A 107591-nucleotide genomic window follows, 5' to 3' on the forward strand; every position below is an offset into this window, starting at 1 on the left:
CTGCTTGTCCACTGCACCTGCGGTTTCGCTCTGCACTGCTTGTCCACCGCACCTGCGGTTTCGCTCTGCTCTGCATGTCCACCGCACCTGCGATTTCACTCTGCTCTGCTTGTCCACCACACCTTCGGTTTCGCTCTGCACTGCTTGTCCTCCGCACCTGCGGTTTTGCTCTGCTCTGCTTGTCCTCTGCACCTGCAGTTTCGCTCTGCTCTGCTTGTCCTCCGTGCCTGCGGTTCTGCTCTGCTTGTCCACCTCACCTGCGGCTCTCTTCCTGTATCCCAATCTCTACTGGTCCCTATCCAGCCTGCGTTCCTACCTGCCAGTATCTGCCTGTCTGCATACCAGCCGTGCCTGCCAGTACCCGCCTGTCTGCATACCAGCCGTGCCTACCAGTACCCACCTGTCTGCATACCAGCCATGCCTGCCCGTTCCTGTATTCCTCGGTGTGGGTCTACAGCTGTGACTGGGGTCAGACCTGGAGTAGCACCTGGGCCACCTCCCACGTCCCTCCCCAGACCACGGAGTCAATTAAGCCACCGTGTGTTCGTGGTCAGATCTGGCGAGGCCCCTAGTCACGCCCCTCCAGGCACTCCTCGGTTCATGGCCCAGTGAGACCACTAACCACGCTCACGCCAGTCAGTCCGGGCGTGAGCGTAACACTATTCTATAAAATATACATGTATACCCACCATGTGTAAATGTTTTTCAACCCATGTACTTAGTGCATAGGCATTACCAGTCTATGAGACCCACTCCCTAATAATGGGGAAAAAAAATTGACTGGCACCCTCCACCATGTCTCTTCAAAGCGGGATTGTAGTGCGTCCTAATTTTTGGCATCCCTTGCAATTGCTGCATATTAATAACAGTATAGGAGACCCACTCGTCAATAATGGAAAATACATTTTTTACTGAGGCCCTCCATTATGTCTCTTCAAATTTGTTTTGTAGGGCGTTCTAATTTTTGGCAGCCCCAGCACTTATTGCATACGCAATAACAGTATAGGAGACCCACTCCTTAATAATGGGATTGCCAATTCAAATCGATTCTATATTCTACAATATTAACTCTTATTTGAAATTTGTGTATGGGTGACCTATTTCACTATGGATAGCGTATTACACGCATCCAGACAGGGATTACTGCATTACACTGTTGCTGCGGCAAGCAAATAAAAAAAATTGTATTCCCTATTAATGCCACTGCTACCTAGCACCTGTCCCTAATCTAAATACAGCTATCATCAGCTGTAAATGAGTGTTCATTCTGGCTGCATACATCTCTGTCTATAACTATACACACTATCTATAACTAGATTGCTTTTTTCCAAAAATCATTGACAGATTCATGTGTTTTAATACAATCTACACTCAGAAAGCAGGCAGGGTTGCTTGCTTTCCTCCACAGTTTGGTGCTGCAACGTACCAAAAAAACCTCTTCGGAGCCGGTTAAAATCTATTTTTTATTCTACAATATTACCTCTCTTATCTGCGATTTGTGTACGGGTGAGCTATAGCTGTAGGGATAGCGTATTACAGGTATCTAGTCAGGGATTATTCTATTATACTTCAAGCTGCAAAAAAAAAAATTATATTCCCTATTGATACTGCTGTTAGCTGAATTTAGAACAGGAACAGGTGCTAGGTATCATCAGTAGTGTTGAGCCACCCCCGTAGTGTTCGGGTTCGGTTCGGTTCGTCGAACACCGGGATGTTCGAGGAACTGTTCGTCGAACTGTTCGTCGAACACCTTAGAACACCGTCGAACACCGTTAAAACCAATGGCAGGCAAACAAAAACACATAGAAACACATAGAAAACACCTGCAAAGGTGTCCAAAAGCTGACAAACTGCTCAGAAGACACTCTGTTTAAAAAAGCCGGCCGGCAAATTCAGCAGCGGCATACACCGGTACCCGACAATTTAGACAAGAAGGAATAGAGCATCACACATAGATTAGATAGATAGAAACATGTCAGTCACACATATAAGAAGCACAGTGACAGTGTTGGTTACTGCATTTGTCATTTAGTGTAAAGGATTTATTAAAAAAAATATTAGTGTTTTCATGCACCGTCTCTTTAAAAAAGCCGGCCGGCAATTCAGCATCTGTACCCGACAATTTAGAACAGAAAGAATAGAGCTTCACACATAGATTAGATAGATAGAAACATGTCAGTCACATATATAATAAGTACAGTGATAGTGTTGCTTACTGTACTTGTCATTTAGTGTAAAGGATTTATTTAAAAAAATAATAGTGTTTTCATGCACTGTCTCTTTAAAAAAGCCGGCCGGCAATTCAGCAGCGGTACCCGACAATTTAGAACAGAAAGATAGAGCATCACACATAGATTAGATAGATAGAAACATGTCAGTCACATATATATGAAGTACAGTGATAGTGTTGGTTACTGTACTTGTCATTTAGTATTAAAATAAAGGATTTATTATTAAAAAAATTGGCGTGGGGTTCCCCTTAATTTTAGGCTCTAGCGGAGGTTAAGCAGACGGCTGGGGCAGATGTTTGAAGCCTGGGAAGGGGGTAATACCCACGGAGCTTCCCAGGCTACTAATATCAGCCCCCAGCTGAATACATAGCCTTTACTAGCTATTAAAATGGGGGACCCCCCCAAAAAAATGACGTGGGGTCCCCCCTAATTTAATAGCTAGCAAAGGCTAGGCAGACAGCTGGGGGCTGATATTAATAGCCCAGGAAGGGAGCCATGAATATTGGCCCCCTCCCAGGCTAGAAACACCAGCCGTCAGCCGCCCCAGAAATGGCGCATTCATAGGATGCGCCAATTCTGGCACTTAGCCTCGCTCTTCCACGCTGCCCTGGTGCGGTGGCAGGGGGTAATAGGGTTGGGGTTGATGTCAGCTTATAATGCCAGCTGACATCAAGCCCAGGTTAGTAATGGAGAGGCGTCTATAAGACACCCCCATTACTAACCCCATAGTCAAAGTTAAAAAAAACACAAACACCCAGAATAAAGTCCTTTAATTGAAATAAAGACACAATCCTTTATTGTTCTAAATTAAACCATACTTACTGTCACGCCCATTCCAGCTGAAGCCAACGATCTCCTGCAATAAAAGAAAAATAATAAAGCAACCTCATCCTTACCTTTCCATGGTTCCCACGACAGCTTCAGCTCTGCTACATCGAGATGACAGGCTGGACCGCAGCAGAACGCTGCCATCCAGCCTCTCATCCCGCAGACATTGAGAAGCGCAGGCTTGCTTGCGCTGCTCAGCGTCTCTCTGTGACGACATCCAGATGAGCCGAGTTCATGTCCAATGAACTCGGCTCACCTCATGCACGTCACTGACAGCGTGGGAAAATTCTCACGCTGAAGCGCTGATTGCAGGAGAATTTTCCCACGCTGTCAGTGACGTGCAGGAGGTGAGCTGAGTTCATTGGACATGAGCTCACCTCATGCACATCACTGACAGCGTGGGAGAATTCTCCTGCACTCAGCACTTCAGCGTGAGAATTTTCCCACGCTGTCAGTGACGTGCATGAGGTGAGCCGAGTTCATTGGACATGACCTCGGCTCATCTGGATGCCGTCACAGCGAGACAGTGAGGAGCGCAAGCATGCCTGCGCTTCTCAGTGTCTGCGGGATGACAGACTGGATGGCAGCGTTCTGCTGCGGTCCAGCCAGTCATCTCGATGTAGCAGAGCTGAAGCTGTCGTGGGAACCATGGAAAGGTAAGGATGAGGTTGGTTTATTATTTTTCTTTTATTGCAGGAGATCGTTGGCTTCAGCTGGAATGGGTGTGATGGTAAGTATGGTTTAATTTAGAACAATAAAGAATTGTGTCTTTATTTCAATTAAAGGACTTTATTCTGGGTGTTGTGTTTTTTTTAAATACTTTACTAGAAATTCATGGCGGTCATGTCTAATACTGGCGTGACCCCATGAATTTTGGGCTTGGGGCCAGCTGATAATACCAAGCTGGCCCTAACCCCTTTATTACCCAGTGAGCCACCGCACCAGGGCCCTGGATGAGTTGGGTACAGCGCCAGAAGATGGCGCTTCTATGAACGCGCCATTTTCCGGGGTGGCTGCGGACTGCAATTTGTAGCGGGGGGGGGCCCAGAAAGCTTGGGCCTCCCTGCGCTGCAGATTCCAGCCCCCAGCTGCCTAGTTGTACCTGGCTGGACACAAAAATAGGGCGAAGCCCCACGTACTTTTTTTTTAATTATTTCATGAATTTCATGAAATAATTAAGAAAAAAAGGCCTTCCCTATATTGTTGTGTCCGGCCAGGTACAAATAGGCAGCTGGTGGATGGGGGCAGCCCGTTCCTGCCTGCTGTACCTGGCTGGACACAAATATAGTGCGAAGCCCCACTTCAATTTTTTTAAATTATTTCAGGAAATTCATGAAATAATTTAAAAAAAATTGACGTGGGGCTTCGCACTATATTTGTGTCCAGCCAGGTACAGCAGGCAGGAACGGGCTGCCCCCAACCACCAGCTGCCTATTTGTACCTGGCCGGACACAACAATATAGGGAAGGCCTTTTTTTCTTAATTATTTCATGAAATTCATGAAATAATTAAAAAAAAAGTACGTGGGGCTTCGCCCTATTTTTGTGTCCAGCCAGGTACAACTAGGCAGCTGGGGGCTGGAATCTGCAGCGCAGGGAGGCCCAAGCTTTCTGGGCCCCCCCCCCCCCGCTACAAATTGCAGTCCGCAGCCACCCCGGAAAATGGCGCGTTCATAGAAGCGCCATCTTCTGGCGCTGTACCCAACTCATCCAGGGCCCTGGTGCGGTGGCTCACTGGGTAATAAAGGGGTTAGGGCCAGCTTGGCATTATCAGCTGGCCCTAAGCCCGAAATTCATGGGGTCACGCCAATATTAGACATGACCACCATGAATTTCTAGTAAAGTATTTAAAAAAAAACACAACACCCAGAAAAAAGTCCTTTAATTGAAATAAACACACAATTCTTTATTGTTCTAAATTAAACCATACTTACCATCACGCCCATTCCAGCTGAAGCCAACGATCTCCTGAAATAAAAGAAAAATAATAAAGCAACATCATCCTTACCTTTCCATGGTTCCCATGACAGCTTCAGCTCTGCTACATCGAGATGACAGGCTGGACCGCAGCAGAACGCTGCCATCCAGCCTCTCATCCCGCAGACACTGAGAAGCGCAGGCTTGCTTGCGCTCCACAGTGTCTCTCTGTGAGGGCATCCAGATGAGCCGAGTTAATGTCCAATGAACTCGGCTCACCTCATGCACGTCACTGACAGCGTGGGAAAATTCTCCTGCACTCAGCGCTTCAGCGTGGGAGAATTCTCACACTGAAGCGCTGAGTGCAGGAGAATTCTCCCACGCTGTCAGTGACGTGCAGGAGGTGAGCTGAGTTCATTGGACATGAGCTCACCTTATGCACGTCACTGACAGCGTGGGAAAATTCTCCTGCACTCAGCGCTTCAGCGTGGGAGAATTCTCACGCTGAAGCGCTGAGTGCAGGAGAATTCTCCCACGCTGTCAGTGAAGTGCAGGAGGTGAGCTGAGTTCATTGGACATGAGCTCACCTTATGCACGTCACTGACAGCGTGGGAGAATTCTCCTGCACTCACCGCTTCAGCGTGAGAATTTTCCCACGCTGTCAGTGACGTGCATGAGGTGAGCCGAGTTCATTGGACATGAACTCGGCTCATCTGGATGTCGTCACAGAGAGACGCTGAGCAGCGCAAGCAAGCCTGCGCTTCTCAATGTCTGCGGGATGAGAGGCTGGATGGCAGCGTTCTGCTGCGGTCCAGCCTGTCATCTCGATGTAGCAGAGCTGAAGCTGTCGTGGGAACCATGGAAAGGTAAGGATGAGGTTGCTTTATTATTTTTCTTTTATTGCAGGAGATCGTTGGCTTCAGCTGGAATGGGCGTGACAGTAAGTATGGTTTAATTTAGAACAATAAAGGATTGTGTCTTTATTTCAATTAAAGGACTTTATTCTGGGTGTTTGTGTTTTTTTTAACTTTGACTATGGGGTTAGTAATGGGGGTGTCTTATAGACGCCTCTCCATTACTAACCTGGGCTTGATGTCAGCTGGCATTATAAGCTGACATCAACCCCAACCCTATTACCCCCTGCCACCGCACCAGGGCAGCGTGGAAGAGCGAGGCTAAGTGCCAGAATTGGCGCATCCTATGAATGCGCCATTTCTGGGGCGGCTGACGGCTGGTGTTTCTAGCCTGGGAGGGGGCCAATATTCATGGCTCCCTTCCTGGGCTATTAATATCAGCCCCCAGCTGTCTGCCTAGCCTTTGCTAGCTATTAAATTAGGGGGGACCCCACGTCATTTTTTTTGGGGTGTCCCCCATTTTAATAGCTAGTAAAGGCTATGTATTCAGCTGGGGGCTGATATTAGTAGCCTGGGAAGCTCCGTGGGTATTACCCCCTTCCCAGGCTTCAAACATCTGCCCCAGCCGTCTGCTTAACCTCCGCTAGAGCCTAAAATTAAGGGGAACCCCACGCCAATTTTTTTAATAATAAATCCTTTATTTTAATACTAAATGACAAGTACAGTAACCAACACTATCACTGTACTTCATATATATGTGACTGACATGTTTCTATCTATCTAATCTATGTGTGAAGCTCTATTCTGTCTGTTATAAATTGTCGGGTACCGCTGATGAATTGCCGGCCGGCTTTCTTAAAGAGACGGTGCATGAAAACACTATTATTTTTTTTGATAAATCCTTTACGCTAAATGACAAGTACAGTAAGCAACACTTTCACTGTACTTCGTATATATGTGGCTGACATGTTTCTATCTATCTAATCTATGTGTGATGCCCTATTCTTTGGGTTCTAAATTGTCGGGTACAGGTGTATGCCGCTGCTGAATTGCCGGCTTTTCATGTTTCACTGTTGGCACTGTTCCCATCGATTTGGGCAACCACTGTAATGCCACAACCACCATGGCTGTGGCATTACAGTGAGTGGCAGACAATCCCTGCATGATTGGTGCTTTAAATAGCGCCAGACATGCAGGACACGCTTTTGGTGCAGGAACAGTTATCGAACATAACCTCGAACAGCCGAATTTTTTGCAAATCGTTCGGGTTCGTGGAACAACTCGAACACCGCCCAAAACAGCTCGAATTTGAGATTGGCGAACAGTTCTAGTCGAACACCGCTCATCTCTAATCATCAGCTGGAAATGAGTGTTCATTCTGGTCACATATATATCTTCAACAGTGCATAGCTTGCATAAATTGATTTTTTTCCATGCACTCATTGACCGATTCATAATTTTTACGGTGATCTGTACTCAGAAATTAATCAAAGTTTACAGAAATTTATCATAGTTGAAAGAAATTCATTGAAGTTGGCAGATATTTTTCAAATTTGCCAGAAATTAATCAAAGTTAAATTTTTTTCCTGATTTAATGTGTCCATTCGCAGTTTCTCTGTACCTTCTGAATGTAAGAGGTAGTGGTGGGAGATTTGACGCTACTGGAGTTGGAATTCAGAACTCTCCAGTGCTTTGTTTCCATCTATTTCTGGGTGCTTCTTGAAGTATGTTTGGGATCATTGTCCTGCTCGAAAACCCATGACCTAGGATCAAAGCCCAGCTTTATGAAACTGGGCACTACATTGCAACCCAAAATCCTTTGGGAATCTTCACATTTCATGATGCCTTGCACACAGTCAAGTGTGCCAGACGCAGCAAAACAACCCCAAAATATCTTTGAACCTCCACCATATTTGACTAGAAGTACGGTGTTCTTTTATTTGTAAGCCACATTCCATTTACAGTAAACATTTGAATTAAGTGCGTTACCAAAAGGCTCTATCTTGGTCTTATCTGTCCCCAAGACGCCTCCTGGCCCTCTAAAAATAGTGGAGGCCGCCTGCTGGCACTCTATAAATTGTGAGGGCCGCCTGCTGGACATCCATTTTTAAAACTTTACAGAATATATACGAAAAATAAAATTTGAGCACCTCAGATGGAGACGTTATATTGCAGTAACAATATAAGGCTATGCAAAGCCGGCTGATGGTCTTCTAACAATAGTGAGGGTCATCTGCTGGCCCTTTAACAATAGTAAGGGCAACCTGATGGCCCTGTAAAAATAGGCTTTCTGACTTTTAGAGTCCATCTTTCATTAATGAAACAGGATGTGTCTGATCATGTTTCACACACCACATGGCCAGATAAGGTAGCAAAATAGTCAAATTACATTTACTGGTGAATGTATTTCTCACAGTTGAAAGCAATGCAAAAGTGCAAAAACACATCAAAAACAATACATGTGAACATAGCCCAAAGTGTGGAGGAGCATTTGTGTTTTTGGTTATTTATTTTGCCTTAAACACAAGTCATTGCCCTGGAAAGAATGTTTCTTAACATTTTTTTCAGGAAAATCCCCTTTTGCTTTGTTTTTGTATGTTTTATTGTCAGTCCGTAAAAGTGGCATAATATTCTGACAATATTGTTCACAGCAGTGACCTGGGATTCAGAGATGCTTCCAGGGGTCTTCCCCATGCTGTTTCCATTTCATTTCAGCACTATTTCCATCGATTTGACCAATTTTTTGGCCTCCTCCAGACTTTCGAGGAGGGCTGCCGGAAAAATGGTTGAGTTTCCCATTGACTTACATTGTACTCGTTACTCGGGTCGAGCACCTGAGCATTAAGATTTATTTGACCGGAGCATTTTAGTGCTCGCTCATCACTAACAATAACCTATAGAACAATCCCAGCAAAATACCCAAGATGGTGTAAAATTAAAGCGTCTCACCCTTCCACTGACTCGCCAGGATTAGAGCAGCTGCAACTCCGGGGCTTCCATGGCTAACTACCCCAACCAGTGGCACCCCGCTTATGGCGGGCACCCACAGACAGGAGGTAACAACAAGTTTAGGAAGCTGACAGTCCATTGAGGCACGTATCCAGGTGACCGGATTGTCCCAACCTGGCTTCTTCTAATGTCTCCATGGGACCAGACAACTGAATGGAACCAACCTGGCTTCTCTGAACATACCCATGGGGGCCAGGTGACCAGAGGGTCATAATTCGGGTTTCCCCAAACATCTCCATGGGGCCAGGCAACCGGGTGCCAGTGATGGTCAATGGAGCAGATCTGTGTTCTTTCAGCTGGGGCCATGGTCCCCTAAGTTGACATCCTGTAGAGTCAAATCTGTGTCCCTCTTGATGGAGCCATGTGTCCTAGTTGCTGTTCTGAAGAGTCTCTCTTGGCTGTGATTTTGTAAAGTTTCTCTAAGAAGGATAGGGGTCCTTTTTATATCCACATCTGTGGTACATGTCATCATCCCCAGGTCAGGGGGCTGGTGGGATGAGTTTAACTCTCAATGTTTGAGCATTTTATTGATCTGCATAGTTTGTCCTTCTCTGTTTTGCAGGTCAACAAGCCACAGGCCCCACACAATGGTCAATTAACACATTTTGCAAACATCCATTGTTCAATGACCATCCATCCCTGTGTTGCAAAGTTGCAGTAAATATCAATTCAAGTGTCAACATTCAGGCTTATACAAATAATAGTTTCTTGAACAACCAAAAAAACACATAAATTCAAAAGTCAAGATAAAGATAATAGTGTATGTGTCCTGGCCTACTCAATTTACGTCTGGATAATTAAGATTAAAAGATGTGTTGTCACATTGCTCCCCCATCTTAATCAGCCAAATGTGATAGACTTCTAATAATTCTTTTCCACTTATTAGGAACAGTCCATCAGCATGTATTTAAGCATAGACACAAATGTAAAAGGTCTCACCTTCACGAGAACAAAATTTTGTATCATCCAGTTTCATCAGAGCATATTCCACGTTTTCCTTGCGAATAACTCCACATATAATTGACAAGAATCAACTCGTATCCATTGCATCCACACATGGCGTCCTCCACATCCTGAGGTTCCTTTATTAAATCAGATAGTGTCAGTGGCCTGGTGTTCAATCTGTTGAAGCTGGCACAGCTCCTGTAGTTGCCATTTCTTGTTGCAGCTATACATTCACTCTGGTCCTCTTCCTAAGGCTGAGCTGGTGGGGTTGGACAGGGTGGCATCAAAAACCTGCTGTGTATGCTTCATCTATGGCCTACTGGGTCTGTCTAAATGACTCCCTGGTTGTGGAGTCCTTGGACGGTGTCTACAAACACCAGTCCCCTGCAGCTCCCGTGGATCCGCCAGGCTGAGTAATATCCCTCTGCTGCCACCCAAATGTGGAGACATAGGGGTCTCCCATGGGCAGAATACTACTCAGACAACACAGGGTGAGGGTAAAATAGTGTGGCAATACTTTATTGAAACACCAAATAGACAATAACATGTAGAACAGTCCAGGCAAAATACCCAAGATGGTGCAAAATTAGTCTCCTCCTCCCTCTGACTCACCAGGATTAGAATAGCTGTAACTCCGGGGCTTCCAGGGCCGACTACCCCCACCAGTGGCACCCCTCTTTTGTTGGACACCCACAGAGAGGAGGAAATGACAAGTTTAGAAAGCTAACAGTCTATTGAGGTATGTGTGCAGGTGACAGTATGGTCCCAACCGGGCTTCTCCAAACGTCTCCATGGGGCCAGGCGACCGGATAGTCCCAACCTGGCTTCTCCAAATGTCTCCAATGGACCAGGGGACTGGACGGTCCCAACTTAGCTTCTCCAAACGTCTCCATGGGACCAGGCGATTGGATGGTCCCAACGTGGCATCTCTGAACTGCTAGGTGGCAAGAGGGCTTCTCCAGACATCTCCATTGGTTCTAGTGATGGTCAATTGAGCAAATCTGTGTTCTTTCAGCTGGAGCCGTGGTCCCCTAAGCTTACATTCTGTAGAGTCAAATCTGTGTCCCTCTTGATGGAGCCATGTGTCCTGGTTGCTGTTCTGAAGAGTCTCTCTTGGCTGTAATTTTGTAAAAATTTCTCTCAGAAGGATAGGGGTCCATTTTATATCCACATCTGTGGTTCATGTCATCATCCACAGGTCAGGGGGAGGTGGGATGAGTTTAACTCTCAATGTTTGAGCATTTTATCAATCAGCATAGTTTGTCCTTCTCGGTTTTGCGGGTCAACAAGCCACAGGGCCCACACAATGGTCAATTAACATATTTTGCAAACATTCATTGTTCAATGACGCTACATCCCTGCCTTGCAAAGTATGTCTCCTGGCCTACTGAATTTACATCTGGATAATTAAGATTAAATGCTGTGGCGTCAAAGGGGGAGATCCAGATTATACATTCAGACTGCTGTCATGGGGGCTCCAGACTACACATCCAGACTGCTGTTATAGGGAGGCTTCAGACCACACATCGAGACTGCTCTTATAGGGGTGCTCCAGAGTACACATCCAGAGTTCTGTTATAGGGAGCTACAGACTACACATCCAGACTTGTGTTATAGGGGGCTCCAGACTGCATATCCAGACTGCTGTTATAGGGTTGTGCACAAGACTACACATCCAGACTGCTGTTATAGGGGGCTCCAAACTACCCATCCAGACTGCTGTTATAGGGAGTACTCCAGACGACACGTTCAGACTGCTGTTATAGGGGGCTCCAGACTACACAACCAGAGTGTTGTTATAGGGGGCGATCCAGACTATACATCCAGTCTTCTGTTATAGAGGATTCCTCAGACTGCTGTTATAAGAGGTGCTTCAGATTGTACATCCTAACTGCTCTTATAGGAGGCTCCAGACTATACACCCAGACTGCTGTTATATGAGAAGCTCCAGACTACACATCTAGACTACTGTTATAGGGGGATCCAGACTACACAACTAGAGTGTTGTTATAGGGGACGATCCAGATTACACATCCAGATTTCTGATATAGGAGGTTCCAGACTGCACATCCAGACTGCTGCTGTAGGAGGGCTCCAAACTAGACTTTCACACTGCTGTTATAGGGAACTTCAGACTACACATCCAGACTACTGTTATAGGGAGGATTCAGACCACACATTGAGACTGCTTTTATAGGGGGATCCAGGCTGCACAACCAGAGTGTTGCTATAGGGGGCGATCCAGATTACACATCAAGACTGCGGATATAGTGGGCTCCAGACAGCACATCCAGACTGCTGCTATAGGAGGGCTCCAGACTAGACATTCACACTGCTGTTATAGGGGGCTTCAGACCACACATCCAGACTGCTGTTATAGGGAGGATTCAGACCACACATCGAGACTGCTTTTATAGGGGGGCTCTAGACTACACATCCAGAGTGCTGATTTAAGGGGCTCGAGACTACACATCCAGACTGCTGTTATACAGTGTGCTCCAGACTACACATCGTGACTGCTGTTATAGGGGGCTCCACACTACACATCCAGACTGCTGCTATAGGGGAACTCCAGGCTCTAGACCACAGATCCAGAGTGCTGTTATAGAGGGCGCTCCAGATTTCTGTTATAAAGGACGCTCCAGAATGCTGCTATAAGAGGTTCCAGACTACACATCAAAACTGCTGTTACAGGGGGGCTCCAGACTACACATCCAGACTGCTGTTATAGAGAATGCTCTTGACTACACATCAAAACTGCTGTTATAGGGGGGCTACAGACTACACATCCAGACTGCTGTTATAGGAGGCTCCAGACTACACATCCAGACTGCTGTTATAGGGGGCTCCAGACTACACATCCAGACTGCTGTTATAGGGATCTCCAGACTATACATCCAGACTGCTGTTACAGAAGGCTCCAGACTATACATCCAGACTGCTGTTATAGGGGGGCTCCAGACTATATATCCAGACTGCTGTTATAGGGGGGCTCCAGACTACACATCCAGACTGCTGTTGTAGAGAATGCTCCTGACTACACATCAAAACTGCTGTTATAGGGGGGCTCCAGACTACACATCCAGACTGCTGTTATAGAAGGTGCTCCTGACTACACATCCAGACTGCTGTTATAGGGGGCTCCAGACTACACATCCAGACTGCTGTTATAGGGGGGCTCCAGACTACACATCCAGACTGCTGTTATAGGGGGCTCCAGACTACACAACCAGACTGCTGTTATAGGGGGCTCCAGACTACACATCCAGACTGCGGTTATAGGGGGCTCCAGAGTACTGTTATAGGGGTCTCCTGACTACACATTAAAACTGCTGTTATAGGGGGCTCCAGACTATACATCCAGACTGCTGTTATAGAGAATGCTCCTGACTATACAGCGGCCTTAAGGGCCTAGGGTACTCGGTAGCTGGGCCGGCAGTCTTCCAGTGAGGTCACGGTGGCAGTGGTCCAGCTCCGTGGCCCTGGCCGAGCAGATGAAGGGAGTATTTACAAGGTATTCATAGTCTTTATGTGACACCACCTGTGGTGCCTGGTCAGGGATGACCAGCGCTGCTGTGTGGACCCTGGGGGATAGATGGTATAGCAGATGGGATGAAACACTTCCCATGGGTGAAGCGGGCCCCCAGGGACTGAGAGAGCTTATATGAAGGATGGCGGCGGGGGAAACAGGGTGCAGAGAGCAGGGTCGCAGCAGTGATGATAGTCACGGTGGTAGCATAGCTGTGGGGAGGCGCAGAAGAAGACGACAGACACGAGGAATGCAGTCCGGTTACCTTTACTGCAGAGAAAGCTGTGGAGTCCGGGGCACTGGTCAATAGGTCCAGGAGGGTCCGGCCAGCCTGGAAGCAATCGGAGTCCACCCCGTCAGGTGGGTTTGGAGGCCTGCCTGCTGCGCTTCTCCGTTGCGGGCCTTGCTGCCTGTGAGCTATCATGTGATCCCTTTTTTTCACTCCTGCCCTAAGCTCCGTACTAGCAGGTGGTGCGAACCTATAACGGGTACTGCCGTCTTGGGTGCAGCTTCGTGCTCTAGCTATACCGCTGTGCTGCCGGGCCCCCAGATTCGGTTGCCGGGACGTGCAATGCCCGTACAACCCAGGACTCTGGCATCCTCTGCTCCGCTGCCTGGGGTGAGCTCTTCACTTGCTCTGCTCCCCAGAACTTTCTCCTTCTCCCTCTGCTGCTGTAGAGCTCCCCCTTCAGATGAGGGATCAGAACCTGTGTGCGCATGTGGGGTTTACCTGACGTGGGGAGCTCCTCCTGCTTCCAAGCGTAATATCACCTCCGGTGAAGGAGGCAACCGGCCCATGGGGCGCCACATTTTCCCCTAGTGAAGTACAGTACGTCCCAGACTGTAAAGACATAAGAGTACAAGTTAACAATGAACAATTTCTTCCCTTTTGGGGAGGCGCATTTCTTAAACGATACATTATTATCAAAAATGCAAAAAGAACAAAAAAAAACAGAAAAATGCTAATATAATAATAATAATATAAACCATTCAACAAGGTGGCGGTGATAAAACCTATTCGGGGCGTCACCTCACAGGTTTGTAGTGGAGTTCGGTGGAAACCACCCCAAACCACCTCAAACTTCGTCCCTGGGCGTGGCTACAGGGCACAAAGACCAGGGTTTGACCTGGTTCTTCAGCCACGCTGACGGTTTTTTGAGGTCAGGGTTGGATGCGAACCCCCCCTTTTTTTTCATTGTCCTGGCCACACCTAGTCCTATGGCCCAATTGTCCATTAACAGGTTAGTAAGTACACTTATTCAATTTAGCTTAGAAGATTATACAGTAGTCTCTGTAGGTAGTTTACGCGTAGTGATTACTGGGTCTCACATCGCTTAGTCCGGGTGGGCACAAGCTTTTTCAACATTTTAACCTGGTCATATGTACATTTGCTAACTCTTATAATACTCTATAAACCATGCTTGTAGCGAATGGGGTCTGACCTAGTGTACTACGCTGCAATCTACGTAACATTGGTGGTTCTGTTGACCTTTCTTGATCTGAGGTGTCTACTGCAGGTGTGGTAGGCTCACTGTGGACTACACTACGGTTAGTCAGACGTAGCACAGGTAGGTTTGGTAGTCTTCTACGACCTCTTTGACTCACCATGGGCATGTCAGATTCACCGCTAGCAGGGGGTAGATTCTCCTGATCCACTGCTGATGAGGCATCTGTTTCTGGGGCAGACTGGTCTTCACAAGGACCCAAGGTCTCCGCTGTTTCTCGTGTAGTCATCGGTGGAAATGTCAAGACTGGTACCACCACTGCCTGGTTTACCTGAGTCCAAGACTGAGGAAATTCTCATAATACGGTGGGGACCTTCCCTTCAACCTCTTCTGTCTGTTGAGGAGTGTCTTGACCTCTACCTCTTTCACGCAGTTGATCTGGGCACACCTTCAGGTGGTCTCTAGATACAGTTGCAGAAGTTCTCCCTCCATCTTTAGTAATGAGGCAAACCTTACTGTTGTCAAAGTGAGAGAGCAAGATGGTATATGGCTCAGCCTCTCACTGGTCATCCAGCTTGTGAGTTCTACGCTTTCCTTTCAGCACTTGGTGACAAGGGAGCGGCAGGGGCTTGCTAATTGTAATCTTTATCTTGCTTCTGTCTGGCTCGCAATAGACTCTCTTTCACGCACTGTTGGACTTTACGGTACTGTAGCTGTCTTTCAGTGTCCCAGTCTGTGTCTGACTGTACTGCTGCTAGTGTTAGGACACCCATGTCCATGTCGATGGGAAGTTTACCTGGTCTTGCCCGCATCAGGTAGGCTGGGGTACAGTTGGTCAAATTCACCGGAATGTGATTGTACAGGTCCACTAAGTCTGGTAACTTCTCGGGCCACCAGTTGCGCTCTTCCAGAGGTATGGTTTTCAACAAGTCAAGTCACCACCTGGTTCATCTTTTTGCACAGACCGTTGGTTTGCGGGTGATAAGGTGTTGTCCGAATTTTCTTACAGCCGTACAGGTTGTAGAATTATTGAAATATCTCCACTTTAAAAGCTGGGCCTTAGTCTGTTAGGACTTTCTCAGGATAGCCATGAGGTCGACAGAAGTGCTCTTGAAAGGCTTTAGCAGCTGTCCTCGCCGTCTGGTCCTTGACTGGTACAACCACTAGGAAACGGGAGTAGTGGTCCACAATCGTTAAGGCATAGGTGTATCCCGACCGACTCTGAGACAGCTTCACATGGTACAGAGCCACGATTTCAAGCGGTTGTCTTTGTGATGATGGGTTGTAAGGGGGCTCTCTGGCTACCACAATCTCTTCGTCTTATATTGCATGGGCCACACTCTCGACATCACCTCTCAATGGACCTTCTCATGTCCATCCAGAAGAAACGCTCACGGATCAAGACCTCCAACTTCTTCCACCCGAAGTGTCCTGCTCCGTTGTGGTAAGCTTCCAGGACCATTGGGGCATCTATCTGCCATACCAGCTTGTGCGTGCGGGAGTTGATTGTTCTTCTGCACAATTTACCTTCTGGGGACGAATTGGCTTGGCTCAGAAGTTCTTTCACCATGCGAACGGCCGGGTCACTGTCCTGTGCTTCTGCCCATCCATGGTGGGGCAATGGGTTGAAAGAGACTTCTTGAACGGCCGACTACTTGTTTTTCACACAATGGGAACATTGGGAAGCACCCTAGTGTTGGAAGGCTGGCATCTCAATTTTTTCAAGGTCTTCCAAATCTTCTCCCGAGTCTGGTAAGTTCGGCATGTGGGACAAAGCATCGGCATAGGCGTTCTTGCTTCCCGCCCGATATTTGATCACAAACTCGTAGTTAGACAGCCGAGCCATCCATCGTTGCTCTAGGGCACCAAGCTTCGCAGTCTCCAGGTGCGTCAGCGGGTTGTTATCCGTGAAGACTGTAAATCTGGAGGAGGCGAGGTAGTGTTTGAACCTCTCAGTCACTGCCCAGACTATGGCCAGGAATTCCAGCTTGAAGGAACTGTAGTTGGTGGGGTTCCTTTCGGTATGGCGAAGCTTCCTACTGGCATAGGCGATGACCCTCTCTTTGCCTTTCTGCATTTGAGACAACACGGCTCCCAACCCAACATTGCTGGCATCTGTGTACAGGATAAACGGCTGACCGTGGTCGGGGTAAGCCAGGATTTCATCTTTCGTGAGAGCTAGCTTCAAGCGGTTGAAGGATTCTTCCACCCTGTTGTCCCACTCAATTGGAGGGCTCTTGGTCTTTGCCTTTTTTGAGTGGCCCACCAAGAGGTCCTGAAGGTGAGCAGCTATCTTCGTAAAGTCCTTGATGAATCGTAATGTAATAGCCAACCAACCCTAGAAATTGTCGTACCTCACGAATGGTAGTTGGCTTCTGCCAGTCCTTGATGACGGTGACCTTATCTGGGTCTGGTGCCACGCCTTCTGCGCTCACAATGTGGCCTAGGTATTGTACCTTGGGTTTCAGGAGATGGCATTTGGACGGCTTCACCGTGAGACCAAAGTTGGATAGGGCTTCGAATACCATGGCCAGGTGTTTCAAATGGTCTTTATACAGTGCCTACAAGTAGTATTCAACCCCCTGCAGATTTAGCTGGTTTGATAAGATGCAAATAAGTTAGAGCCTTCAAACTGCAAACGAGAGTAGGTTTTATGAACAGAAGCATAAATCTTACAAACCAAAAAGTTATGTTGCTCAGTTGAATTGTATTAAATTTTAAACATAAAAGTGTGGGTCAATTATTATGCAACCCCTATGTTTAATATTTTGTGGAATAACCCTTGTTTGCAATTACAGCTAATAATCGTCTTTTATAAGACCTGATCAGGCCGGCACAGGTCTGTGGAGTTATCTTGGCCCACTCCTCCATGCAGATCTTCTCCAAGTTATCTAGGTTCTTTGGGTGTCTCATGTGGACTTTATTCTTGAGCTCCTTCCACAAGTTTTCAATTGGGTTAAGGTCAGGAGACTGACTAGGCCACTCCAACACCTTGACTTTTTCCCTCTTGAACCAGGCCTAGGTTTTCTTGGCTGTGTGCTTTGGGTCATTGTCTTGTTTTAAAGATGAAATTACGACCCATCTTAAGATCCTTGATGGAGGAGCGGAGGTTCTTGGCCAAAATCTCCAGGTAGGCCGTGCTATCCATCTTCCCATGGATGCGGACCAGATGGCCAGGCCCCTTGGCAGAGAAACAGCCCCACAGCATGATGCTGCCACCACCATGCTTGACTGTAGGGATGGTATTCTTGGGGTCGTATGCAGTGCCATCCAGTCTCCAAACGTCACGTGTGTGGTTGGCACCAAAGATCTCGATCTTGGTCTCATCAGACCATAGAACCTTGAACCAGTCTGTCTCAGAGTCCTCCAAGTGATCATGAGCAAACTGTAGACAAGCCTTGACATGACGCTTTGAAAGTAAAGGTACCTTACGGGCTCGTCTGGAACGGAGACCATTGTGGTGGAGTACGTTACTTATGGTATTAACTGAAACCAATGTCCCCACTGCCATGAGATCTTCCCGGAGCTCCTTCCTTGTTGTCCTTGGGTTAGCCTTGACTCTTCGGACAAGCCTGGCCTCGGCACGGGAGGACACTTTCAAAGGCTGTCCAGGCCGTGGAAGGCTAACAGTAGTTCCATAAGCCTTCCACTTACGGATGATGCTCCCAACAGTGGAGACAGGTAGGCCCAACTCCTTGGAAAGGGTTTTGTACCCCTTGCCAGCCTTGTGACCCTCCATGATCTTGTCTCTGATGGCCTTGGAATGCTCCTTTGTCTTTCCCATGTTGACCATGTCTGAGTGCTGTTCACAAGTTTGGGGAGGGTCTTAAATAGTCAGAAAAGGCTGGCAAAAGAGATCTTTAATCCACACATGTAAAGCTCATTATTCTTGGTGCCTGAACTACTTCTTAATACTTTAGGGGGACCAAACAGAATTCTTGTGGTTTGAGGGGTTGAATAATAAATGACACTCTGAATTAACTTTTAACGTTTTAAAAAAAAACAAAAGAAAAAAACAAAAAAAAAATTTGCTGCAGTGCATTTCCCACTTCCAGGCTGATCTACAGTACAAATGTCACAATGCCAAGTTAATTCCGCATGTGTCAACCAGCTAAATCTGCAGGGGGTTGAATACTACTTGTAGGCACTGTAGCTTCTGGAATAGACAATGACATCGTCCAGGTATAAGGCTATGTGCCCACGATGCAGAAATGAAGCAGAAAATTTCTGCAGCATTTCTGCATCTCCCTGGCAGAAAAAACGCATGCAGATTGTGCATGCGTTTTTCCTGCAGAATACATGCGGATCCACATGCGGATTCACATGCGTTTCCGCATGCAGATTGACAAGCGCTTTCCAGGCAATAGAATCACTTGGAAAGTGCTTGACAACTAGGTCACACTATATAAATCCATGCAAACAGCATGGATTTATACAGTGTGAACCATAAAAATTAAAACAAATAACGCTATACTCACCCCCGAGGCCCGGCGTGGCTGCAGCGCTCGTTCCTGTCTGGTTCCCGGCTGCCGGCATATCGTGAGACAGAGCGGTGAAGGGCCTGTGGTCACATGACTGTGACGTCACCGAAGGTCCTTCAGCGCTGCTGGCATTCAGAAAGAAGCCTCCGGAAAGGTGAGTATAAACTTTATTTGTTATTTTATTCTTTTTTTACAGGTACAATGGTATCCAGGTCTGGATGAGAGTCTCCTCTCCTCCAGAACTGGGTACCATCCGCACATAGAAGCGCATAGAAGCCGCTTGTAAAAATGTACAGTCGCGGTTTCTGTGCGTCTCAATGCAAGTCAATGGCGGGAGTTCCGCTGCGCTTCCGCAAAATTAAATGACATGCTGCGGATTTTTGTACGCAGCATAAACGCTGCGGAAAAATCCGCAGCATGTGCATAGAACATGCGGAATCCCCTTGGGGACCATGGGGTGCGGATTACCTAGCGTTTCAGAAGCGTTTATGCTGCGGAAATTCCGCAGCATAAACGCTTGAAAAACGCTGCGTGGGCACACAGCCTAACAGTAGTGTTTCGAAGTTCTTATGCCCAAGGCAACACTCCATTAACCTCTGGAACGTTCGAGGGGTGTTGCACAGCCCGAATGGCATACATTTGAACTCGCATAAGCCCATTGGTGTAGTGAATGCGGTCTTCTCCTTGTCTGCCTCTGCAACAGGAACCTGCAGGAACCAACTGGTGAGATCTAGGGTCGAGAAGCATTTAGCTGATTCCAGGGCAGCTAGCGACTCCTCGATACGCGGCAAGGGATAGGCGTCTTTATGAGTGATGCAATTGATCTGCCTATAGTCGACGCACATACGCATGGTACCATCCTTCTTTTTGACTAGTACCAAGGGAGCTGCCCAAGGGCTACAACTATCCCTTATTACTCCTGCCTCTTTCATTTCCACATGCTCTTGGCACACTGGTAGTGAGCTGGAGGGACAGGACGGTATCTCTCTTTAATAGGGGGGGTGGTCTCCCATAGGGATATGGTGTTGGATCCCTTTTACTTGCCCAAAATCCAGGGGGTTCTTACGGAAACCCTTTCGCATTCCTGGACTACCCAGTAGACCCCATCTTTCTGATGTGAAGGGGTGGAGTCATTACTAATGTGCAGTTTCTGACACCAGTCCTCCAACCATCCTGAGAAGCCATTGTCGTCCGTCGTTTCAGACGGGTCCAAGGGCTCTACTGCCTGGATTGCGTCATTACTAACAGTAAAGGGCTTGGCTACTGTAGCGTACCTGGGTAAGTTGGCCTCTTTTTCCCCACAATTTAATATTCATATGGGTACCCTCCATTTTCTGACATCCACCACCTCTCGGGTTGTCAGGATAGTAACATAGTTTTAGTAACATAGTTTTTAAGGTTGAAGGAAGACTAAGTCCATCTAGTTCAACCCATAGCCTAACTTCTTGATCCAGAGGAAGGCAAAAAAACCCATGTGGCAAACACTAAGCTCCACATTGGGGAAAAAAATTCCTTCCCGACTCCATACGACAATCAGACTAGTTCCCTGGATCAACACCCTATCAAGGAATCTAGTATATATAACCTGTAATATTATACTTTTCAGAAAAGGCATCCATGCCCTTCTTAAATTTTAACAGTGAATCACTCATTACAACACCATGCGGCAGAGAGTTCCATAGTCTCACTGCTCTTACAGTAAAGAATCCCCGTCTGTGATTATGATTAAACCTTCTTTCCTCCAGACATAGAAGATGCCCCCTTGTCCCCGTCTCAGGCCTCAGAGTAAAAAGATCAGTAGAAAGGTCTTTGTACTGTCCCCTCATATACTTGTACATAGTAATAAGATCGCCCCTAAGCCTTCTTTTTTCCACAGTAAATAACCCCAAGTGTAATAGCCTGTCTTGGTATTGCAGACCCCCCAGTCCTCTAATAAGCTTTGTCGCTCTTCTCTGCACCCTCTCTAGTTCAGCTATGTCTTTCTTATACACCGGAGACCAGAACTGTACACAGTATTCTAAGTGTGGTCGTACTAATGACTTGTATAGAGGTAAAATTATGTTCTCCTCATGAGCATTTATGCCTCTTTTAATGCATCCCATTATTTTATTTACCTTTGCAGCAGCAGCCTGACACTGGCCACTAAACGTGAGCTTGTCGTCCACCAATACACCCAGGTCTTTTTCAGTTACAGTTTTGCCCAGTGTTTTACAATTAAGCATATAATTATACATTTTATTTCCTCTTCCCAAGTGCATTACCTTATATTTATCCCCATTAAAGCTCATTTGCCATTTATCAGCCCAAGCTTCTAGTTTACATAGATCCTCCTGTAATATAAAATTGTCCTCCTCTGTATTGATTACCCTGCAGAGTTTAGTGTCATCTGCAAATATTGAAATATTACTCTGTACGCCCCCTACAAGGTCATTAATAAATATGTTAATAAGAAAGGGGCCCAATACTGACCCCTGTGGTATCCCACTGTTAACTGAGACCCAGTCTGAATGCTTTCCATTAATAACCACCCTTTGTTTCCTATCACTGAGCCAATTCTTAACCCACATACATATATTTTCCCCTATCCTCATTGTTCTCATTTTATGTGTCAACCTTTTGTGTGGAACCGTATCAAAAGCTTTTGAAAAGTCCATATACACAACATCCACTGCATTTCCTTGGTCCAGTCCAGAACTTGCCTCCTCATAAAAACTGATCAGATTAGTTTGACAGGAACGGTCCCTCGTAGACCCATGTTGATATTGGGTCATGAGGTTATTCTTCTTCAGATACTCTAGTATAACATCTCTTAGGAAACCCTCCAGGATTTTACCCACAGTAGAGGTTAAGCTTACTGGCCTATAATTTCCAAGTTCAGTTTTTGTCCCCTTTTTGAATATTGGCACCACATTTGCTATACGCCAGTCCTGTGGTACAGACCCTGTTATTATGGAATCTTTAAAGATTAAAAATAATGGTCTATCTATGACGTTACTTAATTCCTGCAGTACTCGCGGGTGTATCCCATCCGGGCCCGGGGAATTGTCAACTTTCGTGATTTTTAGACGCCGCCACACTTCCTGCTGGGTTAAGCAACTGACATTTACTGGAGAATTTTTCGTTATCACTAATCATGTTTTCTGTCATGCGATTTTCTTGTGTAAATACGGTTGAAAAAAAATCATTTAGCATATTGGCTTTTTCCTCATCCTCATCCACCATTTCACCCAGACTATTTTTAAGGGGGCCAACACTATCATTTTTTAGTTTTTTACTATTTATGTAGTTAAAGAATATTTTGGGGTTATTTTTACTTTCTCTGGCAATGATTCTCTCGGCCTCAATCTTTGCTGCCTTGATTTGTTTTTTACATAATTTATTTAATTTTCTATATTTATTTAATGCCTCATCACTACCTACTTGCTTTAGTTCTCTAAATGCTTTCTTTTTGTCACTTATTGCGCCCCTTACAGCTCTATTTAGCCATAGTGGTTTCCCCCTATTTCTAGCATGTTTATTCCCAAGGGGTATATATTGTGCACAGGTCCTATTCAGGATGTTAATAAATGTCTCCCATTTGCTTTGTGTAGCTTTATGTCTCAGGATTAGAGATGAGCGTTGTTCTACTCGAACTGTTCGCCAATCTCAAATTCGAGCTGTTTTGGGCGGTGTTCGAGCCGTTCGGCGAACACGAACAATTTGAGAAAAATTCGGCTGTTCGAGGTTATGTTCGATAACTGTTCGTGCACCAAAATCATAACTGGATTTTTTCTCAGTAATCATGAAAATTAATGTTAATACGCAGTTTGAGTGTACAGCGGGGTGGGGGGAGGGGCAGGGGATGGATCTCTGCAGGAACAATGAAGATCTCCATTTTTTTTTTCTCTTTCCCGCATTTACAGTGGGGAGGTGCAATCTGTCAGCCTATCAGCAGCGCACACACGGAGCGAAGTGCTTTTTTTCACACAAGCAAGGGCATGTGTCATTGGCAGTGTATGTCACATGTCCTTGCCCTATAAGACCAAGCCATTTTCCCCGTCGCCACCATTTTCTCACTGCTGCAGCTGCGTGTTAGACGGCACCGCTGTTGCTGTGTGCGCTATACCTTGTTAATTTCAAGCCAATTTTCGCACAAATCTACAGATAGCTTGGGAGTAGGGAATAGTTGTGATTGCAGTCCTTTTAAGGACTAGGTTACAGCATTTCCTACGACTTTTATCAGGCAGGTCTGTGCTCTTAAATAGATAGATTGTGGGAGTAAAGACTAATTGTAATTGGAGTCCTTTTCAGGACTAGGTTACATCAGTTCCTATCAGTTTTTGCCAGGCAGGTCTGTGCCAGTGCTGTGCAAGTTTTTTTCACAGCATTTGGCTGAATCTAGCAAAGCTAATCCTTTTTGGCCTATTGCAGAGTGTGTTAGTCAGTGGAGTAGCCTATCTGTGTTGCAAGATATACCACCTGTGTATAGAATACCAATTTTTTTACTGCACCTAGTGAAGTAAAATCTTTTGGGCATAGCATCATTCTATTAGTCCATCTATACTGACCTCCATCAGGTTGCAAATTGAATATAATTTTTTTCTGCATCTAGCTCTGAAAAAATATTGGGCTTCTAGCTGTGTGTGGGACTTGTTGTATTAGTCCATCTATACTGACCTCCATCAGGTTGGAAACTGAATATATTTTTTTCTGCATCTACCTCTGAAAAAATATTGGGCTTCTAGCTGTGTGTGGGACTTGTTCTATTAATCCATCTATACAGACCTCCATCAGGTTGCAAACTGAATATATTTTTTTCTGCATCTACCTCTGAAAAAATATTGGGCTTCTAGCTGTGTGTGGGACTTGTTGTATTAGTCCATCTATACTGACCTCCATCAGGTTGCAAACTGAATATATTTTTTTCTGCATCTACCTCTGAAAAAATATTGGGCTTCTAGCTGTGTGTGGGACTTGTTCTATTAATTCATCTATACAGACCTCCATCAGGTTGCAAACTGAATATATTTTTTTCTGCATCTACCTCTGAAAAAATATTGGGCTTCTAGCTGTGTGTGGGACTTGTTGTATTAGTCCATCTATACTGACCTCCATCAGGTTGCAAACTGAATATATTTTTTATCTGCATCTAGCTCTGAAAAAATATTTGGCCTTCTAGCAGTGTGTGGGACTTTCTCTATTAGTCCATCTATACTGACCTCCATCAGGTTGCAAATTGAATATAATTTTTATCTGCATCTAGCTCTGAAAAAATATTTGGCCTTCTAGCAGTGTGTGGGACTTTCTCTATTAGTCCATCTATACTGACCTCCATCAGGTTGCAAATTAAAAATAATTTTTATCTGCATCTACCTCTGAAAAAATATTTGGGCTTCTAGCTGTGTGTGGGACTTGTTCTATTACTCCATCTATACTGACCTCCATCAGGTTGCAAACTGAATATATTTTTTTCTGCATCTACCTCTGAAAAAATATTGGGCTTCTAGCTGTGTGTGGGACTTGTTGTATTACTCCATCTATACTGACCTCCATCAGGTTGCAAATTAAAAATAATTTTTATCTGCATCTACAGTACCTCTGAAAAAATATTTGGGCTTCTAGCTGTGTGTGGGACTTGTTCTATTAGTCCATCTATACTGACCTCCATCAGGTTGCAAATTGAATATAATTTTTATCTGCATCTAGCTCTGAAAAAATATTTGGCCTTCTAGCAGTGTTTGGGACTTTCTCTATTAGTCCATCTATACTGACCTCCATCAGGTTGCAAATTAAAAATAATTTTTATCTGCATCTACAGTACCTCTGAAAAAATATTTGGGCTTCTAGCTGTGTGTGGGACTTGTTCTATTAGTCCATCTATACTGACCTCCATCAGGTTGCAAATTGAATATAATTTTTATCTGCATCTAGCTCTGAAAAAATATTTGGCCTTCTAGCAGTGTGTGGGACTTTCTCTATTAGTCCATCTATACTGACCTCCATCAGGTTGCAAATTGAATATAATTTTTATCTGCATCTAGCTCTGAAAAAATATTTGGCCTTCTAGCAGTGTGTGGGACTTTCTCTATTAGTCCATCTATACTGACCTCCATCAGGTTGCAAATTGAATATAATTTTTATCTGCATCTAGCTCTGAAAAAATATTTGGCCTTCTAGCAGTGTGTGGGACTTTCTCTATTAGTCCATCTATACTGACCTCCATCAGGTTGCAAATTAAAAATAATTTTTATCTGCATCTACAGTACCTCTGAAAAAATATTTGGGCTTCTAGCTGTGTGTGGGACTTGTTCTATTAATCCATCTATACAGACCTCCATCAGGTTGCAAACTGAATATAATTTTTTTCTGCATCTAGCTCTGAAAAAATATTTGGCCTTCTAGCAGTGTGTGGGACTTGTTCTATTAGTCCACCTATACTGACCTCCATCAGGTTGCAAATTCAAAATAATTTTTGTCTGCATCTAGCTCTGAAAAAATATTTGGCCTTCTAGCAGTGTGTGGGACTTTCTCTATTAGTCCATCTATACTGACCTCCATCAGGTTGCAAACTGAATATATTTTTTTTCTGCATCTACCTCTGAAAAAATATTGGGCTTGTAGCTGTGTGTGGGACTTGTTCTATTAATCCATCTATACAGACCTCCATCAGGTTGCAAACTGAATAAAAAATTTTTCTGCATCTACCTCTGAAAAAATATTTGGGCTTCTATCTGTGTGTGGGACTTGTTCTATTAGTCCATCTATACTGACCTCCATCAGGTTGCAAATTGAATATAATTTTTTTCTGCATCTAACCCAGCCAATAGTTTTGGCCTAATACCACAGGTTGGCCACTCAGCTCTGCTCGGTTCCCATCCATTGTTTTTTTGTGCAAACAACTCCAGAGTTGTGAATTAGTTAACCACCAAAATGAGTGGAAAAAGGCCTGCTGCTGGTGGAAAGGGGAATAGGCGTGTTGGGAAGGGGAAAAAAGGTTGTGTCCGTGGGGTAGGTGTTAAAGCAACAGTAACATCTGCAGAAGAAAGACCATCTTCCAGGCAAACTAAAATGTCTACTTCTTTTAGCGGACAATGTGATAAGATCCCTTTCTTACGGCCACGCCAATCGCTACAAATTCCAGATGAGGCACAAAAACAGCAGGTGCTTCAACGGATATCAAGTGCTCCTTTAAGTGGGCTCTCCTCCACATCAACTTCAACATCACAAATACTCCAGTCCTCAAAGGTGTCACCCCAATCGCACTTGCTTCCTCACAGCTCCCAAATCTCCAGCTGCCCGTCTGAGTATGAGGTAGAACAGATGGTTGAGTCTGCAGAGCTGTTTACTCATACTATAGCCTGGGAATCAGAGGTCGACTCCAGCGCTTCTGTGAATCCAGATGAGGAAATGATCTGCACTGATGCCCAGAATCTTTATGAGTCGGATCCAGGACCAGACGCAGAAGGTTCTGACCATAATGTAGACCCTCATTCCCAAACTGTAACTCCTGTTGGTGGAGACAATGAGGAAGACGATGATAAGACTCAAATACCTGATTGGAGCGACAACTTTAGTTTTTTGTCAGGGCAGGAACAGGTTGGCTCTGAGGACGACGGGTGTGATAACGCACAGGGTGATGATGATGAGGTTGGAGATCCCACTTACTGTCAACCCACAGTCAGCCAAGAGATGAGGTCAGCAGAGGAGGTGGAGGAAGATGCTAGTGACGACGAGGTCAGGTTGCGCCTTCCTGGACAGAGACGTAGTACTGGAAGCACGTCAACAACTGCATCCTCAAACACAACTCTGCCTCTCACCACAAGTCGTGGTGGCTCTTCAGGTCGCATGGGTGCTAAGCCTTGCATAGCCTGGGCATTTTTTCAGATCGATAAAGATGACCCAACTCGTGTTATCTGTAACATTTGTCAGCAAAAGCTAAGTAGAGGCCAAAAAATACATAGTTTGAGTACTTCATGCATGAACCGGCACATGGACATGAAGCATAAGTTGCAGTGGGAAGCTCAGTGTGCTACAATGCGGCCTAGCCGGCCGGGCCAACCACCGTCTGCCATATCTTGTGCATCCGCGGCCTCTTCATCCTCTGTGACTGGGGGGACAGCAGTCACACCTGTTTTGGGGCGCAGACCTGCCACCTCTTTACCCGCAACAGCCAGCGTGATTGGCAGGTCATCATTTTCTTTGGAGGTGGTAACACCAGCTGGTGTTGAGCGCTGTCCGACATCGATAGCACCATCTTTGGATCAAGGCAACCTAACATGTCCGCCTGCATCTTCCTCACAGACCGGCAGTTTGCCGGGGACACCCTTATCAACCCCGTCTAAGCACAATAGCCAGCCCTCGGTCCCTCAGATGTGGACAAGTAAAAGACCATTTCCTCCTAGCCATGAGAAAGCTAAGAAGTTGAATTTCACCATCTGCAAGCTCTTGGCTACAGAAATGCTGCCTTTCCGCCTGGTGGACACAGAGGATTTTCGAGACCTTATGTCCGTCGCAGTGCCCCAGTACCAGATGCCCAGTCGGCACTACTTCTCAAAGAAAGGTGTGCCTGCGCTCCACCAGCATGTCGCACACAACATCACCGCTTCTTTGAGAAACTCTGTGTGTGACAGGGTGCATTTCACCACAGACACTTGGATGAGTAGGCATGGACAGGGGCGTTACATGTCGCTGACTGGGCACTGGGTAACTATGGTGACAGCAGGACAAGGGGCTGCTGTCCAAGTCTTGCCGTCCCCACGAGTTGTGCGTCAATCCTCTTTATGTCAAAGTTCCTCCACTGCTTCTGCCTCCTCAACCTCCTCTCGGTCTTCCACCTGCACCCAAAGCCTGTCTGGTCATGCCACAAGCTTTCTAACTGCGCAGAAGGGATCCTGCACACCTCCTTACTATGCTGGCAGTAGGGCTCAACGTCATCAGGCGGTTTTTACTTTGAAATGTCTGGGAAATGTGAGTCACACAGCTGAGGAGTTGTGGTCAGCTCTGGAGAACCAATTTCATGAATGGTTGTCTCCACTGGACCTGAAACCAGGGAAGGCCGTGTGCGACAATGCTGCAAACCTGGGTGCGGCCCTTCGCCGGGGCAATGTCACACACGTGCCTTGTATGGCTCACGTGTTGAACCTGGTTGTCCAGCAATTTTTAGCCCACTATCCCAGACTAGATGGCCTTCTGCAGAGGGCACGGTCGCTGTGTGCTCACTTCCACCGTTCGCATCCCGCAGCTCAGCGACTTACATCTCTACAGAAGTCGTTGGGCCTGCCACTTCACCGGCTAAAATGCGATGTGCCTACTCGATGGAATTCAACTCTGCACATGTTGCAGCGACTGTGGCAGCACCGACAAGCCCTGGTGCAATACGTTCTGACGTATAGCCTGGGCCAACGAGATCCAGAGGTGGGGCAAATCACGCTGGAGGAGTGGTCTCAGATCAGGGACCTATGCACCCTTCTGCACAGTTTTGAAATGGCGACGAAGATGTTTAGTGCTGACGATGCCATTATCAGCATGACTATTCCGGTGATTTACATGCTGGAGCACATGTTAAACAGAATTCGGAGTCAGGTGGTGGCACAAGAGGAGGTGGAGGAAGTAGAGGAGGAGGAGTTGTATGCGGAAGGGCTAACATCTGCAAGGTCCAGACGGTCGGCAGCACCAAGGCGGCAGGCATGTGAGGGTGGGGGAGATGGTTTTACCAGGGCGCATGGTAGCAGCCAAACTAGTGAGGAAGGTGCAGGAGCCCAGGAAGAAGTGGAGGACGAACTGATGGAAGACTCATCAGATGAGGGAGACCTTGATCACATTTCTGTTGTGCGAGGTTGGGGGGAGAGGACAGAGGAAGGAAGCATGATTGTTACCTCGCCACCAACACAACAGGGACTTGGTGCTCCTGGATGCGCAACACACATGAGTGCCTTCTTGCTGCACTACCTGCAACATGACCCTCGAATTGTGAGAATTAGAAATAATCCTGACTACTGAGTTGCCACACTGTTAGATCCCCGGTACAAAAGTAAATTTGCAGAAATTATTCCTGCCATAGAAAGGGATGCACGCATGCAGGAGTATCAGCAGAGACTGTTGCAGAATCTTACATGTGCTTTTTCACAAAATACCAGTGGTGCACGTAGTGAATCTCACAGTTCCAACTTGCCAACCGTGGGACCGTCAAGTGTTCAGCACTCAAACCGTAACAGAACCACAGTATCTGCTGGTAACATCAATTTTGCGGAATCATTTCACCACTTTTTTAGCCCATCCTTTGCAAGGCCACATGAGACAAGAAGTCTGACACATAGTCAACTCCTAGAGACGATGGTACAGGAGTATCTCCAAGTAAACATTGAAGCCATGACTGTGTCACTGGACCCTTGCTCTTTTTGGGCTTCCAATCTGGATAAATGGCCGGAGCTAGCCACTTACGCCTTGGAGATCTTGTCATGCCCCGCAGCCAGCGTTCTGTCTGAACGTGTGTTCAGCGCTGCTGGTGGTGTGCTGACAGATAAGCGCACGCGGCTCTCCACTGATAATGTAGACAGACTCACGTTCATAAAGATGAACAAATCATGGATCCGAAACGACTTTTCTACCCCTGTGTCATCCTGGGGAGAGTAAAAGCTTGATGATTGGTTAAAATCACCCTACCAACCGTTTTAAGCTTTCAAATTACTAATCATGTTTATCTGTATCTTGGCTGGAAAATAATTTGGGCTTTGTAGCAGTGTGCAGCACTGATTCTATTAGGCCATCTATAATAAGCTCCACCAGATTTAAAATTACTAATCATGTTTATCTGTATCTTGACTGGAAAATAATTTGGGCTTTGTAGCAGTGTGCAGCACTGATTCTATTAGGCCATCTATAATAAGCTCCACCAGATTTAAAATTACTAATCATGTTTATCTGTATCTTGACTGGTAAATAATTTGGGCTTTGTAGCAGTGTGCAGCACTGATCCTATTAGGCCATCTATACTAAAGCTTCACCAGATTTAAAATTAATAATAATTTTTAGCTGCATCTAGCCCGGAAAATAATTTTGGGGCTCCGAGATGCGCAAGACACATAAGTGCCTTCTTGCTGCACTACCTGCAGCATGACCCTCATATTGTCAGAATTCGAAGTAATCATGACTACTGGGTTGCCACACTCTTAGATCCCCCAAACTTTTCGATCAACCTTTTCATTTTAATAAAGACCAAAAAAATGGTCATTTTTGAAATTATAAGCATTAGCAGGTTGTTAGAAACTGAAATCAAACAGTTTTCAACTCAAAACTTTATTCTAGGTGATGTTACATTTTCACATAGGACCCCTTGTTCGAAAGGAGCTTCTGAACTCTCTCGTCCATTGAATTTGTCAGGTTTTGGATGGTTTCTGCTTCAATTGTTTTGCATGAGGACAGAATACCCTCCCAGAGCTGTTGCTTAGATGTGAACTGCCTCCCGCCATCATAGACACTCCTTTTAATGATGCTCCAAAGGTTCTGAATGGGGTAGAGGTCAGGGGAGCATGGGGGTCACACCATAAGTTTGTCCCCTTTTATGCCCATATCAGCCAGAGATGCAGATGTTTTATGTGCAGCATGAGATGGTGCATTATCATGCAAAAAAATGATCTTGCTGTGAAATACACGGTTCTTCTTCTTGAACCATGGCAGGAAGTGCTGTTTGAGAAAATCCACATACATTATGGAGTTCATCTTTAGCGCCTTCAGGGATCCTAAAGGGGCCGACAATCTCTCTCCCCATGATTCCAGCCCAAAACATTACTCCACCTCCTCCTTGTTGGCGCTGTAGCCGTGTTTGCGTGGGGTGTCCATCAACCAGCCATCCTCCACTCCATCCATCTGGACCATCGAGCGCTGCACGGCACTCATCCGTGAACAAAACAGTTTTGAAATCAGTCTTCATGTAATGTTTGGCCCACTGGAGCCGTTTCTGCTTGTGTGAAGTGGATAGAGGAGGTCGACAGGATGGCGTATGCACAGCTGCAAACCTCTGAAAGACCCTGCATCTTGTTGTTCGGGGGACGTTGGAGGCACCAGCAGCTTCAAAAACTTGTCTGCTGCTATGACAAGGCTTTTTTGCCGCTGCTCTTTCAACCTGACGTAATTGCCTGTAGGAAAGAGTCCTCAATTTGCCCTTATCAGCACGCACACGTGTGTACTGTGAATCAGCTACATACTTCTTGATTGCCAAGACACTTCATCCTGATCATCGCACAATGTTGATTGTAGTCATGCCTTGACCTAAACACTCCACAATTTGTTGCTTCTCAGCAGCCGACACATCCTTTTTCTTTCCCATTTTGGCAGAAAATGTAGGCTGCTTAATAATGTGAGACAGCCTTCTTAAGTAGTCTTGCCTTTCATTGGACACACCTGCCAAACTAATTAGCACAGGTGTCTGCAATTGCTTACAGTGATATAAAGAGCCCTGACACACATCACCATCAATGAGTTTAACTGACAAACAAACAAATTCTTCCCTTATCACTCCTAAACACTTTTTGCATAATAATTTGGAACACAGTGTACATGTGCTTTTCCACAAAACACCAGTGGTTCACGTAGTGAATCTTACAGTTCTAACTTGCCAACCGTGGTCTGTATGGAGTTGTTCAATAAAGGGCCCAAAATTAAGATAACATAGATGGGAGAGGTCTCTATGAATAGGAATTCCTAAGTATTTGATACCCTGTGAGGGCCAGGCAAAGGGAAAGTTGGACTGGATGGAATCCTATATGGATTTGGGGAGGGAGACATCGAGGGCCTCAGACTTCGCTGCATTGATTTTAAAATTTGACAATGTAACAAAGTGATCTATTTCAGCCATAACAGCATGGATGGATATATGTGATTGAGTGATATATACTAGGACATCATCAGCAAATAGAGAGCACTTGTACTCGGTGCCTCCCACCTCAATCCACCTAATATTGGGGTTATGGCGAATTGATGAGAGCAGGTGCTCCGTCACTAGGATGTATAAGAGAGGGGACAGAGAACATCCCTGCCTTGTCCCATTGGTGATTGTGAAAGGTGATGAAAATGTTCTGACGCGCCCCCTGGGCCTTGGGACACCCGGAGCCGGACCCTTTTTGGTGGATGCTGGTGGTTGTAGTCTCCGTGGCGGCGACCCGGTTCCGTGGCTCAGGGCGGTCAAACCAGTGGCGGAACTATTTATGTGGTTTTGATGTTTAAATGTCCGACTACGCCACCCGTGGATTGCGGTCAGAGTGAACCGCCGCTCCAGGGCAGACCGCTGAGGCTGGTGTTGTGGGTGCAGCAGAGCGTAGCATAACTCCCCACGGGAGGAGTATAGCCTCAGGGTAGTGTATGCGGAGGATGGGGGTGATGGTGCAGGGCAGCAGCAGTAACGACACGGAGTCAGTGATGCAGTCCAGGGCCTTTACTCACAGTTCTTATTATCCAGACCACGTCTGCAGGTAACGGCTGCCCACGTCGTACTGTGCTCACCAGGTGAGGGGCTCAGACAACTCCCAGATAACTTTGGAGCGCTTCACAGGACCCCCTTTGTGTATCCTTTGTCTGGCCTTTCTTACCAACCCTTCTGTCCGGCTGCCTCGGGCCTCCTCTTGGTAAACTTGGCGCCAGTTTCCCTGACCCTATGTGGTGCCTTCCTAGTGGGTGTAGCGAGGGGCTGCGCCACATAAAATGTCACAGTCTCCTGTTTCTAGCTGAGGGTCGTTTCCTGCCTCCACTAGTTTCGGGGACCGGTCTCCCCCTTTGGCCTGACCCCTCCACGCAGATGAATTCGGGCGTGCGGTGGCGACTCGCCCGTCCGCACCACTGGGATCCCTTCGTTCCTCGTTCCTGGAGCCTTCTCCGCTCCTCTTCCTTCCTTCTCCCTCTTCCAGGCCTGGGCCTCTGTTACTAGGCCCGCCTCCGGAGCAGAGCTCATGCAGAGCCCCTGCTCCCTGCCACTTCTGCTCAGACTTCTCTGCACTGAACTAAGATGGTGCCCACCTTTTATACTCCCTTCTCAATGCACCCAGGAACTGCTTCCTCCCTGCTCCTGCACTACAGGGTTCCCCTTCCTCAGTGTTCCCTCCCCCCACTCCAGCCAGGGACAGGGACTGTCGTGCCCATCTCAGGGGCATATTGGTCGCCCTGCCCCACGGCAATGTGGTGTAATGCATGCAGGTGTCGGGTCCTGATCCACACTACATCCTTACCTGAGAGTGAGATATCACACCTCTGGGTGAGGTGCAATACCTCTGTAGCAACCGAGCCCTCAGGGTGCTACAGTTCCATTTATCTTCAGCCTAGGTGACGTATTGCGATACAGGGCCGTGATTTTGGCTATAAAAGGGTCCCCTAGACCCCTACCCCAAGCTTTTTAAGAGAATCATATATGGCGTGCCAGGAGACTCTATGGAATGCTTTCTCAGCATCCAACGAGAGTATCTAATTACAAATTTTTAACTGCATCTAGCCCAGGAAATACTTTGTGCCTAGTAGCAGTGTCTGCTAGTCAGCGGATTATCCCGGTTGTTAAGCAAGCTACACCACCTGTAGTTTGGACACTTAATTTTTTCAAAGGAAATGCTTCGGGACCACGGGATACTCAGTGAAGAGCATCAGGAGGCACCCCAAGGCATAGGGGCTGGGACTGGCAGTAGGATGCCTTGCGGTGGACAGCCGAGCTCGATCCTTATAAAAGCTTTTTAACTGCAGCAGCTTTAGTGGACGCTACTGGAGCTGGAATTACGCGGCTGCTGGCATGAGACTTGCCCTCCAATAGATCCTTGTAAATGGATTTAAAGTGTATTCATTCAAATTAGAGAGACAATTTAAATTAAAAAGCTTAGAGCTGCCTCCACCACAGGGGGGCTCGCTCGACCCACCAGCGGACAGGCACCAGTATTGGGAGAGGGGGGCTGGCCGTCAGGGTTCACCGCGGCTCTGGCACAAACCCGGCGACGCGGAGGTGGCACGGGCAGGAGCGGACTGAACGTGTCGGCTTCTCACTTTTTGGATTTTAGAAGGGCATGACATGCCTATATCTGTGTCTCCCCCTCCTTTTACTCCTCCACCTCTTTTCTTTTCGCATGACTATATGTACTTGTCACTTTTCCATGTGTTAGTTGTGTCTTCTGAGCAGTTTGTCAGCTTTTGGACACCTTTGAAGGTGTTTTCTATGTGTTTCTATGTGTTTTTGTTTGCCTGCCATTGGTTTTAACGGTGTTCGAAGGTGTTCGACGAACAGTTCGACGAACAGTTCGGCGAACACACGGGTGTTCGACGAACCGAACCGAACTCGAACACTACGGGGGTGGCTCAACACTACTCAGGATATCGTCCCAGTTTATTGCACTAAGATCATCTCTTAACCGTTGGAAATTTGCCTTCCTGAAGTTTAGTGTCCTTGTAACCCCTCTACTACACATCTTATTAAAGGTTACATGAAAACGTATTATTTTGTGATCACTATTACCCAAGTGACCCCCAACTCGTATATTTGATATGCGGTCTGGCCTATTGGTTAATATTAGGTCTAGCAGTGCCCCCCTTCTTGTTGGGTCCTGAACCAGTTGTGAAAGGTAATTGTCTCTCATAGTAGTCAAAAACCTATTTCCTTTGCTTGAACTACATGTTTCTGTCCCCCAATGTATTTCAGGGTAGTTGAAGTCTCCCATAATAATGACTTCTCCTTGAGTCGCTGCTTCATCTATTTGCTTTACGAGGATATTCTCCGCTACTTCCATTAGTTTTGGAGACTCATAACAAACCCCTATCAGTAATTTATTATTTTTTCCCCCTCCCCTTATCTCCACCCACAGGGACTCTACATTTTCATTAGATTCACATATATCCTCCCGCAAGACAGGTTTTAAGGATGATTTTACATATAAACACACACCCATCCCTCGCTTGTTTGTACGGTCATTTCTGAACAGACTATAGCCCTGTAAATTAACTGCCCAGTCGTGGCTCTCGTCCAGCCATGTCTCAGATATCCCTACCATGTCATAATTATTTTCCAACAAAATTAATTCTAATTCCTCCATTTTGTTGGTGAGGCTTCTGGCATTAGTGTACATGCATTTTATGTATCTCTCTGTACCTCTATTCCTTCTTACTTTATTGACTGTTCTAACCCCACCCCCAATTTCTTTATTTGTGCCCAGGTCACTATCTGCACTATCTTCCCCACCTATAAAATGAATACCCTTCCCCCCAATCCCTAGTTTAAACACTCCTCTAACCTTCTAGCCATTTTCTCCCCCAGCACAGCTGCACCCTCCCCATTAAGGTGCAGCCGGTCCCTAGCGTAGAGTCTGTAGCCAACTGAGAAGTCGGCCCAGTTCTCCAGGAACCCAAATCCCTCCTTCCTACACCAGTTCTTGAGCCACTTATTTATCTCCCTAATCTCCCATTGCCTCTCTGGCGTGGCACCGGTAGTATTTCAGAGAATACCACCTTGGAGGTCCTTGCTTTCAGCTTGCAGCCTAATTCCCTGAAATCATCTTTAAGGACCTTCCACCTACCTCTAACTTTGTCATTTGTGCCAATGTGCACCATGACCGCTGGGTCCTCACCAGCCCCTCCCAGTAATCTGTCAACCCGATCAGCGATGTTCCGGACTCGAGCGCCAGGTAGGCAGCACACTGTTCGACGATCCCTGTCTTTGTGACAGATTGCCCTAGCTGTTCCTCTAATAATTGAGTCCCCCATTACCAGCACCTGCCTGGCCTGCCCTACTCTCCTATTTCCCTCTTTACTGGAGCTGACACTCCTCCGGCTTTCAGGGGACATGCCTTGCTGCAGTAGTGCTACCCCGTTACCGTCACTCCCCTCATCTGCCAACTTTGCAAACTTATTGGGGTGTGCCAGATAAGGACTAGCCTCCCTGGCACTCTTCCCTCTACCACCCCTTCTAACTGTCACCCAACTAGCGACCTCACTGTCCTGCAGCTCCCGACTACCACCCTCCCCCACATCTACCCCAGTGAGCTGCTGCTCAGTGAGCAGCAGACTCCTTTCCATGTTGTCAATGGATCTCAGTGTTGCCAGCTGCTCATTTAGATCCAGTATCTGGGCTTCCAAACGCACAACGTGCACACATCTCGCGCAGCAGTAAGCAACCTCGACCGGCTGTTCAAGGAATACATACATGTGGCAAGATGTACACTGGATAGCATTGTCAATAATGGAGCTCATTTCCTAATGGGGATTGCAATATACAGAATGTTAAGTAAAAAGTAAAGTAAAGAATTAATGAAATACAGTCAGCAATTCAGTCCAAAGTCCTCCCTTCCAAACTCCCTGAATACAAAGTCACTGAAAAACAAGTCACACACTTACTTTCGTTCGCACTTACGCTCCGGACACACGCAGCTCGTCCACACTCGCAAACTAAGAAATTTAGGGTATGTGCACACGATGCAGAAATGAAGCAGAAAATTTCTGCATCATTTCTGCATCTCCCTGGCAGAAAAAACGCATGCAGATTGTGCATGCGTTTTTCCTGCGGAATACATGCGGATTCACATGCGTTTCAGATTGACAAGCGCTTTCCAGGCGATTTTAGCATCACCTGGAAAGTGCTTGTGACAACTAGGTCACACTATATAAATCCATGCAGCCGGCATGGATTTATATAGTGTGACCCGAGAGAATGGTAAAAATAAAAAATAAATGTATACTTTACCCTCCGATGGCCCCCGGTGTCCCGCTCAGTCCGTTCTCCCTCGCCGGCAACTTTGAATTGAAAGACCTGCCGGCGTCAGCGTCACGTGACCCGTCACATGACTCTGACGTCAGCACAGGTCCTTCAACTCAAGTGCCGGGAACCAAGCAGGAGCGGTGCGCGGGCCGACAGAAGGTAAGTATACATTTATTTTTTATTTTATTCTTTTTTTACAGATTTTTTAATGGTACCTGGGTGTGGATGAGACTCTCCTCACATCTACACCCGGGTACCATCCATACATTAGAACGCGCCAATAACGCAAGTACAAATGCAGTCTTGCGGAATTGGCGCGTTCTAATGCAAGTCAAAGGCGGCGAAAACGCCGCGTTTACGCAAAATTAATTGACATGCTGCGGATTTTTGAGCGCAGCGTTTACGCTGCGGAAAAATCCGCATCATGGGCACAGCACATGCAGATTTCAATTGGGAAACATTGCTGCCCTTCTACCATGCGTTTTTAATGCGGTTCCGCGGCGTTTACGCAACTGCAAAAACGCCGCGGAAACACATTAAAAACGCATCGTGTGAACTCAGCCTTAAAGAGTTTTTTTTTTTTTTTTTCCCTTTATCAGCAATGCACCCTTCACCTCAATGCACTTCCAAAGGACTGGATGCCCAACCAGCTGCCCCTTATAAACCCTTAATTATGACCCCTTCCCCTTAATCAACCCCTTGTGAGTAAAGCTACACCTCAGGATTTTAGTGCAATGTAGTTGACCCTTAAATACACAGGTAGTAAACTAAGAAACTAAAACTGTAGTGAGAAAATAGGTTTTAAAAAGCCCAATAAATCTAAACAGGTAGAAAAGCACTCAGCAGGTCACAATGCAGCACTCACCGCAATTCACACAGGTATTTTCTGCAGGATTCCCAATACCTCTTCACTGAAAAAAAAGTCACACACTTACTTTCGTTCGCACTTACACTCCGGACACACGCAGCTCGTTCACACTCGCAAACTAAGAGATTTAAAGAGTTTTTTTTTTTTTCCCTTTTCCAGCAATGCACCCTTCACCTCAATGCACTTCCAAAGGATAGTGGGTCTGCTGTCAGAGTAAACGGGCTCTACCAAGGCCTGGTAGTCTTGGCCTCTGATACCTATTGATGTCCTACCCCATATCATCATTTCACTCTTGGGGGGTAGCACAATGGGGTACGGTTCACTCACCCTTACACTGCCAATCTCTTCACCGGACAACTCCACCTGTTGTCTTTGCATGAGTGCTCTAATCTCTTTGTGCAGGACTCGATGTTGTCCGGAGTTGGCGGTTTCAGCTACCTGCTGTAACAACACAATTATCTCACCAAGACAGTTTTTAATAATGGTTGTACCTAGGGTGATCATGGGATGGCATTCACGTTTATCAATATCCACAATTATCAAACCCTGCGATTCAAGATTCACTCTCCCCACCTTAATGGTCACCTCTTTATACCCCACCTGAGGCAAGGGCTGACTGTTTCTTGCTACTATAGTCAAGTCATCATCAGGGCGATGGGTACGGTCAGTGTCAGCCCAATAGCGTTTGTAAAGGATATTAGGCATTGTGGTCACTTGGGAACCAGTGTCCAAGAGAGTGTTCAATGGAATGTCATCAATCACGAAGGGCAGGATCAGCCGTCCCCCTACGTATTTGTCTCTCCAGTTGTGTGGACCATGTTGCTTTACTCCTGGGTGTTGGCCGTTGGTCCTCTGTCCCAGGGGTCGTTTGTTTAATGGACACCACCTTGCGATGTGACCCACCTTGTTGCAGCGTTGGCAGATGGACCGCCCGGTCGGGTCGTAGCAGTCGGTGCCTCTTCCTTTGGTTCGGGTGGATGGGATCCTCTTCTGTCATCACCACGGCAGGTCATCCAGACTTGAGGCCAGCTGGATCTTCTCTGTAGGGGAAGACACTTGCCGAGACTGCACTGTTTTTGCCAACGCAGCCAGACTTCTGGTTAGTTCTTGTACCTGTAAGCGGCGTAAGTCTGCAGAGGGTTCGTTACTCAGTGTCAGGACACCAGCCTCAACAGGTTCCTGGGGCAAAGACACTGCCTCCTGGTGGTAGAGTATTGCTGGGCGTTTAGTGGGCGCGGTATCGCTAGGGGTCGTCTCTCGTACCACACGGGTTGCCCTGTCCTTAAATTGAGCAAATTTCATGTCAGGGTTTTGTAAGAACATTATACGCAATTGGGTCTTATGCATGGTAGACAGCAGTCCTTCTATAAATTGCTCTGTTAATAGCCTGTCCTCTTGCTGCACGCTGTCAGGATCAATCTGCTTAATGGCTCGCAGCGCCTCTTGAAGGTTGAGGGCATAGTCTCTCACACTGTCCTGCACCCTTTGTTTGCAGCCAAAGAACCGCATTTTTATTTCTGCCGAGGTGCGGGTATCAAAAGTGTCTTGTAGCTTTAAGATGTGCTTGACTGTCTGTTTATCAGTGTCCAGCCAGGACTTGACTTCCCTCTGCGCGGCACCAGTTAGCTGACCGATTAGAATACTGACCTTCTGCCCTTCGGGCATGGGGTAAACGTCATACAGGCTACGCAGTCTCTCTTTGAAATCGCTAAGGGTATGCGACTCCCCTGAGTATTGTGGTAACCAGGCCGCTCCTGGAATATAAGGCATAGACAGTGTCATTATGGGGGCTGTGGCAGCACCCTCTGTTGGAGCTTCACCTAAGTTGGGCATCTTTCTCCCACCCAGTTCACCCTTGCCGGGGTAGGACTCGCCGCTCCGGATGCTTATGTCGTCACTCCTTGCACAGCTGGTCACCGAGACTGCTCTGCTGGTCACTGTACAGCCGCACTCTTGCTGCACAGGTTCTCACACTTGTATTGTATTCACAGGGCTGCAGCAGCTGGGATCGTCAGATGGGTGGATGGATCACACAGCACAGGGCTGCAGCAGCTGGATGGATGGGATCACACAGCACAGGGCTGCAGCAGCTGAATGGATGGGATCACACAGCACAGGGCTCCAGCAGCTGGATGGATGGATGGGATCACACAGCACAGGGCTGCAGCAGCTGGATGGATGGATAGGATCACACAGCACAGGGATGCAGCAGCTGGATGGATGGATGGGATCACACAGCCCTCTGCAGGGGGAAGTGACAATCTCCCCCCTCAGTCTGATGCAAAGGGGAAGGCTGGCACCTTTCAACCTGAGTGACAGACAACTCTGGTTCAGTCTATGCAAGTGGGAGGGGCCTATTTTGGCACCATTTCTGAGGCTCCGCCCACGACGGGACACCCCACATATCATTAATTCCGCATGTGCTACAGTAATGGCTTCGATTTATACAGTTATACACAGGCTTTGTGGCACAAATGACTCGGTTAACAGGGTCCGTAAATCCTGTTCGTCAGTTGCAGCGGACGTAAGGGCCTAAGGTACTCGGTAGCCGGGTCGGCAGTCTTCCAGTGAGGTCACGGTGGCAGTGGCCCAGCTCCGTGGCCCTGGCTGAGCAGATGAAGGGAGTATTTATAGGGGATTCGTAGTCTTTATGTGACGCCACCTGTGGTGCCTGGTCAGGGGTGACCAGCGCTGCTGTGTGGACCCTGGGGGATAGATGGTATAGCAATGGGATGAAACACTTCCCACAGGTGAAGCGGGCCCCCAGGGATTGAGAAAGCTTATATGAAGGATGGCGGCGGGGGAAACAGGGTGCAGAGAGCAGGGCGGCAGCAGTGATGAAAATATCGGTGGTAGCACAGCTGTGGGGAGGCGCAGAAGAACACAGACATGAGGAATGCAGTCCGGTTACCTTTACTGCAGAGAAAGCTGCTGAGTCCAGGGCACTGGTCAATAGGTCCAGGGGGGTCCGGTTAGCCTGGAAGCAATCGGAGTCCACCCCGTCAGGTGGGTTTGGAGGCATGCCTGCTGCGCCTCTCCGTAGCGGGCCCCGCTGCCTGTGAGCTATCATGTGGTCCCTATTCTTCACTCTTGCCCTAAGCTCTGTACTAGCAGGCGGAGCGAACCTATAATGGGTACTGCCGTCTTGGGTGCAACTCCATGCTCTAGCTATACCGCTGTGCTGCCGGGCTTCTGCTTGTGTCCAGGAAACTTGCAGTCTCCTGTCCGCCAGATTCGGTTGGTGGGACGTGCAATGCCCCTACAACCCAGTACTCTGGCATCCTCTGCTCCGCTGCCTGGGGTGAGCTCTTCACGTGCTCTGCTCCCCAGAACTTTTTCCTTCTCTCTCTCTGCTGCTTTCTCCCCCTCTCTCTTCCCCCTCACACTCACTGACTAACTCCTCCCCCCAGCCGGAAAATGCAGCTCCCCAAAATAGGGTATAGAGCTCCCCTTCAGGTCAGGGATCAGAACCTGTGTGTGCATGTGGGGTTTACCTGACGTGGGGAGCTCCTCCTGCTTCCAAGCGTAATATCACCTCCGGTGAAGGAGGCAACACTACTGTGGCAAACGGCCCATGGGGCGCCACAACTACACATCCAGACTGCTGTTATAGGGGGCTCCAGACTACACATCCAGAGTGCTGTTATAGGGGGCTCCAGACTACACATCCAGACTGCTGTTATAGGGGGCTCCAGACTACACATCCAGAGTGCTATTATAGGGGGCTCCAGACTACATATCCAGACTACTGTTATAGGGGGCTCCAGACTACACATCCAGACTGCTGTTATAGTGGGCTACAGACTACACATCCAGAGTGCTGTTATAGGGGGGCTCCAAACTACACATCCAGACTGCTGTTATAGGGGGCTCCAGACTACACATCCAGAGTGCTATTATAGGGGGCTCCAGACTACACTTCCAGACTGCTGTTATAGGGGGCTCCAGACTACACATCAAGACTACTTTTATAGGGGGCTCCAGACTACACATCCAGACTGCTGTTATAGGGGGCTCCAGACTACACATCCAGACTGCTGTTATAGGGGGCTCCAGACTACACAACCAGAGTGCTGTTATAGGGGGCTCCAGACTACACATCTAGAGTGCTGTTATAGGGGGGTTCCAAACTACACATCCAGACTGCTGTTATAGGGGGCTCCAGACAACACATCCAGAGTGCTAGTATAGGGGGCTCCAGACTACACATCCAGACTGCTGTTATAGGGGGGCTCCAGAGTGCTATTATAGGGGCTCCAGACTACACATCCAGACTGCTGTTATACGGGGGCTCCAAACTACACATCCAGACTGCTGTTATAGGGGGCTCCAGACTACACAACCAGAGTGCTGTTATAGGGGGCTCCAGACTACACATCTAGAGTGCTGTTATAGGGGGGTTCCAAACTACACATCCAGACTGCTGTTATAGGGGGCTCCAGACAACACATCCAGAGTGCTAGTATAGGGGGCTCCAGACTACACATCCAGACTGCTGTTATAGGGGGGCTCCAGAGTGCTATTATAGGGGCTCCAGACTACACATCCAGACTGCTGTTATACGGGGGCTCCAAACTACACATCCAGACTGCTGTTATAGGGGGCTACAGACTACACATCCAGAGTGCTCTTATAGGGGGGCTCCAAACTACACATCCAGACTGCTGTTATAGTGGGCTACAGACTACACATCCAGAGTGCTCTTATAGGGGGGCTCCAAACTACACATCCAGACTGCTGTTATAGGGGGCTCCAGACTACACATCCAGAGTGCTATTATAGGGGGCTCCAGACTACACTTCCAGACTGTTGTTATATTGGGCTCCAGACTACACATCAAGACTGCTTTTATAGGGGGCTCCAAACTACACATCTAGACTGCTGTTATAGGGGGCTCCAGACTACACATCCAGACTGCTGTTATAGGGGGCTCCAGACTACACAACCAGAGTGCTGTTATAGGGGGCTCCAGACTACACATCCAGAGTGCTGTTATAGGGGGGTTCCAAACAACACATCCAGACTGCTGTTATAGGGGGCTCCAGACTACACATCCAGAGTGCTAGTATAGGGGGCTCCAGACTACACATCCAGACTGCTGTTATAGGGGGCTCCAGACTACACATCCAGAGTGCTATTATAGGAGGCTCCAGACTACACATCCAGACTGCTGTTATACGGGGCCTCCAAACTACACATCCAGACTGCTGTTATAGGGGGCTCCAAACTACACATCCAGACTGCTGTTATAGGGGGCTCCAAACTACACATCCAGACTGCTGTTATAGTGGGCTCCAGACTACACATCCAGACTGCTGTTATAGGGGGCTCCACACTACACATCCAGACTGCTGTTATAGGGGGCTCCAGACTACACATCCACACTGCTGTTATAGGGGGCTCCAGACTACACATCCAGACTGCTGTTATAGGGGGCTCCAGACTATACATCCAGACTGCTGTTATAGGGGGCTCCAGACTATACATCCAGACTGCTGTTATAGGGATCTCCAGACTACACATCCAGACTGCTGTTATAGGGGGCTCCAGATTATATATCCAGACTGCTGTTATAGGGGGCTGCAGACTACACATCTAGACTGCTGTTAAAAGGGGCTCCAATCTGTACATCTAGACTGGTGTCATAGGGGGCTCCAGACTGCACATCCAGACTGCTGATATAGGGGGCTCCAGAATACACATCCAGGCTGCTGATATAGGGGGCTTCACACTACACATCCAGACTGGTGTTATAGGGGTCTCCAGACTGCACATCCAGACTGCTGTTATAGGGGGACTCCACACTACACATCTAGATTTCTGTTATAGGGGGGCTCCACAGTACACATCCAGACTGGTGTTATAGGGGTTTCCAGACTGTACATCTAGACTGCTGTTATAGGGGGCTCCAGACTATACATCCAGACTGCTGTTATAGGGGGCTCCAGACTATACATCCAGACTGCTGTTATAGGGGGCTCCAGACTATACATCCAGACTGCTGTTATAGGGATCTCCAGACTACACATCCAGACTGCTGTTATAGGGGGCTCCAGATTATATATCCAGACTGCTGTTATAGGGGGCTGCAGACTACACATCTAGACTGCTGTTAAAAGGGGCTCCAATCTGTACATCTAGACTGGTGTCATAGGGGGCTCCAGACTGCACATCCAGACTGCTGATATAGGGGGCTCCAGAATACACATCCAGACTGCTGATATAGGGGGCTCCACACTACACATCCAGACTGGTGTTATAGGGGTCTCCAGACTGCACATCCAGACTGCTGTTATAGGGGGACTCCACACTACACATCTAGATTTCTGTTATAGGGGGGCTCCACAGTACACATCCAGACTGGTGTTATAGGGGTTTCCAGACTGTACATCTAGACTGCTGTTATAGGGGGACTCCATACTACACATCCAGATTGCTGTTATAGGGGGCTCCAGACTACACATCGAGACTGCTGTTATAGGGGGGATCTAGATAACACAACCAGACTGCTGTTAAAGGGGAGCTCTAGATAACACTTCCAAATTGCTGTGGTAAGGGGCTCCAGACTACACATTCAGACTGTTTTTATAAGGTGTAATCTAGACATTTGTTTTAGGGGGAGTTCCAGACCACTCATCTATAATGAACACTGGATTATTTTAGTATTCTATTTAAAGTCTTGTGTAAAGTTGTTTTTTCCCTTTGGTGTTTGTTAATTTTATCAAACAGGTTCTTAAAAAGAAGTAAAATGCCACATATTGTTACAAGAAAATACAAAAACAATAAATAAAAAAAGATTAAAAGGTCCAATCTTACCACATCAACCTATACCCATATTGAAGTTATATTCATTAATATCTAATGGCTTCGACAAACTTTTTCTGGACAGCAGATCTTTCTATATGATCAATGCACTCATCAATAACTTGTGACTCTCACAGAAATTGTCTCTGATTTTGAAATATTTCTATAATTATCCTAAGTAGGATTTTTTTTAACATGTGACTTAGTTGAGACCTAAATAGAAACAAAATGAACATATTCCCTGCTGTAAGTAAATACAAAGCAATAGTGCATATAAGTAAGATAGGATACTTAATAAACACCGGTTTTGATCACATAATGCGCAAAAGCCATCACACCAGCGTCAAGGGGCACCCAGTCAAGGGGCACCCAGTTGGGACGGTCCTAAGCGCTAGTATTACAAGCTTACCATGTGTCAGAAATGACCTCAATGTGAATAAGGGCCAAGCAGGACCGGGGCCCGACTATGGACACCCGGCCATGGGAAGCTTCATAAACGTAATACCCAGCTCAAAGTAAGGGAGGCTAGGGAGAAAGTTGGAGGTTGGCACTAGAGGGTAGTCTAAACCGACTTGGGCAATTACGAGTCTTGGGTAGTCAAGCATCTTATTTTAATTATTCTATGCTGCAATAATATTTCCTATTATTTCTTTGATTTGATGTGTGACTGTGTCTTAGTTTTATACTGTGCATCAAAAAAAAGGAAGTGTCATCATTCTTCTCATGAAATGTAACAAGTACAAAACTTCTTGCCCAACTTTGTGCCAGATTAAACCTGTTACGGAAATTAGGAGTTTTGTAGATTTTTTACAAAGATGATTCATATCCCAAGTATTTGTCGTGTTGACCGGAATAAGAAACAGCGCCACTTATGTCCATGGCTGTGTCTGGTATTGCAGAGCACCCCAATTAATTAGATGCCTGAATTACAGTTCTCAAATTGTAATATTTTTCTGAATTACAATAACAAATCAACGAGCAATAGTGAGAATTATTATTATCGCTCTGCTGTATAGAGCGCTTCTGCTTACAAGGGGAATGATTCTGACCACAAGTATTTCCTTGAGTATCTTATGACCCCCAGATATGTAGTGTGTGAACTATGATATATCACCAGCAGTATGCTGTAACATGCATGTACCAGACATATTGCCATGTAAAACAATGCATTGGCAGTGTGTGCTCATGTGTTGATGATTGTAGCTATAGGGGATGTAGTGGTAGCAACTGCACCCTGGCACTGGTGCCTACATTTTTGCCACAAGAAAAACCAGCATTGTAGACAGCACATAATAGGTGGGGGCCATGTTGTCAACATTTTTGGGGACGTTCAATCTCAGCCCCTCTTGGTATATCCAAGCCCGCCAGATCCACCCCAAAAGACCCACTTTTGGGTGGGGTTTACAGAAATCACACCAACTTTTGTCCCAGGAGTAGAGATGATTGGATCATTTCGAATTTCCTGAAATTCACAGTTTCACGCAAATTCGAACATTTTAAGGTTCAATTTACGGTTCGCAAAAAAAAAAACCCTTGAAGAAGCATGTTGTCAAGTGAAATGGCGTTGGCCAAAGTTTAAAAGTTTAAATATATCGAATGCAACTATATTTCTTTTTAAGTCTATAGAAATAAGGATATTTGCGGTTATATCATACACACCCCCGTAGATAAATATCCCAAAAATGACTATTTATAGGCGCAAAGGAGATAACAATCAAAATTGACAACACTCCTAATATGGTATTTGGGAAGTAAGTTTAACACGTTCTCACTAGACACAGCGTTATTGAGAAATCCTCTTGCACATGTAGAATTTAAAGACTTGCACACACTTCCTCTGCCATAGTTCCTTTTAGACGCGAGACCCAACAGCATAGAAACAATGTTGGGAGCGGCACTGGCCGTCCTTGTGCTGCTGATCAGTCAGAGTCAAGGTAAGTCCTTACAACAATACAAGTGTCCTGATAGGGTTGATAAGATTTGTCCACTTGGTGTCCAGTTTTGATTTTTGTGAAAAAAATGTATTTTGGGAACAGGAAGTTTCTATTCTTCTGGTTTTGTGATTATAGAAGTGAGTGCTCAGGCACCTTCCTCTTCCTCACAATACCATCAAGACTACTAGTTTCGGTCTATTTCTAGGAGTGACTGTGTTTGAGTTTTATTCTCTTAATAAAGCTAAGTAACAATTTGCATTATGTTCAGGTTTTCCACTGGTGCTGTCACGGTGATACCGCGACAGAGAGGGACCAGAAGATCGCAACGTCTGCTTACGCAAACTCCTGCACTGGTTAGAACTGCTTCACCATCATACTAAACAGTGCCGGTTTTCTTTCTTCTGGCATTGCTAGGGTCAATCAGTTCAGTTGATCTCCTAGAGCTCTCCATCATAGATTGCCTCAGCTGTTCTGTGTTGGACACTCCCCTATAGTATATATGCTTGCTACTGGTATTTGGGAATTGCCAGTGATTGTTCTTACTGCCTGGTTTGGAGTTGGAGGAGTTGTACTGTCAGAGTTTGGAGTTGGCAGTTGGAGAGTTGTTCTGGAGATCTCTGCTTGGAGTTTGTTTGCTTGTACATCCTCTCCTGTTTGGTTTCACCTACCTTACCCTCCCATGTGTTCCACTCTGTTGTTTGGTGAGTGTATTTTGTATGATTGCAGTTTTCATTTACCCCTGTCTGTCTTCCCTTGTGTGTCTGGTTAGTGTAATCCTATACACTTTGGCCTTACACCTTCCTGGGTGGGGGAGGGAACAGATAAGGGTAAGACAGGAACATAGCAAGACCCCTGGCATCTCCACCTTCCGGGGGACAGGGATAGACTAGGGTGCCCCCTAGCGTGAGGGATAGGGAAGGAGCCCCTTGCTCCGAGAAATCCTGCAACAAGATCCTACATTTCCAGGGATATCCACAGGTGTTAATGTAGAGGAAGCAATTCTTGAAGTTGTAACCAGACTCTGTAGTCTAAGAGGGAAGGGGGTCATGGTCCCGTTGCCCAATATTAGGGGACCAGTAATATTACTGCTTGTACCCCTGTGCAATTTACATTGTTGCTCAGAATTTCTTGGATAGTCACTTTAATAATAGTGCTTTTAATTTCATAACTTTAAACCTCACTGACATATTGGAAAAATCTCAGTGCTACGGAAATGGCCATTCGCTTTTTTTCATTGAAAAGGTAAGAATAGTCTTCACCACTGGGGTTTGGAGTATGAGTACTGTCTCATCACTAGTTATCTCACTTATTCCTAAGGTATACACTAAAAACTTTTCCTATATGTGCAACCATATGTACAACATAGATGGGTATCACTGCTGAGCCGTTGACTAGCTGGGAGCGGTCACATGCATTGTAGATGTGACGTAACCTCTGGAGCAGTGGCGAAGAAGCAGTGCTGGACCTGGAGTGGGTGAGTAAAGCTTAACTGGTCACTGATAATCCAACATGTTTAGGCTTAAAAAGTAACCTTCATTGTGTTTAATTTTCTCCATAAATCAATAGTGCACATGAAAACAAGAAACTATGTGGTATATCTTATCAGAGAAATTTGCTTCTTTCTCCTCCTGGACTGATAATTCATTGTCACAATTCTCAATTCAAGGGTAAAATCTGTCTGCAGTGAATACAGAATGTTACATTACTGAGATATGAGAAGACAGTTAGTACAGTTTAATTATAGGGTCTGAACTTGCAGCAGAATGTCTGTATCTTCCTCTAGCTCCTCCCATCTCCATAGAATTTTAAAAGAACCAACTGTCATCTTCTATCTCAGTAATGGTAAAATCTGTCTTCACTAAATACTGATTTTACCCATGAAATGAGAGTGAAAGATCAGTCCAGGAGGAGAAAGAAGTAGGTTTCTCTGATAAAATATTTTACAAAGTTTCTTATATTCATGTTTTCTATTGATTTGTGAAATAATAATCAAAATGACGGTTACTTTTTAAGGGTAGTCTGCATAGTACTCTACGGAGATGTTTCTACCTGTAGAATGTAAAGAATTGTTTTAACCGATTCACTACTGGGCGATTTTTATTTTTTGTGCTTCCATTTTTTTTTCATTTCTTCTTCCAAGAGCCATAACTTTTTGATTTCTCCACCGACATAGACGTACAACAGCAATTTTTTTTTAGGAAAGATATGTCGTTTTGAATGACACCATTCACTTTACAATACAATCTGATGCAAAATAAGAAATTCCAAATGCACTAAAATGGCTAAATAATTGTGATTCCGCAATTTTTTTATTTTTTTTTGGGGGGGGGGGGTGTTTATTCTGCAGGAAAAATTACCTATCAGTATGATTATACAGGTCAGTGTGATTCAGGTGATATCAAACATGACTAACAAGTAAAGTAGCACTCTGTAACGCTAAGTATGCAAATTTGAAATATAAGAAACTTGATTAGCAATACTTCTCGAGATAATAGAAATAATTCAGAAATCTTAGCGCTAATTTATGCACTAAGATTTCTCAATTATTTCTATTCTCTAGAGCACTAATACTATTCAAATTTCTTATATTTCATGTTCTGAATAAGCAGAACACACCAGTTTTCTGTTTTGGAAGTGACAGTCAGTCTTTTGATATTAAACATGTATCGATTTTTTTTTTTTTAAATACGTGGTGAAAAAAAAATGGAAACTTAAAAAAATGAAAAATATTTGTATTTACTGTCAATTTCTTAAAACAGTAATTGTTTTATGTTTCCATCAATGGAGCTGTATGGGGTGCACTTATTGCGTGGCAAACTTATCTTTTTATTGATAACATTTTGGGGTATGTACAACGTTTTGATCACTTTTTATTGCATATTTTTAGGGAGGAGAGGCGACTAAAAAAATCACAATTCTGCCATTTTGATTATTTTTCTCTACGGAGTTTATTTTGCGGGCTAATTAATTTTAGATTTTGATAAGTCAGAGGTGACAATAATAAATATGCTTATATAGTATTACAGGTTGATTATACTTTTTTTTTCCTATTTTTCACTTTATTTTTGAATACTTGCTCTATATACTGCAATACAACTGCAGTATATAGTAAAATGACGCTCTCCTATGAAGTCCACCCATAGGCTGGGCTTCACAGAAGGACATAGATGGCAGCAGGGGGCTTTCTAAAGTCCCTTATGACTGACATGACAATCCATCGCTCTTCTGAGATTTAATCGAAGTGGGGGCCATTGGAGGTGGTGCATGCGCACATCGGCAATTTCACTGTTTAAATACCGCTATCAGTGATTAACAGGGCTATATAAATAATTAAATATCAGCAATCAGAGCAAGCTCTGGCTGCTGCTGTTACAGGAAGATGCTAGCAATGTAACACAGCCAGTATCTCTCTGTAATGGTGCAGGCTCAGCTCATGAGCCCGCTCCATACACAGGAACCCAACATTTCACAAACTATTACGTCAAATGTCGGGAAGCAGCATGCTTCAAGTAGCTCCCCAAATCGGACCATGCGCACGCATTCAAATCTATGGGTGCGTGTAAAACATCGGACTGCAATTGGATGTCATCTGAGTACAGTCCGATTCATACGGACACAAACAATGGAGAAGATGGAGAAATTAAGTTCTCCATCTTTTCCGTACCTGTGATATGATTCTCTCATGCGAGAGAATCAGATCATAGTAAACTGACACTCGGCTCAAACGCTGACAGAGTTTGAGTTGCGTGTCATTTACATTATCTATACAATTCTCTTGCACTGGAGAATCATCGCTTGTGTGACTCCGGACTTACTGCAGATATCATCCCCATTCCTCTCAGAACTGGCAGCTGTTGCAGTGGTACACAGGGAAGAAAGCAGTTCCTGCGTGAAGAGGAGCTGCAAGGGGTTGTTTAGGATAGAACAGTGAGTTTTTCTTATAGTAGCACCAGCAGCAAATATTGCAACTGCTAAAGTAAAGATAGGAAGCTTCCAATAACAATATGCTGTAGTGCTGCCTACTGACACTTTTGCACTCTGTCTATGACCTTCAGTTCCCAGTACGTGTTGGCCTATCTTGGGATGGGCAATCGCCCAGTTGGTCTGTCTCCCTAATGCTGACTCTGAGCTGCTGGAGTGTTGCTCAATATGTGTTGAAAATAGCATGCTGTGTATGGGAGGTCACTGCTGGGTAAGGGGCCCACCAGAGAATTCACCAGTTCCCCGGTGCTTCAGTCCGAATCTGCCTTGATTTGTCAGCTCTGGTGTTTTACACACTAGCATTAATGAAGGGTTCAATGGAGTAAGATGCATCTCTCAATAAATTTGCACCTCTCAATAAATCTTTCAACTGCAATCAACCAGTGTAAAAATGTATTCCAGTCGGGGACTAGAGTACATTTCCGTCATAATTTATGCAATTTTTTAGGCAAGATGAACCAGAATTTATACATAGAACAACTGATACTAAGAATCCATTAGAACCTCTCCATTCCTCTGCAGCTGTGGTTTCCACCTTGTTTCAGTTCCTCCTATCAAAACGATAACATCTTAGCAGTGGAAAATTATACAAATCAGCCTAATATAGTGTAGTGTCATATTCAACACCTCAAAACTGAAGATTATTGCTGATAGGAAACCAACCTCTGATCCTTCTTGGTGATAAAGGTACTATCTACTAAAATGTTCCTTTTTCTAAACTGGTCCCCAAATTCACAGGTCTGTACTTGATTATAGAGTTTATTAATACTTTGGCCGCTTGTTGAAGGTGGGGCATAATGGATGTGCTTAGTTTTGTGGTGTGCCCCTATAAAGAGAACAGTACTTTGTACAAAGTCTCTGGTACACCGAATCTGTGGTCACACAGGCTGGTGAGCGTACAGCACACAGCTATGCAGGTTGCTGGACCCGCCAATCTCTCCTAGCAACCCGTACCCCGGCTCCCAGCTGCACCAATTAATCCTCTTAGTGCATGCGTGTACTAGAGAAAATACACCGGGTTACATCCCAGAGACCAGCCATCTCTGGGATACATACCTCCCATCGATTACAAGACCATTAGCCACCTTACATACCTCCCTTCTCTGCATAAAGCCGTGGGGCTTGGCACCTTCTACCACTAGACACTGGATTCTGGAGAGGGCATCAGCAGTAGCATGTAGCTTCTCTGCTCTATGTTCTACATGGAAGTTGAAATCCTGTAGGGCTAAAAACTAGCTTTTGACCCTGGCATTTTTCCCCTTTGTTTCCCTCATCCATCTGAGTGGGGCATGGTCGGATACCAATCTAAATTTTCGACCTAGCAGATAGTACCGCAACGTGTCCACTGCCCACTTTATAGCCAAGCACTCCTTCTCTATTACCGCATAATTTCTCTCGCAGGAGGACAGCTTCCTACTCAAGTAGAGGACAGGGTGCTCCTCCCCGTATATCTCCTGGGAAAGGACTGCTCCCAAACCGACATCTGAGGCATCTGTCTAGAGTATAAACTCTTTCTTGAAGTCAGGGGCAACAAGGACTGGTTGCCTACACAGAGCCACTTTCATCTCTTGAAAGGCCGTCTCCGCCTCTGCAGTCCACTTGACCATGGCTGATTTTGTCCCCTTAAGAAGGTCAGCCAGGGGTGTGGCCATCATGGCGAAGTTTGGGATGAACCACCTGTAGTATCCCACGATCCCCAGAAAGGCTCTAACCTGTTTTTTTGACAGGGGTCTTAGCCAGGTTTGGATTGCCTCAACTTTACTGATTTGGGGTTTGATCTCGCCTCTACCATCCACATAACCGGGGTATCTGGCCACTTTTTTACCCATGGCACATTTCTTCGGGTTTATCGAAAACCCCGCCTTCCTTAGTGCATCAAACACCACCTGGACCTTTTCCAGATGACTCTCCCAGTCTGGGATGAATATAACAATATCGTCCAGGTATGCTGAAGCTTATTTCTTATGGGGTGCCAGGATTCGATCCATAGGTCTCTGGAAGGTGGCATGGGCCCCCTGCAGTCCAAACGGCATTCAGACATACTGGAAGCATCCATCTAGTGTAGAAAACGCTGTCTTCTCCTTGACTCTCTGTGCCATAGGGATCTGCCAGTCACCCTTCGTTAAATCCAAGGTGGTTATGTACCTTGCTGGCCCAAGTCGCTCGATCAGCTCATCGACACGTGGCAAGGGATATGCATCGAACTTGGAGAATTTATTCAACTTCCGATAGTCGTTGCAGAATCTCCATTCACCATCGGGCTTTGGGACCAAGACAATTGGGCTCTACCAACCGCTCTAAGATTCTTCATTGTCATCAAGTTTAAGCATACGAGCCACCTCTTTGGAGATCACCTCTCATCAGGCCTCAGGTATCCGATAGGGCTTCACATTCACCTGCACATGTGGTTCGGTCAGAACGTCGTGTTCTATGACCCTTGTGCAGCCCGGCAATTCCGAGAATTCCGAGAAGTAGCAACTCTTGACACTGCTGCTTTTGGGCCTTTGTGAGCATTGCCGCTATTGCGACTCCTCCAACGTCACCTTCTGGCTTGCCCAGCAAGCGTGGAGCTTCCACAGCCTCTCTGTCTTGCCACGGCTTGATAAGGTTGACGTGGTATATCTGGTATGGCTTACGTCTTCCCTGTTGCTGAATCTTGTAGTTCACCTCATCAACTTTTTCCACCACCTCATACAGCCCTTGCCATTTGACCAAGAACTTACTCTCCACTGTAGGTATTAGTAAGAGGACTCGGTCTCCCGGATTGAATTGCCTCACCCTGGCTGCCCGGTTGTATACCCTGGCCTTAGCTTCTTGTGCCTGGAGGAGATGTTCCTTTACGATGGGCATCACCTGTACAATCCTCTCCTGCATCAGAGCGACATGCTCGATGACGCTTCTGTGGGGTGTGACCTCGGCTTCCCAGGTTTCCTTGACTGTATCCAGGAGACCTCGCGGATGTCGGCCATAGAGCAGTTTGAATGGCGAGAACCCCGTAGATGACTGTGGAACCTCTCGGATGGAGAACAACAGATATGGTAGGAGACAGTCCCAGTCTCTACCATACTTTTCTATGGCCTTCCTCAGCATACTCCTCAACGTTTTATTAAACCTCTACACCAGGCCATGTGACTGAGGATAGTACACTGAAGTTCTCAGTTGGGAGATTTGCAGGACCTTGCTTAACTCCCTCATCACCTTACTCATAAAAGGTGTTCCCTGGTTGGTCAGGATCTCCTTTGGTAAACCTGTCCGGGAGAAAGCATGAACCAATTTGCGGGCTATACTCTTTGCGGATGAGTTTCTCAGGGGAATTGCTTCGGGATAACGTGTGGCATAGTCCAGGATGACCAAGATATATTGATGCCCACGAGCAGATTTAACCAGGGGATCGACCAAGTCCATGGCAATTCTCTCGAACGGCACTTCAATAATGGGCAATGGCACGAGGGGACTTCGAAAGTGAGAGGTGTGGGCGGTTAGCTGACACGTAGGCAGGAACTGCAATACTTTAGTATTTCCAAGTGACACCCAGGCCAGTAGAACCTTTGCATAATCCGTTCCTGCGTTTTTTCGACTTCTAGATGTCACCCAAGATATGCTAATGGGCCATGTCCAACACCTTCCATCTATAGGGGCCTGGCACTATTAACTGCTCCACACGCTCCTCCCTCACTTTCATGACGTGGTACAATAACTCCCCACTCATTATAAAATGGGGAAACCTTGTGTCTGCCCCCTGCTCCTGAGCAACCCCATTTATAACAATGACATTATTAAAGGCTTCATTCAGAGTTAGGTCCCTATGATGTGCAGACCCAAAATTTTGCTGGTCACCCCTAACTCTGGAATGTCAGGCTCAGGGAGCACTACCTACTCATCCCCCAAAAGAACACAAAAATTAAACCCGTCTGACTCTGGGTGTGGTGTTACCTCTTCAGGGTTACCTGGCTTCTCAACCGCGCCAGCGAATCCTGAACCCTTCCCCCACAGATCCCAAAATAAACAAAAGTCTCTGCCTATAATGATAGGGTGCAACAAGTCCTGAACGACGCCGACCTCGTGGGACTCGGTACCGTGGGCTGTTTCAATGTCCACTCTAGCCATCAAATAGTCCTTTGCATCGCCATGAATGCACCGTACGCCGACTTTTTTCCCCGGGATCAGTTGAAGGGGAAGAGTGGCCCTCACAAGGGTTACCAGACTCCTGGAGTCTAGCAGTGCTGTTACCTGCCGCCCGTTCATTTTCACAGGCTTGTGGGCCCTCACTGGGTGGACAGTTCACACTGCAGGCCGGATACGCATAATAAGAACAACGGCGTCCTGTGCTGCAGTCCATCTGCTTAGGGGTCAGGGGACAACGGGCAGCTATATGACCTGGGCCGTGGCACCTCTAGCAAACAACATCACTCGTGGGCACTTTGAGCACCACCTCCCCCGCCCCTTTGGACCTTGGACACCCACACCTTTTTGGGCCTCCGCCCCCTGCTGGGACCCCCAGTATGGAGTGGGCTGCCTTCCCAAAGAACCTTCGACCCCCTGGTATCTCTCTACCAGTCCAATCAGTTCATGTGCATTCCGGGGATCACCCTGGGCAACCCAAGGCTGTATGGGCCTCGGCAGAGAGTGCACAAACTGGTCCATCACCACCCGATCTACCATCTGGGCAGGCGTGGAGGACTCTGGCTGCAACCACTTCTGGACCAGGTGCAACAGGTCAAACATTTGGGAGCGAGGTGGTTTGTCCCAGTGATACACCCAGTGGTGAACCCACTGCACCCTGATAGTCATTGTCACCCCCAAGCGTGCAAGGATCTCAGACTTTAGCTTGCCATACTCTTTGGCGTCCTGCAAGGTTAAGTCATAGTACGCCTTCTGGGGCTCTCCCATCAAGTATGGCGCCAGTACGTCTGCCCACTGGTCTGGTGGGAGTTTTTCCCTCTCGGCGACCCTTTCAAACACGGCCAGGAAGGCCTCAACATCATTAACTGGGGTCATGTTCTGCAAAGCCCGTCTTACCACCTTCCGGACGTGGGAGTCATAAGCCGGACTTGGGGTTGGGGCGCTCGTCCTGCCCTGGATGGCGGTTGTCAGAAGCTGCATCTGCTGCCATTGTTCCTCCTGGTGCTGCTGGATCTGCTGTAACAACAGCCTGTTGGTCTCCTGCTGCTGCTGACCAAGTGTTTCAGCAGGTCCTCCATCTTGTCTGGCAATGCTTGCTGGCTTGCTACAAACTTGACCCAGGACATGCAGTCCTTCCTCTAGCAGTCACACACCTCTGCTGGGAACACTGCCCACACGTCTAACACCAATTGTAGGAATGGCACTCACTCAGGTGCATTGAGAGGCAAACAGGAGGTAGGTTCCTTTAAATGTCCACAGCGGTTTATTAACTTCATAAACTGGCAAAGGTAAAAAGTGAAAATAAACAGCCTTTAGTGCAGGTGTGTCACCCTGGCCTGGATGCCACAAATGTATTAAAGCTGTGTCTGAGAGCAAGTGGGAGGTTCTCTAGTCAGGGGAACATTAGCATGCAATGCCTCCTGTCTCAGGCCAGTAGGGGGAGCAGGCTGCCCCTATAAAAGCTGGTGCTGGGGGCAGGGTTAGAGAGAACTGGACGACCTGCCTCAGCACTGAGAGGTGTCCCAGAGCAGGGACAGAAAGTTGATTGCACCTAAGAGGAAGTGTGGCAGTAGGAGAGCCACAAGCCAGAGACAAGAGGCGAAGAGAGCCTGTCTTGGCAGAGAAAAGACTTAATTTACCAGACTTTGGTGTCTGAGGCTGGAAGGATTCCACATCCCCCAGCAGAGAACCAGTCCGCAAGGGACTGTATATTCCTTGGCCTAAGAAGCCTGGAGGCCCTGCCACAACCGAAGGGACCAGTAAAGCCGTACAAGGCTGGGAGCAGAAAGGAACCCACGTCGCAGGCCATACAGGCGAGAATACACGGAAAGCTCGGAAACGTGGGCTGTTACCCTATCAGGAGGAGATAGCCAGAAGGAGCGCAGAAAGCACGGTAGGCCTACACCCTCACCCTGACCAGGGCCAATTTCCCCGTTGCTCTCAGACATCCAGGTCCCCTCCTAGCTGGGACTGTTTATGGGTCAGTTTACCTGTTTCAGTAAAGACCCTGGACTGCAACCTATTGTCTGTGTGCTCCTTCGCACCTCCAGCACTACCGGTACTGGGACTCTCACCACCATCACTCCCACCATCCACTACACTGCCCTGGGGCCGCACTCTTCCCGTGGGGAGTCACACCATCCCAGCTGCACACATCATCAGCCCCAGCGGTCTGCCTTGCAGCGGCGGTACCTAATGACCGCAAATCCACGGGTGGCGTAGTCGGACATAATCAACAGCACATAACGGACTACCACTGGCCTGACCACCCTGAGCCACGGAACCGGGTCGCCACTACTACTCCCATCGTTCCCCTATTGCCCAGATCCGAGTGCCCACGGCCCAGGGGGCGAGTCACAGGCACAACAAAGGAGAACAGTACTTTGTGCAAAATCTCTGGTACACCGAACCTGTGGTCACACAGGCTGGTGAGCGTACAGCACACAGCTCAGTCTGGAAACAACACACTGGAGGCCTTCTCCCTCCAAACACAGACCATGTGCCAAGCAAACAGCCTCCATTTTATAGGCTGTTAACCACACCCAGAGGTGAGGTATGTGAGTTGCTGGACACGCCCATCTCTCCTAGCTACCCGTAACCCCGGCTCCCAGCTGCATCAATTAATCCTCTTAGTGCTTACATGCACTAGAGAAAATACACCGGATTACATCCCAGAGACCAGCCATCTCTGGGATACATACCTCCCATCAATTACAAGACCATTAGCCACCTTACAATATATATATATATATATATATATATATATATATATATATATATATATTTATATTTATATATTTATACACACAGGTGCATCTCACTAAATTAGAATATGATCAAAAAGTTAATTTATTTCAGTTCTTCAATGCAAAAAGTGAAACTCATATTATATAGAGTCAATACAAACAGAGTGATCTATTTCGAGTGTTTTTTTTCTGTTAATGTTGATGATTATGGCTTACAGCCAATGAAAACACAAAAGTCATTATCTCATTAAATTAAAATAATTAACAAAAAAACACCTGCAAAGGCTTCCTAAGCATTTAAAAAGGTCCCTTAGTCTGCTTCAGAAGGCTCCACAATCAGGGGGAAGACTGCTGACTTGACAGATGTCCAGAAGGCAGTCATTGGCACATTCCACAAGGTCCCAGAGTTCCAATTTTCATTTACAAATCAAGGTCCCAGAGTCTGGAGGAAGAGTGGAGAGGCCACAATCCAAGCTGCTGGAGGTCTAGTGTGAAGTTTCCACAATCAGTGATGGTTTGGGGAGCCATGTCATCTGCTGGTGTAGGTCCACCGTGTTTTATCAAGTCCAAAGACAGTGCAGCCGTCTACCAGGACATTTTAGAGCACTTCATGCTTCCCTCTGCCGACAAGCTTTTTGGAGATGGAAATTTCATTCTCCAGCAGGACTTGGCACCTGTCCACACTGCCAAAAGTACCAATACCTGGTTTACACACAACAGTATCACTGTGCTTGATTAGCAGCAAACTCGCCTGACCTTAACCCCTTAGAGAATCTATGGGGTATTGTCAAGAGGAAGATGAGAGACACCAGACCCAACAATGCAGACGAGCTGAAGGCTGCTATCAAAGCAACCTGGGCTTCCATAACACCTCAGCAGTGCCACAAGCTGATCGCCTCCATGCCACATTGCCGCATTGATGCAGTAATTGATGCAAAAGGAGCCCCGACCAAGTATTGAGTGCATTTACTGGACATACATTTCAGTAGGCCAACATTTTGGATTTTAAAAACATTTTTCAAGCTGTTGTTATAACGTATTCTAATTTACTGAGATGATGACTTTTGTGCTTTCATTGGCTGTAAGCCATAATCATCAACATTAACAGAAATAAACACTTGAAATAGATCACTCTGTTTGTAATGACTCTATATAATATAGGAGTTTCACTTTTTGTATTGAAGAAATTAAATAAATTAACTTTTTGATGTTATTGTAATTTAGTGCGATGCACCGGTACACACACACATATATATGTATATATATATATATATATATATATATATATATATATATATATGTAGCGCCCCGAGGGTTCGACCGCTACAGAGGTATTGCATCTCAACCAGATGTGCGATATCTCACTTCCAGGTAAGGATGGAGTGTGGATCAGGACCCCGACACCTGCATGCATTACCCCACATTTCCGGGGGGCAGGGTGACCGATATGCTCCAAGTAGAGCACGACAGTCCCTGTCCCTGGCTGGAGTGGGGGGAGGGAACACCGAGGAAGGGGGGACCCTGTAGTGCATAGGAGGGAGAGGGCAGTTCCTGGGTGCACCTAGAGGGAGGTATAAAAGGCGGGCACCATCTTAGTTCAGTGTGAAGTCAGTCAGTAAGAGGAGAGGACAGGGAGCAGAGGCTCAGACCGAGCTCTGCTCCTGGGAGAGGCCGGAGCCTGGAGGAAGGAGAAGGAAGGAAGAAGAGCGGAGGAGGCTCCAGGAACAAGGAAAGAAGGGACCCCAGGGGTGTGGACCGGCGAGTCGCCACCGCACGCCCAAATCTACCTGCGTAGAAGGGTCAGGCCAAAGATGGAGGCCGGTCCCCGAAACTAGTGGAGGCGAGGAACTACCCTCAGCTAGAAACCGGAGGCTGTGACATTTTATGTGGCGCAGCCCCTCGCTACACCCGCTAGGAAGGCACCACATAGGGTCAGGGAAGGCCCGAGGCAGCCGGACAAAAGCGAGGTCACTGGCGGGGTATGACAGGCCAGAGAAAGGACACACATAGGGGGTCCTGTGAAATGCTTAAAAGTTATCTGGGAGTAGGCCGAGCCCCTCACCTGGTGAACACAGTGGGACGTTATGACCAGCTGTAGTAACGTGGATAAAGAACTGTGAGTAAATACCCTGGACTGCATTTCAGGACTCTGTGTCGTTACTGCTGCTCCCACGCACCATCACCCCCAACATCCACACTTGCTGCCCTGAGGCTATACTCCTCCCGTGGGGAGTTATACTATCCTCTGCTGCACCCACAACACCAGCCTCAGCGGTCTGCCCTGCAGCGGCGGTTCACTCTGACCGCAATCCACGGGTGGCGTAGTCGGACATTCAACATATAGACTATCCCTTTAGTTTGACCGCCCTGGGCACGGACCGGATCGCCGCCACGGAGACTACAACCCCCAGCATCCACAAGAGGTCCGGTTCCGGGTATCCCCACACACACATGGCCCACGAGGTGCGTCAACTTTGGCGTAGTCGGCAGGATTTCGTGCCCGCAACCACCGGGTACTGCGTGCCTGAAAAAAGACTGTTTTACTGTATTGAATATGGCGTCCGCCCCAGCAGAACGGATGCCATAATGTGCGCGCCAAAAGACAACAAGAAGCCACCTCCCATCGTGCCCCGGGACCACCCTCAACAGGGGCGGAAGGAAAAGAAAACCGGGGGGCAGGGTGTGGTTTGGATCAGTCTCGGCAGACCACACCCGGAGATGGCGAGCAGCACCGACTCCAGCACCCTGACGGGTGGCTTGCTGCAGGCCATCGCGGCCCCGTACAGCCTCAAGGAGCTGATGGCTCAGCTCCCTGGAGAAGACCCGGAGTTCCTTCGAACTGCGCTGGAGGATCTGGACCGGAGGATGTTCCAGGCGCAGCGGGAAGCTGTAGCGGAATGGAGGGAAGAGATGGCCCGGCGGATCGCGGCCCAGCAGCCAGCGAGCCAGCCCCTGAGGACGAGGAGCGGAGGCCAGAAGCTGAGAGCAGCGCAGCCCTGGAAGCAGGTAAGGGGGACACCCCTGCCACCAGCCCTGATGCTACCAACCTGCCTCTGGACCCCGTCGCGGAGCCAGACGTCCCGGGAGTCGCTGTGCCTTCCCCGCTCCCGCCGCCAGCACACAGGCCCCAAGCCATGAGCACCGTCGCCGGATCAAACCCCAGGCCGTGCCCCCTGACCCCGGGTGCTTTCGGAAGCGGCCCGCTCCAGGCCCGGTCGCAAGGCCTGACCTCCCCAGGCGCCTTCCAGCAGCGTGCGCCCTCGGTCCCGACACTGCCACCCCTAGGGACCGACCTGTACAGCCAGCTCGCCGGGCGCGATGGAGAGCCGGTCCCCTTACCAGAGGGATGAGTTCACCCTCATCAGCGGAAGAACCTGTCCGCAGAGGCCGAGGCCCCGCTTGCTCCGCTCCTGCCCGTTCCACAGCCAGTCGCCACCCCCCAGCTCCCGGAGGAAGAGGTCCAGATCGAGTGGGACCAGACCGGGGAGGACCTAATGGGGTTTTCGCAGGAGACGCGGGCGGCCGCAGCTCGCAGGCGGGAGTTCTGCCAGCGTGAAATCAGGCAGCTAAAGAAGGAGGAGCGGGCGCGGCGCCAGAAGAGGGAGCAGCTGCAGGGTCGGAGCGCAGAGGAGAAGACGCGGACCGGCCGAAAGCCCCAAGCTGCACGCAGTCCCAAAATCACTGGGAAAGTCGTAAAATTCCACCAAGAGAAAGGGTGGGGCTTCATCCGGGACCCCACCACAGCCACAGACCTCTATGTTGACAGGAGGGATGTGGAGGGTCACCTGCCAGCGGGTCACCCGAAGCGGGAGCTGTTCCCGGGAGATCGGGTAACATACACCTGACATCGAGGATTGCAAGGGTGGTACGCCCTCAATGTCCAGAGGGTAGAAGAAGAGCAGCACTACCATGAACCCGACTATCCAGAGAACCCGGACGGGTCTGAGGACTACGAGGAGGAGAAGCGTGCACTAGGAGGACGCCGCTATTAAAGGAAAACGTGAGTGAACTGTAAATAGTTGCCCGTCAGGGTACAGGAAGAAAAGTACACCCCGGTTGGAGACTGTTGCCTGACTGTTGCCTGTTTGTTTGCTGAAAGTTACCCGGAGATGGGTTAGTAATAGCCGGCTGAGGACTGGGAGCAGCCAACTCTTTGTAGCCGGCCGAGGACTGGGAACGGTCAACTTGGTAAATAGTTGCAATTCTTAAAGTGCCCCCTACTGGTTTTATAAGGTACTACAGCAACTGACCTCAGAACAAAAACCCGCTGGAGGTGGCCTGTTTACAAGTTTGCACCTTATTGAAAAATGGACACCTGGTCGCAAGTTGCACCGCGGCCAGTACAAGAGAGTCCACTTGAAAACGTTTTATATGAAAAGTTTTATATACCGAAATGCTTTATATGATGCTTTACATGATGTTTGATAAAAGAGTTCCCGTGATATTAAAAGTGCACATATAATGTTGAAAAGAGAAAATGGTTCCCATAAAGGGAAGTTGTATAAAAGTTTTGCATGTCCTAATGTACCCTGCCTTTTAGTCTGTTCCAGCCCGCGGACGTGCTGTGGTTTACCAGGGGGGAATGTAACGCCCCGAGGGTTCGGTGTCTACAGAGGTATTGCATCTCAACCAGATGTGCGATATCTCACTTCCAGGTAAGGATGGAGTGTGGATCAGGACCCCGACACCTGCATGCATTACACCACATTTCCGGGGGGCAGGGTGACCGATATGCTCCAAGTAGAGCATGACAGTCCCTGTCCCTGTCTGGAGTGGGGGGAGGGAACACCGAGGAAGGGGGGACCCTGTAGTGCATAGGAGGGAGAGGGCAGTTCCTGGGTGCACCTAGAGGGAGGTATAAAAGGTGGGCACCATCTTAGTTCAGTGTGAAGTCAGTCAGTAAGAGGAGAGGACAGGGAGCAGAGGCTCAGACCGAGCTCTGCTCCGCAGGCAGGCCTGGGAGAGGCCGGAGCCTGGAGGAAGGAGAAGGAAGGAAGAGGAGCGGAGGAGGCTCCAGGAACAAGGAAAGAAGGGACCCCAGGGGTGTGGACCGGCGATTCGCCACCACACGCCCGAATCTACCTGCGTAGAAGGGTCAGGCCAAAGGGGGAGACCGGTCCCCGAAACTAGTGGAGGCGGGGAACTACCCTCAGCTGGAAACCGGAGGCTGTGACATTTTATGTGGCGCAGCCCCTCGCTACACCCGCTAGGAAGGCACCACATAGGGTCAGGGAAACTGGCGCCAAGGTTTACCAGAGAAGGCCCGAGGCAGCCGGACAGAAGCGAGGTCACTGGCGGGGTATGACAGGCCAGAGAAAGAACACACAAAGGGGGTCCTGTGAAACGCTCAAAAGTTATCTGGGAGTAGGCCGAGCCCCTCACCTGGTGAACACAGTGCGAGGTGGGACGTTATGACCAGCTGTAGTAACGTGGATAAATAACTGTGAGTAAATACCCTGGACTGCATTTCAGGACTCTGTGTCGTTATTGCTGCTCCCACACACCATCACCCCCAACATCCACACTTGCTGCCCTGAGGCTATACTCCTTCCATGGGGAGTTATACTATCCTCTGCTGCACCCACCACACCAGCCTCAGCGGTCTGCCCTGCAGCGGCGGTTCACTCTGACCGCAATCCACGGGTGGCGTAGTCGGACATTCAACATATAGACTATCCCTTTGGTTTGACTGCCCTGGGCACGGACCGGATCGCCGCCACGGAGACTACAACCCCCAGCATCCACAAGAGGTCCGGTTACGGGTATCCCCACACACACACGGCCCAGGGGGCGCGTCATATAGATATAAAAATTGTCACAGCGTGGGGGGATAGGTTTGGTTCAGAGGTTGGTTAATTGGCCATGTCCCTCAGTGGGAAGGCATTATTGGGGAATAGTGGCTTATTGTATAAAGCCCATGGTAATTAGTGGGCGTAGGTCCTGCGAAGGTTAAGGGTATTAATTATGGGATATTAATACCTCTCTCCCTGGACTAGTGCGGTGCCTCCAGGGAGATTCATAAGGTTATCGGGTTTTCCTCTGGACCAAACCTATTAGGTGTTTATAGTACTTTTTTATTTTATATTTATATTGTTTATATTATTGTGAGGTCGCCATTGTGGGTGACACCCCAGGTTTTGTGTGAAATATTTAATAAAAGGCTGCTGTGGCCATTTTACCCAAGTCGTAGGAGTCATGTGTTTATTTTGCATACATTAGATGAAGGAGAAAGACTGGCACACTGTCCTTTTAAAAAATAGTGTGGTCGAGGAAGGAAATCATGGTCCAGACTTGTTGAGGAAGGAACCTCAGCACCACAAAAGAAAATGAGACTTTAGTGTTAATTTATTTTGATCCGGCAAGGAGTCAAAAACAGATCTGGTCCAACAATTCGACGCGGTCTTTGTCAAGGGCTTTTGTGTGTAGCAGGAGCCGGGAATCAGGAAATGCGGCAGAGTGTGAAATGGAGAAAATGGATTTTTAAAGAAAATATACACCACGCAACAATTCTCAGACAAGTCCCGCAGTCCAAAATATTTCAGTCATTGTTAGTGACTGGCTGTCAGGTGACTTGTAATGCTGTGATTTCTCTCCCTCCCTCCCTCCCCCACACCCCCCAAAGAAAAAAAAAACGACTACACACAAGTTTCACAACTTGCATTAAAGGGGTATTCCCATCTCCAAGATCCTATCCCTGTAGCAGGTGTGATAATAATAATATTAGCAAATACCTACAATTAGAAATGTAGTATAGTTCTTCTGATTCACTATGTCTCTTTCCTCATGTGCAGGGCAATACAGGACCTTAGGTGTCCATGGTTATGATCACTGATATAGTGAGAGTTAGCTAGTTGCTAGTGGTTATAACCAGGGATACCTAAGGTCCCGCACATGAGTAAAGTGACATAGCAAATCAGAAAAACTATACTACATTTCTAATTGGAAGTATTTGCTAATAGTATTATTATTGCACCTACTACATATTGAGATCTTGGAGATGGAAATACCCATTTAAGTCTAAGTAAGTAAAGTTGTGACCTGCGAATCCCAGCCGGACACCAGTTGTAATGCGACCACATTGATGATCAATAGATGCAAATCCGCAATGCCACACTGCGATCGCTGTGCGGCTCTACACTTTATCGCCATGAAGTCCCAACATCAGATGTAAAGAATATTATTTTCATTCATTAACACCATAGTTGTGGTTGACAAACATTTCCTGTCAACAAGCAGAGATCTTGGAAATGATAAGAGCGCTGCATAACTTGCCGTTATACCACGATAACGTTTCATTTACTGATTTGCTGAAACTTGAAGATTTTTTGTCCCTTTGCTGAAATGAGAATTATGCACTGACAAGAAGCAGTTACCTAAAGCAATTAAACCCATTTATATTCTGATCTTATGATATTAGTAATTCCATGGTCATTTCTTGCAGGCTTCAATGAAATACCAGAGGGGCAGAAATATGAGGTGGTCTTCCCTCAGAAACTACATGCGCATCACAAGAGAGACACCCAGGTATAGTACTCTCACGTGTTACAGGAAATATTTCAGGGAATATAGATTAGATCTATCTACTATCATCTATCTATCTATCATCTATCTGGCAATGAGTCTCTCTGTCTCAATCTTTGCTGCCTTGATTTGTTTTTTACAGAATTTATTTATTTTTCTGTATTTATTTAATGCCTCATCACTACCTACTTGCTTTAGTTCTCTAAAAGCTTTTTTTTTGTCACTTATTGCGCCCCTTACAGCTCTATTTAGCCATAGTGGTTTCCTCCTATTTCTAGCATGTTTATTCCCATAGGGTATATATTGTGCACAGGTCCTGTTCATGATGCTAATAAATGTCTCCCATTTGCTTTGTGTAGTTTTATGTCTCATGATATCGTCCCAGTTTATGGCACTAAGATCATCTCTCAACCATTGGAAATTTGCCTTCCTGAAGTTTAGTGTCCTTGTAACTCCTCATCTACACATCTTATTAAAGGATAAACTTATTATTTTGTGATCACTATTACCCAAGTGACCCCCAACTCGTATATTTGATATGCGGTCTGGCCTGTTGGTTAATATTAGGTCTAGCAGTGCCCCCCTTCTTGTTGGGTCCTGAACCAGTTGTGAAAGGTAATTGTCTCTCAAAGTTGTCAAAAACCTATTACCTTTGCTTGAACTACAGGTTTCTGTTCCCCAATGTATTTCAGGGTAGTTGAAGTCCCCCATAATAATGACTTCTCCTTGAGTCGCTGCTTCATCTATTTGCTTTATGAGGATATTCTCCGCTGCTTCCATTATTTTTGGAGACTTATAACAAACACCTATCAGTAATTTATTATTTTTTCCCCCTCCACTTATCTCCACCCACAGGGACTCTACATTTTCATTAGATTCACATATATTCTCACGCAAGATGGGTTTTAAGGATGATTTTACATATAAACCCCCCCCCCCCCTTGCTTGTTTGTACAGTCATTTCTGAACAGACTATAGCCCTGTAAATTAACTGCCCAGTCATGGCTCTCGTCCAGCCATGTCTCAGATATCCCCACCATGTCATAATTATTTTCCAACAAAATTAATTCTAATTCCTCCATTTTGTCGGTGAGGCTTCTGGCATTAGTGTACATGCATTTTATGTATCTCTCTGTACCTCTATTCCTTCTTACTATATTGACTGTTCTAACCCCACCCCCAATTTCTTTATTTGTGCCCAGGTCACTATCTGCACTATCTTCCCCACCTATAAAATGAATACCCTCCCCCTCAATCCCTAGTTTAAACACTCCTCTAACCTTCTAGCCATTTTCTCCCCCAGCACAGCTGCACCCTCCCCATTGAGATGCAGCCGGTCCCTAGCGTAGAGTCTGTTGCCAACTGAGAAGTTGGCCCAGTTCTCCAGGAACCCAAACCCCTCCTTCCTACACCAGTTCCTGAGCCACTTATTTATCTCCCTAATCTCCAGTTGCCTCTCTGGCGTGGCACGTGGTACAGGTAGTATTTCAGAGAATACCACCTTGGAGGTCCTTGCTTTAAAATCATCTTTAAGGACCTTCCACCTACCTCTAACTTTGTCATTTGTGCCTATGTGCACCATGACCGCTGGGTCCTCACCAGCCCCTCCCAGTAATCTGTCAACCCGATCAGCGATGTGCCGGACTCGAGCTCAAGGTAGGCAGCACACTGTTCGACGATCCCTGTCTTTGTGACAGATTGCCCTATCTGTTCCCCTAATAATTGAGTCCCCCACTACCAGCACCTGCCTGGCCTGCCCTGCTCTCCTATTTCCCCCCTTACTGGAGCTGACACTCCTCCGGCTTTCAGAGGACATGCCTTGCTGCAGCAGTGCTACCCCTGTACATACACCCTTTCATGGGCCATATGGGAGTAGAACTTATGTGGTCACAAAGGGCACATCACCTGCTACATTTATCTATCTGCAGTACTGTACAATGGTATTCTTGGTGTTTTTCCTGTTTAGTTGCATTACAATCTGGAATAAAAATGGATTTTAAGTTTAGATTTTATGTGTTGGATCTGATGAAATAGTTCAAGTTGTTTCAATGGACTGAAAAAAAATCTTATTTAAAAATTAAATAACTAAAAACTTTGAAAAAGTTGTGAGCTCATATACTATATATTCACTCCCTTAGCTATGAAAGCCCTAAGAGTATGTGCACACCGAGGCCCCGATTTATCAAAACTTTTACATCCAAAGCTTTGAAAACACATAAAATTTTGTTGCAACTCAGAGTTGTGTCAAAATCTTGCAACTTTTGGTGTCTTCACGCCAGTCTCTCCTAGCTCCACTAAAATGGGCATCAGATGCTACAGATTCGTTAAGAGGCGTGCATGAATCAGGAGCATCTTGAAAAATCGGAGTTTTAGTCTTTTTGCTGATCTTTTTGGGCATGAACACCCTAAGTCCTCTGCCCCTAGTCTTTTACTTACATCCGCCGTCTTCATCTCTTATTGGCGCTGCTCCGGTCATCTTCTGCAGGTTGTGACCTGCCGGATCGCTCCAGTGTCTGCTGACCGATCATGAAGTCACAATTCAATTTAAGTCTATGAGACCAAGAACGAGGATCTCAGACTTACATTGAGAGCTTATGCCCGTTAGTTATGACTTCCGGTCAGTCAGAAGTTGTGGTCTCAAGAAGGTGGCAAGGAACCAGAGCGGCGCTGGGAAGAGCTGAAGACAGCGTCTGATAAGTATAATACTAAGGGCAGAGTACCTACATTACTAGCACCACTCCAGCACTGAGATAAAAAAAAAAAACACTAAAGTGGTGCTGAAAAGAAAGCCATAAGAAAATAGTTTTGGAGTTGTCCAAACACCATGTAGCAGACTACCCAAAAAGATGGAAGAAATGTTTCTACTCAGATGACACTAAAATTGAACTTTTTGGCCATCACGGTAAACACTAGTGTGTTGTACTCCAGTCTTATTTGGGGAGTGCAGCAATATGATGAGCCAAAATCATAAAGAGTCACACGTCACCTAATTAATTCAGCGCATCTGATCAGTAGCATACACTTCTTTGCACCTGTCCATAAATATTACTCAAGTCAGGGCCTGGAATACCCAAGCACTGTCCAGCCCGGCCCATCCTTAGCTTTGCCCATTTTGGAATAGGTGCCTAAAAATGGCGTGAAAATACCAAAACTTTCAAATTTCTTGTGCAAATACACATTGCACCCAAATTTGCAACTTTTCAAATAGTTTTACCACAGTTTTCTGTTCTAAATACTTTGATAAATCATGGTCTAGATGTATAGAGAACCCATCACTTACCCTACGAACACTATACCCACAGTGAAGCATGGTGATGGCAGCATCATCCTGAAGGGATGCTTTTCATTAGCAGAGACTGGGAAGCTGATCAGGATTGAATGAACATTGGCAGTAAATACAGGGAAATTCTTGAAAAAATCCTGTAGTCTTGCAGAGATTTGAGATTGGGCCTGAAGTTCAACTTCCAACTTGAATGATGGTCTTTTGAGTTGTTCACAATCAATACTAAATAAATGTTTTAAAATTATTTCTATTTTTTCCTCATTTGCATATGATTAATATGTCTATCCATCCTGTGATTAATATAATTATTCGACTTTTCCTTCTTGGGGTTGCAATTTCAGCATTAAGGAGTGTATATATCATATCTATTGTGGTAAGATGACTCTCTCGGCCGCTTCCGGAAGTAGACTCAGGAACCTGGGATTTCTTTGCAGGCTTTATTAACAGCATAAAGCTCTGCACTGCAGCAAAATAAATACAGCCTTACTTGGCTAAACAACAAAACAAAAGATAAACTATAGCAGAGTCCATATATGTGTGTGCGAGTCGCCCACACAGGTTATGTCCAGCCTTCAGCTCGCTCCTGAGCTATAGCTGTCCAGACTGGAGACCTTGCCTCTCCAAACACAGCTCAAAGAAAAAAACAGGACTGAACATTTAAACGATGCTCAGCCACACCCTGAGGAGGAGGTATGGGGAATAATGTCCCTCCCATCACTAAGTCATTCCCCTAAAACCACGTCCTTTAAGTGAGTTATCCCACCAGCATATAACATGCTGGCAGAAAGTCCACTGGTTTCAGTTCACAAAGGCTAGCAACCTGTGTGACACATACCTCCCCTCATATACCATACCAGTGACTCTGTCACACTATATATACTGCATATATTGAATGACTCTTTGCCTATGTTAACTTTATTGACAGGATATTTCGATAGTTGTGGTTTGTTCCGTATTTGTCACTGTTGTGTGGTTAATTGTGAAACATACATCCTTTTTTGGTGATGTTTATTTGTACATACTTTGTGTTCTTTTGGGTGGTAATACAGTATTTCACAAGTAAATTAATAGGGAAGTTACTGAGAAAGTGTCTGTGGACAAAACTCTTTGTGTCCACTATAATGTAATTAACTATTACTAAGTCAGTCGTATCAAGACTGTCCAAATATTTCCGGACAGATGGGAGTTTATTGATTGAAGGGTAGAATAGTACCACTGTGAGCAGTAAGATTGAGTGATTTTTGGAAGGATGGGGAGGACCTTTTATAAGGAGAGAACGTCTAATGTAGGATTATATTGCTACATGTTTCCAGAACATCAATGTTCTAACATTCCTATGAAGGTCCAAAATACTTTGCTGATTAATTTCAGAAACTTTTTGGGCTCCCCCAGATCACAAGGAGTACGCCACTGTTTCCAGCCCTCTAGCTGTCAGGGTCCGTGAGCTAGATAGGAACAACCAAAGGGCTGGATGGGGCCCGTTGTGTGTCTTACTGTTCAGTTTGAGTGTATTTATGTGTAGAATAAACTTTATTCCTTTACCCCGATGGCAGCACAAAGAATATGAATCTATCTATAGTATGTAAATGTTCTCTTTTTTTTCCTAGCAGAGTGAATATCCGGACGTGGTCCAATACAGGCTAGAAGTGAATAGAAAACCAATGGTTCTTCATCTAGAGAAAACTGAGTGAGTGTCCGCTGTATATCCACAATGGCTGATTTATGTGTAGTCAATATTCACATGTGAAGAGACACATTTTTTAAGTGTTTTAGACCTTTTTACATCGTCACAAGACGGGTGTAGATTAGCTGAAAAATGGTGTGGTTTAAGATCTGGCAAACTGAACAAAAATTTCAAAGCATAAAAATGGTCTAAAGTACGCGAAGAGTTGGTATAAAAGTATTTAAAGTAGCGCCAAATTTATCCTCCAGCATTAGCTACTGTAGTAAACTTGGGGCATCTGGTCTAATTCTAAATTTACATTTTTCATAAATTTGCCCCATTAGTGTAATATTCTGTTACCACTTACCTATCAAGGTCTTGATGACATTTACAGTCCTATGATACCAATTATCTTTTAAGAGGCGCAGATATAGGGGGTGTGGAGGTAGATAATGGTCAATATTACAGATTGTGCATTGGTGCCCTATTCTTTATGTTGCGTATAACTACCCCTCCATTTTCCTAATAGCAGGTGAATAACTTCATATGTCATATTAGTCTAGGTGACCATTTATAATTGATCGCTGTCTCATTATTGTACAATATATTCTAATACATTTCCTGTTCTCACAGAGACCTAATATCTGAGAATTACACAGAGACTCGTTACCTGGAAGATGGTTCCCCAGTGACCACCAGTCCTAATATTACGGTAAGGTCTGACATATCAGTAGGAGGGTCTCAAAAATTATCTCCCTTTAAATCAAGCTTCCTCAATAGTGGGCCATTCTTTTATCAAAATACTATGGGTCGATACATCTGGAAAAAAAAAATGGCATAAAACACTTTGAATAGTTACAAAATGTTTGTGACTTTTTGCCATTTTCACGCAATTTTGCTAAAATGGACGGAGCTGGGGAGGAGCCAGATGGGACATGGTGTGGTTACACCCGCCCATCAAATTTATGGAAAGTGGTGGCAGAAATGATAGTTCAGTCGCTGAGGCGGAGGCGCACGCCACTGGTTGGATGCGCCAAATTCATAAAGTGGCATGCTCCTCTGAATTTGGCGCATCTATATTCCTGCACACCCCTCATTAGGATTGGAGTACAAAACGCCAGTCTTAATGAATTGGGGCTTCAAGTTATGAGCAAATCTTGCGTGAGTACAGATTGGGCATATTGAAACCCAGGCTGATCTGCCATAAATTGGGAAGGGCATACACATAAGATTATCAGTTGATCTTGCTGATCTTTTCTGTATAATTATCTGCATTCGCATCTTGTAGGATCACTGTCTATATCAAGGATATGTGAAGAATGACAGCGGTTCCCAGGTCAGCCTGAGCGCATGCAATGGATTAAGGTGAGATAATAATAAAGACTTGTACCCATAGAGCAGTACAATATTCTACAGCAAGTCTACAAGTCACAATCCTTGCTAGAATCTAAGGGGTGACATTTCTCCTTGTGGAGAGTCAAAAGTCAGGCCTGGCATGTTGGAGTTAGGAGACCTACATATGCCATGCTGGGAAATTAAATATGCAAATTGCCTCTTTAGAGAGGAAGAGGACTAGAACTCTAGCGCCACCTATTGGAAGTAGCAAACCTAAAAGTCAATATCAACCCTTTAACGAGCCTTGCCATATGACTTAGGATAAAAGCCAAATCAGAATCTCAATTTGCAGACACAGTGTTTCAGGGTGCTGACACTCTTCAGTGCAAAGCATGAGATCTGATTTGGCTAGGTGAGAGGCTCAAGGCTGGGATTTAAGGGGTAACATTTCTCCTTGCTGAGAGTGAAAAGCCAGGCCCGGTACCGAAACACTCCGAAACACTGCGTCTACAAATTAAGATTCTGGCTTTTATCATAGGTCATATGGCAAGGCTCATTAAAGGGTTGATATTGACATTTAGGTTTGCTACTTCCAATAGGTGGCACTAGAGTTCTGGTCCTCTTCCTCTCTGAAGAGGCAATTTGCATATTTAATCCTTGCTAGAGTAATAGCCTGAGGTATCTTCCACGATCTACGAAAGGACTAAGGATTTATGGAATTCTAATGCTGGTGAAACACATATGACATTAAAATGTATACTGGCGACCCGTATCCCCTCCAACATCATCTGTCAGGTGAGAGTCGTGAGGACGCTGTACACATTAGACTGTTGGCTCATTCTGCCGATAAAGGCAGTTTCAGCTTACATTAGGCTAATGTGTATGGAGGCCTTATGTTAATATAGGGAACCCCTGTTCTGGATTGCCAACCATTGAGAAATTTCAGGTTAGTCTGTCAAAATAGGGCACTTTTTTCCCTGTCCGGAAAAAAAGTTTAATGCGTCCGTAATTTTGTTGAAGCTAAAGAAACTTATACAAATTATTTTGACTGGAATTATCATCATTTTACAGTGAATGCAGGTGATGTCTTCATATCAGAATAATAGGCTGCAGACACGGATCACTTATAATCATCATGATATACTATGGTTTTCCAATGTGTTCATAAAAAATATTGTCTGTCTGTGATTTTTTGATAAGCTGTCCTGAAAAAATAAAAAGTCAAGTTGGCGACCTTGCCCCTCTTCAGAATCGTAATTTCTTGGCCAAAGTAGAGAACGGTTACAATGAGTCTCTGGTTCTGGACTTGTCCTGTCCTGCAGATGATCTATTGATTGGAATGGATACCGTGTAATGCTGCATTTACCTTGTAGAATAGGGATCGTCCAAAGTGGAGATTTCTTTTAATAACAGGGGTTAAATAATTGATTTTTGGAATTAAAATGTATTCCAAAATATTGTAATATTTTCTTTTAGCGGCATCATTACAACACAAGAAAATACATTTCTTATTCAACCACTGAAGATGGCAGAAACTGGAGCTCATGCTGTTTACGAGTATCAAACCCAGGAGACCCCAAAAACTTGTGGTGTGGACGACAAAAATGTCAATGAGACAATAATGACCAGGATGGACTTCTCTTCTAGCAATCAAGAGGTGAGAAACATCTGTCTGTCTATTTATCTATATATCTATCATGGACGATAAGGGTGTACAACATATGTGGTCACCCAGGGTACATCACCTGCTACTTTTAGGGTACCAATCCATGAATCCCATTTACTAAAAATATTTTTAATAAAACCCCCCTCATTTTTTCATTGTCACATTTCTCAAAGAGCATAACCTCATTCATTCCAAGTTTCCATTCTTCTACATCTGATACTTTGCTTGATAGACATTTATGTCAACTTTGCAAAAAAAAGGATATTAATGACCAATTGTTGGCTAGGGACCTTAAATATTTAGGCATCTACTGAAGGAAACATGATGGGTAGAGGTCGAACTTGAAATTCCTGGACCTTTCTTCAAAATCTGTCATAAGGCCACCAAATATGATGATTGTGATTTCTTAAGTGAATAATGGGTCTTTTTCTTATCCCTTATGGTATTATTTATCTTGTAACACAGGGGTGCAGCTAGGGCGGTCTACCAAGACATGTGTCCTGGATCCTAGGTGCCAAATGAGGGGCATCAACAATACACTAAGGGGTCAATTCATCAAAATTTTAAGCCACAAAACTGGTGTAAAATGCTTTAAAAAGTCAGAGCATTGTTTCGCAATGCTCAATTGTGACTTTGGCTTTTTCACATCAGTTTGAAGCAACTATGCCAAAATGGGCAGAAGTGGGGAGAAGCCAGGGCGGGGCAGGGCATGGCTACTCTCGCCCGTCCCATTCATTAAAAGTGTCGGCATTTCGTATGTCAGAAATGCTACTCTTGTTCCTGACTGCACTCGCATTTCTGGCGAGGCACACACAACTGAGAAGGTGCAGAAAATTAATTAACTGGCGTGCGCCGCTTACTGAATTTGGTGCTTCATACTCCAACAAATTCTTCCTTAAGGCTGGCTTGCGACAACTACAGACCTAATGAATCGGCCTCTCAGTGTTTTTTGACTTAGAGTTATGGCAGCCAACCTAAGCTTTGCCCCGGGTGAAAGAAAGTCCAGTTATGGCATAACCCCATCCATAATATGGCTTTGAAGTTCCTTTGCTTTATCTTCATAGAAACAAGAATTCCTAAAGGCAATGAAGTATCTTCAAATGTATATAGTGGCGGATAGTTCTATGGTAAGAATATATACAGTACGGTACATGTGTAACATACTGTCTGTTATAGACTCTGTATATGCTCATGGTGGCTTTCTGTGATGCACATTAGTAATGTTCTCATTACTTTCAGTACATTAGATTTAACCGCAGTGAAGATATATTGAAGCAGAGGATATTTGGCATGATTAATTTTGTCAACCAGGTGAGTTCATGCCGTAAAATACCATAAATACATCTCTAAGTATAAACTTCGGTGAGGCAGCCACCCAAACTTGCGTTCTTTTCTTTGTTTACAGTACAGACCAAAAGTTTGGACACACCTTCTCATTTAAAGATTTTTCTGTATTTTCATGACTATGAAAATTGTACCTTCACAGGTACAGCTCATCAAGAGAATGCCAAGAGTGTGCAAAGCAGTCATCAAAGCAAAAGGTGGCTACTTTGAAGAACCTAGAATATAAGACATATTTTCAGTTGTTTCACACTTTTTTGTTAAGTATATAATTCCACATGTGTTAATTCATAGTTTTGATGCCTTCAGTGTGAATGTACAATTTTCATAGTCATGAAAATATAGAAAAATCTTTAAATGAGAAGGTGTGTCCAAACTTTTGATCTGTACTGTATATAGCAGTTCTATAGAAATAGTAGTTAAAGCTAAAGTTAGAAAAGGTTTTACCACTAAATACATTCATCACTTTTCCAGTCAACAGAATAGATGATAAATATTTACTTGGGGGTCCAAATAGTAGGACCTCCAGGATTCCAAGAACTGGTGTCTGAGATTCTGGGCCATCATTCATTTCACTTCTATGGTGCTGACAGAGACGGCCATTCTCTACAATAGAAGTGAATTTGAGAAGTAGTTGAGCATGCACAGTACCACTCACTTTACACTTTATGACCCCCATTCTCAGGATTGGTTGGGGTCCTAGCAGTTTATTCTCACAGCAATTATATATTTACCCCTTATCCATTAGGGTAGGGGGATAACTGTGGCTAGTGGGAAAATTCTTTTATGAGGCTTTTTGCTGTTCCCATTATATTTTTACAGATACATTACAAAAGCGAAAAGCAAATTTCTAACGTATCCACTAGTGTTTCCATTGGTTATAATGGAAAAAAACATTTACCAAAATTGCACACTTTAGTAAATGTTTTCTCAGCAATACTTCAACATAGTGTCAGGCTACCACGCTTATGGTGCCCTGGAAAACAAAAGTACATACTTCATATATATGTTTTTTTTCCCTTATGCAGTCAATGGAAAAGTATGCATGAAGGAATATGTTTTTTTAAAAAAAAAAAACTAGGAGGAAAAATTTCCACACCCACTTGAAAGTCCCATAAAAGCACAACATGTCGTTCAAAAATATTTAAGGAAAACCTATTGCCTCGATTAATCATTAGCAAAAACACCTCAAAACTCCAAACTTCACCCACAGGTGAAATAAAACAGGTGAATACATCTAAAATAGACTTGAATACAAAATGCTAATTAAAAGACAAATTAGGCCCAAATGAAAAACAGGTGAAAAACATTGAAAAGTAGACAAAAAAACAGACAAAGGTGCAATAATGAATCAGGCCCTTTGTTCACTTTCCAAAAACGTATAATTTTTTTTTTTTAAAGTGATGCAAGCGGATGATAATATCTTAAGCAAATACATTTTAAAAAAAGTAGATGGTTGCATTAAAAAATATATATCGTTGTGTCTATTTTTTAACATATACTTTTAATCATTAGGCGTATAAACCCCTAAATGTTTTTGTGGCCTTAACTGGTTTGGAAATTTGGAATGCTGGAGATAAGATTGACGTGGTCACCAACTCTGGCACCACTCTGAATAGCTTCTCTGAGTGGAGGAAGACACGGTTATTGCCTGAAAAACCAAATGACAATGCTCAGCTCTTAACGTAAGTTTTTGCAAAAAATATCTAAATAATATGTGAGAATCTTATATGGCACGGGCAGCATGTATCAGACATTGGCTGTGTGATTTCATCCAGGTTTGTGTGACACTGAAATGCTGTGGAATTTTAGAGAAAAACATACTTTAAAAGCCGTCGGGGACCGAGCCGCACAGGAAACTAATCGGACAGGCGAGTTCTCGGCAGCTGCTCACCATCCGCTGCCCTGAAGTGACAGGTCTCTCCCTGCATATGATTAGTTATTTGTGTGTGAGATCTAGTGACCGAAAAGCCAAAAACCAAATCTGATAATTACAAGAAATTTATGAGCAATGAGCACCATAAGAAGATATGTGATTTTTGCGCCAAAAAAATACTTTTTTTTCATAGTAAATAAGTAGATGTTTAAATTTTGCTCATTAATACAAATTTCAGATTATTGTTTAGCTAAGATGTTGTACCTTAAGTTCCTAAATAAAGTAAAAATTCATCTTTAACATATCTTTATTTTTTTATATGAAGTTTAACTATTTCGGCGCGACTAGTTAAAAAAGTTCCCAAAACTTGTGGGTGCAGGCAAAACCTCTTAAGCCTTTGGAAAAGCAACATTCTCTGTAGGTTTTAAATGTGCAAGGCCAGTATCTAATGATGGAGCTCACCGTCCAAATGCATAGTCAGAGGGTGTGGAAGAAGCGTAGGTGGTTGGTGTAGCTTAATGGGAGTAGCTATGTGGGAAACTTTTAAGAGAACCTGTCACTTGCTCAAAAAAATTTAGCTAAATACCTTAGGGAAAAAAACAAACCCCCAGGTTTCATGATTTTGCCCCTTTTTTCCATTTTGCGCTACGTTGCTTCATTGTAGAGATATTCACATTTGTTACTTTTGGAGTGCAGTATGTGAATATCTTGTAGTTAAACTGGACACTTCTTCACAATCTCCTCTGGGGCGTGCATCTTCACCCCTCCTTCTCAGATGTTACCAATCACAACTTGGCAGATTCTGATAGATTGCTAGATAAGCTCTCTGTCTGTGATTGACAGCATCTGGGAGGAAGTTGTGGAAGTGCACACCCCCAGAGAGGACTCTGAAGAAACGCCCAGTTGGTTTGCAAGCAGAGATTTCACACATTGCGCTCCAAAAGCTACAAATGTGAATATCTCTTCAATGGACTGATGCAGCGCAAAACGGAAAACGCCAACAGAATCAAGGGGGCTCACGGATTTTTACAAGGTATTTAACTCTTTTTTTTTTAAACAAGTGACAAGTCATCTTTAAGTAACACACCAAGATCAATGTGTTTCTGGAAGGACATCTCAAAAAGTTGGCAAAATGTGGGAAACCAGCAGAAATGAATATGACATGACCAGAGAAGGCAATATCATAAAGTTCTAAAAAATAAATGACAGCAAGATTTGCAAAGCTCCTCCTAATTCATATAGATTGTGGGTTGTAAATTGTTTTTCAGAAGCCAAGTTGTTCCTTTTTTTAGTTATTTATAAGATCTGCATGTGCAATTTGTCCCCTCAGGAACATCGATTTTGATGGTGCCACTGTGGGACTTGCGTGGATCGGGACACTCTGTAATACTGCCAATTCCGCAGGTATTATTCAGGTAGGACACATGGTATATTATCAGCACTCTAGATGCTCTATATACAGCCAGAATGCATTTAAAGGGAATCGGTCAGCAGGTTTTTGCTATGCAATGTGAGGACAGCATGAGGTAGGGCTTAAAAGACAAATTTCAATGATGTTGCATTTATCAAGCTGTGTGCTGTTGTTTACTTACTGTGAAGGTTTTGTCTTCTGGTGATTATCATTGCTGGGACTACAGCAGCTATAGCAGCGCTTGAGCCCTAGTCTGACCACGCTCCATCCTGGGATAAGCAGCTCACTGTTTATAAACAATGTACATACAGAGCCTGGAGTGGGAGGGGTTACCTTTCTCAGCTCTGCTACATTGCTAAATCTAAAAACTCTAATTGTGCCACAACTGCTGCACCCAGCAAACTAAGTAATACATTGTTGAATTCAGGGTCTCTTTTCCTACATTATGCTGCTCTCAGATGAGTTAGCAAAAACCTGGTGACAGGCTCCGTTTAACCGCTTTATCCCTGAAGGCTGTTTGCACGTTAATGATCAAGTCAATTTTTACAATTCTGACCAGTGTCACTTTATGAGATAATAACTCTGGAATGCTTTAATGGATCCCACTGATTCTGAAATTGTTTTTTTTTGTGAGATATTGTAATTCATGATAGTGGTAACATTTATTTGATATGGCTGGCGTTTATTTCTGAAAAAAACGGAAATTTGGCAAAAATTTGGAAAATTTCGCAATTTTCAAACTTTGAATTTTCATGCCCTTAAATCAGAGAGATATGTAACACAAAATAGTTAATAAATAACATTTCCCACATGTCTACTTTACATCAGCACAATTTTGGAACCAAAAATTGTTTTTGTTTGGAAGTTATAAGGGTTAAAAGTTGACCAGGGATTTCTAATTTTTCCAACAAAATTTACAAAACCATTTTTTAGGGACCACATCCCATTTGAAGTGACTTTGAGGGGCCTTTATGACACACAATACCCAAAAGTGACACCATTCTAAAAACTGCACCCCTCAAGGTGCTCAAAACTACATTCAAAAAGTTTATTAATCCTTCAGGTGCTTCACAGAAATTTTTGGAATGTGGGAAAAAACAAAACTATGAACATTTAACTTTTTTTTACTTTAGACCCAAATTTTTTTATTTACGCAAGGGTAATAGGAAAAAACAGACCCCAAAATTTGTTGTGCAATTTCTCCTGAGCACGCCGATACCCTACATGTGGGGGAAAACCACTGTTTGAGTGCACAGCATGGCTCAGAAGGAAAGGAGCTCCATTTGACTTGAATGTAAAATTCGCTTGAATAATTAGCGAATGCCATGTTGCGTTTGGAGAGCCCCTGATGTGCCTAAACAGTGGAAACCCCCCACAAGTTACACCATTTTGGAAATTACACCCCTCAAGGAATTTATTTAGATGTGTGGTGAGCACCTTGAACCCACAAGTGCTTCACAGAATTTTACAACGTGGATCTGTAAAAATAAAAAATATATTTTTTTTCCCACAAAAATGTTGTTTTAGCCCCAAATTTTTTCATTTTCACAAGGATAGCAGTAGAAAATGAAACCCAAAATTTGTTGTGCAATTTTTCCTACGTACATTAATACCCCATATGTGGTCAAAAACTGCGTTTGATGCACAGTGCAAAGCTCAGAAGGGAAGAAGCACCATATTGGAGTTCAGATTTTGCTGGACTGGTTTGAGGGTGCCATGTCACATTGGCAGAGCCCCTAAGGTGTCAGAACAGCAGAACCCCCATAAGAGACCCCATTTTACAAACTACACCTCTCAATGAATTAATCTAGGGGTGCAGTGAGCATATTAACACCACAGGTGGATCACAGAATTTTATACCATTGGGCAGTGAAGAAAAAAATAATTACATTTTTACCACCAAAATTTTATTTTAGCACCAGATTTTACATTTTCACACTGGAAAATGGGTAAAAATGGCACCAAAATTTGTCCCACAATTTCTGCTGAATGTAGAAATACCCCATTTGCTTAGCCATACGTCAAGACTTGGAAGGGTCAGAGCGCTATTTGTCTCCTGGAGTGCAGATTTTTCTAGAATAGTATGTGGACTCCATATACAGAGCCACTAACGGCTAGAAAAGCAGAATCCCCCCTCAAATGACCCTATTTTGGAAATGATACCCCTTTGGGAATTTATCTACAGGTGTAGTGACGATTTTGACTCTATTGGTCTTTTCCAGAAACAAGCAGCAGTGGATGTTGCTAAGTGAAAATTGCAAACTGCCGTTGTAGTGACCAGTACATTGTAGTGACCAGTACTTTGTGCCTAGCTTGTGCTTCTGGAGACATGCACCCATAAATTAGGCGGGCTCTCATCGCTACAGAAATGCCAAAAATGTGGAAGCTAACTGCGGTTTAGGCACACTATGGAGCTCAAAAGGAAGGTGGGCATTTGTATTTGGGAGCACAGAATTTGCTGAATTTATTTGGGAGGTCAGGGGCTATTTCATTTTTCCAGAGCCTTTGTGCTACTAATAACGTGGAGCCCCCTCTATTTCTGTTAATAGATGACGGACCTGAGTGAGGACTTGCTTTTTTTGTGGATTGAGTTGAAGCTTTTATTGAGATCCAAAATGTTATGTAAAATTTATCCTGTGCTCTACGCTGAGCGCTGATATTGGAGGTTCTATTTAAATATCCAAGTGATGTAATTCAGATGAAATCCCCGAGGGATCCATTCACTATAATGAGGCAGCAGAGTTCACTGGACTCCGTCTGGCTTCTGTTCAGCGGTGTCGTTTTTTTCAGAGATTTACAAAACTGTGGCCGATGGTACTTTTATGCATACCTAATAAAAAGACTGACACTGTGGAATCACAGGCCAGGCGGCATCCACAGTGCCTCCATCTGCCTCATTATAGGAAATTTTCCGCCAGGGATTCCGTCTGAATCACGTATTTCAGAGACTTACACGGAAACCCTGGTTTAAGCGCTCAGCGCAGAGCGCAGGATAAATGTGAGCAGAGACATACTGCAATCTTTGGGAGGCAGAATAAACAAATCAGCAGCAGGTGAAGAATTAGTTTTAGTTATTTTTTACGCCGTTCCTCATGCGGTATAAATGATTAGACGACTTTATTCTTCGGGTCGGTGCGATTACAGCGATACCAGATTTATATTGGGTTTTTATGTTTGGCTGCTGTCACACACTAAAAAACGCTTTTTTTGCAAAGACTAGTTTTTGCATCTCCATATTTTGAGAGCTATAATTTTTGCATATTTCGGCAGACAAAGTCATGTAAGGGCTTTTTTTTGCGGGACAAGTTGACGTTTTTATTGGTACCATTTTCGGGCACATGACATTTTTTGATTGCCTCCTATTCCGATTTTTGGGAGGCAGAATAAACAAAAACCAACAATTCAGGAATTGTTTTTTTGTTTTGTTTTTATGCCGTTCTGCGTGTGGTAAAATTGATAGGGCAGCTTTATTCTTTAGGTCAGTGCGTTTACAGCGATACTATATTTATATTTTTTTTATGTTTTGGCGCTTCTACACAATAAAAACTATTTGATAGAAAAAAATATTTTTGGCATCGCTTTAGTCTGAGAGCTATAACTTTGTTATTTTTCGGTTGATGGAGCTGTATGGCAGCTTATTTTTTGCGGGTCAAGATGACGTTTTCAGCGGTACCATTTTTATTTACATTAGTTTTTCTGATTGCATTTTATTCCACTTTTTGTTCGGCAGTTATATATTTTATAGCTGTCAGACCTGCAAACACAAGATAGTAAGATCATGCACTGCGTATGATCTAACTATCTTGCTAGTGCCTGGTATCCCGGATGTCTTTGATGCGCCCCGAGGGCCATGGGGTACTCGGTGTTCGGGCCTATGGATGCTGGGGGGGAATATGTCACAGTGGCTGGCCCGGTCCGTGGCCCAGGGCGGTCAACAAAAAGGGGATAGTTTATATGGGATTTGTAGTTTGATCGTGACGCCACCTGTGGTTTCTGGTAATTTGTACCAGCGCTGCTGCAGACCTCTGAGGCAGTTGATAGGCAGCTAGGATGGAACAGCTCCCCACAGGTGGAGTGGGCCTCAGGGCAGTGTAGAGTTTGATGGTGGGTGGTGATGCTGGGGCTTGTAGTGCAGTCAGGATGGCGCAGCAGGAGTAACTGACAGAGACAGGGGATTTGCTTCAATATCTTTACTGGTGCGGATGTCAGGTACGGTCCAGGGTACTCGGTAGGAAGGGTGCACTTCAGGACTTCTCCCCAGTGAGCGGGTATAGGGCCTCCTGGTCCGTGTCTCCCTCTCCCTAAGCTCCTGGCCAGCCTGCAACTGGGCCTAGCTTCTGTGTCATGTTGCTCTCTTCACCTGTCGCTTGGTAGTAGGACCTTCCGCTGGCAACCACTATACCTGGGCGCCGGCCTTCGTGGTTACTGGCCCTGTAATGGGTTTAGCTTTAGGTCGGCCAGGGACTTGTAGTATTCCTGGTATGCCGGTGATCCCTACTGGGTATAAAGGACCCTGTAGGCGCGGACCCGGTGTCCGGATTATGTCTTGGGGTGAGCCCGTGATGCTCCTCTGCCCCCTTAGCTCCTCTCTCCTCCTTTCCTTCGGCCACACTCGGGGCCCTCAATTCAACAGCAGACGTGCTGCGTCTTCGCTGCTCTCAGCGTCAGCACGCTCTCCTCAGACTCACTTCTGACTGACTGCCTGGCTCCACCCTCCATATATATATCCCTAACGGGCTCCCTCTGGTGGTATGAGGTGGAAGGGTGGAGGTGTTTGTTTGTAACGAGGGCCTCTTGTGGAGAAGTCCATCCATGCACCCTTTTGGTACCTGTGAACAGCAGGGTGCCACATCTTCATGGCAACAGCGGGTCAACATGGCAACGATTGGGACCCCGCGATCCAAGAGCAGAGGGGCTTCTTTCCCTCTGCTTGTTCGCTAAATGCTGCGAACGCAGTGATGTGCCGGGCACCGCTCCTGGCACTGACTGCCGGGAGTCAGCTGTCAGAATCAGCTGACACCCAGCGGCGATTGCACGAGCATGGCCTCTGTGCGGGTGCGATCGCCGAGACGTATCTATATGTACCTGGTCAATACGTACCAGGTCACAGAGACGTATAGATACGTCTCACGTCAGAAAGGGGTTAAATTAAAATATGTTGTTAATACAATTTGTTAAAAGGATTTATAATTGAATAGATCATAACTTTCTGATCGCTAGGGGTCTAAAGGCTATGTCCCCCAGAGATCCCGAGAATGGAGCTCTACAGAGCCCCTTCTAACTGAATGGGGGGTCATGCAAGCACACCTCTGCTGCATTCTATGCGAAATGGTCTGCCAAAGATAGACGTATACAGTGCTTGGCTTTTGTCCCAAAGACAATGAATGGAGTGGATGTGTGGATGCTCAACCTCTTCTCAATTTAGACACGGCTCTGCAGAACCCCTTCCACTGTGGTTCATGTGAATAAGAGATAAGATGTTGAGGTTTTTAGTCCAGGGCAGTCCTATCAGTGACTGACAGCTTTTTTAGTATAAGTGTGCATACAGCAATAGCTGCCAATCACTGTTAGGACCACCCTGAACTGAAAATTCCAGAAAGAGCAGAGGATTAAATGATTAAAGTTACAGGTTATACTGAATTTTGTTCTCATAAAACTGAATATCAACCTACAATAACATGATGCGTGCAGATTGGACTGCACTTCTATGGGGACAGGTTCCCTTTAATGTGTTTGCTACAGTAGATGAAAGCGGCTCCCTCTATCAGCCTATCAGTACCTTGTCCATGTTAGGGGAGCAAACAAAAAAGTTCAAAAAAGTCTTACAAAATTTAATAAAAAAGTCTTCTAAAGACTAATTTTAAAACATATTTTAATCTATTTTCAATATTATCCAATTATTTAATTTATTTTTTAAATTATTCATCATAATCATTAGAATAAAGTTACCAATTAGTTATTTATGCCACCATGGCAAAAAAAAAAGAGCAAAAATCAATGGCGGAATCGCAATCGTTTTTTACACTTTCTCTCCCCCCAACAACAAAAAAATTGTAAAAATGAATCATAAACGACATATATTCCAAAATGATGGCACTAAAAATAACATCTCGTCGTTCAAAAATGTAATTGTAAAAGGGAAATACCATTATCTGTAAGGATCTACACCCACACATGGGGTGACAAAGAACACTATGGGAAAGGGACAGAAAATTAAAGGGGTATTCCCATCTCCAAGATCCTATCCCAATATGTAGTAGGTGTAATAATAATATTAGCAAATACCTCCAATTAGAAATGTAATATATTTTTTTCTGATTCACTATGTATCTTTCCTCATGTACAGGGCATTGCAGGACCTCAGGTATCCATGGTTATGACCACTAGCAACTAGCTAACTGTCACTATATCAGTGGACGTAACCATGGATACCTAAGGTCCTGCAATGCCTGTACATGAGGAAAGAGACATAGTGAATCAGAAAAACTATACTACATTTCTAATTGGAGATATTATGATTATTATTACACATGCTAGATATTTGGATAGGATCTTGGAGATGGAAATACCACTTTAAGCCTTCATATAGATTCTGTCAGTCAGCCAAACGTGGTGTCAAATTCACTATTGAAATTATATATATAAAAAAACTATTACAATTTTAACAAACAGGTCTCATAATCTGTATATAAGATACTGGAGCTTCCATAATTTGTAAAAAAAAAATAAAATACCATCCCATGGTTATGTCCTGAGTGTTATGTTCCCTGGTGTCCAGTGGTGTTTGAAGGTTTTTTTTCCTTCTTTGTCTATTGGGAGGTGAAAGTGATATCTGTGTTCGCCAATGGTAAAGGTGCCAGACTATTTTTTGGTGTCCGAAGGTAACAACTGCAATACTCACTCCTAAAATATCACCATTTTCTCTAATTATGGCTAAGTGCTGTTTTAGTAAATGTGAGGATCATTAATTTTTCATATTGCATTCTCAGGACCACAGTGAAAACTATATTGCTGTTGCTGCCACTCTTGCTCATGAACTGGGGCACAATTTGGGAATGCCTCATGATGATGGATGCTACTGTGAAGCCTCATCTTGTATCATGGCTCCAGTTCTAAGGTGGGAGAATGGAAACGAGTACATCAATTCTTTTATTGGTTGTTTTCAAGTTGATTATTACGGAAATCAATGGTGACAGAGACAGATTCTAAGATTTCTGGAGAGGTTGTAGAGGTGGTGGTGGTGGTATTGGGAGGGGAATGCCAAAAACAAGGGGAGACAGGAAGTTCTATACATTCTGCTACCGATGTACGTAGATGAGATATGTCTGAGGGATAGGAGCACAGACTCTGTACAAGCAATGTTAGATACTCGCTATCCTCTCCTTGCTAACCTGACCAGCTGGACATGAATGATCCAGGAAGGAAAATGCAGTGGATGAACTTTCAGGTCATATATTGACAGTACCTTGACAAATGATGAGGTTGAGAAGCCAAGGAAGAAAAAGGAATGAGGATGAGGTAGAAGATGGAAGTTGGAGGATAGCGGTAACAAGAGAATCCTCTCTCCAGCTCTGGTGCACGCTTCTGCCAAGAAGGCACTGACCAGAAAGAAAGGATGTGAGGAAAGAAGATAGAAGGAGTTACAGAGAGGGAGAGGCATGATGGGAGATAAAGCTATAATATATGAGAACATATACTAACAACGGCCAGTAAATAGCGGCAAAGAACAACAAACAGTACACAACCATCATAATAATGGAATAAATGCCTAAGTCTTTGTAATAGTTACAAACTCAGAAGAGGATAGCTGGACACCACACTATATACGAAAATGAGAGACAGCCCTTACATGAAGAGAATGGGAATGGGATGAAGAGAGGTTGTATGTGAGGATAGTGTTTGTAGACTAGCCAATTTGAATATCAGGCTATCCTCTAATGGTACCAGACACTGGAAAATGAATGGTTCCCTAATTCAACAAGCCCCTAACAGTCCAGCATAGAACCTGCTTAAAGGGAATTTTTACCCAAGTTTTTACCACCTCATCTGAGAGCAACATAAAGTAGAGATAGAGACCCTGATTCCAGCGATGAATCATTTACTAGGATGCTTGCTGTAGTTTTGATAAAATCACAGTTTATCCCTAAAGGACTAGTAAACCTGCTGTAATCCTCCATAGTAATGAGCTCTGTATAACCCCACCCCCACCACTGATTGGCAGCTTTCTGCAAATGCACAGTGTACACAGAAAGCTGCCAATCAGTGGTGAGGGCGGGGTTATACAGAGCTCAGCATTCAGAGAACTGGTAGATCTGCATCAGCTAAAACTGTGATTTTATTAAAACTGCAGCAAGTAGCCTAGTAAGTGACACATCGCTTGAACTGGGGTCTCTGTTCCTACATCATGCTGCTCACTGATGGAGTAGAAAAACTTGGTGACAGATTCCCTTTAAATGTGGAATTAATCACTTGCAGCAAGGGTCTAATTCTAATTAGATGATTAACAAATAACTTATTATATCTTAAAGGGGTTGAATAATCTTCTTTATTCATAAGCGCACCTCTCCCAGCCTCCCAGCTTCCTGATGATTGACCATTAGGACCAGCAGCATAGCTGAGCAGCTGACGCATGCTGCAAACACAGGCAACTTTGCCTCTGTAGCAGGAGAGAAGCGCAGGGGCGCTGAAGCTGGCAGGATCCAGGATTTGCAAGCTTAATATAGCAAAGAACTTACAAGTTCTGAGCTCCTTGCCTAAGAAATTGGCTACCGCTGCTATAATGTAGAGGTGGACGGTAAACGTAGCAGCTACCAATAATCTATAAAATTAAAAATTCCTCCGTTCTTGAGAACGGAGATTATTTTTAATAAGAGGTAACTTGAAAAGTTGTTTATTTTTTTTTCAAGCACTTTGCAATTTACTCCACTTAAGAAAATGAGACAGCCCCTTTGATATGTATGCAGAATGATAACGAAACGATTACAATTATATATACACAGTAAACAAGCACAGTTTTTTGTTGTTGTTTTTTTTTACCAGCCACCATCCTAATAGTGTATTGGGACTGCCTAGGGCCCCACAAACACCTGTGGGGGGTAAATACTGTATATCCCTTCTATAACTGCACCCTCTCCATACAGTCATGATACCCCGAGAACCTTCAGCTACTGCAGCCGACAAGAATATCAGAAATTTATCCTGGATCGTATGCCTGTATGTATGAAGGACAAGCCAAGCAAGGTTGACATCCTCTCTCCTCCTGTGTGCGGCAATAAATTCACAGAAAAAGGTGAAGATTGTGACTGCGGCTCTGTGGAGGTATAATTTCATCTTTAAGTCCCTTTTTCTGCACGGCTGGTTCTAAGTTTGGACATGTGACTTAATTTCACATTGATTTAAATAGGGAGTTAGGTACCAAACTGGGTGAAAATATAGTGATAGTCTGAAGTTAAAGGGGTTATCCAGGACTATTTAATTTTTTTTTACTATGGACCTAACAACTTAAAGGCAGGTAGTTACTACCTACCTAACTGTTGTGCCCAGCGCCGGTCTCTGCAGGCACAGAGAGGTCACAGGCCGCTTTTGCAGCTTTCGTTGATGTCATGTCGACAAAGCAGCTACTTCTCTTCCGCTCTGCTCTGTTAACATTGCGTGGTGATTGACAGCCGGCTCCCTGCTGCCTAACCGCGGGAAGCTGGCTGATGTTGGAAGTCACATCACGTCCTGTTGATAGAGTAGCCTGGAAGAGGAAGAGCTGCTCTGTTGAAGTGGAGCAGATGAATCACTCGCAGGTGCAATTGGTGACTCCGTTGAGCTGGCGCCAGGTAGAACAGGTAGGTAGTTGCCTCTGTTAGCAACTACCTGCCTGTTAGTTTTTAGGCCCATTGTAAAAAAAAATAGTCCTAGACAAGCCCTAATTTATTAGACAGTGCAGAAAACAGCTACAAACCTTGTTTTTTTTTCTTTGGAGGACCCAACACGTACAAATATTACATAGGTAGCCTATTTATTTCAATTGATTTTAATGTGCACACTGTAATACTTAATTTCTCCAGTGGTGTCACTACAGAGAAATGTAATATTAGCTCTTGGGTTCTTTCAGTAATTATAGGTGATCAGTGCTGGTTCAGTTGATCAATATCCCATCAGGAACACGTCTGAAAAAGGATTATACAAAGTAACTTTGTAAAAAAAAAATAACAGTTTTACTCAAGGACTTTCTTAAGATAATGTATGTGGTATGTATGAGGAATTTTTGAAGGGCCATCAATCATATGACGACGTTTATTTTCTGTGATCATTTAAAGGGAACATCTCAGGTTGAAAATTGTCTCTGATCTGCGGGCAGGATGTTATAGAGCTGGAGGAGCTGATCAGATTGTTATACATTTTGTGGGGAAAGTTTCAGTAAAATTTTCCTTTTATCTAATGAAATCTCTGGTGTTTGTATGTATTAAAGGGAATCTGTCAGGTGAATTTTAGTAGGATACTAATAGTATCGTGAAGTAGGGCTTGGGCAGCCCTTACAGAATATGTAACGTTTATTACTGCACCTTGTCCCGTTTTCTTGCTGTAAGCTCCGGACAGTTCATAGTCGCGCGCCGGCTAGTCAAGTGTATCCAAGTCAAAAGTAAATATGCTCCTCTACCCCCACCCATAATCTCTTCTATCCTGCTGCCCCTGCGTCAGTGATAGTAAATGACAGTATAGGTATAAATCAAACCCAACATGCGCAGACATATGGAGGCATCTCACAGGCGCAAGATTTTCACTATCAATGACGCCGGAGCAGAGGGGTGGTTGGGATTATGGGCGGGGGAAGAGGAGCATATTTACTTTTGACTAGCCGGTGCGTGACTGTGAATTATCCGGAGCTTACAGCTAGAAAATGGCACAAGGTGCAGCAATAAACGTTACTTACTGTACTCTAAAAGGGCTGCTGTTTTGCCAAGTTTTTGACACTAAGGTTTGGATACGGCTTTAAAGAAGGCAACCATTTGTGATTTAATGACACAATTTTATTTATAATAGTTGATTTAAAAGATGATATATACAATTAAAGGAATAGTGTGATATTATGATATTGCATACACTTTTGTATATGTTAACATACAAAGGTTAAGTACATATACTCAAGTCATCACCAAGGAGTTTTTAAACATCATCTGTTTGCAATATCAGAGAAGCAATCACCAAGACAGAGAACCCCTGGACAAATCACAACACTGCATGGGCGTCCCACTTACGCAGGTATTACAACACTACATATCAGTGCAGAACAACTATGGCTTCTTACTTAGTAATATTTCTCTGGCCTTATATATAGTGAATCTACACTGGTAAGTCTAGTTCACTTTCAACCTCCAGTGGCCAGCCTTCTGGAAAAGATGAATCAGATATATGAGGCTCTCACACAGACAATGGGGCAATAAACCCACACAATTCAAAAGCTTTCAGGAATCACATAAGTCAACTGCAGACAAAGGTTAATAAACATTGGACTATTTCAGAGGTGAACATTTTGTTACTATGAACATTGTGTGTAAACATCCGGTAAGACTAAGACAAAATGATCCACATATATCTGTGAATGTGTAACCAGTGAAGCTGATTTGTAATGCATTCTGTATATTTCAATATGGACTCAAAATATCCATTTTTATATTCACACTACAGCTGCCCAAGCCCCATTTCAGGATACTACTAGTATCCTACTAAAAAATCACCTAACAGACTCCCGTTAAGGAGTCCAATGCACTCATTAATACAAACATCAATGAATAAAATCCAAGTTATGCTGAATCTTTTCCTACAAACTGATATATTATTCTGCTCAGCTTCTCCTTCTCTATATCTTGCTGTCCACAGATCAGACTGCATGTATATCTTGACAGGTTCTTTTGAAAGTCATGGTGATCTCATAGAGACTATAACTAGATTCAGTAGATATTTTGGGCACAGGGATAACCATCTACCCCCTCGACATTGCAGGAATGTACTGACAAGTGCTGTAATGCTGCCACATGCAAACTGAAAGAAAGAGCCCAATGTTCAGAGGGTGAATGCTGCTCAAACTGTCAGGTGAGTTATATTTCAGAGGTATTCAATATTCATTGCAATTCCTCCATTTAGGTCTACATCCTACAGAAAATTTGTATTTTTCTCTTGTGTTAAAATTACTATCAGAACTTGAAGTACTATAAAACTAAAATGTCTTAGGCCTGCACTTTACTACAAATTAATATATAAGGCTATAAGGGTCTTAAAGGGAATCTGTCACCAGGTTTTTCCCACCTAATCTGAGAGCAGCATAATGTAGAGACAGAGACCCTGATTCCAGTGATGTGTCACTTACTGGGCGGCTTGCTGTAGTTTTCTTAAAATTCCTGTTTTATTAGCAGGAGATTGTCATTAGAGGACTAGTAAAGCTGCTGCCATGTAGCCAAGCCCCGCCCCCACTACTGATTGGCAGCTTTCTTCCTATGCACAGTGTACACAGAAAGCATCCAATCAGTGGTGTGGGCGGGGTTATAAAGAGCTCAGCATGCAGAGAACTGATAGATCTGCAGCAGATAAGAGTTTTAATCAAAACTGCAGCAAGCAGCCCAGTCAGTGATACATCGTTGCAATCGGTGTTTTTTAAATAGAATCTGCAACCAGATGATCGCTGTGGGTTCAACTTTCCCTGCAGCGGCCACTACAGGAGAGATGTAGTATCACATGTTTGATTGACAGATTGTGAGGCAACTTAATAATAGTAATAATAATTTACTGAACATTTCATTGTCAATTACAATGGAGAAAAGAAACAATCATAAATGTGGTGAGAATATTATAATAATCTTTGGCTAAATTATTATTTTTTTTACCTACAGCTGAAGTCAGCGGGTACTGTGTGCAGAGAGGCGAATGGTGAATGTGATTTGTCCGATATGTGTGATGGGAAATCTGCCACGTGTCCATCTGATCGCTGGCGAATGGATGGATATCCGTGCGAGAATAATGAGGGCTATTGCTACAATGGAAAATGCCCCACGCTTAGGGGGCAATGTGAAACTTACTGGGGAGCAGGTAAAACAACGACCTCATATCGGTCTGTACCAGGGAAAGTGGGACAAGAATATTTTTTCCTATGTGTCGTGTGGTTCCTACACATTAAATTAGGAGGGTGTAGATAAATATTTGGTGTCTGTGTTTTTGTGACATTTCCTTTTAGATCCTAGATTTTTTTCATTTTGCCTTTTAGAAATCTTTAAAACTTTTGTCTATACTAGGGTCCAAGGCCGCAGAAAATTCCTGCTATCGAAATATCGAAAGTTACTGTTATGCACTGAGGTATTACCTGCGGATTGTAAGGACATTATTACATTTTGATGTAGGCAATATGGTATGTCATGTCTGATCTTTTATACCTCTACAGTTCTAGGAGAGCGCAATGTGGAGTTCTGCTCTGTTCTGGAGGGAGCAGTCGACCTATCGTTAGAACTGGTTTTTGCGGATATTCAGGATGTAACACTCTGCAACCGGAAGTATTAGTGGAGATCGGAACAAAATGTGGTGATGAGAAAGTACGTATTCTAGGTTCTCATACCCAGAATTATGAAATATGAGAATGTGGTCAGCACTGGGATCCATTTGTAACACATACTGTAAATCCAAGCCTCCTGTTTAGATACTTTGGTAAATGGATCATCCAAGGTTTTAAACTTGATGACTTATTTTTGGGATGCCGCACCAATATTAATAGTGGGGTTCTGACTCTTGGAATCCACGCCGATCACCTGTTTGAAATGGACTTGGCCTCTCCTACACAATGCCGAATTTTTGTTACAGCCGTGCAAAGTATTGCAACTTTGTCCTATTTACTGTAGCACAGCCGCATGTTAAGCTCCATTTTTACTGCTCGACTGTCGTGAACAATAAAAATAATCATGCAGTCTAAAAAGGTGGCCGATCACCAGATGAGAAAGCAAAATGCTTGCTCGTCGGGTGAAATTATATTATGTGTATACTCTCAGCGGACAGACCGTTGTTCTGTGTTAATGTAAGCAGGTACCAGAATGCAACAGCGGACACGTTATGGTGCACACGTCTGAGAACCGTGCCACCGCAACCTGCTCCTGTCCTGTCGGCCAACGTCACTCGGGTGAAGAACCTTGACTGGCATTGCTTGGGTCTTTGGGGCTTGACGTCAGGGCTGAGTGGATGCGCAGCACTTTTCTTTCTGACAGGAGCTCCGAACGCTGCTATCGCTTTCCTGTCTCTCTACTCGGCGCAAGAATCACCTCAGAACTTTCGCACGCGCTGTTTTTCTCCTGAGCTGGTTTCCCTGACCACACTGTACCCGGAATCCTGATCAAACTCCTCCCCTCTGCCACGCCTCCTCGCTGTTCTGGTTTCACAGTGTTTTGTCTCCTTCCATTCTTCCATTCTTTTATCTCGACAGTCCCTGGGCGAGGAAAGTTTTGCTTCTTTAAAGGTAGTTCAACTTCTGCCAAGAGCCGCATACAATCCTGAGTTTTCTTTTGGATTTGAGTCCAGACGAACTCATCTTGTGCATACCACCTAGGAGGGATGCCGGAATTGGCCCGTTCTGTCCTGCATTGTTCTTCCGATAGGGGTTCTTCTGAGAGATCCAAGGTTCCAGTCGGTTCACTGTGCGTCATCACCGGTAGTTCTATCGGTACGTTGATCCACCCTTCGTCATGATCGACTGCCGGTTCAGTAACTGCTTCTAGTGGTGTTTTCAGTTGGAGCACCTTCTCCCTCAGAAAGGCATGGGCGAAGCATATTTCTGTGCAACACTCGCATTGGGGCACTCTCTTCACCTTTCAGTTGAACTTCATAAATCGGGCTATTTGGGTGGACTCTCCTCACAATTCGATATGGCACTTCCTCCCATTAGTAATCTAACTTATTCCTGGGTTGCTTGGCTCATATTAACACTTGCTCTCCTGCCCGAAGGGGTTCTTCCTGTGTTGGACTTTTGACGGTGTATTCTATATCCTTAAGTTTCTGTTCCACCAAGTGTCTCATCATTTAAAGTCGATAACGATGGCCCCGAACCCTGGTATTTGGGTGACTTCCCAAATGTTCATTCTGTAACTCTAGTCCTAATTCGGTAATTTCTCGATCATCTTGCCCAAACAGCAATGTGTAGGGTGTGTATCCAGTGGTCGCATGAACCCGATTGTTATACACCCACACCAGCTCGGAGACAATATCTTCAGAGCCTTCTTTTCCTCCTTCTGGGACATGGCACCCCATGGTGTGCTCATCGACCGTGGGGCTCCTTAGTTTAAAGAACGCCCCCTTCTTCCTTGGCTCTGGCTTGGGCACTCTCGGGATATGTGTCCTCAGTCACTGCAGTTCCAACATTCAACTCTTTGCTCTTCTGTCCGGTGACGGGCCTGAGATGACGAATTCGGGAGTATAGCATCCTCTCCTTGGTCCCTCCCCTTATATCTAGTTTAGGAACCATCTCTTGGCAAGTTACTAGAGACTCCTTTGAGATTGCATAATTCTCCTCAAATATCTCTGATCTCCTGACGTAATTCTCGTGCCCAGTCAGGTTCTTTGCCGGTGGCTTCCGAGGCGGAAGCTACCTGGTGACTCCAAACCGTGCCCATCAAGGCGGGTGCCTCTTCCTCTCGGACTCATGCCTCAGCCCTGGTTTCCAAGAAACTCATGTCCGGGTTAGTCTGTAACCGCTCCTTCAGAGCCTGCCACAGATAGGGGTCTCTTAGTCCGGCAACAAATTGGTCCCGCAGTACTTCATCTAAGGATCCCAGCCCTCAACATTTTTCTTGAGTTTTCTTGGCGATATGGGCCATCACCTCCTGCAGAGCATTGACATACTGCACAATAATCTCACCTTCCCCTTGAACTCCTTTAAATAAGCGCATGCGTAAGTTACCAAGGTCACTTTTTCTATTATGTCACGGTCCTTAGGTTGTCGTTACATAACAGTCTGTTGTGCCTCCCCATCAAGAGTCAGTAACGCTAGCTCTGCCTGCATGGCTGGGATCATAGGGTACATCCGGACCATGCTCCGTAGTATCTCTACCTAATCTCACAACTGTAAATTATTCCCCATGAATTTTGGGAGGTTACTGAGCATAGCCCCTGGGGAATACTTCCCCTGAAAAATCCGCCATCACCCTGTTCCGCCATTTCCACACTGGAATGTTGCATCCTGCCTCAGCTAAATATAAGCAGATACCAGAATGCAACAGCGGAGACACAGGCGGAACAACTGTGTATTTCTTTTATTTAACAACTAATATTAATTATTAGTGATGAGCGAGCATGCTCGTTACTCGAGATTTACAAGCATGCTCGGCTATTTCCGAGTATCTTCAGCGTGCTCGGGTGTTATGTTTGACTCACTCCGTGCTCATGATTTGCAACTGTTTGACAGCTTTAATACATGTGAGGAATGCCTGTTTCTTAGTCATTCCTCACATGTATTAAAGCTGTCAAACAGGTCTTCGTGGCTTGACTGGCGTCGCTCGGGTCTTCGGGGCTTGACTGGCGTCGCTCGGGTCTTCGGGGCTTGACTGGCGTCGCTCGGGTCTTCGGGGCTTAACTGGCGTCGCTCGGGTCTTCGGGGCTTGACTGGCGTCGCTCGGGTCTTTGTGGCTTGACTGGCGTCGCTCGGGTCTTCGGGGCTTGACTGGCGTCGCTCGGGTCTTCGGGGCTTGACTGGCGTCGCTCGTGTCTTCGGGGCTTGACCGTCGACATCTGAGCTGGGCAGATGCGCGGCGCTTTTCTTCCTGACAGGAGCTCTGGATGCTGCTGTTGCTCCTCCCGTCTCTCTTCTCCGCGCCAGAATCACCTCAGAACTTTCGCACGCGCTGTTTTTCTCCTGAGCTGGTTTCCCTGACAACACTGTACCCAGAATCCTGATCAAACTCCTCCCCTCTGCCACTCCTCCTCGCTGTTCTGGTTCCACAGTGTTTTGTCTCCTTACATTTACATGACTTGTGCTGCCGAGAACAATGACAGCCTATGCCAGTGGCGTACACAGACTGAAGAGGGCCCCTGTGCAAGAACAATATATGGGCCCTTTCAAGTCCAATAACTCATCATAATGCAGAATTCCACCTGCTTTGGAGGTAAAAGTGGTCCCCATTACCTTTTGGGTCCCTGTGCAACTGCACAGGTTGCACCAATGGAATATCTGCCCCTGGACTATGCACACTGGATAGTAATGCTTTTCATTTCTGAACAACACAGCACTATCATGTGCAGGAGGCTGAAAATGTCCCCATACTATGGAGCTGTAGGCACTCTGTGTGCCACTATATGGTGCTCCATATGGTGCCATGTTACGGCTCGGAACAACTTAGAGGTGAGGCCTTTCTGCAGCGGTCTCCTTTCCATCTACACTCTATCCCTTTCTCATTGTGCATAGAGACCTCCGTGATCACTCGAGCAATGGTGATCTAGGGATCTTGGATGAAATTTTATATATAAAAAAAAACTCTAAAAACTTTCATGGAGAGTAGGAAGCTGCTAGCTGCTTTTATGTGGCCACCTTATGCCGAGTCTGTGTTTATTTGTTTAAAATAGCCATTTTTATATTTGTACTTTTTCTACAAAGGATTATTCTCAAATCTGCCCTTCATGGCATAACTTCTAGTTCCCATCCACAAGAAGTGGGGTTAAGAAAACAGTCGAGCTGCAGTACGCTGTTTGTGTGTCTCCCGTAGATATAAAAACAGGTTTTTGCCACCTTATTTGAGTGATGTGTCACTTACTAGACTGCTTGCTGTAATTTTGATAAAATCAGTGTTTTATCAGTAGGAGATTATCACTAGAGTACTAGTAAACCTGCTGTCATATAGTCCTCCATATTTATGAGTTCTGTATAACTCCGCCCCACAGTGTACACGGAAAGCAGCCAATCAGTGGTGTGGGCGGGGTTATACAGAGCTCAGCATTCAGAGAACTGCTAGATCTGCAACAGTGATTTTATCAAAACTGCAGCAAGCAGCCCAGTAAGGGACACATCGCTGGAATCAGGGTCTCTATCCCTACATCAAGATGGTCTCAGATGGTGTAACAAAATCCTGGTGACAGATTCCCTTTAAAGAAGTGTTTTTATATGCTTTAATTAGTTAGATGGCATGAAAATGAGCAAGTTTTCAATTTATTTGCTTTTTCTATCTGCAATGAGAGGTTTTATGGGCGGCACGGTGGCACAGTGGTTAGCACTGCAGCGCTGGGGTCCTGGGATCAAATCCCACCAAGGACAACACCTGCAAGGAGTTTGTATGTTCTCCCCGTGTTTGTGTGGGTTTCCTCTGGGTTCTCCAGTTTCCTCCCACACCCCAAAGACATACTGATAGGGAATCTAGATTGTGAGCCCTGATTGGGACAGCGACGATAACGTATGTAAAGCGCTGTGGAATATGTTAGCGCTATATAAAGATTATTATTATTATCTTTTATAGTGTACAGCTCATTTATTTACATGGAGTGCTTTCCTGCCTGGTGAAGAGTGCACAATAGTTACATTCCAGGAAAGGGGTTAACTCTTAACATCCCAGTCAGTACTCTCCAGCTAATTGATTTCTATACTGCAATTAGCTGCTCACCTCCCTCCTCTCCCTCTCATCTTCTGAATAGACACAATTGTAACTCACCATCTGGCAACTTTGACAGCTGGTCTGCTAATCACAGCTCTATGCTGTCCTGAGCTCTGTGCTGTTATCTCTATGTGTGAGTATAGGGATAACAGTATAGACTCCAGAGCAAACCACAGTATTATTATTCACTAGAGCTGTCTCTCAAGGAGCTGTGCCCGCCCCCGCTAGAAACGGGAAGCAAGGAAACTGCAAGGAGATTGCGTTGCTCAGAGCTACTCAAGAGACAACTTCATAATAGCCCTTTAAAGGGGTTGTCCACTACTCGGACAGCCCTTTCTCAATCACCATAGTTCCCTCATGTAAAATAATAACAGATATACTCACCTCTGGTGCGGGCGCCATTCCAGCGATGTCGGCGCCTACTCTCCCCAGGCTCACTGCAATGGCGCTCGCACCATAGGCGAGTGTGTTATTATTTTACATTGGAGAACCCCTCTTAAGGACTTGTCTGAGTAGTGGACAACCTCTTTAAAGGGGTTCTCCGAGAAATGTGCTGAAATAAACACATTTAAATATTAAACCTTTCTCTAAATACCTTCATTTAGCAAAAAGGTAAGCTTTATTTACTGCAATCTGTAAGGATTCAAAGATGGCAGCTCCCATCAATCACACCCCCGTCCTAGATTTCAGGATGGGCTCCACTCTTCCATGTCCTGTCAGGTTCAGTGAACAGAGGGATGCACAATCCCAATGCCTGACAGGCCTCTACTCTGACGTGTCCTCTGTCTCGTGCTTTATGCAGCCCGTTTGGAAATCTAGGACAGAGTGTGATTGATCAGAGCTACCATCTTTGAATCCTGACAGTGCAGTAGATAAAGTATACATTTTTGCTAAATGAAAGTATTTAGAAAAATGTTTCATATTTTAATGTGCATTATTTATTTTATGTATTTATTTTATCACATTTCTCGGAGAACCCCTTTAAGGTACAAAAACACAAATATTTCATGTGTATCCCTGCCTCAGGTACTTGATATTTAATGTAAATATACAGGTGAAATATATAGAAATAACAAGTCCTTTTGTTTGTTCGGATGATTTTTTTCTGCTTCCAACACTGAATAGATTGTCATTTTTCTAGGTATGTATGAACGGGAGATGCTCTGAAACACCATCTATCTTGAAGGCTGCAGAATGTGAGGCCCGATGCAATGAAAATTCGGTGAGTTCTAGTTGCACCCAATTGTTCTTATTCCATCCTAACCCAGTTGTGTAGGAACAGAACGCATCACCGTAATATAAATTATAAAACATCGATAGTATTACCAGGTTTTGTTTTTTCGTCTGGTGACAACCAATATGGCTGCCATTTGTTTGGTTAACTCATAAACCATAAAGAAGTATTACCATTAAAGTTTTTATCCTCTTAATTTATTGCAGTCATCATATTATTGAGCACTGTGTAATTATAATTGCTCATTTTGCCTTTCTACCCAGTTAATTCTTCTCTTTTCCATTAGGTCTCTGACATCACGTGTTAGAAACTGCCTAGCTGAATCCTTCTAAGCTCTATGTAGAAACAGAAAGTCAATTTTCCCTACATGAGTCATCATTAGGGAGGAGTTGTCACGCCAGGTGTGAGTGCAACACAGAGGGGAAAGGGAGCCCAGACACTAAGGAAAGGGGGAAGAGGTGACCTCCTAATCTGGACTAGCGTCACCCTGTCTCCCCCTAACATCCCTATACAGCCTCCGCAGCTGTCGCCGATCATGTGCCTCGCCCTACTATCCCTGGCGTAAGGATAAAGCTGAGGGTGGAAGGAGATAAGCACTAGTCAACCTCCACTAGCACTCTAAAGATAAAAGGGGAAGACAACACAGGTAAATAATAACTTAGCTTTAGAAGAACTCCAACAGGGCACGCGGCCTCAAGACTCCAGAGAGGACGTGATGCTGCTTCAGCCAAGTTCCAAGTAGAAATGAGTATAACCGGCGACGCCCACATAGACACACCAGGTATATATACACTCAGACTAAAGGGAGGTAGTCGCTGGGTCCTAAACACAGCCTCCTATCTAGGCAGCTATCTGCATTGCCAAATGTGGAGACCTCCTGCAAACCACTGCAGGGCGACTGTCTGTCACCTCTGACACACCCGTGACAGGAGTAGAGCAGCTGGGTCAGGAGTTGAAGAGGGGGATGACTCATGCAGGGAAAAGACATTTCCTGTTTCTACATAGAGCAGAGAAAAGAGAACAGTAATCTGTGTAGAAAGGCAAAATGAGCAATTGCAAGTGCACAGTGCTATATAATATGATGATTGCAATGATTGTGGCGCCTTGGGCAAGAGAGTACCAGTGGGCCGCTTGTGTATGTTATAGAAGAGCCCAGTGGTCTATGGTATTTGACCATGTTTGCTTGGTGCTAGCATAATCCCGACCTTGATAAAATTAGAAATTTCTTACTGTCCTTACTTCTCTTACAGGATTGTGACCAGGATATGAAATGTCATTGTAAGGAAGGCTGGGTACCCCCTAATTGTGGTACCAGAGTTGATGGTCAGTGCAAAATTAATAACTATACATAAGATGCAAAATTGTGTGCAGAGGCAGACATAGAATGCAAGGGGTCTCTGAGACAATGGGGAACAGTATATGGGCCCCTTGTTCTGTGGTATCTCAGAGAAAAATATACTTTAATGGCTGGTGGGGACTGAGATACACTGGAGACTAGACCCCACATGCAGCTTGGGCTCCAGCAGCTTTTAAATTATATTTTTCTCTGAAACGCCACAGCATGTTAGAGTCAAACGTACCTGGCTGAGATCATGCAACCAGGACCTGATACATGCTACCCTTGGATCGGGCGGCATGTATCATCTGTCAGGTTCACTCTAAAGCAGGGATGTCAAACTCAAATTACACAGAGGGTCAAAATGAAAAGCATGGACAAAGTCGAGGGCCAACCTCCCTACAGTATATTGGCCCTACATAGTGCTCCATATAGTATAATGGCCCCGCATAGTGCTCCATACAGAATAATGGCCCCACATAGTCCTCAATACAGAATAATGGCCCCGATTGGCATCGCAGGCCAAACATACTAGATTTGGCCCACGGGCCAGAGTTTGACATGTGTGCACTAAAGGAAACCTTTAGTAAACTCACAGGCAGCATGAATCAGACTCTGGCTCCATTATTGCAGCCATGTATGTTTTACTATTAAATGCTGCGGCATTTCAGAGAAAACTAGCTATGAAAATTCGGTCAGGAATAGATGACCAGTCTAAGATTAGGTGCATATGATGCGTTTTTTCAAGAAGGTCCATTCCGAAACCACCCTGAAAAAACATTCAATAAAAGCCAAAAAGAATGAACATATGTACTGCAATGTCAAAATGACTTACTGATCATATGTTCAGACTTTTGAGGTTCTTTTAACTTCTTCAGGCTTTGAAAGATGCAAAGTCATCGACAACAAATCGGTGCAAAAACCACTGGTTCACTCAAGTTCAAGGCTTCTTCCTGCCCCCGACCCTATGATAGACAGGTCTCTCATTATGTATACACATATAGGTACACACCTGTTGGTCTAGACCAGTGTTCCCCAACTCCTGTCCTCAGGAGCCACTAACAGGCCATATTTTCAGGATTTCCTTAGTATTGCCCAAGTGATAATTGCATTACATGAACAGACAAGAATTCCATCACCTGTGCAATACTAAGGAAATCCTGAAAACATGACCTGTTGTTGGCTCTTGAGGACTGGAGTTGGGGAGCACTAGTCTAGGGGATTGGAACCGTGCAAAGTTGCCATGGATTTAGTAGACTAAGTCATCCAAGATGCATAGTCCTTGGCAGGTGCTCAAAGTATGTTTTTTCTGAAACAGTGATTGACTATAGATTTATTAACCCTTCCCACTAGGGTTATTGTCATTTCTGTTTTTAGACAGCGTCAATATTGGAGTTGTTCTCTCGTTGATGAAGCCCGTGGTTCGGACAGCATGAATCTCCTGTTAGGTTCCCTTTGAATTGGGCTGCAGATTATTGGGTCTTAACATAGAAATTTTTAAACTGTCCATTTCTTAACTCTGTTTTCCCACTTTCCAATTAGGCAACGCCGGAAACATTGCACTTGGTGTCATCATCTTTATCGTGGTCCTCGTGTTGGTTGTTGTGGCTCTTGTGCTGTATAAAAGATGTAAGAGGAGGACGCAGAGGTATGAAGCAGCAGTGGGGTAAAGGGGAAAAATAGGGAGCATAGGAGTCTAAAAGGGAGAATTAGAGGGATCCAAATGATCAAAATAAGATCAGGCCCATAATAAAGAGTCATATAAGTAATATGGTAGTTGTTGCAATCAGTTATGGGTCATTCGTCTGGCTTCCTAACCACTGCCCGGATATATCATTGGATTTCAATAAAAAAACCTTAGCAGGATGTCAATATGTGCAATCCACTATGTTTATAGGCTCCACTGCATCTAGTTTCTGTCATTAGGATCCTTTCCTTTAAATTATGTCCTAGAAAAAATGCTTTATTGGGCATGACCACCAAGATCTCACCAGTAGTTAGAGTGGTTAAAGATATCCCTTTGTGCAAATGGTGCACCTCTCTGAGCCAAGAGACCCTTTTGAAGTAGAAGGTCAATGCCCTTGTGATATCACTGACTGGTTGGTAGAAGATAAAGAGAACTCTAGATTCTGCCTTCTTTTTTGAAAGACTATATCGCAAATCATCTTCTAATTGCCATTAGAACAGTTCAATATGGAAGGAGATAGTTAGTATTAATGATTGGGGATATCAAGATAACCTGATCCGGAAAGGACTGTGTAGTTATTGACCTTGACACATCTCACTCCTCTCTATCCTCAGGAGGTCTGCTGGAGCCGGCTCAGGTGTGACCAATCCCACCTTCGGAATCCAAAATCGGACTCCTCAGCAACCAGATTCCTATCCTCACAATCCAAAAGTAAGATAATCAACTGGATCACACTCGTTGTTTCCTATTACCATGTTTTAACATAGAGATTGGCTTATTTCACTGAAAAAGTACCACTACTAAGAGGCCAATTGGCCACCGGGTTAGTTCTCAATTGTTATTGGTAGTAGAGATACAATTTATTGTCTCAGAGCTAGAGTAACATCACTATAGTGGTAAACCTATCATGAGCTTTAATGCCTCTGAATCCATCCTGGCATTTTATCGTAATCCAAGGTTTCCATCAGATTGAATTCTCTTATCACTCTTTTCAATCTAAATTCTTTTATAACGTGACATTGCATTTTTTACATTTGCAGCAATATCCTGGAAGACCGATGTATCCACCACAGGCACCTGCTCAGTCTCAGAAGCCTCAGGTATCATTGTTAATCTTACTTTTCCGTAGTAATATATAGAATATTCATTTTAGAAATATCTATGTATCAAAGGTAAGAGTTTAGCTACTGAAAATTTCCACTGCTGAAATATCCCATAAGTGAATAAAGACAATCTCGACCATATGTTCACTGGAACATCGCATGACATAGTGAAGGAGGTAAGGCACTGGAGACCGTACAGGGAGGGACAATGCAAGACATAGTGAAGGAGGTAAGGCACTGGAGACCATACAGGGAGGGACAATGCAAGACATAGTGCAAGGAGGGATAGCGCAGGGAACAGTGCAAGGGGAGACAGCGCAGGACACAGAGCAGGGAGGGACAGCACAGGGAGGGACAGCGCAAGACACAGCGCGGGGAGGGACAGCGCAAGACACAGCGCGGGGAGGGACAGCGCAGGACACAGCGCAGGGAGGGCTAGCGCAGGAAACAGCGCAGGGAGGGCTAGCGCAGGAAGGGCTAGCGCAGGGAGGGACAGCTCAGGACAGTGCAGGGATGGACAGCGCAGGACACAGCACAAGACACAGCGTGGGGAGGGACAGCACAAGACACGGCGCAGGGAGGGACAGCGCAAGACACGGCGCAGGGAGGGACAGCGCAAGACACGGCGCAGGGAGGGACAATGCAAGACATAGTGCAGGGAGGGATAGCGCAGGGCACAGTGCAAGGAGAGACAGCGCAGGACACAGAGCAGGGAGGGCTAGCGCAGGACACAGCGCAGGGAGGGCTAGCGCAGGACACAGCGCAGGACACCGCGCAGGGAGGGACAGCGCAGGACACAGCGCAGGGAGGGACAGCGCAGGACACAGCGCAGGGAGGGACAGCGCAGGGCACAGCGCAGGGAGGGACAGCGCAGGGCACAGCGCAGGGAGGGACAGCGCAGGGCACAGCGCAGGACACAGAGCAGGGAGGGACAGCGCAGGGCACAGCGCAGGGAGGGCTAGTGCAAGGCACAGCGCAGGGAGGGCCAGCGCAAGGCACAGCGCAGGGAGGGCCAGCGCAAGGCACAGCGCAGGGAGGGCCAGCGCAGGACACAGCGCAGGGAGGGACAGCGCAGGACACAGCGCAGGGAGGGACAGCGCAGGACACAGCGCAGGGAGGGACAGCGCAGGACACAGCGCAGGGAGGGACAGCGCAGGACACAGAGCAGGGAGGGACAGCGCAGGTAGGGACAGCGCAGGACACAGCACAGGGAGGGACAGCACAGGACACAGTGCAGGGAAAAAATTTCTTTCCAAATCAGACAATGTGATTTTCAGGATTTGTTTTCTCATATTGTCTCTCATAGTTGAGGTCTATCTATGATGTCAATTACAGGCCTCTCTCATCTTTTTAAGTGGGAGAACTTGCACAATTGGTGGCTGACTAAATACTTTTTTCCCCACTGTATCTGGATGTTATATGACATGATTTCTCTTTGTTATACGACACTATTTATCTGAACACTATATTCACTTTTTATCGGGTCGCAGTGTGATATTCTCTCTCTGACCTTTTGCTAATATTGTGGGAGTTGTAAGACTAATTATTTTTTAATACTACAGAAAATTGATCACACATTTTTAATACCAACTGATACCTTACTGCTTTACTATTTTATGTCCACACAGATGTCACATTCAGCACCTCCTCACCCCCCTGCCCAGGCTCACAAACCACAGTTCCCGCATGTAAGTATAAGGCAGGAAATCGTACACCCAGAGCTTACAGTATACTGGAGTTTGCTGATTCAGAACATAAACTGAACGTATTTAGTATTTACCACTGATTGAGGCTGACAAGAGATATGTAGGTCAGATATTGTGGGAGCACCTACATTTCTACATGCTAAAATCACACACACAGCAATACGTTAATGTCTAGTTTTGCACGCCTCCCAACTTTGAAGTAGAATAAAAAGGGACTTTTATTTAAACTAGTGCAGCAGTATATTTTTTATGCTAAACAAGACCCCTAACTTTGCCCAGTCTTTGTGCTCATATTCAGAATGATGCCCCCCAGAATGCCCCTGATCCCTCCAAAAATGCCCCCCACAGGGCATTAGTTCACAAAAATATCTCCTCCTTATGATGCTCCACGGTGCCTCCAACAAACATATTAAGGTCCAACCATAAATTATGATGCCCCCAAACCCAACATGATGCCCTCACAGTGCATTCCGCGCACAGTATGATACCCCACAGCGCCTCCCCACACACAGAATGATGTCCTCAGAGTGCTTTCATTCATACAGTTGCCCCCACACATTATGATGATGCCCCCACAGTTCATCCCCACACACAGTATTATGCCAACGCATAATGCCCCCACACACAATAGGATGCTCTTACAGTGCATTACTGAACAGTATGATTCTCCACATTTCTCTGTCACAGATAGTACCTGCCCACACAATATGATGCCCCAAGGTGCCCTTCCACCTAGTATGAGGCCTTAACAGTATGATGCCCCAAAGTGCCCTTCCACCTAGTATGGGGCCTTGACAGCATGATGCCCCAAGGTGCCCTTCCACCTAGTATGAGGCCTTAACAGTATGATGCCCCAAAGTGCCCTTCCACCTAGTATGGGGCCTTGACAGTATGATGCCCCAAGGTGCCCTTCCACCTAGTATGGGGCCTTGACAGTATGATGCCCCAAGGTGCACTTCCACCTAGTATGGGGCCTTGACAGTATGATGTCCCAAGGTGCCCTTCCACCTAGTATGGGGCCTTGACAGTATGATGCCCCAAGGTGCCCTTCCACCTAGTATGGGGCCTTGACAGTATGATGCCCCAAGGTGCCCTTCCACCTAGTATGTGGCCTTGACAGTATGATGCCGCAAGGTGCCCTTCCACCTAGTATGGGGCCTTGACAGTATGATGCCCCAAGGTGCCCTTCCACCTAGTATGGGGCCTTGACAGTATGATGCCCCAAGGTGCCACACTGACACCTAGTATAGTGCCCCTACACACACATGGTCAGTGCTGTATGTGTTTTGGAATAGCAGCACAATCTATCGCATCTGTTGAACCAAGTTTCAGACGGTGCAGAGGGCACAGGTTGCATGATGGAGCAGACAGCTGACAACTCCCTGTTCCACCATTATACTCAACTGTATCTGTGCCCTGAGGACATAGATGCAGTATATAGAGGGGCATGACTTCGGCCTTCCACGGACAGCAGGAGAGCTTCAAAATCTGGGAATATCCCGATTAATCTGGTACAGTTGGGAGTTATAGTATAGTTATATTTTACTATTATTGTCAACTATGAACAGAACTGTTTTACAATTTACAAATCTACAGTAGGGGGCACTATGTTAATTTTTAAAGAGGGTTGAGGAGTTGTAGAGAAAAAAAAACACATGCAAAACTTGGAGCTCCTAAAAGAATGTGCACCCCTCAACTGTGACATTGTCATGAGCTAGAGATGTATTTTTGTTTTATTTTAGGCATTTCCACCATCAGCTGCTGCCGCTCCTCAAAGACCAATGTATTCACCACAGGTAACCGTGTACACTCATTAACTGATGTGCTTCACTTTTCTGAAAATATATCATGTAGATATTATAGGATTATTAATATTAATTACATTGCAAATAATAATGATTAATAATTAATAATAATAATTATTATTTTTAAAGCGCCAACATATTCCACAGCACTTTAATTGTGAATAAATACACTCTAGCTTGAAATTGTAACATCAGGAAGGAAAAGATATGGAATTATGAAAATGATTGGATAGATAACATGAACAAAACTTGTGTTTTTGTTTTTATTTTAGGCATTACCAAAGCCAGTTGCTACTCCTCCTTACAGACCAATGTACCCCCCAGTACCACCACAGGTACAGTGTATACTTACTTTACTGACATGCTTTACTTTCTGAAATGATTTCATTTATATGATATGATTATTAATGACTTATACTACAATTAATAATGGATAATAATTCTGAACTAAACCGACATTTGATTGATATTAGACAGATATTTATCTATGTCTATCTTTACTTTAATAAATAAATAGATAGATATTGGGTTTATGTATATTAATCTATGTGATATTTATCCATCCAAGTAGATAGATAGCTAAATGTTATCATTTCATGTTCAATTATTTGACCTTCACATAATCTCCACAAATGACGTGACTTTATTGATCCTATTTCAGACTGGTAAACCCAACTACAGAAGATAACACCGACGCTCCTGGATGGAAAAAAAATTGGCGATAACCATTTTTTATTCAATACGGAGTCCTCTACTGGGGAGCCGTGTTACTAATGTCCTGAAGCACATGTATGATATGCTTTGTTCTGGTTATTATTTATAGATCTGTATTCTGAGATTATATCACTATTTTCATCATTTCATAAGTGTAATATATTTATTACTAAATAATATTATAGCAGCCTGCTCGTTCCTTTGTTTTTTGGTGAGACTGCAGGGACAGGCCTGGGGGGTGGGAGCCACAATAAAAGAGACAGACAAATCATTGTGGGTAAAGTATGAGCCTGCCACAGTTTATTAACATAATATGGAAAACCATGTATACGAGCCTTCTCATATTTTTTTTTGAAAAGTGTTAGAAGAAAGAACACTTCTCATGCCGTGATGACCATGTTCTTGTAGATCCGTTAGGTGCTCATGTATAGCGACTCCATACTGGCCAGGGCAAGGGCCTTCCATTACCGCCACCGATGCCAGGTGTGAGCCTACAACGGAGCTCTGACCTGCACCCATGAGGAGGAATAGTGCCCTTTCAATAGCATTCAGTAAACTGGACAGAAATCTGTCCAAGGTCATGTTAAATTTAATGGACATCATCTCCTATCAGTTGTCTGTTATCTTCAAGCTGCCGGTGACGAATCACTACTTCGCCCCTTGCCCTGCTGTGTCTGGACAGCCTCACCTTAAATCAGCGAGCCCTTTCAAGGACTGCGGACCCCATTCCAGAGATCACGTAGATCTACTTATGACCAAACTGCGATCATTTGGGAGAAAAATACTGAAAAGCAATCAAAATTTGACATCATAACTCACCGACAACTAGAAATGTTTGACAGAATAGGTATCTGTCTATAAGAAATAATTCAATTAACGCAAGATTTTTTTTTTTTTATTTTGTCAGGCTGGCTTTTACCCAGCTATCTGGCCACTTAGATCTAGCAGAGCTCTGAATGCTGAGCTGTGTATAACCCCGCCCACACCATTGATGGCAGCTTTCTGTGTACAATATATATTGACAGAAATCTGCTAATCAGTGGTAGGGACAGGATCGGACTAGGAAGCAGGAGGCAACTAGTCCTCTAGTGATAATCTCCTGCTGATAAAACACTGATTGTATTGAAACAGCAAGACAGCCCGGTAAGTGACACATCACTGGAATCAGGGTCTCTGCCCCTACATCATAGTGCTCCCAGATGACATAGAGAAAACATGTTGATGGATTCCCCTTAAAGGTTTTTAATAGACATATTTAATGGTGTGGATCCCAGGTGTCACCATAGCTAATTGCTACAAAAAAAGGCCCATCAGGAATATCAGCAAAGGTTAGCTGGCCCAGCAAAGACTGCAACTCGGTCAAAGTGACTTTTTCTGCTGGCATACACCCATCCAAGGACTCACTCAAAAGCAAGTTTCTCAGCAACAAGTCAAGGTGTGTAAGTGCGTGTATTTCTGCATTTGGTGCTCATACTTGATCCTAAATAAATCAAGATCTTTTGAAAATTTTCCCTTTTTTCATCACTAACATATCATTCACATGTCTATTAAACTCGTGATTTCCATAAATCTGTGACACTTTCATCTTGGTGTCGTAATTTCAATGTTAAGGTGCGTGTTGTAGGAAATCCGGGAAGGACAGGCTTAAATCCTAGCTCTGCAGGGTTTGATTAGAGGCACCTGTCTAGCTATGTCTAGAGCCAGACCCAGTGTTCATTTTGTGGCAGTCTGCAGTGTGATGCTGTACAGAGTGGAGAGTGTTGGAGCTACTGAGTGACCAGCCAATGTGAGCTGTATCTGGGAGGAAGAAAAGGCCTTTGGTGTTGGCAATCTCAGCTAGAAGTTGACAGAGGACTGTAATCTGTTCGGGTGTTCCCCCACACTGACATATATGAGCCTGATGAATGAACTGTTTTTCTACTGTTACACCTTTG

At 45.2% G+C, this 107591-nt stretch overlaps 1 protein-coding gene across 3 annotated transcripts; it reads left to right on the top strand.

Moving 5' to 3' along the window:
* The first annotated feature begins 46390 nt into the window (after positions 1-46390).
* On the top strand, positions 46391-105844 carry LOC141166747 (zinc metalloproteinase-disintegrin-like VLAIP-B). Of its 3 annotated transcripts, none has more exons than XM_073653723.1 (25): positions 46391-46533; positions 64825-64907; positions 69795-69874; positions 70484-70562; positions 71139-71215; positions 72662-72842; positions 73916-73978; positions 74091-74162; positions 75708-75877; positions 77399-77483; positions 84469-84596; positions 86620-86797; positions 89471-89560; positions 90355-90550; positions 90754-90814; positions 90900-91047; positions 97214-97294; positions 98557-98629; positions 100185-100290; positions 100944-101040; positions 101370-101429; positions 103061-103120; positions 104881-104934; positions 105216-105278; positions 105605-105844. In XM_073653723.1, exons 1-25 carry the CDS (start codon positions 46482-46484, stop codon positions 105629-105631), a joined length of 2364 nt encoding a protein of 787 aa, XP_073509824.1. In that variant the 5' UTR covers positions 46391-46481; the 3' UTR covers positions 105632-105844. The 3 variants fall into 3 exon arrangements, with proteins under 3 accessions (XP_073509824.1, XP_073509825.1, XP_073509826.1); XM_073653724.1 differs by having other exon boundaries at positions 69798-69874; XM_073653725.1 differs by lacking the exons at positions 90355-90550; positions 90754-90814; positions 90900-91047.
* The last annotated feature ends 1747 nt before the right edge of the window (positions 105845-107591 follow it).

This window comes from Phyllobates terribilis, unplaced genomic scaffold (genome assembly GCF_046119375.1).
Source record: "Phyllobates terribilis strain yellow unplaced genomic scaffold, ASM4611937v1 Scaffold_11__3_contigs__length_659146591, whole genome shotgun sequence".
NCBI lineage: Eukaryota > Metazoa > Chordata > Amphibia > Anura > Dendrobatidae > Phyllobates > Phyllobates terribilis.

What these genes read in the sequence shown, in the direction of transcription:
- LOC141166747 (XM_073653723.1), top strand. Translation starts at nt 46,482, where the DNA reads ATGTTGGGAGCGGCACTGGCCGTCCTTGTGCTGCTGATCAGTCAGAGT. An exon ending in AATGCTGCTCAAACTGTCAG is followed by an intron (nt 89,561 to 90,354) that starts GTGAGTTATATT and finishes TTTTACCTACAG; the next exon opens with CTGAAGTCAGCGGGTACTGT. An exon ending in ACCCCCCAGTACCACCACAG is followed by an intron (nt 105,279 to 105,604) that starts GTACAGTGTATA and finishes ATCCTATTTCAG; the next exon opens with ACTGGTAAACCCAACTACAG.